We start from the raw sequence: 144,179 nt of genomic DNA, 5'->3' as shown, positions 1-144,179 counted from the left end.
AAAATATTAAGAACAACTCTTCACAAACACTAGAATAATATTCCTGAATAATATTTCAGAACAGTGACTTTCTTAACAAAATCCAGTGTTGAGAAAAAAGAGCTGCCACATTACAGGAGCTGATATTATTTCAGCTGATATTGGTTTTTATCTTCTCTAAGTTTAGAATGCTTATATCACCTTTTAAAAAATACATCATACAAATAATTTGATTGAGACAATACCAATTCCCAGCAGCTCCAAGTTAGTAACTGTAATGTTACTCACATTTTGACTAAATGGGTTTACATTTTTATACACATAAATTGCTAAGCAGCAAAATACATATACTGAAATTTGTGGTAAAATCTGCTATGAAGTGAGAAAAATATTTTGATTACAGGAGAAACAAAGTATTTGTAGTGGCAGGAAAAAAATCCCAACAGAGCCAGTTGGTACTTTCACCAAAAAAAAAAAAAAAACCAAACCAAAACACCTCAATAAACCCTGATTATGTAACTAGGCCAACCTGGATGGGGCTTTGAGTAACCTGGTCTAGTGGAAGGTTCCCTGTCAATGGCAGAGGGTTGGAACTGGATGATCTTTAAGGTTCCTTTCAATCCAAACTGTTCTGTGATTCTATGACTGTAACAGTTCTTATGACTGTTTTCCTGGTAATTTTAAGAAATATAGTAAAAACTGCTTGTTAACAAAAAACACCTTTCCCAACCAGCTCAAAAACTCCTTTAGAAATAAAGAAGGTTGCAAACACTGAAATATGAATTCTCTAGTAGTGTTTTGCGTAGTGTAATTGATATAGTCTATTTCCTCCAGATTCATGATTTGTTTTACTATGTTTTACCCTCCCTGCCTTCCAGAGATTAATAACCAAGTAGATCTAATCAGACTGAGCTCTAACCAGTGCTGTTGGAGCTACCAGGACAGAAGAGTCTTGTGCAGTTTTTGGTCCACCAGCAAACACTGAGTAAGCTGATCACTTGCAGATGGACAAAGTATTCCCTCAGCCAGCTGGGTCTCTGTAGTAACATCACCTAACACATACTAATGTGTATAAGAGAAAGCCACAATTACATTGGCCAGCTGTGGGAAAAAAAAAAAAAAAACAAAACCAAAAAAACAACCTGACCAAAATTACTAAAAAGAAAATGTTTAAAACTCCACACCTTTTCTTACACAGTTAAATATAGTTTGGCACTCTTAATAAAATCCTTCCATCTCATGTCCATCCCACCCAAGAAGAACCATTTATGAACACCACTGCAGGACTTTTTATTGTCAGGTTAATACTCTGCTGACAGAATCCAGGATAGCCATGAATTTATGCTGCAGGAAGATTCTCAGTTGCTGGAGCAGTTAAGTGTTATATTTTAACTCCAGGCATTTCTCAAAACTTCAAAGAAAAACTCAGAAAAAAACTGGCTGTCTTTGGCTTTTCAAGGATTTTACATTAAATACAGTTAATAAAAACAAAACATTTCCTCTGTTAAAGTCAGAGGGAGGTTTTCTGCTGACGTTGCCAGAACAGCACCAAACTATTCTTAAAAATAAGGATAGGTATTATCCAAAATAAATAAATAAATAAATAAATAAATGAAATTTAAAATATTAACATCCTTGCCTAATTCTTCATTAGCCCTGCATTTAGGAGATGTGATCCGAATTTATGATCCTGCTTGTCCAGACTTTATCCCAAAATAGAAAGAGTGGCATTATAAACCCCTGGGAAAACAGACGCCTAAACAAAGAGTTCCTGTATTGATCATCTGTGGGAGTCAATGCACGTAGGTTGCAAAACCCCTTGACAGCAGGAGCATTTCACAAGAGCATGAAACCTGGCCTGTGAGCTTCCTAATGCAACACTGGAAACCTCTCCCACCTAGCTCGGGAATCCACATCCCAATACACCAGCCTCGGTAATCAAGACTCCGTGTAAGCTGCACTCTGGCAATGCATGTTTGCAGAACCAGACCAAAGTTTCTGTATGTGTTCAACTTTTCACTTGTTTAACAAGTGGGCTGAGCCTGAACAATGAGTCTTTGCCATATGCTCTGCTATCAATGTCACAATCAGACAGAAGAATTTTCCTGCTTGCTATGAAAAAACCAGTTTTGCGCTCTAAGCAGTCTGCTGTGAACAAAATATTAAAATTAATTGCTGCTCACAGCAAATGAGAGTATATAAAAGGACCAATTCACTGTATTTTAAAAGATAAATTAAAATATTATTCTATGGTTATGGGCGGATTATTAAAATATTAGAATATTAGAAACTAGAATTTTATAAATTAGAATTTATTATATGGTTATCTCTATGGACAATTCATGATAATAATTTAAGAATACTAACAGCCCTAATTATCACACTACAAGTGGAAAAATTGCATTTCCTTCTAAAAAGAAATACAGCCTAATTTTAAATATGACAGAAGACATTAATCTTTTTAAAAAAATCAGAGAAATTATGGTGAATGAAAATCAAATAAGTTCACCTTACTGTGTCATGCAACACTTGGAAGTTGAAAACCTGAAAGATTGATGATTCCAAATAAATATTTCTAGTTTGTTTTATCCAAAAAGCTATTGCCAAGTGCTGTTTAAATCAGTTACCCTCATTGCTAAGCTCAAGTGGAACTTCACACTGCTGTAAAAATTTTTAAATTTAACATTTTGATTTTGCCTGTATGGAAGCACAGTTAGTAAAATGATTAAAATTGAATTCAAGTAGATGTTGGTAGATATAAGAGGAGATTCTCTACATTTCTTCAGGCTTCAGACATCTACATCCTATAAAGATCTGAGTTTGCTTTCAGTGTGGAAAACAACTATCTGATTCTGATAAAGAAACATCTGTGAGGCCTCCTACACAGTCCAGTGTAGGTGGAGGCTGGGGCTGTGTGGGAGTATGTACTTATGAGCTTTGTGCCTCATTATTTGTCTTTTAATCTTTTTATTAATTAGACGAGGTAATCTCATATTTCTGGCATGTGATCAAAATATTTATATTTTCTCAATAAAATCAAATCAGACATACAGCTAAACTGTACACCAGACATGAGCCATTTTAATGTCATCAGCTCACTGGTTTCCCTTGTTTCAGTACAGCTAGAACCAAACAGGAATGACACTGGCAAGACAACACCTACCTACAGAACCCAGAGAGATACTAATTATGCATGTATTTAAATATGAGTGAGGCCTGCTTAAGGAATGAGCTGAGAAGTTAAATTCCTCAATAGGCTTGTTGTCATTTGCCATGCAGAAGAAATCACTGTGGAGCTCAGACAGATCTAATGGATTTATCAGAAGCCTATCAGCATTCTCATGAAGCATGTGACAGCAAGCTTCTGTCATTTTTTTCCTGTTCTTTGAAAATCAATTTTACACAAGCATGATTTCTGAATATATACTAGCAATAGTTATACTAGCAGCAAGTCTAGCTTACATCCCAGGGACAAGGGATATGAACCTGGTGGTTTCAGTCACCTGGATTTATTGGTCATCATGTCATGACGAGCAGTTTAGTATCTGATCAGCACAGATATCAATGAGTAGACTGGGATTTTTTTTTTTTTTTTCCTCTAAGGAAGAAGGATTAATCTTCCTACCTGATAACATTTTTTTTTCTGAACTGCAGGCTCATTCTCAGTCCCAGACCTTGTCATTCCACTATGGAACAAGTGGCTCCATTTGTCCAAGGAATAAATTCTGCCTCATGTTTCCAAATTAGTCTACAAATATGGACATCTGGCTTAATGAGAATAAAAGAAAAGAAAAAGCAATCAGTCAGACTGATGTCACATGAGTATAATAGTGCAATAGAAAATGAATAGGCCCATGGGCAGAGCTGCTGTTATGTAAGTTATACTCATCATAAACCTAAAAAAGCAAGAGTATTTATATTTGCTGTCATGACAGAACCTATCATGGCAAAAGACATGCAGCTGAAACAGTTATTGCTCAAACAAACATTTTTGGAATGGACATTTTTTATCATTGAATGCTTTTGCAACAACATGGATTTTGTATTCGATTTTGCTCTTGTGCCTTATATCTCAGCTTTATGGCATACCTGTCTCATGTATTTGAAGTAAGATCTATCTTGAAATACATTGGTTAAAAAATGCTAACAAGCTGAATTGATTTAGTCCAAACAGAATGAAATAGCTGTTGCACATGACATCATAAACCCTTTTCCACACATTCACAGACTTGGAAGAACAAATTTTCTCAAGAGAGGCAGCGAAACAGATAACAATTAAGGCTGTAAAGCATACATTGAGACAGAGATTAAAAGCAAAATTAGCAGAGAGGTTAAAAAGTGTGTCAATATAGACAAAGCAGTGCCTTGCAGGGACAGCAGAAATGCTGCCACACGAGCCACCTCTAGAGCTGGGAGCAGTGTGGTGCTGGCACAGAGCTCTTCAGGCAACAGCCTAGCTCACACTGAGCTGGTAATCACAAGCACTTCTATTACACCAGGAACATCCCAGGTAAGGTGCTCAGATGTAGCTTAAACTGGCTCGGCCCGGCATGTCCTGTGCCATAATTGCACTGGCATCTTACTGCACAGGGTGGGTTTGGAGCTCAGAGTCCAACACAGCTGAAAATTAGTTGCAGGAAAGGGAAGAAGAGGGAGAGCAGCAGACTCCACAAGTGAGAGTTTCCTCCCAAAAGCTAAGTGCTGAATACCTTGGAATATGACTTCAGCAACTCTCAGCTGGCACAGAACCATCAAAATCTCAGAGCTCTGCAAAATGCCTGTGGTTGGGACATGGTCACACAATTAAACCCAGTGCTGAGCAGTTACTTCTGAATGTGTTTACCTGTGCATTATGCACTGGGCTCTCCTTTCCTAATTACAGCAATCACCTGTGTACCCACCAAGATGTGTTGTATAAGTATGTCCCTTAAGCATTAGTGTACCCTTTCAGGAAACATTGTCCTAAGGGTGAGAAATAAATGTAGACACCCAAGATTCACAGTTGTTCAGACTGGTGAAAAGTGGGAGAATTTTATCTTTGAAATTATATCTATGCATATTTAGTAACAGCTGATAGGTGATAGAAGTCAATTATAGAGTTAACAAGACTAGCAGGATATGTTTAGAAATAGGAGGGGAGACTTATGCAAACAAAACCTAGGATGATAAAATGCCAGGTAGAATAATTCACTGATTCTGAGACAGCCACATCATCTGATGTGCAAAGCAAATATGCAAGAAGCAAAGCAGATGGTAAATGTTAATACAGATGGGTTTATAGGCAGCTTATCATAATGAACAAATATGTACTGTGCTGCATGTGTGTGCAAAGGGCATTCAACCTATATTGTCCATCCTGTAATAGGAATTTTCTGGATGTAATACAGAGATTTCATACCCAAGTTGTGTGAGCAAAGATATGTGCATGTCAGTTGCAGTTGAAATGCAGGAAATCAGAGGCTACCAGGTCAAGTTTATGCATATTCTAGAAGCCCATGGAACAGATGGCAGAACCACAGTACAGACTTCCCAAAACTTCTACATACTTTAAAAATTAAAAGATAAATGTGCTCATACTGTCCTAATGGAAGTCCTCCAACAGTACTATGAAAAATCTTGCAGTATTTAGACTGCATTTAAGAGACTTATTACACCTTATGTACAAACACTAGCTGGTTTGGGAATGGATAGAACAGTACCTGGGGTAGGAAGCTGCAACACGCTTGCTGGTCATTTGAGGTTTACATAGCTTTCCAAACATACATTGCAATGCAAGCTCAGCCCCACAGTTATGTGGTTATCAGCAACAGAACTACTTAATTCTGGTTGGGCATGTTGGTGTGAATTTTTCTCATACCTAAGACTTCATTACAGATTCTCCCTTCCCACCCTTCCCACAAGAAAGCCTGAAAATCAATTGGTGAAGTTTTAGAGCCCAGGCTCATTAAGCCTGACAATCCTAAAATCCTTGTCAATATCCAAATGGCAGCAATATTAGAATTAGTCTATCTTGTTCAATTCACATAAATACAGTGACTTTCCAAGGGTTCCTCAAATTCTGACTTTTATTTAAAGTTACAACGCCTAAAATACATTACAACCTAATCCTCTTCTATCTTATACATACTACATAAAAACAGCTTTCTCCACCACAATTTGCCAACCTCTCTTCAAAGGCAAACTGAATTATGTGGGATCTATAAAGCAAGTATTATATTTTCCACATATTTCCTCCATTTCTTTACAAAAATAGAACGTGTCAAAACAGTCATCTAGTTATTTACGAAAAAGTTGAAAAAGTTTAAGCAAATAATTTACACCAGAGGAGGCATGGGCCTTTTCATTCCCACCCAAATTAGGAAGACAAGGAATCATCCCACTAATAGAAGGAAAACAGTCTTTTACTTTTTTATAATCTCATCCTTGAAAGCTCTTTAAAAAGACCCCAAGATATTTAGCTCAGGAGTTTCACAGACTTTTGAACATTGTGTGGAATGATACTGCAGTAGTACTTCTACAGTGAAAAATCAGCTGGGATGCTCAACAAAATCATAATATAAAATGACAGATAAAAGCAAACAAAGCCAAACTTGCTGAAGCTATTCATGCTAGCTCTCCCAGCAAGTGCACTTTTCAGTCCCAATAGCAAAGTATCAGGAGACAAACAGAGATGTCAGCTGATGACAGATATCTGGGAACATCAATGGAACCTTCCCCTGGAAGCACTAGTGGAACAAACTGCAGATTTGGGGCTTTCCTTCTCTTTGACACTCTCAATGTTTTTGATTTCAAGTGCTTGAAACTGCTTTCCTGAGATAAGCTTTATGTGACTACCTTCTTTTGCTCTGCTCAGCTTTGGAAAAGTGTCAGCTGTGCCCAGCCTGTAGAACTGCATTGCACAGAAGTTGTGCATGATCTGAAAATGATACAGCACAAAAAATAATAATTAGAAATGTAAAGCTCATGAACTCTGAAAAAAAATTGAGAATTATTACCTTAAAGAAGAAAAGAGTGAAGGTGAAATCTAAAAGCAGAGTACAGATACTGTGATAACAAAACAAAACAAAACAAAAAAACCCACAAAAAAACAACAACAAAAAGAAAAAAAAAGAAAAAAAGAAAAGGGAATAATCCATGCCCTGTGTCTTGAATGAACAGGCAAAGAAGCCAGTACTTTAAATTTCTGGAAAAGTGATTAGGAAAGTAACAGAAAGTCTGGAAATCTTCAGGAAAATTTTGTAAGAGTAGGGACAGGTTAAGATCTGAGACAAATGTCTTGAGAGGCATCATTAAGAGGCACCTTAAGAAATACATGAAACATTATAAATAACACAGCAAGAACACAAGACCTCTGTTCTTTTTACCATGGAAAAATATGTCAGGGGTTGAAAATTAGAGAAGTAGATTTATGCAGCAGCACTCTGAGAAGCCGGGAGCTCCTGTGTTAGAAATCACCATGCACAGAACATGAGTTGGTGTGTACCTTAATAAAACATTCTAAAAAATCAGATTTCAAATAAGTCCCTTTCAAAATATAAGTAGAGCCTGTTAAACACGTGAGCTATGAAGTATTTTCATGATCAAAATTGGCTAATACACTGAAAAAAATAAGCACCAATGGTGAATGCTCAGTTTGCTTTACTGAAAAAATAAGTTGACCAGTATAAAATCAAGGTGTTTGTTTCTTTTCAAGTATAACTAAAAAAAAAAAAAACTGGGACAAAGGCTGAGTATTAAGCAAGGAAAACTGCAGGTGCTTCAGAGTTATTTAGGGTGGTCAAGTCCAGACAGGACTGTGAGAAGTTTTCAAGAGAAACCAAAGTAATCACCAAAGTGGCAAATGAAACTCAATGTTAGTACTTACAAAATAACCCATATTGTTCAGAAGAAAAAAGGAAGAGTGTACTTTCATCATCCTAAATTAACTGCATGAACTTTTGAAAATAGTCTGGTATCACTGTGGAAAACTCATTAAGGCCCTCAGCTCAATGCTGAGCTGTGGTAAAAAAAGCAGACATGATGTTTTGAAGGATAAGACATAGTATGGTGAATAATTCAGAAAGTATTGTAATGCCATGATATAAATCAGTGGTGGAGTCTCACCTGGAATGCTGTACGTGCTTCTGATTACCCAGTCTCAAAAAGGATACTGCAGAACTAGGCAAGGTTCAGAGAAAAGCAGTGTAAATGATCAAAGAGCTGGACACCTCACATAAAATAATCAGAAAGGATAAAAAAAATTATCTTCTGAAAGGACCAAACCAACAATGACAAATGTGCACTGTGATGAGGAATGGAGAAAGAAAATAAAGTTTCTCCTTATTCCTGACTCATGGCACAAGAACAAGGTCATTAATTGACATGAAAACATTACAAACTTAAACACATAATTAATATGTATGAAGCACAAACATAATGCCAACTACTCATATTATGCCCTTTTTTCTATGCAGTAGAAAGCAATTAAGCAAAAACCATTTAAGAACTATCAGTGTTACAAAAAATTTGGATGTAAAAGTAAGCCAGTTAGAATTAAGGAGTAAACCAAACCTAGGAGGGAGATTCGTTTTAGAAGCAATTTCTCATACTTCCTCAACTAACTGGTAATGGACAGAGCTGAGTGCAACTTGCTGAAATAAACCAACAACAAAACTGTTTTTACTTAGGTCCTTTCCCTACATCTGTCAGAGAAAAGGGGTGATGGGCACTGTACATCAGTGATGGAGATGGATAAGACAAATAGAAATAAGATATTTCTGTTTTCTGTTAGGAAATGGAAATAAATAGTTTGAAAGAGGTTGTCAAAATCCACCATCAAAGCTGAATTTGAGAATGCCAGGAATGAATGTTAAAATAAACAATGGTACAAGGTTGTGCTCTGAGCACAACTATAAAATCTGTACATACAGAAGAAAAAGTGGCTTTACTAAGGCAGAGATGTGAATACACAGCTGGCAGAGGTCAAGAAGGTAAAGAAGACAAATTGTAGGCCTGTATCAACTAACCTATTTAAATGTGAAAACATGATAAATTTTGCTTTCTCTAAACTGGAGCATCTATGCACGAAAGCAAAGGTGTGCTAGCATAGGCCTCAGAAAAACCTTAGGTTTTAAAGCTGAGTTAACATTCTAAGAACAGACAGGAAAATGAAAACTCAGTCCAAAAAGTGACTCAAAGAGAGACTGTAGTTTGAGGATCCACAAAGGCACTTAGTAAACTAACTTGTATTTCAAAGTGTGTGCCTGAGTGGCTAAACTACTTTAGCACAACTTTCAGAGACACTAACCGGAGTTACACTTTCGGGGCTCACTGATATTCAAAATAAATTGCTAATTGCCTATGATTTGCAAATCTTCTCTTTATAGAACTAAGGTTTTTGTTTTATATATAGGCGTAATTTTTGTTCATTTATATATGCATATTTTCATATATAAGTATATATATGCAAAGTAAAAGTGGCCAGAACCATTTTCTGACACTGAGGCCACCTGGCTATGAGCTCATGTGGTCTCTACAACTGAAGTGCCTGTGTCTGCAAAACAGAGAGGGCAGAACATGGAATTAGATGTTAGAGCTCACTCCCCACCCCTACCCCTACCCAGAAACTGCCAGCCAGTTTCCCAGGCAGCTGTCCTAGGCCAGGGCACAGTGGTGGCTGCTCTGGGGACACAGCAGCAGAGAAGACCCAGTTCTAATGCTACCGAAAGTCCTGGTACTGCTTTCTGGCACAAAGCAGCTCATTGAATATTGCCCCCTGACCACCAATGTCTGAGCTACATTATTTTTAAATAATGGAGGTATTTTCTTCTTTACAGTGGGGGGGACATCAAAGACAATATAATTAATTACCGTCACTTTTCCTTACTTCATTGCTATTTTTAATTACTCTCATTACGTAAGTCCCAAGTAGATAGACAGTTTTCTCTCTTGCAGGAACCTTCTCCTTCCCCCCTAATACGCTTAGTTCACACAAAATGAAATGCATGTGATACTCAGGTAATGTCAGAGCAGGCATATGGCAATAACACAAAAGCCATATATGGCCAAGGAGGCAGACTGCTGCCTTCCACTGCGCAAGGACTTATGACAACATCACGCTGAAGGGTTTGCATGACTAAAATTAGGCAAAACGTATTCTCCATGAAAGAAAAGCAAGGCAGTCTACAAGCAGTAGCCAGAGGCAGCTTCAGACGTGTCAATTCAGCTGTGTAAAGAATGCGCCAGTCTCCCTCTTGGAACAGTTTCCACACTTAATATACAGAACAAGTCATTAAAAATGAGGGGGAGTAACATGAAAGGGTGAGGCATATGGCACAGAGTGTGCTACCACAGCATACCATATATTCAAGATAATAGCGTGCATTAGAAAATCCATTTGCACTTTCACTGATGACAAGTACAGCTACTGCCAATTAACTTCTCTCTCCACCCCAATTTCTGTTTCAAGGTAAATTCTTGACCCTAATGAACCAACAGCAAATTTTCTATAAAGGTTAGTAGGAACAATACTTACCTGTTTGGGATTGTGCAAGTGTTTATATTTTTCTAATTCAAATACGCATATTTATTACATGTTTTAGTACATATTAATTTAATCACTTCTCCATTTTACTTCCCTCCGTTTTTTACATTATTTGGTGTAGCAAAATGAATGAAAAACATTAAACTGCCCACACTACCATCATATTAAAAAAGATGGGTAGGTATTTAGGAAGCAGAGATCCTGTCTGTCTTATCTCATTTCTAGTTCCAATCCTCCTTTGAGCTTAGTATGAGCGTGTCCCCTATAAAAGTGGACACAGTGAGGCATAAGCAACATTAGCCAACTCGGATCCTGGAGGCCTGTGTGGAATGAGTTCAACACTTACACCTCTTTACATTTGCCCAGTGCAATGGCAACCACATTCTAACAGGGCATAGTCCTGATCCACAAACATCAATCCAAACCACGGACTTCTCTTTTAAGGAGATTCAGCCCTGGATTACAAGTGACATTCCAGCACCTTCCTGAAAAGAAAACAGCAAATATTGCTCATTCTCACATGATAATATTAGGATTTAAACAGACCTATCCCATATCTATATGAAAACCATATCACATACCAGATTGTTTAGTTTGCCCTTCTGTACACAGTTGGTATGGATTCATGTTGGTGAATGATCAATATTGGTAGTCAGGAGCTACCCACACTATTTAAAATATTCCAATGCGACAATAGATCACTTTGATCCATTGCACAGGTAAGGAGGTCTGAGTTGATCTAAGAAAAAGGGAAAACAGTCATGCAGAAACCTGTTCTAGTTTTGAGGCTGGTGGAATTAATATTGTGCTGTGCACATAAAGGCTCTGCATAAACATGGAGCTGCTGAATGGACTGTGATGAAACTGATGATACACACACACACAGCATTCCTGACACAGACAGGTGAGCACAACACCAAGCCTCACTGAATATATTTTAACCTCACTTTTACATAACCCCTTAATGTGGGGCAGTTTAATTTTGCCAGAAATTAATGTTGACATACTCTCTCTGAAAAAACTCCAACCAATCTGCAAAGCCCATCTTTACAACCCTTCCAGAGACTCAACAGCCCCACTGACAGCAACAGTACTGCCCACCCACTGCAGTGCTTCCCTGTAGGGAATAATGCTGTGACTCAGGCTGGCCTGCACTTTTTATAATATTTAACCATAAATGTTACTCACAGAAGTACAACTGCATGAGCTTTAATTTCATAAACAGAAAATTTAAGTGCTTGTTCTATTGCAGTTAGTGTCTAAAAGGCCACAGGAAATCTACTCACTCCAGGATGACTACACATCTTCATATTGTAAGAGAGATTTTTAATTCATTTCCTGTATGAGATTCTGCTATTTGGGGTAAATTAGTTGCTGATATTTAAGAGCAATTCCCTTCCTGTATGAAAAATCCATGGCTCTTTAACATTTACAGGTCTTAGGTACATTCTATAAGCAGCTGGGAATTTTCTTCTTACATCATAATATAGATTTGCACAGACATTAAAAATACTTAGTCTACGTTTCTGCCAGTCATTAATTAAAAGCCAAAAACCTTCTGATGCTATTTTATTCTTTCCAGTTAATGAGGATGAAAAAAAAAAATCCTACTCCACAAATTAATTAGTTTGGTGCCTCTGTACTTTTTTTCCTATTTCCAGGATCACAATTTCCTCAGTGAATGATGAAATTCAGCTATATATTCAGGAGGATTGATGCAAAGACCTTGTGCTGAGGGTGAGGGGTCCAGGCTATAGTGCAATTCTGAAAATGCAGAATTACAGAAATTGTATGATCTAACATTTCAGTGCATAAATGAAGGTGAAGAAGGGATGGAAGTACATCAGATGTATCTCTAGTGTTTCAAACTAGTAGAACCCATTGGTACTAATGTCAAGATAATAAGTAACTCAAGTGATTTCAAGGATGCAAACACCAGCTGTGTTTGTTGAATCAAACATGGACATCATTTGTTTGTTTTTTTTTCACAAGAAACAATTTCTATAAAAGGAAAATTGAACAAATATCACGCTTGAGTCAAGTGCCAAGTTTATATACCTGATGATTGTACAGGCTTTATTTGTCAACCTTCTTTTCATTGGAATTGTCCAAAATTAAACACCAATGAAGAAATGCTAACAGAAAGCAGTTGTCCAAATAAGTGGGACCATCAAAACACATTCATATTATTTGACTTAAAACAATTCCTCCTTTATTGCATTCATCTCACTTTTTTACTATGAGAACACACATCTGCAGCCCAAGCCATCAAAAGAGGCAAAATTAAAGCAATGCAGCTGTCAAGTAAAACAATTATCAAATAATATCACATTGTTCCAAAATACCACCTTAAAAATTAAGAATCAGACTTCCTAGATACAAAAATGTTCAATGATTTTTACACTTTTGTACCGATATGGTCATTAGTAATATAAGCAGTATTGACAAAGTAATGACGAATGGCACTTTCCCAGTACAGGAGACCAATGACCAATACCCTAATCCTAACTGAGGCCATCAAAGGCAATCAAGGAAATTATCCACACAATTTAAGCCAAAGGTAAATGTCAATAGTTTATATCTAAAGCAACAGCAAAAATATTTTCTTCTATGCAGTATTTTCCACGCTTACTATGTGCTAGAATGGCTTATAAACAAGAGAAGTATATATCAAAGCTCTAGCCTTGATGCAAATTAATATAAATTAAACAGGATGAAATATCTCTCTGGAATGTTCAGGTCCAGAGCCAGACTAAAACATTATCTTTATGTTGCACTTAAGCTTTAGCGTCAATCCTCAGTAAAATTTATCCTGAAGAAGAACTTTAAGATGGTTTTTTTTCCAAGTGCTCAAGAGGCAAAGAAAGGTAATGCAGGCAGAGGCTGCTAACACATCACAGATAAACAAGACAGAAGTTTTAAATGCTAAGATTTTGAAAATTAGGTTTAGCCTCAAAGTCATACAGCCAGAAAACCTCACCTTAGGTGTGTGTGGTTTTACTTTTTGAGATTAAAATGTTAGTTATGGAACAACTATCTTACTTTACAGTGGCCACACATACAAATGAAAGGCACAAGCAGTGATATGCCATGGAATTTAATGAATTTGCCTTCTTAAAAAGCATAGAAAAAGGCAGACAGATCTTCTGATATCAAAGAAACAGCTAAGAAAATTCCATCTTTCTTCCACAGAACAGTCCCACACATTTAATTCCATTTTAATCAGTGCCATTTTGCATGCATGAAGTAATTCAACCTAAATGACAATGGCAAGTTGATCCAAAGAATTTGTACCAGCTGATATTGAACAAGATGAACAGAATTCAGGTCTTGCAGACATGAACATGTGATTTTCACAGGCAAGTTTACAAATGATAAACATGTTAGTTTACAAATTATTTGGACAACAAAGGTATGAATCAGCATTACCACATTCAGGACAGACATTAAGAATGCTCTCTTTTGATTCTGAGATAATGTTTTGTTGAGTTGTTTTTAACAACAGAGGACACTGGCAACAAAAATTAGGAACAAATCATCCCTTTGTGCTTTGGCATAGTCCTCACAGTATTGTATCATTACAATTATTTTAACCTCAAAGACACATTTTCCATTATTTCATTTTATTACCCAGTGCTTCAGTGAAGTCTCTTTGTTCTTTAATACCACGAAAATTGGAAGCTCTGTAGTAGCTGTGTTCAGGTCAAAAGCATGCTTCTGTAAGCCTCTTTTTTTTCCTTTATTTTGCTTCTCCAGAATGCGCAGCTCAAAACAAGAGCCAAAGCACACAAAGTTTACCTCCATGGTAAAAAAACATCCAGCCAGAGGACATGTCCATACAAAAAATGTCCTAGACTTTTTCTTTTCTATTCCTTGGAACAGATTTGAAAGCAAAGCTGAAGCTCAGTTCCAGATTATGATTAATGAGTAATATCTTTATAATGCTTACAGTACAAAAAAACCCTGGGGTTTATTGAAAGAGAGTACTGTAAGAGAATTCTGTTTTATTTACAGTGACTGAAGCACTGTCACCTTCCCACAATGATTAAGGAAGTTTGCATTTTTCATTGAAAAAAAAAAGATTACTATTCACAAAGTTCCTGGGAAAACAAACTGCGGTAAACAAACCCACAGCTTTTCCTTCTATTTTCTTCACATATTTGGCAGACTTCTGAAATATACTAGGGAAAAATTGAAAGAAAAAATACTTACCTGGAAAATTAAACCAAAATCAGTGGGCAAACAACATGAAGCAAAAAGAGACTAAAGGAAAAGCAAGAGACAGATTTCTGAACTACTTACCAATTAAACCCAAAGATATTAATGCTGAAGGCACTGGATTCAACATTAATAATTTAAAGACCATGGGCTCACTTCAAATTTTTACACCAGTTTCTAGTTGTTCATTTCATGGTGTTATTCACATGGGCAGCAGTTTTTAGAATCAAACCCATCTTCCATATTTTTTCTAGAAGGAAACCTTAATCACAATAAAATGATTTGGTTTTTTTAAGATAAATCAAATCAAATAATATAAAAAATTAATTTAATAGATTTCTATAAATTAGAGAAAGCTTAGAAACTGTCACAGAAACTGATTTTTAAATTAATGCTGTCTTCCTAAAGGTAGCTGCTCATACCCCAGCACAAGTCCTCCTTTATGTAATACCATACGCTGAAACACAGACTTTGGGAGCAGGACTCATCACCCTTGTTTTTACCATTTAAGATAATGAATACTGTTTCAGCAAGGTAAGAAGATTCTTTCTGCGGTAAGGTGAGATTCACTGCCACTCCCAGAGGACAGTTCTACATGGTCTGAGGGGACATCTCTATGGTACCTGACAAACTCCTGAACTCAGGCAGCTGCTGAAAGGAACAACCCCATCCTCCCTCAGCTGCACATTCCTACAGGCATTTGTATGCTCACATTCAATGAGATCAAGATACAGATTGGAGCGAAAATTAACCTCCAAATTGAGGTGAAAGCACTCCAGGCAACAATCTTTCAGAAACATAAACCTCAATGTGAGTCAACAAACACCTACAGGAAAAAAAAATCTTCAAGTATAGAGCAGCAGCCAGCACCCAGCTCAATATAAAATGGTGACAAAGATGCATCTTAAAATAGGAGGAAGTTCCAGACTTTCCCTTATAGAAGAAACCTAGATAACGCTGTAAGTCTATTGAAGTAATATGAAATGTGCTTATTTATTTCAAATTTCCCTACACTACATGGGGCATGGTCATGACATTTTTCTAGTGGTGTTGGTCGAGAAAAAAATTTTACACACCATTCAATTGTTTGCCCAAAACTTCTTCCCAATGAAGATGCAAACATCAAAGCAAGCCTCTAAATGTAAGATGCTTCTGTCCCTCCGTTTAGTGCATTAGTTCAGCCAGATAGGTCCATCTTTAAACTTTCACAAACTGAGAAGTCCTAAACTTCTTCATGTGCCACTGATTTTCACCTCAGAAAGTCCTTGAAAAACAATTTAAGAAGACTTTAGATTGCTTCTGCAGAATTGATAGATATGGAACCTGAGAGGCAAAAAAAGCATTTCATGAACACTGCATAGAAATTCTAAATCCCTGCTGCAGTGTGTCATGATTTTTCTTTTCGTTAAAACTTGCATCATTAGCATTAGTTCATAAAGTTAAGAACCCTGAAAGCTGATGCCACGGAGTTTCTAAGCACAATAAGACAGTCTCTATGAATTATTTTTAGGAAATAAAATGAAGTATTTTTAGAATAAACAAAAATATTATATATGAAAAAGCATAGAAAATAATCTGATACATACATTTTTGCAATTCCTGTGTTAAAAATTTTGAGATTTCAAATCTTTGGAGATTGGATATTTTATATTTCAAATTTAAGAGAAAACAGATTTTTTTAAGTATGAGGATATATAAACGTACATAGAATACACAGGTTTCCAATTTCCATTGAAATTATGATTTTGGTAAGAATTCCCAGGCTTCTTATAAGGCTTGAGAAGACCGCATCATATCTTTCAAATTTCCTATAAATCATCACTCTTATTTGGTGCAAGTCTCATTTTGAAACTGATTGCCACCAGCCAGTCTACAACATGAAGATCAAATTACTTCTTTGTCCTAGAGCTTACAAAGTGATGACCAAGTGCCCTGAGTCTGACGCTGGCACAAGGTTCTCAACACCATGAGTAAGAACATTTCAGCCCTTCACTGTCTGTTCTCTACCTGCCAGCAAATGAGGTATTGGTAACCCCTCTTTAAAAATGTATCTGAAACCTATTTTTATCTCTGGTCTCAGCTGTTTTAGACAGCTGTGATTTTTACCATTTGGATTAGCCCCAGTTAGCCACATGCAAAAAGCAATACAGCCCCTGAAACTTCCAGCACACTCACACAAGAGCCACTGACCTCCCTGTTCTTCTCTCTGTCTTCTGCTGACACACATTCACTATTATGCAATCAGAAAGACAATCCCAACCTCAGTCAATTTGTTCACTTTCACTTCTGTTCCAGGATGTTGTCCGGTCCTGATTACAGGCAGGTGGCATACTTACTTTGCTAACTATACCGCCTTTTAAAATAAATACTTCAACCAAGAAATATGATTGCCGAGTGTTTAGAACTACATGTTCTCCAATTCTCCTTATTTTAATGCCAAAAAATAACTCCTAGCAAAAAATAATTTTATACATTCTGGTTTTTTCACCTGTTCAAATCTTATTCAGGAAGGATTAACTGTGTAAAAAACCAACAGCAGGGTTTTTTTTCTTTAAACAAAAGGTACTATATGCAATATAAACATAGAAAATATTTACATTATGAAGTACTATCGCAATAGGAGCACATCTGTATTTGCAAATTTGGAAATGGATAAAACAAATGAAACCCCTGGGCATTTTTCCTGGTTTACAGAGTACAGAGAATGCAGATATACATCACCAGGGATACAAGAGACATGAGGCAACACCAAGAGTCAGTGTTCAGAGAAGTCACTGACAAATGCAGGTATGGTGACAGAAAGAGAAAAAAAAGAAAATGAAAAAAGTAGGAGAAAAATCATTACTCAGAATAAAAAGTTCAGAGAAACTCATGGAAGAGCCTTATAGCTACCAAGGAAACGGTGACATGGGTAGTCCTCTGACTCAAGAGAGAAAGAGGGAAATGCTGGACTTGCCAAGGAAACATTCTTGAAAAGCAAAACCAAGGCTACCTAAGAGAGGAGGTATTTCAAAATGTGCCTTTCTCTTACTGAATCACTGAAAGGCTGTACTGAAACCAAACAATGAACTTCCTCTCAGATATTCCTCTCAGTGTCTCATCCTGAGCTAAATATCATAAAAAGTATTTTTATTGTCCCCTACAGTAGAGATCATCAAGTATAGATCTGCACAGGGTCATTATTTGGGTGAAAATCTCCATATTGGTCTTTTATTTGCAATCTAATCTCTTTGAAGACAAAGACCTGCCTTTCAGTCATCTAAAACTGAAAGGTTTATCAGTGGAATGCAGGTTTCAGCAGGACATCAAGGAAATTCTTTGTTAATTCTTTAACAGCAGGTCTATTTTTAGCAAACGGACAACATCCATCCACCATGGCAAAGACTCAGAAAAAAATTTGAAGATTAAATAGCAAGAGCAAGTTGAAAAGCATAGAGAAATGGTAAGAGTATGTAACCCTACTGAGAAGGCAAGTTCTGCTGAGGTCCAAGCTCCCTTTTTAAAAACTGTCAGCAGCATTTTTCAATGTGCTTTTTACACATAGAACATTAAGGCTTAAAACTATCAAAAATACTAATCACCTTGGTAGCCCTTCATTCCTGAGGTTGTAATCTCCACAAATAATCTGCTGAGTCTATTCTACTGGAAACAGAGCTGCTCGGTTGTTCATTTCCCTAAACTGTTCATCTGCTGTCAGGCTAAATCTCTTGTGCAATATTTGAGCCTTCCAGTTACTGTAACAGCAATTTTATCTTTCAGAAGGCTTCCCCTTCCTCTTAAAGACTGAAATTTGTTTTGCAATTCAGTTCATTTTATTTATAAATATTTAATTTTCATTTGCCTCCCTAGAATTTGTTCTGAGTGGATAGTAACATGAATTTATTATGAAGTGTATTTATCTTTCTGTATCTCATTAGTGCTCAAGAGTTCTGTTGACTCTAAGGATTCTGCTAAACAAACTTCTGGAGGCCAATTTAAAGTGCATGGAGGAAACTAAATGTAAATTTAGGATGTAGTTCTTCTTTTATGCCCCCCTGCAATCTTCCCCAAAACCATATGCCCCACAGGAGTTCAGAAATGGCTTTAAATTTGGTGATCTGAAGACAGGAGACATGACCCAGATTAGTTTTACCCCTCTGCTCCATATAAAAACTGCCCTGTTTCCAGGAATAACCCAAAGTGACAGATTCAGGGGTTATAAACATGCACACAACATAAGAAAAAGGGTTTTAAAAAAGTCAGATTTTAAAATGAAACAAAAAACTCTGTGTGAGGGCTTGTAGTTGTAACACAGCACTCCTTTATGCTAGTTGTTATCCAATACTATTTTTTATCAGGTCTGCATACTGTTCATGTCTCTCTGAGGCAATGAACAAATCAGAAAGTTCAAATCAAATGAGGCTGCTTGAAACAAAAAACAAACCAATGTGAAGAATGAAGTGAAAAAGACACAGAGTGTCAAGATCAAAAAAGAACAAAAATGTGAGTGAAAAATAGCTGACAAAAAAAAAGGTTCCTTTTGTGCATCTCATCATGACAATGGCTGATAACATTTTCAACATACTTTCAGTTCAACCAGTCAGCAAATATTCTGATAACATAAATATCCTGAAAGCACAAGCCAGGAACAGCACAGCATGATTTCAATCCCTTTTGATTTAGGAATATTACTATAGTTTCATAGAAACAGGTCACAATTAATGGAATTTAATTTGTCATTTTAAAACCTTTGTGATGCAACTTTCTTGGCTGGATATCAAAAGCTCTTTTCACTACTTCCCTGCTACAGGGAAATTAGAAACTGACATGACTAATTGGGCAATTCCAAGCATATCTGCATACTTTTTCCCCTCAGACCAGCATCATAACTGCTTTATTGGTAAGTTCACAAGGAGAAACAGGTTCTATCATTAATACTAGATTATTTGGGAGATGGAGAATAAAAAAGTGTAGAAGCAGTTAATTCAGATTTGAATTATGATGCCAGAAATTATTGTGAGGCTAAACACCTTGAGTACAGTAACTGAGTTCATCTGCCTAAATGAAATCCTTATTTGCAAATAGTTGGCTTAAAGCAGGGCACAGATAAAAAAAAATTAAATTAACAGTGCAAAAATTAACAAAAGTATTAAAAGAAAATATGATTCTCACTCTGTCTCTGCATAGATAAAAGACGTAGATACTTTATGTTGGGGCTGAATGAAAATGCACTGTGCTTTTCGATCAGTGGGCAACCATTGAGTCAAAATTACCTCTACTGGTGGTCTCAAAATGTCATGATGATCCACTTCCTTTAAAATGGAATGATACTAATGTCTGTGTGTCCTTCAGATAAAACAAATATTATTTTTAAAAGTTTGCATTGGTCTGATAAAATGGATACTGCAGTTCTCTGCATCATGAAAATACTCATTAATCTGCCAAGCCATTAGATAGTTCAGACAGCTAAACAGGTTTTTGGTTACTATTAAAAAGCACTTGATATCAGCTTTTCTAGTTTGTAAGAGCTTAGGTATTGCTCTAATGCATTCTCTTCTCATTCCCAGACAAAACACAATGCCCAGAACTTCCAGTAAGGCTCTGCAAGAAAGAACAGACACACTTTTTCAAAATACTCAATTTTTTCAAAATATTCACTACAGTGGTTTCTGGCATTTAAACTTCCTGAATAGGAATGGCTCCAAAAATTAATGTCTACAACATCATCTTTTATATTTCAAGACAGTAGAGTTTTCAGATGTCACATATTTTATTACAGAAATTTCTGAAGTATTTTATTATGTGGCACTCTCTTAGCTACTGGAAGAGTCTTACAAGCACAGTATGTATTAACAAAGCCTTGTGACAGTGAAAGCAAACTACCACAACCAATTTAGCTTTCTTGACTGGGTTCTGCTAAAAAAAATTAGTTTGCAGTAAAGTGCTTTGCAGTAAAGTGCTAACTTTAACATCCATCACAACCTGAAAACAGAAGGCTTTTTTACTACACTTAGTACTTGATAACTAAAAGTATATCAGATTACATCTTGAAAATACAATTATCATCCCAGTTCTTTCTGAACCAGTAATGAAAAAAGGGGGGGAAAAAGCACCGTATTTTCTTGATGGTCATACTTATTAAGGAAATAGAACAAAGTCCTATAAATTGCATAGTCCCTAAACACTGGAAGAGATTAAATCACTGATAAAATATTATTAGTACAGACAATTTCTACTATTTATATATTTTTATATTTTTATAAGATACAGGGTTACCCATTTATCTCTCAAAAGGTGATTACCAATGACTATCCAGTAAAATATTAGTCTAGGATAGTAATTCAGATAAAATACATAGATCAGTTCCTGTAGAAAAAAAAGTGAGCAGAAAGAGCATCAATACCATCGCTGCCATACAAAAACAACCTGCAATAACCACTGGTAAGAAAATCAGCTTTGATACATGGCACAGTGTATTTGAAGAAGCAATTTTAGACATGAAATCTAGCAAAAAGGAACTGAGGGATTCTTGATAGAACAAAAGGAAATGGAAATCTGTGAAAGCAAGAGCCACAAGGAGGAGGTTTGAGAGATACATACAACACAAATAGGAGCAAAGCAGTGATAGCAGCACAAGAGGCTGCATGGGACTGCAAAAATACATTTTCAGCATGCATTGACATTTATGGTCAGATCTTTATAAGTACACTAGGGGTAGGATTTAGATGCTTAATTTCCTAATTAGATACTCAGCATCATCCCTGTTAGTTAAACCTGCCTATCAGCACACTCAGCTGCTATTGCTCAAGAGAGCTGACATCTTTAGTACTATTTTAACTTTAATCAGTTTCACTTCTGTTCATATCTATGTATAGTTCCACATTCTGCTGCTTCCCTTAACTGTGGCATTTGAATCAAGGACATCCTCAGAAAACCATGCTGACGGGGCCTGGATGGCACTAAAACCAGGCAGGACTAACAACAAGCACTCTCTGGAGCTAAGGCTTAAAACTCATGTGTCTCTGCTTCCGGAGTGAGCTAATCTGCAAACTGATCTTATTTCGCACTCCCAATTAATATTTAATTATTCCACACACAGCAATACACCTTCAAGAGGAGACACTGCAACTATCCCACCTCAGTATTTTATAGCCAGGATACTTTCCTGGAAGATAGGAGATGAAGATTAGAGCTCCCTCAGGCAGAGGAAGGAGCTGAATGCAAGCCTGCTGCCTTTTAACTGCTGAGGTAGTGCATAGCTTACACTGGGAGTGGCAGGCAAGCAACAGAACAGTAAGAGTTTTTGAACAAACAAGGTCATATGGTTAATTTCATGAAAGGGAGCCTGTCTTGAAGGACACTGTTCCCAGGCAATGACACTGCTCCCTGTTTTCAAAGATCTCTCCCAAGCAGGTCTCCATGCAGCTTGCTGGGATTTGCCATTTAACTAACTTTTCCTAGAGGCTTCCTAACCTAACCTTAATGATGCCAATTCAGAAACACCATGCACCTAGGTACAGCGAAGCATGAAGCTGCAGCAACTTTTCGTGCTTTTCTTTGTGATAGTAGTGCCCAGCAGCTTAGAGAAGAGATCAAGAAGCACAGTGTCACTGCCAGAGTGGGAAAATACCTTAACCACTTGGAGTCAGCATGATTCTGGGGGTACACAAGACAACAGAGCAAGCAGCCCAGACTGAGGGCATTCACTCTAATCCAACAGAAAGTCATAAGGAAATAGAGTAATGACAACCTTTAGGATATACAAATAATTAAGTTCCAAGAAAAAGAAGTGCACCTACAAAAGAAGTCTTACCCAACTCCACTCCTCCATGTGCTCCCTTTATGTTCCTCTCTTCCAACATTTACAGTCTTATCACCAAGCCTCCTACAATTTGTGCACCACACCAATTCTCTTGAAAGCTACCATCTTTCCACAGCCTTTACAGATAATATTCCTTCTCTCATCACACTAATAAAATTATCATGATTAACCATTAATCACTAAAATAAAACATTCTCTCTCCCTGAAAGTACCAAAAAATAGTTTAGATTATTTGTAAGACAGATTGTTATTTCTGACATACTGGGCACACTGGGTTAGATTCTGACTTGAGATATGAATCAGTACATCTCCAAGAAAGGATCTGGTTTACATCACATGGGTATCTTGCTTGCCTAATTAATATGCATCAGGACATTATGCAGGAATGCTCTCCACATGGCATACATGTCCATGAACTGAGTGATACATCACACACATTCCTTTGAGATCTGCCATGTCAGAGAGGGTGTCCCACAGCACTGCTATGTCTGCACCTGCTCAGGTGGGTGAGGCTGCAGCACTACTGCAGTAAGCATATCACAGACACACATGCAGGAAGAAATTACAAAAGAGATGGCATAAACCTTTGAGATCTCCAGAGGCCTTTATCATCCAAAAGAAATATTGTTCCTTTGCATTTTTCTCCTTTTTCTTTCTTCAGCATGTCTCAAGGGGTCTCTTATACCACAAAAATACTTAAGATAGCCTGAGTTATCATTTTTTCTGAGATCATTCCCAGGATTCGAGAACACATGTCCTGCATGGGAAATTCAGTTTATCTATGAAAGGATGGGAAGCACACAGACACTTCATTTGCCATTCTAAAGCAAACAGTCCTAAACTGCAGTTCTTCATGACATGGTTGCAGCTTCAATCTTCTTTCTGTCTTCCTCCTCAGATCACACGAAAGCTGCAGCCACTCTGCTTCCTGAAACCATAATCAGGTTGTTAAATAATTTCTTCAGCTAAAAGAAAAAAATAATACCACCACATTTTAAAAAACCCACCTGTAAGCACTGTGGAGGCACTGTAAAGCACTGCACGTTTTGTGCTACATAACTAGGAAAGAAAGAATCACATAGACCTCCTTGAAAATGTTCAGACCTCAGCAACCAGCAGCCTTTCTAGAATTAATACCAGGCTCAGCAGCACTGCACAAGATATCACAAGCCTGTAAGACCACAGGTAATTACTCAATGCTGTGCGATTTCAGCTTTCATCACAATACCAAAACTGTTACAGCTGCACACAGTAGCTGGAGCAACCCAATGTTTAGTCAAGAGTATTTACAATATTCAAATGTCTCATGTGCACACATGTAAAATTCAGCTACAATTTGGTGATATACATATTGAAATTATATGGAAAAGAGAAAGGTGCCAAGGAACATAAGCCAAGGATTATCTTGTGAAGTTAAAATTCCTGTTGACATGTGGAAGTTCAGGCTGTCGCAATCAAAAGGCGTATTTGCAAGTCTAACATTTATAATTACACAAACATTCCCCCACCCTTAATGTCAAACATACTGAATGCCTTTCCAACAGTGAGAGGCTTTCCAGCTGGAGAAGAAAACAGCATCAGGAATTCAATGTGTATATTATTTAAAACTATTACCTATCTACATTTCTAAAGAGAATGAAGTTCATTTTTGTTCCAGTCTGTAACTCTACCATAGCCAAATGTCAGAATTATTAATGAGATATAAAAATTTTAGAAGCACATATTCACTTACAAACATCTCAAAAATATTACTAAGCTAATATATATTTTAATAAATGGTGAACTGTTGTTATGGAGTGCAGTGGTTCAAAGTTTACTCACATTTAAAATATATTAATTGCTAGCACAGACATTCCTCATCTGTGTGACAAGCTTACAGTCTCGACTAACCAGGCATTATCGCTTTGCAAACTGCTTACCAGTGAAACAACAAAAAGTACAAACTAAATACCTTAAATCAACTGTAAATGGGTCTGTATCCTCCAAAGTTATTTCCACTTTGAAAGGCAACAAAGTCCACGAGATTGGAAGGGATTAGCAAGTAGCAAATCTGGAACTAACACTATGTATGACTTTGGAAAAGCTGTCCTGGGTTCCTCCTTCTTCTTTTGTCTGTCTAATGCTTAGACAAAAGTGATCCGGGATTGGTATTCAGGTCTGGTATCATCCCATGTTAGTAAAATAGCTTACCAAAGTGCCTGCACTAAGAGATTAATTGCCTAGGCTTCTTGTACAATGGGTAGACAGCACGACATATGTCTTCTCCAGTTCCATGCAAAGGGTGTTCTATATTCCTTTGATCATGTAAAACATTGGTGTAAAAAACAGAAGCAAGTTAACAATATCTGTATTGCTCCAAAATAAAGAACTCAGACACATTATTCATTCCTAATATAGTTAGGGCATTTTTACCCAAGAAATAGAAAATTATAAGTAGAAACCAAAAATGTGTCATTTCTGAAATTCAAACCTGGAAAATGAGGGGAAAGTCTGTAACACAGAGAGAGACAGCTAGATGTGAATTACAGACCTATCAGAAAGCAAGAAAGCAAGAAAGAAAGACAGAAGTCCTGTGAAGCTCCCTGTGGTTCCCTGGAGCACCACAGGGAAAAAGCTCCAAGTGATAGCAATGTCAAGATCAAGCTAGCCATGGAAGCACAGACATGATTGGCACTGACCATATTCACAGGTTTCTTACAGGAATGCTTCTTGTATGACTTTTTTTAAGAGCAAATTATATAGAAATTTAATATTAAAATATGTAGCATGGTATTAATCATATAACACCTCTTTCTAAGATAAACAAGAAGATAATCTTTTTAGAAGGTATTCTTTTTAGAAATCAGGCAAAAAAAGCCAATATCCATGAAGAGCTGAAACACTGCTTTGAATGAAAACAAATTCTGAGTAACAGGCTTCATTGAAATATGGCAACTGAACAACCATGGATCCTCACATCACTTCTGCTACCCTTTCAAATGTTCAGCTCTCACTCATGCTGTCTTGTCAGAATGGTTTCTGCTGCACCTCAGGACTGACAGCCACAAAAGCCACTTCAGGACTGCTTCCTGATGGCTGATGAAAAATAAAATATCATAGAAGAGAAGAGCATAGAAAGAGCATCCCCCAGTTCACACTCACTGCCAGCGAGCAGAGTAGGAAGCTGCTGCAGGTGGATACTACCACGACAAATTGCAAACATATATTCTCCTCAACAATAGCTACTGCAGCAGTGAGTACAGTGGCAGAAAGAAGGGCTTTTAAGCAACTGTAAACAAGCCAAACACTCTTCAACTAGAGTGATTTTATGTATTTGAAATTTAAAAAAAAAGGCTTCATGTTGTATCTACTTCCCTAGCTGACAAATGAAAGTGAAATAGCTCTTAAGCTGATAATGCAACTGTTCTAAGCACAAGCAAACTGCAGTAATTCTTGAAGGGCAAATGAAGCCCTTGGTAGCAGGACAGTAATGGGACTACTGTTGAATTTGGCTGCCTTTTCCAGTCCCAGCCTAAGCCCAACAATATGTTTTAGTATTGTTAATCTGATGAGGTCAGTCTATTGAAGTTAATTTTTATTGCCCTATCTAAAACAAGAGGAAATGGGAATCATTAAGTTACCTTTCCCAATCATTCCTTCAACACACCTAGCTTCCTAGAGGATAAACTACCCTCTGCTGGAATAACAGAGAATTTACAGGCATGAAAACATTTCCTTGAAAACTTTTTTTGGACCTTCTTAAAAACATTCTGCTGCAAATACAGTTCGTTACTTTTTGCAGACTTACTAAAACTGGAGCTTATTCCAGTGATTTTGCAGCCACTGTCCTCTTAGTGAAAGATAACTGACTCACCTCATACATGAATCATTCCCACAAAATTACCCTCTTTTTCAGGGAGCTTTAGTAGATTTTTCTAAGAACCAAGATGCTGAGTAACAGATAATATCCAGTAACTTCCTGGTTTCTATTATTTTTCTTGGTCCTGGAATCTTTCAGAATTCAATACTTAATGTAACATAACTCACCCCACGCAAGAGTTGATCACACACACTAGTTACAAAGTGTACAAACCCTTTCTGAACAACTGCAATAGCAAGCATTAAGAAAAAGAAAAAAAATCTTTCCCAAGGAGCCCAGGCTTAGAAGTTATCCAGATAATTCTTCCATCAGGTAACAGAAGAGACATTGCACTTCACTACTAGCTGCTACTCCATCCTGAAAGCTGGAAATACTTTCAACTCCAGTCCCACAATAGGCAGGATGGTACAAGAAGAAACTTCTATTAAACTTTCAGCTGATTGTAACTCACATCTATCCTCAAATCTTATGCCCAAGCCAGCCCTCACACTGCAAAGGTAGGAGAGACTCAGCACACACTATGAAGGATTCTGCACTATTTCCAAAATGGTCCCAGCACCTTCATGGAAGGAAACAAATTTCACCTCAAAATTACTGACCATCTTCTTGGACCACTTCACCAGGATAGACACAGAACACAATCTGTACACAAGTAATATATTTTCCAGAGAAACTACAGTTTAGTTTACATGGAGGTGTTGAACAAAAAACGAAGTATGACAACAGAGAAAGGAATGCTACAAAACCATATCATGAATTAAGCCACTTCCATGACTGTTAAACCAGCTACAAAAATCACAGGTCCACTGATTTCATCACAGGTGCCTTTGGTACACAGTTTTTAATACCTGATAAAAGTTTCAACTTTCAAACAGAAATGTAAAGCTCTGTTTCTTTCTTCAAAGCCAGAGAACATGGGTGTATATCACACCCTGACATAATGCTATCACACCCCTCCAAAAATCCCCAAAAATAACCAAGAGAAAGCATGATACTTTGTTTCAATTTCTGGCACACAGATACTGTAATAGAATTACAGTCAGGATCTTTGGAAAGGGTCTTCAGTCCTATGATCTCTCATGGAAAATCTGCAGAACAGCTAGACTGGAACAGGACCTGCCACAAGACTGCTTCCTGTGCAGTGCTGGGCTGTTTTTGCTTCCACCACAGCTGCCAGTTACAGTACCTCCTCACAACAAAATGAAACAGCACACAGCATCAGCCACGGAAAGTTTAAAAAAATACAAAGCAATTCCAATTACTAATAGTAACAAAATATATTCTAAGGCACCTGTACAGCTCATCCAGCATACATTCTAAAATCCGAGTTTACTTCAGTGAAGGTAACAGTTTGTGCCAAAGTGGAATTTAACTCAAAACATCTTTTTCTGCATAGAATCTGGCTTAGCTGGCTACATGTAACACATCAGGTAATACCTGAAGCAGTCAAAAGTACCTTAAAGGCTCTAAAAAAAGAAAGCATGTTGGCAGCTATTTATCAGTGCTCTTCTATGAACTTCCCATTTCTGCTGTTGGCCTCCGAAAGGTAAGTAAAAACTGCCAACCTAAAAATAAATAAATAAATAAATAAATAAATAAGACAGTATAAGCAACAGTTGAAGATTAATCTATTTTAACATACACTGTTCCAAAGAAACAGACTGAAAAGCTAAATTGAAGTGGCTTAGGTATTTTAACAACTAATGCAGACTTCATAACTGCTAAAATAGAATTGTGAACTAGCACAGTTACAGACGTTATTACAGAGGAAAAACCCAGTGTACTGCAAAGATTAACAGATCGTTTACACAGTCAAAAAAACCCCAAACTTCAGTAGCATGATTGACTAATATGGAACACATGACTGTGGAGTAAATTATCGAGCTGTGTTACAGACAGTGTCCCACTGGGGTGCCACCACTGGGTCCCCTGGCAGTGGCTTTCTGCAGCTCTCTCCTAGACAGGCATGCAGCAAGAAGAGTAGGAATGGGACAGGACTGCTTTCACTCCCTGCCCTGGAAAAACCCCCACTCATCACAATGTTTTACCAAGAAAAAAGGAACAGTGCCAGAGGTGCTAGTAATAATTCTAGTAATATTAGTAATAACTAGAATTCCTCAAAAAAAAAAAAAAAAAAAAAAAAAAAGACAAACCAAACTGTTACCATCTCTGATGATTTTATGAAAAAGTATGACGGCAGGAAAATATTCTATGTTTTAAAGTATAAAATCTTTATCTACTTGCAATGCTATTTCTGTTCAAGTGACATTACAGAATTCCCCAATTCCTCTGAAATAGTTTTTCAGCTTACTCCTTGCTTAATTTTTCTCTTCTAATTATTAATTAAAGACTGTTATGTAACATTTGGTTCAGTTTATCTCCATTGTCTATTAATAATGATTTTATTTTGGCATACAGACACAGTTTACTCTAACAGTTGGTTTTTTTCCTAAAAAAAACTTTATGTGTCAAAAGCATGACAGCAAAAATTAAGCAAAAAAAAACAGAAATAAAGTTTTCCCACAGCCAAATTTTCCACGAAAGGAGAAAGGCTGACAAGTTCTTGAGTAAGTCAAGAATGTTATTGAACTCCAAATATGAAATGGGAGTTTAACATGCAAAATGTTTTTCAGACCAGCAGCATGCTAAGAGCAGTCCAAAGTTTCCAAAATTTGCTGTATACACACTTCCACTGCCTGCTGAAGACATCACTCCATTGAGCAAGTGGAGCTCACAGAAGCACTGCCAGAAAATACCCATCAATTCAAATGTCTACATGGGTATTTCAGTATTAAAATCACAGTTACAAACAGCAGAAAGGCCTTTGCATAGTTTTTTTGGCTTTGTTCCAGCTGCCCCTGAGCAATGCAGGTAAGGTTTTAAAACCCTCAGCCAGCTAAAGGAGATACAAGGGATACTATGTGGCAGCTGAGACGTGCTGAATAAATATGTCATGGAAAAAAAGAAAAGAAGTCAAATATTTAAATTAGAATCTTTCATCTAGCTAGAAATATGACCACAGTTAGTTATATATCTCAACTGATCTAGCTACAGTAGTTGACTCATGTGTGTCACAACTAAGTTTCTAAAAACTGCAGCATTATAGCCAGAAAAAGTTTACTCTGGGGCAATTAAGAGTAAATCCTGATATTTTGACTGTCCTAATGTTTTCTAATCTAGGATTTTTGAAATTCATTTAAGGTTTTTTCCATATATAATTACCCTTCAAAGCTTTTATTTTTAATTCGTGATACTTTGGCTTCTCACGTAAGTGGTTTCCTCACAAACAGAAGTTCTTTGGTGGTTACTCAATGCTACAACATGTGACATTTCTGCCATGAGAGGATGGCAACTCATGTTACAAGTGGAATTTCTTCATTTTTTCAGTTCCACTTCACTTCCACAGTGTCTGCTTTGCTCTGAAGACTAAGGATTGCACGTGATTATGCTTTTCATCTTGACTAGGAGTTCTTTATATCAAAACCATTAGTTCAGTGGGAAACTCCCAAAAGTTACTGTATTTTTCTAATAACTCTGAAAGCTAGACAATGGGTAGACACAGTAAGCTCACATCCCCAGAAAACCATCCCACAATTGTGTGACTGATTTCTATCCTGTTCTCTAATTTAAGTAACTAACACTATTTCACAAAACTGATCATACTATCCTTGCACTCAGAGCTATACTTTTTTCTACAGTTCTCAGGGGGGGGTTTGGGTTGTTTGGAGTTTTTTTATGTTGTTTCCTCATTGATTTTCCTGATTTTCCTGCACTTTTCTGTTAGTTCTTCAGGTGTATCCATTATAAGACAGACGTTATAGAACAAAAGATAGCATCCACTCTTTCACACCCACATTCATGTACACGCACACACACACACACACACAGAAGAAGGGCCTGGGCAACTACTGCTATAGACTAAGCCTTGTTAAGACACACCTTTTGTTATGAGGGGGGCAAAATACCTCATAAGACTGGATGTGAAGATGATAAAATAAGTGAAAAAAAGGCAGCAACAAAGAAAAAAAAATAATTTCCTCTGCCTTTAGTCATGAAAAAGTTTTGTACTGCTTCAGGGAAGCAAGGAAGTTCTTTTCCCATACTGGTAAATGCACATGTGTTAAATTAATCCCAGATAATGGTCTCTAATGCCAGAGCCCCGAAGTCCTGGTGTATGAAAAAAGGACTGTCGAGAAAGCACATGCAATTACATCTCCTGAATTCAGACCTTGCTCTGCACCGGGGTCAGTGTCCCTGCAACAGTCAGAAAATTGTTTAAAAGCAAAAACAACCCTTGTGCTGCATTTACTTTGGAAATTCACTTGAAGTGCTTCTAATTTGCTTCTGATAGTTAGGCAAATGAAATTAGTCAACCTCTACTCCCACACCCCTGTGCTTGTGACAGAATGACTTTCTAATTTTGTAAAAAATAAAGAGCCACCAATAACAGCAAAATGTAAGGAAAAGTGCTGTTTGAATTCTCTGACCAGACCAGATCACCACCACTGCTATAGTTTATTTATCCCTGTATGTGTTAAAGTAAAAATCAAGGTTTTTTCTAAAACTGCATTTTAGTTTTCAAAGCAGTTAGATAACAACACTAAATAAAAAGCTGATCAAATAAAAAACAGCTTTTTTCCTTCACGTCTGCCCATATAGCACTGAAAACTGAAACTCTTAGTTCTCTTTCCCATGGTACAAACTCCTGTTTATGTTTGTCCTCATATTTTGTTCTGCCAGTACTTTTGTCATCACCATATTATGATGTTATCATGACTTTACTGATAGCAAGTCCACAGGCATCATTTTCATAGGCTTAAAGGAAATAAAAACGATGGAAGATGATAAGACTGACAAATAATAGACTTTTATAATACATTTTGCCTACCAGTGAAGAGATTCTTCTAAGGATACAAATGTTGTGTTTTAGGACACAAGTTTTGTAGCAACTAATGTCACCAAGTGTACAAGGGCAATAGACCAGCAGGTGTGAAATCCAGCAAGACAATGTGAAGCTTCATACCTGAAGTGAGAGCACAGGTCACTAGCACAGAAACTCTCATGGACATACTTGTGGTTGTAGGTCTTGTATGGACATTTCTGGACTAGGGACTACATCACCACCACCACCACTCGGGTGAAAGCTGCACACAAGCACTGCATAACGTGACTGCTGTCCTTCCATCAGCCAAGATAAGACTGACTATAATCGTAGGGCTTAGCCAGCAAGTGCAACCCTATTACCAATTCACACATCATCGTCTCACAGTCAAGACCGAACAAATCCTCCGTACAGACATACAAATGCATGCCTTGAACGTACACACATACTTCCCTGGACTCGGTACCCACACCAACAGAGGCCAGAAACAGGCAGTATACCAGATCTTCCCCTTGGCAGCGGGACGTGCCGCCCTGATGCCGGAGCATCGGCTGCCGGCCGTCCTGCGCGGCGCCACCCCGTCGCACCCGGGCCCCTCTCTGTGATGCGCGGCCCAGGGGGCGCGGGGGTGACACGGGCTGGGCCCGGCATACGGACAGCGGGACCCCTCCCCGGGTCCTACGCTGGAGCACCGCGGGCCGGGCAAGCGACAGCCCAGCTCGGCGGCAAACGCCGTCCAGCGCCGCGGCCCTTTCGGTGCGAGCAACCCGCGCTGCCGCCGGCCGCATCCGGGGGGCACACGGGCCGCGCCCCTCGCACAGGTGCCCCCGCCGCCCGCGGCCCCCGCCCGGCCCCCGCCCGCCCCGCGCAACCTGCCCTGCCCGGCGCGGCCAATGGGGCGAGAGGGCGGGGAGCGGCGGCGCAGCGGCCCGGGCCGCCCCCGCCCTCCGCGGCGAAACTCGGCGGGAGCGCCGCGGGGGCTGAGACGGTGCCCGCGCCCCGCACGGCCCGCTCGGCTCCGCTCCGCTCCGCACAGCGAAGCGCAGCACACCGCCGGCCGGCGGCAGGGGATGAGCCGCGGCCACCGCGCCCCGGCACCTTCTCACGCCGCCCCGAGGGCACCTGGAGCCGCCGTCCCAGCGCCGCGCTAAGCCCTCCCCGGCGTCGGTGCGAGAGGCGGTGAGGCGGCTCCGCTCGACTCGGCTCGGGCCGCCCCGATCCCCCTCCGGGCTGGCGCGGAGCGCTGCGGCAGGAAGAGGCAGCCCCGGCTCTCTCGGCTGCGGTCGGTGGTTGACGGACGGCACCCCGGTTCGGCCTCATTTTAGGACTTTTTTTTCTTTCTTTCTTTAACTGAAACACACCACTTTTTTAATTTTCTTTTTTTTGTTTGTTTTAATAACTTCTCGAGCATTTGAATTTTTACTTTCGCGCTATACAACCCTCTCCCCTCCCTTTCTCGGCTTTTCCTTTTCGGACCCGATCTTGCCGTCTCTCAGCTCGCCAGCTGCAGCGTGGGTATCATGTCATTCGACCCCACCATCATGCCACCTGCGAACGGCTCCGCCAACGGGACCGCCAGCGGGGCCGAAGGCGGGAAGCCCCCCACTATCCCCACTGTCATGTTCATCTTCGGCGTGGTGGGTAACCTCATAGCCATCGTGGTGCTCTGCAAGTCCAGGAAGGAGCAGAAGGAGACCACTTTCTACACGCTGGTCTGTGGACTGGCAGTCACAGATCTCTTGGGGACCTGCCTGGTGAGTCCAGTCACAATTGCCACTTACCTGCAGAACCGATGGCCAGGAGGAGCTGCATTGTGTGAGTACAGCTCCTTCATCCTCCTCTTCTTTGGTCTCTCTGGCCTCAGCATTATCTGTGCCATGTCTATAGAGAGGTACCTGGCCATCAACCATGCCTATTTCTACAACCATTACGTAGACAAGAAGCTGGCAGGGCTCACGCTCTTTGCCATATACGCTTCCAACGTGCTGTTCTGCGCTCTCCCCAGCATGGGGCTCGGCAAATCTACTTTGCAGTACCCTTACACTTGGTGCTTCATAGACTGGCGAACAAAAGTGTCCACCCATGCAGCATATTCCTACATGTATGCGGGCTTCAGCTCCTTCCTGATCCTGGTGACTGTGATCTGCAACATCCTGGTGTGCGTGGCCCTCATTCGCATGCACCGCCAGTTCATGAGACGCATGTCCTTGGGGACAGACACCACCTCCAGCCGTTTATCTGACTTTCGCAGACGCCGGAGCTTCCGTCGGATGGCTGGAGCAGAAATCCAGATGGTTATTCTGCTCATTGCCACTTCCCTGGTTGTGGTCATCTGCTCCATTCCTCTGGTGGTGAGTAACATCATGCAGCCCTTCTTCTGTTCCATCACCCTTACTGCAGAATATTTTCTTCTTCTGTGTTTGTCAAACAGATTCCTGTTGGAATAGGTGCTTATTTGGGGTACCTATAGTTGGTGTCACAAATTGTTACACTAACTCAATGGCTACTAGCATACATGTGTCGTTAAGAGAAAGTTGAGTAGATTTGCATTTACAGAAAAAGAAACCTGCTTATCCCAAGTCCTGGGGTCCTTTACTTGATTAAAATAGAGTGCCAAAAATTTCAATAATTGTTTCACTGTTCAACTGGAATCCACATAGTAAAATCCTGAGTGCTAATAGCACTTTAAAGTTCACCTGCAAAATTAATTTGTGATAAGTGAGGCTTGGGGCTGGCCTGCATTTCTGGCTGTTTAGTATGTTTTTAAAATGTGCATGCTGTTGCTGTAGGGTGCAAGAGTCTCTGATGTGCAAAAGAAGGACAGAGTTGTGTTCACTTGGCACTAGCAACATAGAGAGTTTTTCACAACCAAAGCCTAAGCTAAGCTTCCACTCCTCAGGGACTCATGCACCATCTCTGGAGTAGATCCCACACAGGCATCCTTTTAGGAGTTCCCCACACAGTGGGAGGAGTGAACTCAGTGGAACCACCTGTCGGTATATTGCTCAGTGAAGTGAGTGCTGGAGGAATCTGGCCCACATAAGCCTTGAGATCACACTGAAATGTCAAACAACATTACAACTGATTGCTCATTTTCTGAAAAGGCTGATACAATTAGTGTTATTAAATTGAACACACAGGATTCACTTTCTTCTATTCCTTCACCCTATCTTCAGGAAAGACAAAAAACTCCAAATCTACCAGCTAAAGGCAGAGTTCTTGTTTGCCAACAGCCATAATAAAGCTTGTCAAAAATCCTGTCCTACTCTGGCTCAGAGACATTAAACAAATAGTTGGCTTGCCTTATTTGCCATCTTACAAAACACAGTGTAGGGACTTAAGCAGTGGCTGTCAGACAGAAGGTGTTTTTAGAAGGACTATTTTAAGGAGGTTTCTTGTCAGTAGGGTGATCCCTCTGTCACAGAGAGGGGGTGCCATGTATGTCAAGTAGAGCTGGCCAGCTGGAGATGCAAAACAGTGTCTGTTACTGTAAAGAAGTTTGGAGAAGTGCATGTGAACAGGACTCTGGTGTCAGCGAGTCTGACCCCCTGCTTAGAGGAGCTGTGTTGATAAGGCTTGGTCAGAGCTGCCACATTAGTAACAAACAGGAGCTAGTGAAGTGTGGCTGTGCTGCAGCCCCGGGGTCCTGGCCGTTACCGAAGGCCATCTCCTCTCCTTCGGCGTTGTCACTTGGTGTGGTGGCAAGGCGTGACCGAGCATGGTGCCATGTGTTCATTGCCTGGCGTCCAGAAGAGGTTGAGAGGTGCTGCCTGAGCTGCACACAGGGTGTCCCCGGGAGGAGCACATGCCTTAGGCGGAGGAACTGTGCCAGCCTGCCCGGCAGTCCAGCTCCAGAAACGGCAGGAGTAAGCTGACTCGCTGCCCCGGGATGTATCAGGTGGCCAAAACCCCGACAGTTCTGGGTGGTGACAGTACTTAATTTGATTAATCTAGCATCAAAACAGCTACTTCATAAGAGAACAATATTGCATTCTCAAAAGAGGTGCTTGGTAAATGCAGAGAACGAGTTCTCTGAATTAAATACATTGTCGTGATGGACTTAAGCAGCTTCAGAAAACAAGCTAAGCCTTATCCTGTAGCAAATCAGCAAGAGGCGTGCTGAGAAGTCTGAGTGTGAAATGCAAAATAAAATAGTTTATATCGATTTGCACCTAGGCAGTCTTTTAAATAATACTTTAGGAAAAAAAAGGGGGGGGGGGGCAGGAATCAACAGGGAGGGTTTCCAAGAAAGTGAACTGGATTGTTGAGAGTTAAAATTAATGAACCTGGGTGAGGCAAAAAGTTTATTATTTAAACAGTAGCTAGTGAAAAACTTGCATATGGCATACTTATGTGAAGTGCAGGTGATAAAGTTGTATAGCTCTCCCAGACCTTGATTTTACTTCGTACAAAGGCAGAGTATTACCTTGCAAATGTTCACATAAGTTAGCTTTTACGTGGTAAAGCAGTATGTATTTTCTCTATCTAAAATGATGTAAGAAACTCTCTTTTCATGTAGATGGATGACTAAAAATAAAAGGAAGCTTTTTCTAAAAAATCAAACCCAAATAACCACATATATACACATCATCACAGTGTCCAGTGTGGTTAAATTTCCTCATTGTTAAGTAGCTTTTAAAGTCTTTTGCCTCCCTCTGTGGGAATAAGCCACAGCCACTTGTGCTGCTTTGTGCCGTGATGAACTGCCAGGTATGCCGCTGTGTTAAGCCCTCTGGATGCACGGACACTGACGTTAAAAATGGGGAAACTCAGAGAAGTAACACCTTTATAGTATAAATCCCTAGAAAGAGCCACTAGGCAAAGTAGATTACTAATATCGACTAATAGACTTACATTTTCATGACTTGGAGGAGTTTTAAGGAGTCCTCAGGTCAGCCTGGCAGTCATCAAGAACCATAAAAGTAGTGCCAGCATGATTCAGATACATAAAGCAAGCTCACAGGGTGCTTTGTGACTTAAGTTTTCTTTTGATGAGTTGACTTCCCACTGATGATTTCAGCTCAATAAACCATCAAGTAAGTCAAAGAAAAGCAACTTCTGAAAGAAACACATAAACCTTTAAGGTTTTAGAACAAACACTTTCTAAGATAGTACAATAGCAGATGGGGTCAATCCAACAGGAGCCACTTCTTACGGTTTGATAGAAAAACATTTCAAGATCTGAAGTATTAAACAGCCCTGAAACAACTGAATCACAGATAACAGCAGGTTTTAATAATGAGATGCTTCAGCATATGATTTTAGTGATTATTCATAATATCTGCAAAAGTTTAAAATAACAAGTGTAGCAAAATTATAGGGGGTTATGCAAAATGCTGAATGAACTTGAGAGAAGGCTGATCAAATATATCAAGGAAAAAAAGATGAATGAAAAATAGAATTGTGAAGGAAACTTTATATAAACTGGTGTGTTCTCACTGTGCTGAAGGGGGTATGAAAGACATGAATATTACAATAGTTTAAAAATTAAGTAAGAAAAACACGTAACTTATGTGCTGACTTGTGTCTTGACTCCACACTGCTTATGTCATCTCTTAAAATATTTTGAGCTTTTTAGAAATTAGAATTGCATAGTGTAAAATGTAGGGAATAAGTTACATTAGGAGAGATTTTGTCAAGAAGAGAGCAGAAAGTTTTATCTGGCCTTTCTGAAAATACCAAGCTGTTTCAAGAGTAAATAGGCACACACTACTCAGTCTGGAATTCACTCCAGCAGTCTGTCAAATACTCTTAAAATTTTTAAGTGTGTGACCTTCTTTTCATTCTGACCACTGAACATTGTTGTTAAATTATGGTGATATGAAAAATAAAACGTAATGTTTCAGGGTGTACATCTTGTTGATTGCATTAAATTATTAGGATTTTCTAACTTGATATTTAATTGATCTAATTGGCTTGGCTTGGCTGGTTTCAACTTTTCAGTATCAAGGACCATCCGTGACCAACTGCAAGGTGTCAGGCGTGATTTTTTGGCAGTAGAGTAGTCACCAAGAAGACAGTAAGACCTTGAAGGCCAAAGGTTATTGGCTTGTGGAGCTGCAAAACTTGTTCCTGCTTACTACTATATGTTTTTTTAATTTATCATATTACATTGTGGAGAGATTTTGAGGGCAGGTGGAAACTGTGGAAACAATTACAAGTGTGACTGTAACTATAAAAGTCACTTTATAATGCTTCATAGGATTAGAAATCATGACTTTCATCTGTAGTTAGTAAAAAGGAAAAGCACAAACAGCACAAGGACTCTGATCCTACAAGTGCCTGTCTGGAGCATGATGTAGCTTCAAGGTGTGTAGTTCTTAATGGCAAATAAACTGCTAGTATTCTTAAGATTTGCTGTCTGAATTATACAGCTGCAAACCTAATATACAAACCCTATTTTTTAGAGATTTGAATTGTTCTAGTTTGCTTCCTTTCTTAATTAGGATTTCAAATTGCACAAATCCGAGCATCAGATTAGATAATTTATTTAGCAGTGCATTCCACTTACTTGGCACTTGCTTAGAAGATGACAGGCAATATCTTTTATCATTTTACCTCCTGCAGCAGAGGACTTGTAGCCAAAAAAGGGTACATCTCTTGCTGTAATTTTAAGTGATCCTTTACTAAATGTTGTTTCACCAGTAAGTAAAGAAGGAAAGAACTTACGTTCCTACACGGATAAATTTTTATTCCATTGTGATTAATGTAAGACAACAATAGGCCTGAACTGATAAATGCATATGACATTCTGGGGAATCCATTTTCTATGGGACTCTTCTGTGAAATAGAAACAGTTTTGTACAATCAGAGTTTTCACTGACTAGGTCCGCTCTGTGAATCGTTAACCTCCACATGCTGCGTAGCTGTCAAAAGGAAATACAGCATGCAGCGATAGCATAGAACGAGCTGTCCTGTACCATTAGCAATAATCCTTTTCAGCCATCCTTTTCAGCCACAGAGTGAACACTGGGAGGCATTTTTGTCTTTCCATAAAGTCTGCCAGGTGGCAGAAAGAGGTGGAATAGGTACCTCAATTTCACGTGCTGCTTATCAAAAGAACAATCCGACTATTAAATCACTGACGTGTAACTATAGCTCCAAGTTAAAAAAAAAAAAAAAAAGTAAGCTAGGTCTCCCAAGTTGAACTGTGTATTTCTTCAGCTGTCTTCAAAGTGTGCCTTCTGTTTTTTGTGTGGTCCAGGTGGATTTGTTATATACATTAGGTGTATACGCACATACACGTTATACATCTCTGCACATTATACATACATATTGTACTTATGGACACATACATTATACATATCTACACTTTATACACATGCACACATAGATATTACACATATACACATACACATTATACATATGTACACTTTATACACATAAACAGATACATATTGAACATATGTACACACACACTTCCTATATATATTCACATTATACATGTACACAAATACTATACAAAGATCCACACCTGCCGCGGGGCAGCCGCGCCATCTAGCGGTGTTGCCTGGGAGCAACAACTTATTTATCAATAATTTATTTAATAATTCTGTATTCACAGCATAAATAAGGAAAGCTGCCTACAGAACAGTCAAATTCATAAGTAACATCATAAAATTAAGTTCTTATAAATAAAATTATAATGAAATTAGTTATAAATAAAATTAACAGTGAAAAATAAAATTATGTCTGAAATAGTTTAAAATAAAGCCAAGTATTTAAAAAAGGCAGAAAGTTTCTGAACAAATTTTTTTTCAAAAGCCATAAAAATAAGTTCATCATGCATAGGAATACCCTTTGAAGCACCTGAGGGGCATGTTTGGCCTAACAAATCAATAAGACCAAGAAATTAGTAGTCAGAAAGACATCTGCAGTGTTTTAAATCATTAGAAAAGTAACTGTGGATAAAACTGGCATCAGTATATTGCTTTATAAATTCAATATTTTCCCATATCTTGGGTTCACTACGTTACCCATAAACCTAGAGAAAAGTACTGAGAAAGGAAATACACTGAGTCATCAGCTTGACAGTCCATTTGAGAGCAACTGTAGGCACAGAGCTTCCACAGAGGACTGCATTATTCTAAACATACCATTGATAGCTGTGGAGAATATTCCATCTCTGAATACTGACAAGGCTGAATGACACCACCTTGCCCTCCTGAAAGAAAATTTCTGAAGAATTGTGAAATTTTCCACTGGACTTGGATGGCTTCCCATGGAGGACTTGTAAAAAAATTACTTGTGAGAGCTATCCTAATTTGACTCATTTATTTAAATTCTTCCTTGCCTCCATGACTGTAACCTCATAGCTAGGCAGGCCTTGATTCATTTCAGGAGCCAAGGATAAGATTCTAAAACCCTCCTAATTTTGCTACTAGATTTTTACTGTATCAGATAAAAATATAATTAAGGGATCTATATCTTGACTTACCTGAAGGAGTCTGAAGAAACAGAATCTTCCATTATTAACTTTTCAGTGGCTTTCCTAAGCCTTTCTCTAACTGGACACTGATAAGGTCTTGCTAAAATGGAGGAGAGCTATTTGAGACTAATCAACGCAACAAATTCCATTGTGGACTGTACCTTACAGCAGCATTTACAAAAGTGGCTTCTAAACAAGGAGAGAGACTAGCTGAAGAAGAAACTAGCAGAGTAAGCTGAAGAATACATTTCTATGTAGAAGATAGAGCCCTTCAGTTTTAAAATTTTTGCATGATAAACTAGAATTACTAATTAAATAGTCACTTCACACATCAACTTCATCATCTTAAACTCTTGACCATTTCATCAGTATTTTTGTAAGTAAAACCAAAATGCTGGCTGTATAGGAGAAAAGAGTACTCTAGTCCAGTGCTGAAATAATCTCATTATCTTGGCCAGTTAAAAATCTAGAGCTGGGCGACCTGTCTTTTTGGGGGTTTTTTCCTCCTTTTCTTTTATGTTTCTGTATTTCTAAACCATGCTGCAGCAAGCAAACACTTGTGGTTATATAAACAGTTTCAGTAAGGACAGATGCCAGGAAAATACATTTCTAAACTTGGGAATCGACAACTCAGGACTTGCCTACAGAGTCTTGTGTACTTGAATTATCATGTGTGTTTCAGTTCATTTCTAAGTGATTATTGCTAGAGGAACTGGTCGGGTCTCCCCAGTCACTTAGCTTTTTGCAGGTTGCATGAGACTTGAGGTATACCAAGGAAGCAGGATACAGGTCTATGTCTGTGTTCCTGGGAAATTTTAAAGATGCCAGCCAAAATTTGGAGATTCGGGGATTAAATATGAGGTGAAAGAGAGAGAAAAAGCCAGTCTTTTTCTACATCTAACAATGATGTTACAATTTTCATCTGGTTTTATTTTGCTGTTTCCATAAATGAATTCATGGCTGCCAATCTGAGATGCCTAACTTTGCCAGCCTGCTCTTTTGTCATAGTTTACATCTGCAAATCTAGATCTCTGCTTTGAAGTGTAAGCTTTTCAATCCTGATGCAATTATGTAATTGTGTCTTCCTTCCCCTCCCTTCTCCTTGGGTAGGTCCGTGTCTTCGTGAACCAGCTGTACCGGCCTGAATCGGTGGAAGATGTCAGGCAAAACCCTGACCTACAAGCTATCCGCATTGCCTCGGTGAACCCCATTTTGGACCCATGGATCTACATCCTCCTCCGGAAGACTGTGCTCAGCAAAGCCATCGAGAAGATCAAATGCCTCTTCTGCCGCATCGGAGGGGCTCGGAGGCAGCACTCGGGGGGCAACTTCAACTGCGTGGATGGGCGCAGGACCTCATCTGCCATGTCCAGCCAGTCGCCCTCCTTCATCTCGCGCGAGCTGAGGGAGATCAGCAGCACCTCGCAGACGCTGCTGTACTCCCCGGAGCTGAGCGAGAGCAGCGTCGGGGGCCGCGCGCTGCTCCCGGGCCCCAGCGCCAGCTCGGCTCAGTCCGACACCACGTCCGTAAGGACACTGCGGAGCTCCGACACCTCGGACTCCTCACAGGGACACGACTCCGAGAGCGTCTTCCTGGTGGGCGAGATCAGCTCTAGTGGTGGGGCCAGCTCTGCACCCAAGAGTGGCCCTCTCCAGGTCACCTTCCCCACAGAGACATTGAATTTGTCAGAAAAGTGCATATAGATAGCCGTGAAAGGCATCAACCCTGGGGATACTTCCTGGTACATTGGAAAAACTGGTGCAATAGATAGGTGTTCTGCCTATTCATGGGAAGAGGGGTTCAGCTGTGCTTCAAAGGGCTATTTTTCTCTTGCTGTGTGATGGGTACATTTCCTTTAGACTACTGAGGACTGTGTGGAACAGACATTGCACTTGGGCCCTGCATTGGAAATGGTACAAAGCAGGTCTGATGGGACTGGAAACATGAACTGCCTTGTGTTGTTGCAGGACACAGGAGAGCTACTGTGCCTCTGGAAATAGAAAGACCCCATCACTTGCTTTTTTTCTTTTTTTCTTTTTTTCTTTCCCTTTCCAAGTCTGGTAGAATTGTTCTTGCCCCTTCTCCATGGCTGCTCAGCTATCAAGAGTTTGAGCTTCTGGTACTAGAGCTGAATATGAGGCAGCTGCCAGTAACTGGACACAGCTACTTCAAGAGCTGCCTGCAGTAGGATTTTAAAGTGTCTCACTAAAGCATGAAAATGTGAATTTTTATCATTGTACATATATCAGGATTGAAAATATTTAAAAGTGTATTCTTCTCTATGAGAAGGTTTGTTATGAATACAAGGTATATAGAAATGATTGCCAGCCTTCTCTTCCCTCAGTATTTCCTGCTGATAAGGCATTCTTAGCTTAGATTTGTTGTTCATGCTAGATTCACAGCTGATGAGATAATTCTTGAGCTGAGAATACATAAGCACTTTCTGAGTGAAATGGGAATATATACCGTTCTAAGAGAGAAAAAGAAAACACACCCTTTTAGTTAAGAATATTAGTTTTCAGTATATGTATATACTAAAAAAAATCCAATTTTATTTATGTTCTGAGAATGTTTTTCTCTGTAACACACGGCGCCTCTCTGAGTACTTTGGCCCACAATCTGCACACCTTAGGCACACACTTAACATTGCCCATCAGTGTGGTCCCTCTGCTGCCAGGGAGACTCCTTACATGTAAAGTTAAGGACATATAGAAGTGCTTTCAATATCAGGGCCTGAAATTTTCAACTCCTGGTTAATAGTCTTAATATTCACTTTAGTTAAAGCATCACTGATGTAATAAAGGTATTTTTTCATAACATTTATCATTTTACTTTAAATAGTAAATAGAATTTTATGACTGTGTAATCTGATACTCCATCAAATAAATGTATGAAACCATGGAAGCAGAATCTTCATTTAAAGTATAGATTATATAGACCTATATCGCAGTCCTAAACACCTTGAAAAGCATTTGTTGCTAGAGTTTTGATGACAAACACATCACCAAAACCAGCTGTTAACCACTGACAAAAAGGAGTTTTGTGTTTTATGTTGTAAGGGTTAGATCTTGTTCCAGAAATACTGTGTATCAAAATAATTCTGTACAGATATTTGGGGGATGTTTTGTCAAATACAAAGCATGTTATATTGCCTAAAGTGTTTTCATGTGAATGCTACATTGTAATGAAAATCTTGAGCCTTATGTTGATATGTTTAAGCAGTTGTACTGACCAAAGCAACTTTGGGGATCACAATTAAATGCAAATGTTCTGCTTGATCTCAGATGTCTACATGAATGTGCCATTCAGTGCCAACTCCTTGCCTTAACAAGCCTCCCATCCTGGAATGCTTTGCACTCAGCTACTGCCAAAACATACTTTGTCCTGGAAGTTTCCAAAACACCACAGCATGATCACCATCAGCAAGAAACAGCTGTTATCAAAACTATCCCCAGGACCACTGACATAGAGCCACAAAAATTCTTTATTTGCACAAAGACATTTCCCTTTGATAGGGGAGGAGTTGAGCTTGTTTGCCTTCATACATATAGAAACTGAAGTTAAATCTCTACACAAATATTTGCAGCAGCAGCAGCCACTTTACACCAGTTAAGCTGGAGAACAGTATTGCCCAAGCTCCTACTGCAGCTACAGATTTGATACAGATCTACAGATAAAAGATCTGCCTGAATTCTTTGCAATTAAACCACCTCACTATGGTCTGTTGCTTACTAGTGACCAACAAATAGAACAGACTCACCATACTTCCTAAAGCAGGAAATAGCACCTGGCATAGCAGGAAGGTGGGACTGCCACTGGCAGATAATACCACATGTACCAATATGGGACCACACCTTTGCAGCTGGCCCATGGCAGCACACCAATATTATAGGGTACTTTATGCAATGACAGAGTTGAGTATCTACAGTGTGTAAGTAGCTAAACAAGCAAGGGCTCCCTATTTTAAAAACTATTCATATGCCTTTATTACTCCTTGTCATCATTACTGATGAGAACTACATGTAGTCTGAAAGAGCTTTAAGCAAGAATAGACCATATTAAATATCTTCCCTTAGCCAACAGGATAGGCCTGATGTCCTTCTGCCCCCAGCATTCACAATGTGTCAGTAGTGGACTCGACTCATTATCAACATGAACTCCCTCAGGAATGAACTCCATGAACAGCCCACAAAGTCTTCTGAGCTTACTGAAATTGCCTGCCACAGCTCCATGGCAGTGCACAAAGGCAAAATCAGAGCACTTCTGTTGCCTAGTTGCAAACACAGATGAGTGTTTAGGAGCAGTTGGGCAGGACTGGGCAAGTGTGCCTTTTTTTAGGGTGACATCTTGTTTACCTGCCCCACAGTCCCACTCAGGTTTAGCACCTTCCTCCAATGCTGACCACAGACACATTACTGGATTACATTCCTTGGCCTCCCTCAGCTTAACAAATCTAAAATAAGGCTACAAGTTTCAAGAGTCTAATTTGCCACATGGAGGTTAAAAGCTTATTTTCTTGCTAGATATTATAGTGGTTTCCATATATACAAAAGGGTTTCCTTTCTCACACATCAATATCTCCCCTATATTCCCAAACCCCAGAGGTCCATATCCCCTCAGGACTTTCACATCACCATCCACATTCCCCCGTCCTCCATGTTCACAGAAAATGTACAGAAATTTCTCATAGCAAACTTGTATCTCTCAAACTCTGTCCACCCTGCTAGTTCTGTGACTGGCAGTCCCCCTCTCTCACTTCCAGCAGCGTCCTGCCCACACATCCCAGATCACCGCTTTGCTGAACACTTTACAGGGACGCTGCTAGACCTCCAACCCTTCAACCACACCCCAAACCTCAAACCCTTTACAGAGACACTGCTAGACCTCCAACCCTTCAACCACACCCCAAACCCCAGCCCCAACTCAGTTTAAGACCCTGTCCTGTGGCAGGGCTTGGAGGATCCACCCACCACAGGCAGGATGAGAGCTAGTATCTGTACCAGACAGTGGTTTCTGTGAAGATCTGTAGATTAGTTTGAATCTCTGATCCATGGTAAATTAGCCTTATGAACGGTTAAGGGTGTAGGATGTACTGTCAGAGGGCTTGGGCTGTTTTAAATCAGGCTTACACATTCCTGCTGTGGGGAACACCCGAGCTGCCTGACCCGAACTGCCGCGACAGGCCCAGTGCCAGTGCACTAACATGATCAGTGTAATCTGCTGTCTTCAAAAGGCACAGCCAACATCCTAAGTCAGGAAGCTTTTGAGGTTTTATTTTTGCTGCCAGACACAACAGCAAACCTGGTCCACTTAAGGCAGATTTACTTTTAGAGCTACCAAATAGCACCAGGCCTTTGCACTCCAGGCCATCTTCTAGGCCTGCCAGCTTTACAGACCTAGAAACTCAGTGAATCTCCTGCTTTGTGAAAACGAAGGCAGCTCAATCCCCTTGTCTAATCATTCCATTTGATCATTTATCCTTTACAAACCTTACAGCTCCTAGCCTTGTGGCTCTTAGGCAATCAGCCCTGAAAGCCAGGCAGCACACCTGGCAGGATTCAGCAGTCACCCGTGCCCATCAGTCCCTCCTGCTCCAGAACCAGCCCCGCTGGAGATACCACAGCCTGGGGACTCCAGACCATCTGGGAACACCATGTTAACATGACAGTGACAGACAGTAAACACATAGCTCCTGCAACCTGCCAACAAACCAAGCCCACATGCTTCTGCTTCCCTGTGCCCCAGTCCTAAATACAGTCATTATAGTTTTATAGCAATTCGGTGAACTCAAAATAAATTAAAGATAGCATCTCAATGCTAGTATTTTACCTCCTTTCCCTTGGTTTTAGGACTGGGAGGGAACTTACCTTATGTGGGCAAGCAAGTTTCCAGTGCTACCTCTCTGATCTTGATCTCTAAACCCAGAGTAAACTGTTCCATTTGCTTTCTATCCCTCTCCATGACTACTTTTAAAATCCAGTATCTTATGGTATTATCAAGTAGGAGTCACTGTTGTGCTATCTGATCCTTATTCCTTTTTTACCCTCTGGTATTGTCAGAAAGGACTTATTTCTCTCTAAGTACATTTAAGGTTTTTAAAGATATTTATCTCCATCGATGAGAGTGGAAGTCACATGCTTGGTTTCAGCATTTTAGGTTAACTGCCAGTCACCTTGAGTTTCCTTTGTAGTCAAGGGAAATAATTAGGCACCTTGGGAGGCTGATTCAACTCATTCTGATACTTATCTAACTCAAGGCATATGAGTGGCCCTGTGAGGCTGTGTATGTCTTTCCACTATATACAAAGAGACTCGAAGGGAAAAATATATCTGAATGTTTAACTGTAGTTTCCTTAATCAAGCAAAATGAATCCATCTAACCCAGTGTTGTTCTTAAGCTTTTCTCTTGAAAGCAACAGTTGAGCATTTTAGTATGTGATTCATATGGAAGGCAAACACATGGAAGCTGCTGCAGTCACTGCCACTAATGATGACAGACAATAAAAATAATTTTCTAATGTCAAAGAGGGAGTGTATTTCACCAATATCCTGTTTTGGATAACATCTCCTTTTGCTCCATCTCATGTGGATATCCCTGAAAGGTTTAAAAGCTCTGAGCATCACTTTTTGTTAAATATTTTTCCCCGAGATGTCTTCTTTTCTTTTTTACTAAAACAAATTAACATGTTCACCAGAGACAAAAGCAAATTATAAAATGAGGAACATTCCAGAACAGGAAATAATACTTATTTTTGTTATAGCCCAAAGAATAAACAGGCATCACTATGCAGCAGAAGTCAGTATTTTATTCAAACAGCAAACCAATCCAGAAAATTACATACATGCAAAACGTGGCATGCTGTACAAAAACAATGTTGAAATCATCAATATTTGAACTTCTCCCCAGCTTGAAAAGAGTGTCCCAGGGACTTAACTGCTCTACAAAACACTACAGTTCTGACAATACCTAGAATTCATAACCTAATCTAATCAGAAGGAAAACACATTTAGTGTATGAGATGGAAACCACCACCCCCCGAGCCCGTCGCAGCAGATGTACACCCTCCCAGCAGTCTGGACCTGCAGTGCTGAAGTCAATTGGAACTTTGTGAATCATTTCAGTGGAAACATATTCTGTGATAACACAGGCCTCTGAGAGAAGGGCAGCAGTCCTTCCTGTATGAGTAAAGACAGAACACTGACACAAGTACAAAGCGCAAAGAAAGAAAAGATGAGGTGGATACAGCCAAGCTCCTTCAAGATGAAAACGTACCCTAGAGCATCTCACACATCTCCTTCTCCAGCCAGAGAAGATCCCTTCTCTGAAGAAATCTGTCCAAATCCCTCTCATGCTATTTCTACGGCTGACTAGATTGTATAAATTGATAGGAGAAAGATTAAGAAGTCCTTTAACTCTAGTAATTTAAACCATCAAACCATATCTTAATCAAGTGCCTATCCAGTAAGCATTTAAAATCATTCTGAATGTAGTGAAGAAATAAAAATGTAGCATGATGATGTTTTACATTTCTTACTATATTTATGCCACTGTAGTTCTAATTATATTGAATACACAGAAAATAGTAAAAGGTGTGATTTTGTGTGAATCTGTGCTCATGCAAACATAGATCTAGAAATTCACAAATATAAAAAAAAATTTAGGGAGACTCTTGCAAAAATTAATGAAAACTTAGTACAACAGGGCAATTAGGTCTTTTTAAAGAACTGTACATATCCTCTTAAATATACTCTGATACCAGAAAGTATGATTTGAGATAGTTTTTCTGCAATGCATTTTCCACTGCAAAACCACTATACTTCTCAAGCAACATAATTTTCTTTTCAAATGCATTATTTTGAAACTAGAAATCACTTGAAAAGTGCTAAGATGACTGATTTCAGAAGTTTCGCTTGTCTACAAAACTATCTATTATCATAGAAAATTTTATCAAATCAAGTAAAAAATTACACGTTCCCAAACTGAATTCTTCAGGAATTCCTCAGCTGACCATTTTTTCCAGTACTGTTAGGAAGTGATCATCTCTACCACGTCTCCCAGACAATGAAATGAGAACAGTCTCAGCACAGAGCACATCAAAGAAACAGCCTGATTTCATTTCTCTGAACTGCCTGTGTGAGGAATCTATTGCCACTTTCCCCTGAAAAATATCAACATTTAAAAAATTTCCTAGGGTATGCCTCATTACCCACCACTGTATCCAAAATCCAAAAAGGATAAAAAGGAAGACTCCTCCAGCAGCACTGTCCTGGAAAACTCGTTCTTTCCCTAAGAGCATACTTTTAATGGCAGGTCCTAAGAATTAGGAAAAGCAAACAGACTCCCTTCATCAGACTAGCCTCACTAGGAAAGAGAAGCCCCAAATACAATACAATTCAGCAATATTTCCTACTCCCACCATTCTACTTTTGGTGATGTCTGTAGCACAGCACACAAGACAAGGCCAGTTTCAGTCACAAACAGTGTTCTTTCTTCCGGTGAAACATTCAGTTTTAACTAAGCATTCAGGACTTTGCTTGGTAAAATACTGAAAGCAACGTAAAGGTTTCTACAAAAAAATAATCCATCACTGCTTCATAGGAAACTTTCTAATAGAACAAGTAATCTTAATGAAAATAAAGACTGTCAATAACAGAAAACAGTTCACGCTTTTACTGGAAGAAAAATAATGTTACTTAGTAATGTTAACTAGTAGGGGGCTAGGTTTTGTGCTGGCAAATATTGGTAACACACAGTTGTTTTTATTATTGCTGAGCAGTGCTTGCACAGGGTCAAGACCTCTTCCTGCTTCTCATTCCACCCCAACAGTGAGAAGACTGGGGGTGCACAAGAAGCTGGGAGGAGACAAGCCAGAACAGCTGACCCCAGCTGACAATGGGGATATTCAATCTCACAGCACAACACACAGAACTGGCAAAAGAAGGAGGTAGGGGAAGGGAGGACATTCTCAGTGTCTTCCCAAGTCACACATGATGTAGCCTTGCTTTCCTGGGGATGCCTGAAAGCCTGCCTGCCCATGGGAACTGGTGGGTGAATCCCTTGTTTTGCTTTGCTTGCATGTGCAGCTTTTGCTTTCCCTATTAGGCTGAATCCATCTCAGCCCACAAGTTCTTTCACTTTGCCAATTCTCCCCCCAATTCCACCAGGAGGCAGTCAACTGTGTGGGGCTGAGTTGCCGGCTGGGGATAAACCACAGAACTTTTACAGTTTAAACAAAACTTTCCTAATCACTGGGAAAATGTACACATTAACTTGTAAAATTATGAAATACACAAAGATGAAGCAGCTGTTAGAATGCAGTTAAGCATTTCAACATTACATTTGTTCATAAGAATTTAGAATTTTTAGAATCAACTCTTGGCTTTCTTTTTGACAAATACAGATGGAACAACAACTCAGGTCATTGCTTTTTTAATTAAGGGAAGAAAAATAACTTCAATTCTTTAACTTTTGTAGGCTATCCTACCATTTAATAAAAAAAGAACAAACACAAAGCAAGCAAAATACAATAAATAACAGTAGTTCTTAAAACTATGGGCATGACGACTCATGAGGCTGCCCTACCGGGCCCTGATGAAAAGGGTTTCATCAGGAGTTGCAGTACAATTGTCCTGTTCAGTAACAGTCTCTACTGTGCCTGAAGCAGACACAATCACCATAGTTTTAGCTGCTGAAAGAGCTTTCTCCTTCTCTGCAATGGCAGCACAGACTGCCACAATTTCATCACTTTCAAAGTCATAGTCAGGGATTGGCTCTTGCACGAGCTCTTTTGCCAGGGCTTGCGCTGACTCAGTCTTTGTGGCCTTCTGCTGTTCCTGTAGTTTTCTTGCCCAGGAAAGGTCTTCTTTCCATACTTCAGGGTTCATTGGAAAGATGTGTAAGGATACCTGGAAGCTTCGGATGGCCTATAAGCAGAACAAGGAAGAAACAAAGATGGGACATTTTAAAGCCTACCTTTTTCATAGAAATTAACAACAAAAAAAATTACATATATCATTTGAGCAAAACCAAAAGCCGTTTTACTCCCATCTTTATTGGAGGAATCTCCCTCATCTTGGTTCAAGAGCAGCCTGACCCCCAAAGAATTGTGTCTGAAATGACAAAACTGCATGAATAAACTAGGAACCTGGCAACAAGGGCACAGAGAGTTCATAGATGAAAAACAATGCTGTTATTAAAAAGGTAAAAGGAAAAAAAATTTTTTGGATTTCTATTCCAGTTTTGGTTTCCTATTCCACTTTGCTCTCATCATCAGATGTACATAAAGGCAAAAGCAGACAGATATGGTTTAAAGAAATACAGAAAAGGGATGACTGGAATTTGAAGTATCACTGGTATTGCTGCCTTTAAATTAAAATGCAGTCATTTCACATACAGACCTAACACTACACTAATACTAGCCACATGGTAAAGAGTTTCTGTAATAGGTATGTGGTTATAAAAACACATAAATAAATGCACAGAAGGAGCCAAATGAACTCCAAACTTTGAGAGCTGCTCCAAGAAAGAACTTCTATAATCCTATAAACAACATAATACTAGTAGAAGTAAGTGTAGCTAGTGAGGCTTCTCCTTTCTATCAGTTCAAGTGGGAAAATACTCACAAATACAAATCCTCAACAGAGAAGCCGTGAAATTAAAAACAAAGAAATGTGACCATCAAAAATAAGAGGTTGCTATAATACTAGAAAAAAAGCTACACCAAGAATTACAGTTGTATTGTCTTTTAAATATCTTAACAGTGGTCAAGGCTGAACCTACCTCCTCAAACTTAGGTACATATACACAAAAGCATGAGTGTATTTCACATTTATGACTGTACAGTCAGTTATGAAAATGGGTCACCTTAGTGGCAAAACTCTTTTATGACATGTACAGAAACCTTCCTGTAAGATAGGAAAACTGTGATGATATGGATTGGGATGATATTTAGGAAGAGTTCTGGCAACTTGAAGATTAAAACTTTAAAGACATATGGTAAATAACAGTTTACTTTATCTGTTGTTGTTTATAAACAGTTAAAGCATGCCAATTAATTTGGAAAATCACAACTTTTCTTCTGCACTGACAGAAACTGATGGCTTATCCTTCTGACAGCACAGATGAGTATGTGAACCTCATACAATGGGAACTCAGAAGAAAGAGAGAGAAAACCAGATTTAAGAAATGCTGCCTATGCTATTAGTATTATTGCTGTTGTAAGAGGCAGCCTTTCAATTCCAGATAGAAAAAAAAAGCTTGATTATTGGTCCACAGCCAGCTCTGAGGTGCAGGAGCAAGCTGAACTTTTAACAGAAGAACAACTGAAGTTTAGTTCTTGTAAAACAGTGTCACTTTATTCAACTTGCTAGCTTTTAATTTTCAGGGACACATGAAAAACAAGTAAACACTAAATGCTCATTTTTGTATTTCTGTTGAAAGCAAAATATAAACAAACACCATCTGCTTTCAAGTTTTCCATGAAAGAGGTCCCCTAATTAAAACCTGTCTATATAGTTACGTTCATGCACAATAAATAACATTCGGTAAGCACCAAAGCTGCTTTGATGATTCATACAATACAGCATAAAAAGATCATCTTAGTAAATCTATTAGAAAAGAGCTTTTGGGCTTGACATTTTTATAAAGAAATAACAAAATATTAAAGGAAATTTAAAGTGATGCAAAAGATCAGAGGGATTAATTTTAAAGCAGCAATGTAAAACTGAAAAATACACACCTGTCATCCATTTGAAATTTTATGTTGCCACTGGAATAGTGCTCAAAGCCACTAATTTCTATTTTGACAAAGAAAAGAACAGTGGTACTTTCAATTCTTCCCCTAATGGAGACGAAAATCTCCAATTTCCTGTCGCATTGCAGGAAAGCACAGTGACACTACATAAAATCAATATTTCTAGCCTCATTTTAAAGAGGAGCTGTGATTTTAGAGACCCTGCATGTAAGGACTACAGGACTTTTATCAGTACAGTCATGTATCTGCTTTTGCTTCTGTAAGGAAGGGCAATGTAAAACCTTCTGCAAGACATTATTCCTTGTAGGATTACAGTATTTGAAAAACACGCACTTTTGAAGTATCTTACATTTTGTCTCACTAAGTAGTATTCTGTAGCAAACAATCTTCCATTTGTCCCACGAGTAGAGTCTTCTCTGCTGGTTTGCATAGCCTTCAAGTGTGAAGGGCAATTCTGATCAGACTGCACTTTTTTTAAACACATGGACATAGTAACTGTCACTATACATAAAACCCCTGAAAAGCCAGAATTTTAAGAGGTTATATCTGTTACCAAAGTATGTGGTAGACCTTTATGTTACACTAGGCAGACACTTTCTGACCTGTTTCAAAGTATGTCTATTGATGAAGTAAGTAAACTCTTTCTGTGTTAAATGATCTTTAATATGGAAAATTTTTTGTTTCTGTGTTTCTACAGCACTCAGCATAGTCCATGGGGGTGCTGATTAATGAAAAGCTGGACATGCCCCAGCCATGGCACTCACAGCCCAGAGAGCCAAATGTGTCCTGGGCTGCATCCAGAGCCCTGTGGGCAGCAGGGCAGGGAGGGGATTCTGCCCCTCTGCTCTGCTCTGCTGAGACCCACCTGGAGCACTGCATCCAGCTCTGGGCTCCCAGCACAGGAGGGACAGGGACCTGCTGGAGTCAGCCCAGAGGAGGCAACAAAGAGGATCAGGGGGCTGGAGCACAACTCCTATGAGGACACTGTGGGAGCATTTGTGTTGTTTGGGAGCATTGGGAGCACTGTTAAGCCTGGGGAGAGAAGGGTTCATGCACCTTACAGCAGCCTCCCAGCACCTGTAAGGACCCAGAAAAGACCTGGAGAAGGACTTCTACAAGGATATGCAGTGATAGAACAGGGGGTATTGATTTTAAACTGAAAAAGGGAAGATTTAGGCTAGATGTAAGGAAGATACAGTTTACAGTGATTTACTGAGATGCTCTAACACGTTGCCCAGAGAGATGGTTAATGCCCCATCCCTGGAAACATTTAAGGCCAGGCTGGACAGGACTCTGAGCAATCTGGTCTAGCTGAAGAAGTCTTGGCTGATTGCAGGGGGTTGGACTAGAAGACTTTTACAGGTCCCTTGCAAACCAAAGCTTTCTATGATTCTATGACAATATATTACTGGAATTTGAGTCTTATTTTTGTCCTACTCACCATGAACATAAATAACTAATTATTACATAAGCATTTATCACAGTAATGTAGAAAATAGGGAAATAAGACATTTTAGTATATTTAAAGACTCCTCATGACATTTCTCTCCTTCAAACAAGGAAAAAAGTCACATGCTTTCAGGTATTTTCACTCTAGTTTAATAGTTCCTATGGTATAATCTGAATGGCAGATTTTTATTTTTAATTTTTTTCTTTTTTTTTTTTACTTTAAACTGTCATCTTGAACTCTTCTGTGTAATTTTCTGTTCAGATTATTTCTGGTTTTCAGTAAAGAAATTCTCTCTGAAAAATTCATCAAAAGTAATTCTGGTGTCTTACAAAATGAGGTGAACGCAATATTTTGCACTTCTTACATTTCCAAAACCATTTTATTCAAAGGTTCTGGAACTCTCATGTTCTGGAGAAAGTACTTGGAATATAGTAATTTTCCAGATGTGAAATACTATTTTTGCCTTATGCTTATTGGGATTTGGTTGAATTCCAAATGCACAGGAGTCTTTGTTCCATCGGTAGATGTGTGTGAGATATCCTCACTTCCACACCTTCCTTCTCTTTCTGAAGTTTGTATCCTCCTTATCTCCCTCCTGTACTTTCTTTTGCTCTGGTGACAAATTTCACAGATGTCATTTTGCACCAAGTCATTTCCTCACAGCCCTCTTTCCTCACATTTACCGCCCTTCTGCCCTTACACCTCGGTGCACAGCCCTGCAAGGCTGCTGCATGCTCTGCTGAAGTCACTGCTTCAGGCTGCCTCTACCACACAGACCTCTTACACTGTGCTGTACCAGACACAAGGATATGATCCAGGAGGACCAAGGAAACAACAACCACAAAAATCAATCCCATCCTAGAAACTGACATAGCCTAAGAAAATAAATCTACCAGTTGCCAGAACTTTCATCTTGCAAATCAGGAAAATCCTGAAAAAGAACAGTTACTTCTTTATTACCAAATTATACTGCCAAATTTATTACAGGAATTTTAAAACAATGGTTAAATAAACTTTGTTCAACACCCCTGCTTGTCTTATCCTGTGCATCTGATTTAGCTAAAGCTTTCAATTACAAGGTCTCAGTGTTGAGAAATGCACTCCTTGAAAGTCCTGAGCATCTAACAAAGGTAGGTGCCAGCTAAATCAGCCACAATCACTTATAAAAACTGAGTACCTCTGTCAGAAATGTAGCTGAAGAGGGCATTTAAACTTTTGGAGACTTGTTTGCGCTTCAGCTTTCTTGACGGAAAATAAAAATCACCTCTGACTAGAAGACCTTTTTGTGCATGAAAAATCACTACCACAAAATATATTTACAATTACAATTTACAAAATATATTTACAATTTACAATTTTAACAGTGGTTTAAAAAGAAAAAAAGGGTTACTCTATAGTAGATGGAGAGGGCAGGATTAGCACAAGATCTTCCTGGGGAAGCTTATATTACTGACTATTACCTCATTAACTCAGTAGGACTGTTTAAAGCTGTTGAAAAGAATTTAACAGAACCCCACTTTAAATGAAAAAGCATGGTACTTTCTCTCTTATTAGCTTCCTAAATATTTTGACTCTTCAGTGAAAGGCCAACCACCAATTTTCTTTTTATTACCAAAATACTCTATGTTTCTAAATGCTAACATCTGTAACATGTTGAAAAATTATCTCAAATTCAGATTAGTTATGTTAATTAGCTGCATTCCAATAAAACCCGGACATTTCTCTCTTTGGGAGTATAAAACTCCCATCATTATCTAAAAGACCAAAAACTATTTCTTTCAAGACAGATGAAAGGAAAGGGCTGATCTGAGGACTCATATTGTCAAGGCATGATTCTTTTGACAAACTGTTGTGTCACACTTAAAAGACTGCTAAAGCACAAACTACTTAGGAGGCATACAGGCAACCACATCCTTCAAAACATCAAACAAAGTCCATGCACAACTGGTGCATATTTACAGATCTTCCCTCTCTGTGATCCTCACTACTCCAGGTTTGCCGGGGATCCAGAATGGGGTAAAGCTGAAGTCAGAACCACAGGATGGCTGAGGGTGGCCAGGACCTTCTGAGGTTGCCTGCGCCAAGCCCCTGCTCGAGCAGGGCCACCTGAGCTGGCTGCCCATGACCATGTCACAGGGCTGATGAATTTCTTCATGGCGGAAGACTCAGTGCTTTCATTCAGTCCTTGATTTTCTTGTGATTAGTTCTGGTTTTTCTTTTTAATATTACTTTTGTTTGGTTTTCTTTTTTTTTTTTTCCTTGATTAATCAAAGCATGGGGCTCACCCTGTCTCACAGGAGGAACTGTTGTAATGAAGCTACTAGTGCAAAATTGTTAACTAGTTAAGATATTATCAGCAGTACAGGAAATTTAATTTGTAAAGTCAGGTATTTGCAATGAAATGAGAGAAATACTGCAAGCCTGGCTATAATCTTACAGTTACTACATTGCACATTGCAGGTTTACTCAGGTGTGCTCCGCACATTGATTTGTAGAATTTAAGGAATTTATGCCTTTACAGAAATAAAGTTTTCCTTGCTCACATTTCAGTAATACTGTTGAATTACCCTATTAAGTAAATTCAGGGGAAAAAAAGAGCAAACAACTTTCATAAAAGCTAAATAAAAAGGGACTGATTTAGCTCATTCTTTTTGTCACAAGTTTGACAAAAACTATATCCAAGCAAATATCTCTTTTTTTATTATTACACAGCTCATAATATACATTAGATTTCTTTTAAAGCAGCATTTTAGACTTGGGAAACTTCAAATTAAAATAGAGTAAATTGGTTTTTTCCCTGAGAAAAAAATGCATTATTCATTGTGAAGCAATAAAAGTATTCACAAAAGACTATTTGGCAGGATGTGGGTAATGAAGACAGATGTTGGTGGGGGAGAAATGAAACAAACAAGTAGAAGAAGCAATTCTTGAGAAGGATAGTAATTCCCAAATCTCAAAAAAAAAATTACTAAAAAAGTCTTGATACTTATGCTTTATTAACTTTTCTATGTAAAAAAATATGACACAGAGAAAAAAAGAAAATCGTGGCAATGAAAGACTAATGGAAAAAGGATAATTATGACTTAAACCATTTGGTCTAGAAGACTCCAGAAGTTCAGTAACTATGAACTAATTTCTTATTTTAAAACTCCTTCAGTCTTAGCCTCTTAAGATTCCTTAAAAATTGCTTGGTTCAAAAACAAATAGTGAACATTATTTCCACTTCAGAAGAGCTCCCCAACTTCTCTGTATGTGAAAATATATTTACCAGAAGTTCAACCTACAGACAGAAAGGCAATGAAGTATGAACAGACAGTACCACAGCATTGGGGACAGCAACAGGAGCTTCCACACCTCAGGCTCCCTGCTCAGAGAGAATCAAAAACTAAGAGGGCAAACTACCTGTGACAACACCCCTTCCCTCGCTCTTCATCAAAGTAAGGTCAATTTAACAATTATAGGAGCACCTAGAGTAGTGTTTCAGATTAATGAAGTGCTTTGATGCAAATCTGATTGTCCCCACTTAAAATGCTTTGCTTTGCATCACTGAATAGTCTCAAATACATAAATTAGATCCCTTTCTGATTAAGGACAACAATACACTCGAAGAGAGCACATGAAGTGCTACTCTAAAATTAGACAAAATTAAAATAATATGAATACTAGGTGCCCAGTACTCAAGATATCCAGTCCCACTGGTGCTTCATGACTTGCCTGTGTAGAAAAATCTTACAAGATCTGATGAATCAAACTGCTGGATAAAACTAGTACAGGTATATTACTATTTATAACTGATATTACAGCAACTGTACCATGTTTTACAGAATAAACAGCATCAGTTACTTAGGATCCTTGAAGGAAATAAAACTCTAATTTTCCTGAGACTTGTGCATTTAAAATTCTCAGGCACAATTTACAGTGACAGTTTCATACACTTAAAAGGAAAAGATCCAGACAGACCAGACCATCAACCTTAACCTTCTACACTACAAAAACCATGGAATGTCATTACTGCTGAAATGCAGATATGCATGGATTTATATGAGATATTTCGTATTATGGTACTGCACCAACAAAGGGTGCACACTGCACGTCCGTAACACACAGGTTTTTTCTTAGGTTTTGTCTAACAGGACTGGAGCACCTCCCAGTGAGGATGGGCTGAGAAAGTTGAGGCTGTTGAGCCTGGAGAAGAGAAGGTTGTGTGGAGACCTCATGGCAACCTGCCAGTATCTGAAGCAGGAATACAGGGAAGCTGCAGAGGAACTCTTTATCAGGGACCGTAGTGACAAGTAGTTATAGGAACAAACTGAAATGGGGGAAATTTAGGCGTTAGGATGGGATATTCTTTACTGTGAAAGTGCTGAGAATATGGAACGGGCTGCCCAGAGAAGCTGTAGATGCCCCATCTCTGGGACTGTTCAAGGCAAGGCTGGATTGGGTTGGAATTAGATGATCTTTAAGGTTCCCTCCAAGCCAAACCATTCTGTGACTTTAGGTGATTCACATAATTTGCATTTGTTTTGGTTGGTTTGGGGTTCTTAACACTGCTTCTTACTACATTTTAAAAACTAGTTTTGTATGAATTGTTAACCTCCATTAAAAAAACCTTATCATTTTTTCAATTCTTGAAAATTGAAACAGACCAAACATTGTAACTTTGCAAAACCACTCTAAATTACCAAGAAACTTATTTATATCAAACAGCACACAGCTACTTCTATTCAAAATACAACCAGTATCTTTTTCATCTAAGAGGTCATGATGCAATAGTGTTCTAATAGACCTCTGGGCATGCGTCTGAATTTCAAAGTTCACCTGTTGTGCTTCCAGAGAAACTAGCAAAAAACTTTATACCCCAGAAAAAAAAGATGCACTTCAGCTACTGCAAAGCATCCCTGGCTTTTTGCTCTCTTATTAAATGAAAAAGCAACCTCAGCCACCTTTTGAGGTCAGAGAGCCAGAGGAAAGCAGCAATGGGCACACATTATTTGCTGAATAAGCAGGACAAAAGGAAAACAAGACACTAGAATTTTATCAGCAGGCATGTGTAAAAACTGAGCCTGAATAATCAGCTGATCCTTGGACTTCACATTACCCTCATCTTTAAACTATGGTGAGCTGCACTGTAGCAGTACAACACACAGAATGTAGTATGTGCAGTTATGTCAGCATAATTGTTCTACTGCATAAAGCCACCACATAAATATAGTATATGACACAAAACTCTTCGAGCTAGACTAGTCTTCCACAAGTCCAGCAACAAAACCACACAGGAAGCATTTGTGAAACACAATAAAGCAGAGGGAACACTGGAGATAAATAACAACAATCTTTCTCCTTGTCTATGTTCAAGTTACCATAAGGATATATGGCAACCTTGGCATTTCTGTACCTTCTTTCTCATACACAATTAATTCTGTTATCCTACCAGTGCTATCTCTCCTAATCCAAGCTGGGCACGTCCCAAAGTCTGCCAGGCATCCCAGGAACGTGGGTTTCTCTGGACAGCCATTTCTGCTGCATGCACTGCTGGGAACATTTCATGTAAAGACATCAGGACCTGTATCAGAAATAGAAAAAGAAGAGGAAGAAAAATAAGCAAAACTGAAAATAAATTTAAGTTTTCTGGGATTACCTAGGCAACAACCACTGTTTCAATAACTAAGATTCATTTTACCTAGCTTTTTTTAGTTAAAAGTTACTTGTCTCACCTCAGATTCATTTCAGACTCATTTCAACCCCCACAGAGAGAAACAGGCATGCTAGAGGATAATTCACCCAAACTATTTAAGCAATGCTATTAGAAGTAGATTCACTGCTTCTGAAGGTGTGTCTCTCCTTGTCAACAAACCCTACAGTCTATAGAAGCATAACAAAATAGTCAGGACAAACACAGGGAGAGCTAAACATAATAAATGTGTAAGTGCTGTTCAAAAACTCCTGGACTGTATTTCTTCTTTTTAATAGAGAGCTGTAATCTACCAGAAACAGTGCAGTGCACATGATATAATTATAGAAACAATCCCCGTAATTCAGCATGGAAACAGACCTTAACAATGACTGCTGTATTTAGAGAACAAGCATTCTTTAGAGCCTAACTTAGATGTGAAGTCACCTACATTAAGTAAGGAAAAACGTGGTTTCTGAATGTGAAAATCTCTGTTACTCAGCAGTTACCACAGGATTATTCTCCTTGCATTGAATCTCCATAACTAAGACAATAAATCACAGTTAGCAATACACGATGTGGCTCAAAGCTTGCCTTATGTTTCCAATACCACCATGAGATTGGCACATCACCTGAAGACCTGCATCACTCTGAGATCATGATTTCAGACACCCACATGCTATGGTGATAGATACCAGTGTAAGAAACAAATGACAACTGCATTCCTGCAGTATGATGAGAATGTCAACCACAAGGGTTAGACTCATGTGTGGGCAACCACTTTCATCCCAACTGACCACAACTATGATGAATAATATTAGAACTTGTTAGGACTATTGCTGAAGTTCAAAACAGATTTATTTAACCTTACTGTTCTATGATATATTAAATAGATAAATATGAGTGTGGAGTAGAGGAGGATTCAAATGTGATGATCTTGAGTATTTACTCTAATTAACAAATAACACATGCACAGCATAGAGGTGAGCAGAACACTAAACAAAAGAGGAAAAGAGAAAGGGGAAGGCAAAGAATTGCTACAGAAAGCAACCCTGCACTGAAAAAACCAGGAAACATCATAAGGATAGCTTCTGAATAGCCCTTTAGATTGATACTTCTGCTGTTCTAGTATGACTAAACTTTTCTAAAGATTAGTCGTATGGCTTCCCTTTAATTCCATTCAATGGACTGTACCTTAGAATTCTTTAAGGAAGTACCTAAAAAAATCTTTAAAAAAACAATCTATAGCAGTATATCATCTTTCCTCTTTTTCCTGCTCAACAGTTCTCAATGACTGCATTTTGAATCAAAGTCTATGATGAATGTTATGTGTTTTTCCAAAACTTTCAGATTAATTACATTTGCATGGACAGTTTCCCCTATCTGCAGCAGATGTGTGAAGTGAATCAAACTGTTACTAGTGGAGATGTGTACATCCCACCAAGATGAAGGGATTCTGCATCTATCAGCTATCTTCTACATCAGTGTCTTAATGTATTTATTCTCAAAAGAGGAAACAAATCCAAGTATACATTCAGAGGAACATTTTTATGCATCCTAAGTACTCCTTATTTCCCACCAGTACTTTCTACTGCAAACTAATTACAAAACATCGGTGAAAATGCTTAGGAAATCATTTGTAGTGTTTATTGAATTTCACTGGTTTGTTTACTGAATTATCACTTTACTAATAAAGGCAATTATTCCACTTTCATCTAATTATGACTATTGTGTGCACCAGCATAAACAGCTGCTTTAAAAATGCTCTTCCAGGTCATGTAATAATTACTTTGCTCCTAATAACTTTGGCATTAGATTCTCCAAGTACATTCAAACAAACACACATTTGAATGTATATGCTTTTTATCCAACACAGGTAATTTTTTTAGTTATTAATAAAATGACTCAGCTACACTTGTCAGTCAATATAACAAACATACTTATTAATGCACGCTATTTTCCTACACTTTTATTTTCAGGTGAAGAGGTCATCAAAATGAACCAACAATGGCAGACATGAGTGTGTGCAGCCTTGTCTTGGGTTACTCTACCTGTACATCACTATCACTTTAATAAAACACCTCTGTATGCTACTTGGAAACTGAACCAAAAAACCAGCTATTCCACACCTGAAAAACCACACTGAACAAGGAATAAAAAACACTGCCAGCACAAATATTTCCTGTGCACAGATTTGACAAGTGGTGCTCAGTCCTTTTGGGGTACAGACACATAGGCAAGACAAAGCCAAACAGGAACCACATGTGCTGTAGCCCTCCTTGTCACACAGCATGCCTGCCACATGCTCAATGTGCAGCCACATCAAGTATGCACGTATACATATAAACACACACTCATAATATACATATAGAGTACATATAAAGCGATGTGTGTATATATATAGTGAGATATACACTGTACTGTGATAATACTCTATTAAAAACATTCTTAAAATTAATTAAAAAATTAGCAAAATAATTTATGAGGCAGAAAAAACATCTCAAGACTCTCACGGCGGGCATGCGCGCGCACACACACACGTATGAGTCAAAAGTGACTGGAGGGAAATATAAGATATTCAGTAAGTGGATTTTCAGGACTTGCTTTACTCAAAGAAACCTATCCTTATTACAGGCTTTTAAACAAAAACATCCATGTCCTATAATAACTTTGTTTAACAGACCTTTAGAAAGAGTCATACAAGAGAGATTAGAAGAATTAGAAGAACTCAGTGGCAAAAAACCAATTAAACATAGCAACTCTCATCAGAAGACTAACCAAGTATTAGAAAACCAGGCAGCAGAGTGACCCATCATGTTCTGCCCACAATATTTTGGAAGTGTTATGAATCTGAGTAAGTTCTGGTATTAAAGGAGCTCAGTGAATTGAGGCTGAATCACTACATATAGATACATTCCACATCCGGTGAAAATGACCCAATTCCTTTTTCCATCCAGTAACCGATTTCAAAATAAAGATTAATAAAATTCATCCTACCCATAAGTAGTTTACAATTACTTATGCTCTAAAGAAATTACCATTGCACCATACAGAAATGCTTTACTGCAATTTAGATTTCTGGAGTTCACACTAATTTTTTGATAGTTCACTCTTCTCTGTACACATCCCAATTAAAGAAAAACAAATTTAAAATAATCAGCACTTACTAGCTGTTATAATCTAAAATTGGGATTCTAAGTCTGGTCATGTCTTAGAAACCTTGTAATTTCTTAAGTAGGAAGACAGACAGAGGTTGATATTATTTCTTCACTGAGTTCAACATGAAGAAAGCCTTTAGAAGAGGGGAAATGGAAGGATTGGAAAATTATGGGTTTCATATATAAAAACAAAGACACACATCTGATAGCCTGGTCCTGTTCAATGAATGAAAATTGAGGATGTAACATTGAAGAAAGCTCTTCATTTCTCATACAGCTGATGACAAAACATCCAAAAAATTATAAAAAGGAACTTAACCTGACAGTTTACATTATAATTTACTTGTTTCTAAAAATACATATAAAAAACCTGCATTGTCTACTTTAAAAATTCTGTCAAAGTTGCATAGTTATCTGAGATCTGAGGTGCAAGTGTCATGAGATAAGCAACATGAACCAGGTGAATTCTCAAGAGTAGTACTAAATAGCAGCAAGTCTGGCTCTCAAGACAGTTTTTTATATAACATCACAATGTATCAAGTCCTTTGATATCCCTCTTCATTCAAAAATATCCAACATGGTCCAGTCACCAAACATTAAGATAAAAAAATCAGAGAGTATGTCAAAGTCTGCTCCTCCATCTTTGTAGTGCAAAGCAGTAACAAAATAATCCAGTCAATATTTAAAAAATTCAGCTCACAATTAATTTCGAGCAGTCTTAGTGGCTGCATTAATATAGGCAGTCTTTATATATTCCTTTGAATATACTTACAATACTACTTATATTAGGCAGCTGTTGTTGAGTCTTTTTAAAGATTTTTGGTTTTCAACAAAAATGCAGAAATGAATGTGCATAAACATTTACTTTCCAGTCATTGCTCTTGCAATGGGGAAACAGTTTAGGCTGATGATGAAGTATCAAGTATGTATACTGACAGATCTTGCACACAAAGAAAAGTGGACCCCTAACCTCTCAAAAACCAGAAAAAATCTGTTTTTAAATGGATCAAAGAGTAGCTGAGAGAAACAGAAAAAAATCTCATGAAATTTTACGTTTTTTTGAAGCAATTGAGCAATTCCACAGTTCCCATGTGATTTTCTGGGAATACACTGATTTCAAATAACTTTGACAACAAGGAACTTTAAACACTATTTCTGCTCTTCAGAAGTACTGAAAGACATTTGTCCTACATCTGTTAAAATACAGATCTTTGAGGACTTACCACAAATATTTAAAGATTCCTACAGTGCCATTATCATATTTATCTGACCTTCATATTAAACAATGCTGTTTTGAAAATGTTGAGTTTGCTGTTGAGAAAGGAAATACTAAAGAATGGAGGCCCTGCTCTGTAACCCAACATGAGGTTATCCTTATAAATGTAAGGGTATAAGACAGATACTCAAGCCTGTGCAAAAAAAAACAACTTCATCCTCCAATGTTAATTCTCCAATAAATTTTCTTCATGAATAGATATTTTCTCACTGACAGAAAATTAATGCAGACCATAAAGAATCTGTGCATATTGCACAAAGTCACTCCTAACAAAAATCTCCTCCTCTAGCATGTGACACATATAACAAGACAGGGGGATTTTTATAGACCCAGAGCTGGTCAAGGCATTTCTGAGGCTGGTGAACAGTTCCTCCAAAACATTTTCACTGAGCTACACTGTAATAGCTGTAGTATTTGTGCTGGTATGCTGGACTGGAATAACACAGTCAGCTCTAAGACAGTATCTTTTAAATATTGGCCACAATATTTTTTGAATTAATTACTCATTTCTATTTTGGCAAAAGTGGATTTCTACAGCTCACATCAATGCTTTTAGAAGTACAAAGGTATCAAATTACACATTCTACTAAACAGCTTCCAGTAAGCATAAGTCATACTGCAAAAAAATATCTGCAATAATTATTTGCATGTATTGAAGAGACGTTACCAATTGAAACATCCCATGTTTTATTTAAAAGATTAAAGAAATAGTTTTATAAATTTATGTTTTGTACACAAGCTTTTCTTGTGTTCTCATTCACAGTGTAACAAGTGTTATGCAATACAAGAAAGTGAAATCAAGAAGAAATGGTGCAACTGCTGAGAACTGCTCTCTTTTTCCAGAAAGAAATCAAAGGCATGGTAGCAGAGAGGCTCGGGCTCCTTCAGCATTTTTTTCAGTTTTTTCAGCTTTCATTATTCTCCACTTGTATCATTAGACAGGAACAGATAATTCACAAGATGAATTAGAGTTAACACAGCTGTTTCTCAGTTCCTCTTGGTCAGCAGAAAAACTGTGTGTCTCTAACTCACCTTTGCAACTTTGCTGATATAAATACAGGGACTGGGGAGCCAAGGAATCAATACCCCCTCAATATTATTATCTGGAGCACAGATTGAAGCACATCGTAGCAAGCACCTCTTTGGATAATTCACTGCATCATAGCTCCAGTCCAGGTAAGCTTACACACTTCACAGCTCTCCTGCTATTTTCAGTGTGAAAATATTTACTTTTGGCGTAATTTCAATTAAACAGAATGCTTTTGGGGACATATCTTAAATTCTTGCATTCACGTAAGACCATAATAAAAACAGTGACAAGGGAGCTGTTCACTAATTTATCCCACTGAGCAGAACTGTCCTGAAATTTTAAACAGCTTTCTGTTTTATTCAAAACAGTTAAATCTTTAAACTGTGATAATAAAGTTTACCAATACCATCTTCACATCTCAGCAGATGTGAACACCTTCTTTATTAGTGAAGTTAAAAATTAAACTTATAAAGAAACTGCTATGTAACTTAACACTCTTTACAGCAATCTGGAGTGCTGCTGATTAAAGCAGAATTGTATTATCCTATGTCTTCCAATAACGCATAATCAGGATGAGAAATTCCTTAATACATAGCTCTACAGATATTAGAAATTTACATGAGAACAGAAAGCATTGAAACAAATTTGTTGAAGAAAAATCTTTCAAGCACTTCCAAACACAGAGAAGTCCCAGACCAAGGCTTGCTGGAGCCTGGGAAAAAGATCAGGAGAGTAGTATTACTACATGCTCATGCCATTTGTGCAACTCTTTTCCAGCCGTTCCACTAGGCTAGACAGCTCTTTCACTTACACTAACCTTTATGGAAAAACAACACACTTCTCCCAAAACAATTTAAAGAAAAACCTTTAAGCCATGAGAATCTCTCAAACCAAATGCATAATCTAGTAAGATTTAAACATTCTGCAGCTACATAAAACAAAAGCATCCGTCAGTATTCACTGCCTTGAAATGAAGTCATGATTCTTTTAGTAATTCTTCTGCAGAATCAAACTTTCTTCACCAGACAAGATGACCGGGAGGAGCAAATGTGGTAATATCCATTAGAAAAAACAGCCCACACACCCTGGAAAAGAACCAGCATTGGTTCTTGGGGTTTGTTGGGGTTTGGTTATTTTTGGCTTCTTTTTTCGGGAAGTAGGGGTGTTAGGGTCTTGATTGGGGATTTTACACAATAAAAGAATTAGAGTAACAACAAAGATATAAAAACTAAACAGTATGGCAAACTTCCTAAAAGTTACATAATACATTCACCTTTTTTTTTTTTTCCTCTTTTCCTCTCTTCCTAAAACAAATTAGTTTTTCAAGACCACTTGGTGAAACTCAATAGGCACAGCTTATGGGGCCTGTTGAGATGCTTCCTAGAATCCGGAGGGCTCCTACAGGAGTCACAAGAAAGCCAGAGTGGAGCTTTTAACAAGGGCATGTAGTGATAGGATAAGGGGGAACAGCTTCCAACTGAAAGAGGGCAGGTTTAGATGAGATACTATGAATCTTTTACATGACTGGTTTATCTATGTAACACTTAATACAAAACCAGATTAAAGCAAACCATTTGTACACAGTACGCATGTTTAATATTGACAGTAGATAGTATTAAGCCCAATCCTTAGAGACAGCAGGCAGATTTTTAATGGTCAGATTTGCTAATCTGTCACACTAAGGCTCAACTTGATCTCTCCAAATCTTTTTTTTTTTCTCTGCAATGTAGCAACCCAATTCCAATCCAACAAAGATGTTTACTGTGACTGGCTGGGATAACAGCATTATTCCAACTTCTGTTAAAAGACGCCCTGTTAGTTGGTAAAAATGAAACACCTAAATTGTGTTGCAGTTCCTGCACACAACAAATAAACGTTGGCCAGTACCTGTTCACAAGCACAATGTTTTCTTTTCTAATTTCTAAACTGGCAAAGAATTGTAATGCTTTACCTGTGATTTCATCTCATAAAGTGTAGCATCCTCTGGAGTTAACTGAAGTGCTTCATCCCACTTGACAAGAGCCTCTCTGTACCTGAAGTTAAAACAATATTAAAATGTCAACATATTTGAAGGGACTGGGTTTTTCTTTTTATATCCTGACACTGTCCTAAAGAAAGTGCCATGGCATACAATTAGCATTAATTATTTTTCTAATCACTTACCCATAAGAACTGTTTTCAGGAACTGGGTATTTTTGTTCTGATCTAATGGATGCTAAGTATTACAACAGAACTGACCTCAAGTGAATTTACAAGGCAACATTGGAAACCTGAGGCAAAGCTTAATGACTTAAAACTAGAAATCTTGAACTGAGTCCAACTTCCCTCACTGTCAAAATCATCCTTAGTCGGGCATAAAAAAAAAATATTCTGAACTCAACATGCCATGATGCAATCATAATTTAAAACTTTCTAAAACTTTATTCTAAAAAGCCTACATTTCTGTACTGTGAGATAATGTAAGACTCTAAAGACATATGAACAACTTTGGGATACAACTATAAGAAGGAAGTGGAAAGTAAACAGCAATACTGAAATCACTCTCTGGGAAAGCATACACCATGTTGCTGTTTCCTAGGAAAAAGAACAAAACAGAAGAGCTGACTAAAACAAATAAAAAGTAGCTTTTTGTCTTGAACAAAGAAGTAAAACTTGAACCAAAATGAAGAACTGTAAAAAGAATAGTGAGATGCAATTACAGTCTTTCCACAATAAAGGTGGCCTTTCATCAACATTAATGAGTCTGTGGGGTTATCACATGTTCTCTGAAACTTCAAAATCCACATTTGTTATGGAACTGTGTGGAAATGCCTGTATTTATATCAATTACACTGCAAAGATATGAAAACAGTTACTCTTGGGAGATGCACGTGCTTCAATTTTAATACAGTACAGGTAAAACTACAGCAATTTTCACATGCCCTTCACACAAAACAGTTTTTATCTTCCCCTACTCCCCACTGTTTCTTCCCTTTCCTTTCCCCAGTTTTCAGTCCTCTAGGTTGTATTACAGCTGCAGGTTTGCCAGAGCAGTCACATAAAGTCTTCAGAAACTTCTGAATCCATTCAGAATAGAAAAACTGACTGGAAAAGCAATGCAACTGAAGACAAACTCTCAATATGATTCAGGTATTATTAGTTTGCAAATTACATTAATAAGTGTAATGTTTGAGTGCTAAGCAAAGGACATTTCAATAAATTTTCACATTTCCTCAAAGTTTAGGCACCAGCTGCACATTTTTCATCTCAGTTCATGCCCCATGGGCAGGTGTTCACCCTAAAGAAAACATCATCACCTTTTCTACATGCCACAGTAGAAGCGTTATGGTGCCATTTACTTAGTGGGGACTATTTTTGGACAAGAAGATTAGTTTAGTTCAAGACCTAGCACAGATTTGCAAATAAAGCCTACATGAATAAGGGTCCTCAGCTCAGTTAGGTGGTATCCTGGCCATGAAGATTTTGTGAGTACAGCTACATTGTGAGTATAGCTAAAAAGTTTAGTTAAAAAAAAGCTTTGGAGAACAGAGAAATTAGAGTAATAACATCAGTAACCAGAGAGGAAGGACCAGCACTGGCATTCTGCAAGTAAAAAGATGTAAGAAAAGAAGCTGCCTTTCAGGAACCTTCATTTTGACTTCTATATTTTTACTTCTTTACTCAGAGCACCAATCTGAATGTGATAAAACTCAAAGCAAGAACCTGCTAACTCTGAAAGAAGGATCAAATATAAGCTAATATCCCCCAAATCCTGCTAGGTTCTGCTGCTGATTTGCCAACAGTCTGCCAAAAGAATAAAGATGGACAAGGGAGAAAAAGTAGTACATTCACAGAAACACTATGCTATGTGTGTTGTGTGTGTGAACCGTAAATGATGTAACTCTGCCTGTGAGCCTCAGAAAGTGATCTGAGAGAAGGAAGAACAGAATGGCAGAATCACTTCCCAGACTAAGAACACAATAGCAGAGAGCGGGTGAAGGAAAGGTTCCATCTACACAGGACTGTTGACAATCAGCTTATAGTCTGCAGATAGTTTCCCAGGCCTGTGGGTGTCTTCTTTTCAGTGCACTTATTTCCTTTAGAAAGTCTGATAAAACATGTCTGCTCTATTCTTTTAAATACTCAGAAAAAAACATCTTTCTATTGCTGCTCCAGGAGACACTAAGGATACTGTCCTTACTAAGCAAAAATGAGCCACTGTTGCTTGCTCAAGAAATGCAAATTTAGGAAAAATTCTTTATAAAAAGGTAGTGTTCCAGTAAATGCTTTAAGAAAACCATAAACCTTAACTGAAATAGGAAGGGAGTTAACACGGGGTAGTGTTGCAAAAGAAATAATTTTTTAAATAAATTATTTTAATACTTCTCAGGATCATTTTTGAGGTGAACTGTACAGCTTTACCACTGTACTTTACCATTGTGAGGAGAAGTGGTTTTGAAAAGGAAAACTTTGATATAAATATGACATCTGCTTAGGGCTTAGAGCATCTGTCATATAAGGGGAGGCTAAGAGAAACAGGACTATGCAGCCTGGAGAAGGGGAGGCTCAAAGGAATCTTACCATGATGCAAAATTACCCAATCTGGAAGTGGGGCAGGGAGTTCAGAAGGTGGAATCAGACTCTTCTCAGTCATGCCCAGTGACAGGACAAGAAGCAATAGGCACAAACTGAAGCACAGAAAATTCTGTTTAAGCATATCTCCATCACTGGAGATATCCAAAACTAAATTCACAATGTCCTGAGCAACTCACTGTAGTTGACCCTGCTTAAAGCAGGAGCCAGAATAGAAAAATCTTGAGTTCACTAGGATTGTATGATACTAAGATATCAGCAAAATCAGTGATACGTGATTTATGATATTATTATCTCCTGGCTAAATGAAAACCAAATTTAAGCAAAATCTAAACTGACAAAAAATAGATCCATTAATTTTTAGATCTCTGGGGTGGCTAAAAAATTTATCTATTGTAGTAGTAAAGTCACAGAATACTAATAATGGACATAACCTGTTTTTAATAGGTTAAGAAAACAGTGTTTCCAGAAAAATTAAAACCTTTATGCATATGTTCATTACAACTAAGCACCTAAACAGCAATACTAAGCATTTTTATGATAAGACTATAATATTTTGAAATGTAGAATTCCTGTTATGTGAGTACACAGACACAGCATACTTAGCTACTCACAGTGATTTCAGCCAAGTAGTATATACTTCACTACAGAAAAACTATTATACAGTTACAATCAGAATTTAATTAGCATTTTCTCTTCTTTATTGCAAAGCAAAAAAAATAAATTATTGACAACTGGATACATCTGGAATGGCTTCAGGACAAAAGACCTGATAGATTTAGACATTTTTTATTTAACAGCCCATGAAACCCCATAGCTCCCCTAAAGTTCTGAAACTGTTCTCTTCAGATGTGCTCCTGACCATCTAGGAGCTGCAGAAACCTGGCACATTTTTTTACAGCTTGCCAAACTTTTGAAACAAACATCTTGTGCTTACACTTCACTTTTTCAACACCACTCCTGCGAAAACAGGATCTCTTAAACTCTTAAATACGATCATTAAAACAAATTTTAAAAATTGCTTGAGGCTTCTTGGTAAAAAAACTAACATTCAGATTACAGAGATCAATTTTTGAATCACATACATAAAATGCTAAAAAGCAGCACCACAGCTCATGCAGGATTTAGAGTTCTGTATTTTTACTCTCAGGCTTGCTACAGGCTGATGCCTCAGGAACAGAGTGGAACAGGACATAATCAGAATGACACTGAAAACATCTGCAAATATAGTAAAAAGAGGAGATGGTATCAAATTCAGATAGAATGACACACATCTGCAGGAGAGAGACAGAGTACAGGAGTACACTGTGAGAAGAAGACATGAAGAAACATAAGATCCGGGATTTCTTTTAGACTTGGACGGATACTCCCACAGTCAAATGTTACAGGATAATGAGGAAAAACGCAGACAAAGCTCAGAAAGAGACAGCGTATTTTAAAAAGAATATGCCTAATTGTCAAAAATTCTTATCACAGAGAAGGAACATGAATGGTCTGCTGCCACCAGCAACACCATCTAGAACAATTTTAACCTAGTGCAGGGTCAAATTCTGAATTTGTTGGAAACCACAGGAAAAGAACATTAGTCAGCAATTATACAGACTACATAAAAAGAGAAATCAAAATTAAAGCAGAAGTTGATTACAGAAATAAACTTCCCTTTCTAAGCTGGGAGATGATGCAGGCCTAGACTCCGGGAGAAAAGATATAAACAACAGGTAAATGAGGAAAATAAGAAGGAAAAACGAGAATGAATGTAACACAGCAATTTTGTTTAACATGGCTTAATAACTTCAGATTTCTCTAACACTGCCAGATTTTTACAGTAAAGTACTTCCTCTGCTGGGGGTGAGGAGGGAGATGTACAGCACTTAGTAGAAGCATTTACAGAAGAACAGTTCATAAATAAGTGACAAGTTGTTTGCTTAAACACACACAGAAAATTGATGTCCACAGCACATACAGCCTGATAACAGTCACAGGATTGCTACACTTTACTACCTCGCTTCATGTGTTTCAAATGTTCATCTGAAGTTTTAGCAACTTCCCAATTTTTTGTCAGACAATTCTGACAACTTTTGGTGAAACGTGATCACTGCAGCACAAAAACATGGCTATTTTGTGGTAAAGTGTCAAAGGTCACTTCTGATTATGTATGAAAAAGCCAGCTGCTTTATTATCCACTAGACCTTTCAACAAAATGTTTTAATTTAACAGTCTCAGTTAGGTGTGCCAACAAAGAGGTGTATTTCATTGAATTCTTCAGTGGCACCTGACCATACACATTCTACCCCACGGTAAAGGAGACGTAAAACCAACTCACTACAGCTACCCTTTGAGAAAACAAACTCTTCTGAATTGACAGTGTGGCAAAACAGCATGATCATACTTGAAAAGCATGTAATTTCAAACCCTACATATTGAGAGTTACTATTCTTGCACACATTAGACCATTTAAAATCAGGACATTAACACCTGGGCACTTGTAGTGTACAGGCGAAAATGAAAATACATCTGGCTTATACAGTGAACACACAGCTCTGTCACATGTGAATCAGCTGAACATATCATAAAATTAAATAGCTACACAAGTATTTCAAAGACACTTCTCTCTCCCAACAACTTCCACAGAACAGATGGCGAATTACCTTTTCATCATGTGCCAAAAGTAATTACCATCTATCATGACAATGAACTACAAGACCAAATTTTTCATGTAAGCTCCACTCACCAGTTTCCTAATTTTAATTCCAGCCACAAATGTAAATATGGCTAATTTCTATCACTGTATCTATTAGGCAAATGCAGTTTTGAAACTACATTAGTCAAAGAAAAATTGTGAAACACAATACTGGAGAAAGATAAACAAGTTCATATAAAAAAATCAAGTACACTAAAGTAAAAGCCACAGAATCAGGATTCTGGTACCATCTCTGACAGACAGCCTCTCTCACAGGAATAACATTTAATTTCCTCACTTATGATATGAAAAACTAATCTCAAAAAAATTACTCACTACTTTTTCACAATCACTTTTTTGAGACAAAGGAACGGAGTACATTTCAGAAAATAATTAAGGCAACAAATACAGAGGAAATGGGTACTAAGCAAACCTGTCTTTCACAAGTACATTTAACACTGAATTGTGAGTTGAGGGCTCCACTGCCTTTGACTTACTTCACCCCATTCTTTACAACCTGGTCAATCACTGCTTCATGCTCCACCCCACGCATATAACTCACTTATCTGTCAGTAGACAAGACAAGAAAATTTGCAACACAAATGCAAATTTTCATTCCCGGGCCATCAGTGTGTGCAATTTCAGGGCTCTGTTCCCAACGGAGGCTTTGGGAAGCACGTATGCATGTGCCTACACTTGTCTTTAGTCTTCAAAAATGACACCATTACTTAAGCTCTGAAGAGAACTATATAGTTGGTTAACAAGCAAGTTCAAAGCACATGTTTTTCTTTTAAAAACCCTTTTTATTCAGGGAAACATCAAGCAAGTTGCATATTACTGAACAAAATCTTAGTTAAAAGACACCAATCACATGCAAAATTCTAGATACTGGACATTCTACAGCTTTGTTTCTGGCCTTGCTGCAGATCCTCTCTGGACTTGGCACTGCTACTTCATTTTTTACTCTCAAAAAATGGCTTTTATAGAAAATTTATATAACACAAAGGAATTTACTTACCTGCAATAAGATTACATCATGCTGACTGTCAGAAGGACTAAAAATACACTGCTAATCATGAGAACTCGGTACTGTACTTTAAGTGAGAATACCTAATATCTCAAGATCTTGCTAACAAGCTGTTAACCCAGAGCGTTATTTGGAGTGGAGGAAATGAACTCCAAGAAATTACACTTCTCTCAGTTAAGTAGTGGGTTTGCTGGTTTCGTTTTGTCATGGAAACCACAAGTTTTCAATCAGAAGTGACTACTGTCACTGACTGCATACCTGATTAACAACAGAAATATTAACAGACAGACTGCGGTGAGAAGTATTTAGGTTTTTACCATGTAAAAATTTGAAGGTGGAGTATGGATAAATGTTTGACCTTCAGAATGAGACAAAAGAAATAATCTATTTCTACCTGTATTCTATTAACACTAAACTGTCAATTACAAAATAGAACCCAAAGATATGTAAAAATACACAAGGAAATATATTAATCCACCAGATAGCAAGCAACATTTGAGAACAACTCTACAGACAGGCAAACCTTTTACCTGCATTTCTCTGATATCTACAGCTGCAAGTTAGGTAACATACCTGTTTTCTTTTTAGAAAGACAGTGCTAACAACATACTTGTTACAGAGTAAACAACAGCTACATGCACATACTGGAAGTCATATCAGAATGCTTAAGAAGAGTAATTGTTAGACACTCCACACCACTGAAAAATATTCTCACACAGAGGAACATTTAGTATGTTCTATAAATAGTGTTCATTTATGAACATTAAAAAGGGTAAATATTAATTACATTCATATAGTTAAAATTCAGTTTCAAATGCTTTTGTGTTTGACATTAGTATCAGATTAGACCACAACTGATAAAAAAAGACAACACCTAAGAATCCCTCTACAGGATCTAAAGCTGTATGCTTAACAAAGCACTCCACATGTTTATAGATGGTTGGAAAAGACCAGACTTGTAATTTAACATAATTAATATCAGGTATTGATAGTCATTTTAGAGGCGAGAGGTCTGTAAGAAGCCCAAATAAACAGGGGCAAACAGGAGCAGCATAAAAATACAAGTAGGAAATCATTTTTATATACCTCAACCTGCTATTTTCATTATTTAAGCAGTCAAGAACTGACTATCCTAACCCCGCAAGGTTCAAACTAGAATTAATTGTATTGTTTCAGTAAAATCAGTTCACCATTTTAGTATTCTAAACAGAAGCTGCAAATTAATATAAATCAAGTATTAGACATTGCAATAGCAGTAGTATTTTAACTATTCATTGAAAAGTAACACATTTTTATTGCTAGAATGAAATTCTAAATTGAACATTGCTGCCTTTGAAGCAATGTTCTGGTCTTGAGAATCACTTGTTCAGATATCCTTTAGAAACAGACTAGTAGAGGCCAAAATGATAGGAGTCAACTCTTTTGCTCTTAGCCATAAAGACATTTATTCCTTTTAAGCTATTAATTAGTTGTCCACAGATAGACAGCTCTTTCTTAACATTATGATCCTAAAGGTTCTCAGAAATCTGACACAGAAATCAAGGCTTTAAGTCAATAGAACAAAAGAATTCATTAAATGCTGCGCTTTAAATACCAGCATTCTTCTATCTTTCTCAAAATTATTTACTGCCAAATTATGATGCTCAACAGTAGGGTATTAACATTACTAAATATTTGGGAAGAGATGATTCAAGAAAACAACAGTCTGCTCACATTGTATTCTGATCAGTTCCATCTCATCTAGTAGACATGCTTTTTTTATCTGTGTTAAATAATGTAATTTTGCTTCCTTTTCTTTCTTTCTATTACAGCCTCTTTACAATGCTTTCTGATGAATAATAATGACAAAAGTTATAGACAAAAACAGACAGAAAGACAAATATAGGGAAAACAATACTTCTCTATACTTGAAAGGCAATTTTATTTTTTCATTAAAGTTCCACCAAGTGGGCATGTGCTCTGTAAACTTCCCAGACAGCTGAAACTACTAGAAAGTATTGATTTCAAATGACTATAAAGTACTAGTCAGCAATAGCCATGAAGTCTCCTGAAATAAGTAAAATATAGATGAATAATAAACAGAACAGTCTGTCTGCAAGGACATAATATATATAGATATACAGACTGTATGGAGACTGGGTGTCACAACCTAGAATTAAGGAAACTATCACAATTCTAAATCTGACAATAACTAAGAACTCATCCACATGAAAGTGGCAAGCAGAGCATCAACTTTTCACTACCAGCACTATCACAGCAAGGAGTGGTGGCGTTCAGTTTCACTAGACAAAAACATTCTACAAAGGGTCAGATGAGTCACATTTGTGTTTCAAGACCCATGACAGAGCTCACTAATCACTTACAATGCTGTTTCTACTGAAATGCACCTTACAGGAACCATTCAGGCTGATGACTTTGGCTGGCACTGTCATTTTGCACAATAAAGCAATGCCTGTCAAAAGAGGAACATCAAGAACTGTTGGAACTATCTATTTAAACGGTTTTTCCATAGTACAGCATGCAATGCAAAATAAAACATTAAAGATTCAACAGAAGAATAGCATATCAGATGTTTTTATCTGTGTTGACTACTGGATAGGAATACTTCAGTGACTTGTTCAGATTATCCCATGCTTCTGTATTCTAACTTGTAAAATTCATTCTCCTTCTTATTCTTAATTTATGACTCAAATCTCATGCTCCACCTAGCAGGAAACATCTACAAGGAATATTCTGAGTTCTGAAAAATAGTACCGCCAAGAGATTCACAAGACACTTTCAAGCAAGCAAACAGGGCAACAGACACAAGACTGTTGTGAAAATGCAGGGCTGTAAAGCATCTATAAACTGCAAGATCCCTTCTGGGGAAAAAAAAATAACACAAAAAGGAAGAAAGGCCTGATAGCTTCCTGCATTCTGGAGAACAGACCTGTGTCTCAATTATAAAAATATGCCCTTTAACATATACTCTTTATTACCTTCTCTCTTTACACATGAGATTGAGTTCACTGATAAAATGAACATCCTTAAGTCTGACTTACAAAAGTCTATCTCTACAATTCCTTTTCCTGAATTTATGGCTCTACAAACTCTAACAGCACCAATGAATGTTCTTTAGACTTAGACTACCTTACCCTGGTGGTGTTTTCCTCAATATTTATGATTTTTCTCTCTCAATCTCAATTTATTATCAGAACATAAAGACCAAAATTAAGTAACCTGGACACCCCCACAATTAGCTAATTAAATAAAAAACCAATACATTATGCAGAAAAAAGGGCCAGGTTAAAGATTCTTCATACTTACACAATGCTCAATGTAATAATACCCTTAATTTGTGTGAAACTTCCATAGTTTTTATTACAGCAATTCTGTAAATTAATTAGGACACTTTCATTAGTATTGTTCAATTTCAGTATCAATTTCCTTTATGCTTTATACCAACAGCCCTTCAAAATTTTTTTCCAATATTGCTTGCAATTCCTTTCTCACTTTTGAAAAGTGAGAAAAATAGTCTCTTTTCTTACAAAAGAAATCAGTTACAAAAATAAGTAATTTCTGAAACCTTATTCATTCGCTTCCACCCACAATATCAAGAAGTATCAGAATTCTGCCATTTTTCTGAAAGGCAGACATCGTCCAACAACTCTGGAACCTTCTGCTAAGTCCTTAAAAGTTGTTCTGCGCTCTCCTCACCTATCTCAGTTTACTTTCCTGTACCTGCTTTGCACCATTTGCACCAGTTTAAAAGACTTCTGCTCCTCGAAGCAAATGAACAACCTAACCAAGGTTATGACCTGTCCAACAGTTTGTTTTAATATACCAGGCAGCCCCGCAGTGTAGTTCTCCATTTGGAGAACTACACTGGAGAGTGTTAACACTAGAATCACACAGGAGAATTACATTACCAAACAAAACAGCTGTTGTGATAGTAATGAAACTCAATGCATTATAAAAAAATGCATTTTAGCAAACAGCATCCTACCACTTTCATACTCAGAGCTCTGCAAAAAAACATTCTAATCTGACAGTGACAAAAAGTTGGTGTAGCAGGCATTGACTAACACAAAATTTATTTTCTGGACTGGAAAATTTTCATTTCAATCTCAGCATGTGATCCTACCCCTAGAATGCTGTATGTACACCTTTTCTTTATCAAGCTCCTATTTAAGTCCTTTTTGAGATCTCAGTAAATATTAATCAAATTCAAATCAGAAACGTTCTTTGAGAACTGGAAGTTCAAACACTAAATTGAATGAAAAATCTATTTTAAAATATACAATATTTCAAATATATCCAGGAAAATAAATTATGTGAGCAACACCAGGAAAGGTTAACCTTCTGACAAACAGATGACTTTCACTCACAACCTAGAATAAAACCAATATAAAAACATCTATGTCAACATCCAACTTCACTGAAGGCGGATTTATCGTCACAAGAGCCAATTCCCAGGAAAAGAAAAAGTTTGCATTAAATCTTACAGACAAATACAGCTTACTACAGAGAAGTCTAGGCTGCAGACTCCTTTCAGTAAGTTTATGCTATTCAACATATTTAACAGGTGTCTCCTATTTTTAACAGTAAAAACAGGACTGTGGAGCCAGCTGAATACAATCCATTATTCACTGCTAAGATCTATTATCCGAAGACTGTTGCTGAAAAAACCCCACGACTATGAACTGCATTTTATTTAATTGAAATTTCCTAATTTTTGCAGCAGACAAAAAGCTTAAGCCATGCATGGTCTACTACATTGGATTTCTATTCCCAGCTGACAGGTCAAAGACAAAACATTGCTTTAATACTTGTCATTCAGCTGCTAGAGCCAGTAAAACTCCAGAGACTGGCATGAAAATATATCCAATTTGTGATAAGAATGGCAGCCTGTAAAAATTATTAATTAGTTTGAACTGACTGCAAAACAGCAAACTTCAGTTCTTCATAAAAACAAAATTTCTGTGACTGTTTTTCAGAAGGCATAAAAAGAAAGAGAGGAGGCTTGCATTACCTCTCTCACTATACGTTACAAGTGTACTGGACAGCATTCAAAGGTGCAAAGGTATGCCTCCTGTCTAAAACATCTGAATTTCAATATTTAAACACAACAGTATAAAACTGAGGATGATACTGTAAGTACTGAGTCTTCTCTTTGAGACCAGGACAAAGGTACTGGTCACCCAAATGACTACTAAGAAAAATACACAATGTCTATCACCAATTTCATATAGGCCAGATGATTTACCCAAAGTACTTGACAATGTATTTTAACATTTTTTTCACAAAATGTTAATGACAATGTATTTTAACATTTTTGTCTCTCTGCACTCACCCCACATCAAAAAAGTGTACTTTAGTTTGTACTGCTAAATTTGTAGAAAATAGCTGCTAGTAAAGTCCCTATTTAGGGACTTCAGGGAGTTAGAAGTAGTTTGTTCACAGTCTAACCATAGAAGTGAGACAAAAAGACTCATTTGAAAACAGATGAGTATTTTAAAAGTGTAACAACTACAAGTACAAACAAATTCACAGACAGCAATTTCAAATTTTATGTGCAATACAGTAACATAACACAGGCAACAACTACACAACAACACAGCATAAATGAAGTAACTTCTCTTTCCCTGCTGTTTGGCCACTCACTCCCATTTTTCTGGCTGTTTTGTCAGAAGCATTTATGAACCAGATCATAAGCAGCAACCAGAAAGAGACTATTTTCCAGCCAGGCTTCCTCTGCAGTGCTGTGACTAACTGGTACTTTGAGTTGGCTTCCCCCAGGGTAAAAACAAAAAAAAAATGGGACCATGGCAAAGTAGTGGAAATGAAAGAGCAGCAGAACTGGGTCACACTGACCCCCAACTCAGATCAGCTTATCCAGTGGTAGAACTGCAATCTTTGACCAGGTACTTCCAAACAACCAAAGCTAGGGATAATGCACACACCAGTCCTAGCTTTCAGTTAACTAAGCCCTGACATAATTTAACAACTGTCTACAAAATTACTGCATTGTTAACTGCCACATAAATAAAACTTCCTCTACTGTTTTTTATTGACAAAAAACAATAGAGGAAGTCAAGATACACAATAAATTAAGTTCCTATAAATTTGATGGCACATAACTTTACAGGAGCCTTCCAAGCAGTCATTCTTGTAGTAGTAATTAATGTTATGAAGTCAACTCATTAACCACTATCAGTCCTACAATATCAAATATTTCTACAATGCAAACTGAGAATGCAGCACTCTCAATTTTCCCCGTTTGCTTTTTTAGTTAACCCTTCAAGTCTTGGCTGAACAAGACAATGATAGAGTTTTTACTCTAAGTCTTTACTGCCAAGCATCCTTTTCAGTGTAAGGATATTTTCACAATATGCCACAGGATATGGAGCACATCATTTAGGGAACTAGAAGACAAGCTGACATATATACAGGAACCAACACCTTATAACAAAGTGAACTGCCATATCCTGCTTCTGTAGAAAAACACTGAACCAAATGGCAATTACAATCCCTCAAAATCAGTACATGTTAATTTTGGAAGATACAGGCAATGGGTACACATCATGTTCAGTAAGAACTGAGCAAGGGATACTAAATGACTATTTCAAAATAAAATTCCATGAATGACAGAGACAGTTAAAACAACGGCAGTGGAGGGGGATATTATCTTTGTAGCAACAATAACTAGACTTAAAGAGCAACTGGCCAAAGTTATTAAATTAGCAAACCACTTAATTTTTTCCCTACTGCTTCCCCTATGAAGAGAAATAATATTATGAAAAAAATAATTCTAAATACAAAGGTTTCATTATTCAAGTAAAAGGAATTACATGTATTTAACACTAGATCTGGACAAAAAGCAAAACAACAAAACCGTCACTTTAAGAAATAAGCTATTATCCATTTTACAGTATCCATGTTATAATAATAACATGATATAATTAATACAGGGGACTCTCTGAAGGAAGTGCAAAAGGCCCCAGTTTGTATTTCTCAATAAAAACTGCTTAGATTATTAAAATAAATTACTAGGTTTTGCTAAATAGTATTATGCTAGGCATATCTATAATAGAATTGCCTACATTTAAAAGCTGCACCATTAGAATTCCTAACTAAAGTTATAGGCAAAACCTCAAAGCTCAAGCATGTTCTTTAAGCTGATAGTTGCCATCTACCAACACAGACCAGCTAGCAGGTCTAGCTAGCATCCTGATTTTTGCAGGATGGCAGTACTGCTGGCTATTCTCCAACCATGTCGCCTATTTGAAAAGACAATCCCTGTCTCAGGCAGTTTATCCCACTAACATGCAGGAAGAGAAGAGGAATGAAGACAGTTTCAGAAATCAAGCCAAGTGTGAGAGAAGCTCACACTGAAGCACTTCATCTCAACACAGCACTTGGGAGGAGAAAAAAAAAAAAGCACCAGTAGCACTCTGCTAGGTACACTCATGGTCCCTCATACAGAAGGTTGTAAATGTTCATGTGGCAAAATATCTCAAAGACTGGCAGTTGGCATATAAACATCAGATTCAAGGAAAATCAGACTGCCAGAAAAATTAAGTTAAAAATGGTAGAGTTAATTACTCCACCTTTGTATACTTTACAAGGCTAGAAATATGCCAGCCCATGTGCTTTCACATATTTTTTCAAGCACAGCTATGATAGTGAGCGATAAAAAATAAATGCAAAATATTATCGTAATGAGTAATAAAAATAAAAGTAATGCTATATCAAAAATCATATTTTTATGTTGTTTATTTACAGTCCAGTAGGTTATGTAGTTAAGAAGTACCACAGGGATATTCTGGGATCAAATGCAACTGTCCTACTGGGTCATAAACAAAAGTTATCTGGAAAGTATGCTAGGAATGGGACAAAACGAGAGGACCAGCAAGTAATGTTAAAATCTAGAAACTATTGGTTACTGCCTATAAAAATCTGAGGCAAGTATTCATTCATATATAGAGAAAAGATAGAAAACAGGAACTGTAAGGCATGAATACTCTACACAGAGACATTAACATATACATTAAAAATTAATACATTCTGATGAAACACTCTGATGGAACATTCTGATGAACCTTTTTTTTTTAATGCTTCTTTGGTTCCAGTAGCATTCTCTACATATTTAAATACGAGGAGAAATGTTAAGAAAACAGACATATTTTTGAAGAATTTACTTAAAAAAAACACAAGACATATCAGTGAAAAAACACAGCTTTTCATTTATAAAATTCTGTAAATTATATTTCATGCACAGAAAGAACAGACCCTCTAGACCTAAATACAAAGGCAGGTAACACAAATTACCCTTCCTTCACCTCCAAAAAAACACTGATAGGCCCAATTCCTCTCACACCCTCACCTGTGTTTAGATACCTTACCTGAGGGGTTTACAGGAGGACTGCAGCCACCCTGCTGTCACCGCATAGGCTGTTCCTCCTTCTCCTCACATTGTCAAGAAATCTTGAATGAATACTGATTCTTGTCTTGGCTGACAACAACAACTACTTAAATTATACTGGATGATACACAGGCACCAATTACATTATGCTTTCTCTAAAGACGAATGTAAATATATCTATAAAGACATATACAAATGTTTCCACAGTCTACAGCTGGCATATGAATATTCCTTCTGCTTCTGTTTACAAATACATACATACAGAAATATGCACACATTCAAATACAGATGGCTCATATGGTGTTCAAGTTTCAATATCCTCAAGGAACAACAATTCTAACAAAAAAATACTCTCAAAACTATTCAAAATCTGGGTACAGCTTAAATAATCTACAATTCTTGCACTCAGTCTCAGAAAAATCTGCACCAAATTAGTAATAATTTCATAACTGAACTCCTGCTTCGACAAATAATAACCAGCTGTTGGAAAATAACGTTTCCCAGAAGAAAAAAAAAAAAACTAATTTAAAAATAAATTACAACTTAAACGAGAACAACTACTTAAGCAGTCTGCATAGAACTTACTTCTCAATGAAAGGGTCAGCTAGATGACCCTTTCATTGGGAACTAAGTTCTGTGATCACCAGGAAGCAGCAACTCTATCAGTATGTGATGAACAAAATAAAGCTAGCAATAAAAATCAACTTAAGACAAAATAATGAATGTCTTACTTTACACAACAGCTTACAGGAAGGTTTTAAACACTGCAAAACACTCTGCACTTTTTTAATTCTGTAGAAAGGTTATGAGGGCTGAAAAAAAAAATCCATACATTCTGACTAATAAGAGAGAAGCTGTAACATGCTTTCTCCAAAAAACAAAGGTACAAAGTCCATACTTGTTCAGTCTTTTCTGTTTCAGCTCATGTGTTCTGCACCCAAGACTTCCAGGACTACACACCCTTTGTCTCTTTAGCAAGCATATGTGTACAGCATTCCCTAGGAAGCATAACAATTAGGAAGCTTTATATAGACACAACATAGACAGTAATGCTAAACAGTGAAAAGCTTTAAAAAGTGATCAGGTACTTTGATTAGAACTCATGACAGTTTTAATCAAGCCCCTATTTGCAGTGTATAATTTGACTTACAGTGTGAAATATACTTACGTCCTCTGCATTTTTGCAAGACTGACTCAAGAAAACTCTCAATCAAATAATCACTGATGCTAAAACTTTTCATTGTCTGCAGAACATTGGTATTGGTAATTCACTCTGAAGTACGTAAGGATTATACATAATAGCTAATTGTACCTGGTATGCAAATTACATCCAAACTCGTACCAAACAGTTATTTTCAGCCTTCAAGGAACAGTAGGCATGAGTACTTACTACATACTTCAGGTTTCATTATAAGCATTTTACAGCAATTTCTCCTACTCTCAATCATAAAAATCCAATCTCTAGGGCTTTTAGATTACTCTTATGAAAGAGTCAACATTGCCAATATACTATAACAGCAGCCTAACACAAACTTAAGACCTTATTCTTGAAGCCAGACACTAAAGTTCATAGACTTAGATTATCTACTGAATCAGTCCTTTTAATTTTTTTAATTTAAAACACATCTTTGCTTTAAATGAGATCAGTTAGCAGAGATGGCAAGAAGGCAGTGCAGTTTTTTTCATTTGTTTCTTCACCTGAAGTATTCCACCAAAGATACCTGTACTAGTGAATCAAAATTTAAAAAGCCACAGAAACTACCTTCTATATTCTAAATGTGTGTGAAGTTTTAATGGGATATACTTACAAAAAGGCCAAGATTGGAATGAAACTCTAGAGATCATCTAACCAACCAGCTGTTCAGGCTCCTGTCCACAGTATCAACACAGATGGACAATCCACACCAGTCCCCATCAGTCTGTCAGCTCCCAGGAACCATACCCCGTTGTCAAAATCTTTCAAGTGCAGTTGCATATTCTTTGTGATGACATCAACCAGCTCATGCAGCACTCTAAGACGCACCTCTTCAGGTACCATGAACTTCTATACATATGGTTTATCCTAACATTTTAGTCTGATCACAAAGGGCCAGACTTTCCCTGTGGTCAGATGGACCTGGGGCTCCTGAAGGCAACACTTATAGTAAGGACCAAGGCAAAGCAGACAGTGAGTGCCTGTTCTGTATCCTTTGTCACTAGATTCTCCACCCCCTTCAGAAGAAGATCCAGATTCTTCCTTGTTTTCCTTTTGTTGCTGAGACATCTGTACAAGCCTTTCTTCTTGCTGCCCTTCACATCCCTCCCCAGATTCAATTCCATATAGACTGTGGCTTTGCTAACTTCATCCCTGCCCCTGCATACTCAGAGTCTCTGTGGTCTGACTGGGTCACACAACTCTGCCCGCACCTCTTGCAAATTTCCATTTAAGATCTGGATTTTGTCAGGAGCTTCCTACATATCCACACAGCACTCTTATTCACCTTTTCATTATTTCATCAGGAAAAACTACTATTGAGTTTAGAGGAGAAAACTTGAAACAAATGCTACCTGCTCTCCCTGGATCCATCCTCTCTAACACAACCTCTTTTTTCTTGGCTACTCTATAATGTAACTCAGCTGATTAAACTGATGAAATGTTTTTGCCGAAGACAGCTGCTGGGATCTTCTGGGAAACCTCTTTATTAACACTGTATTATGTAAGTAACATCAGTTTTATTGACCGAAACTTGAAAAGCAATTTCAACACAATGATGTCTATTCTTTGCCATTTTAGTTGCATCAACATGAATTAGTAATATAATCTGAAAACAATTTTATTACTTTCATAACTAATTTTTAATCAAGTACTTACCATAATCGAAACCTGAAACACATGGGTAAATGGAATAAATGCAACTGTTGAAATCTGCTCCACCTGATAGACATTTTTTCAGTAAACACTTGATTTACTACTGCATTAAGCATACTTTTTAAAGGTGTGTGCCTCATCATCTGACAACCTACAATGTCTAATGAGAAAATCAAACTCGATTGCAGTGTGTGTAGCTAAAGAATCACTAACTACACATCTGGGAGTCATGCTGGCATTCACATCAGAGAAAAAAGTCTGAGCCGCTAAAATGTGGAAAAAAATGACCCTTCAGAAAAGTTCTGTTCTTTTCAATAGATTAGAAAATTAAGTAATTCTAAAAAATTAATCCCTCTAGAAAAGTAAACAGTTTCACGAAAATTGGCCTGCTACCTGGTATAGTCACTGCACTTTGACATGTCCTTGTTTAATTTGCTATTGCAAAAGCTAAGGGAAATAAAAAGTAAAATATTATTAATCAGTCTAATCTAGACAGCAAGTGACAAAGTGAAATAATTTTTTTTTATATAGGGGAGCCTCTAATGTAGGAGTGTTCCAGCTGAAAACAATGACCTTCCTAATCAAGATGGAAACTTTTACTGTTTTTTAGCACAATAAACATCATCAGAAGTTAAAGCAGTAATTACATGTATTTGGAAAACTGAAAAAAAGAAAAACCTGCACAAATCATTGAGAATTTAAACCCAGCAGTGTCTACTTCCAACAGAAATCCTGCACCTCTTCAGGGCACATCGAGAAGAGCTCTATCGCCACTTACTGGGCAGCTACAGAAGTTTGAGGTTTGAGAAGAACACAGGGACGATTGCAGAGCTACTGCACGGACAGTCAACTCAGTGACACCGAAGACACAAGTCTGACAGAAGTTTTTCTTCCTGCTTTTAGCTCTCACATGCCATGTATTTAAGGACATCATACTTCACTGTTTACCTGCACCTCAACCATTTCATAACCGTGTGGCCAGAGCCGAAGGCTTCCCTCCATCCCAGTCAAGTAACACTGCAATTACAAATTGCTGTGTTCAAAACAGTAAGGCAGAACACGTGAACGTACACTGGATTTAAAAGAGTAGAGGACTATCAACACAAAAAAAAACGGGATTGGGGTTGCTGGGTTTTGGTACTGCTTTCAGTTGTCTTTTTTTTTTAACTCCAGTGTATGTGGGCACATTCATACTTGGTTTCTCAAGATGGATTTCAAGTATTTCAAGTTTCCTGTAAGCAAAAAAATCGTCCGCTAGAATGCTCTCCATACTTTCCACCCACAGATTTCTCTTCATAGAAATCACAGAATAGCCTGAATTAGAAGGGATCCACAGGGATCATCAAAGGCCACCTCCTTGCCCTGCACATGACAGCCTAAAGAATAGCACCATGTGCCTGTTCCCAAAAGACTGTGTGTATGTTTGTACATATTTGTTTCCCTGCTCCTTCTCACACATCAAAAGAGCATACAAATGTGATACTACTTCCACACATCTGCCTTTTCTTGCTGTTCTGACAAGATCATCAATTTCCAAGCCGCCTTCAACACTGCCTACTTGTCAAATTTCCAGGTCAGAGTCTCCTTAACAGTGTTTTTCACAGTAACACCCCCACTGTGATGATCAACTTAGTTTAACACATTTTTCTGGTAGACTCCTAATCCTTCTTCGCAACCCACAACAAAATGCAAAATATGGATCAGAAACTGTAATCTTCATCACTGTTTTTCTTCTGTTTGTCTGTCTCAGCTTATCAGGTTCATGCACACACATTACAGCAGGTACAAATACTCCTCAAACAATTCCACGAAAGCTGAAAACCCACAGAGGGTTTTCACCACCTCCCAAACATTCTCCCACTGCCACTCCCAACTTTGACAGCAAGCAAATAACACAGACTGCATAAATTCTGGTGCCACAGAAGCTCATTCATTATTTCCTCCCCCAGAGAAGCACTGAGACCCCACCTTACAAACACCAAACAGTGAGATCTCACTTTTCCACACAAACAGGCTTAAGGTGTACACAGAGACTAACAAAACCATGGTGAAGCTTGTAACACCATCACTGCCTCCCCTTACCAAAAAGTAAGCTGAGCAGACTAAGAAAACATAAATGTGGTAATAACTATTCTAGCTAAGTAATAGTGGGTGTGCTTATAAAATTCATCATATTAATTTCTGCCATGCATGTTACCTCAGTTTCTCCACCATAAGAAATTAACTTGTTACTTCCATTCTTTCTTTTTTTTCACCCCCTGCTTCTTCACAAGTTTTTCTTTTAGGATCCCCTTCACTCCACAAGAAACACCAACCAAGAACCAATCTTTGTTACTTTCTAGTGCTGGGCCTTTGCTTTTCTTCTAGAATGCTACACAATCCAACCCAGGTATTTTTTTAACTATTAGCACACTTTGGTATTTCAGGACACAATCCACCTTAAGTATATAATTATTTACATGAGTCTGCTTTTGCTGTACAAATATGTATTTCAAGAAACAGACCCATGTGGTCTAGGCCTGAACACAACCACAGCAACCACTTTCTGTCAGAAACAGTAAAAGCTATGTGAATACTTTTTTTTTTAAGAGAAAATCTGTCTGAAAGTTATGTACCCCAACAGCACCATGTCACCATCACTGCCTGAACTGTACGTGTGCTGGAGTAACAGAAGGAAATTTTAAGTACAAGTGGGAATTTCTGTTGAGCCTCAGATATGAATGTAATTTCTTTAGCATACCTGTTGTAAGCCACTGAAAGTTTCTCAGTAGTTCTTGTAAGCACTTCTGATGAGCGATAGTTCTCCCTAAATTCACAAAAAATACTTACTTTGCTACTTATGGATGGGTGAAGCTTTTGTATTGTTTTCTAACTGACAGGTAATGGAGAACTCAGTTTTTAAGACCAAGTGAAGATATCAAAAGCATCAAAAATTACCTGCTGTTCAGTGTGTCCCCAACCTAAACCACATCTACAACAGAATATCTGCCATTCTCTCTGTCAAGAGACTTATCACACCTTAAAAAATATACCAAAAAAAAAAAAATCAAGAGAGAACATAGAGAAAAGATATACAACATTCAAAGCAAAATACAAGGAAGGCATATGTCTAACTGAAGACAGAAATAAAAATTTAAACAATCAATCTGTTTTATATAGGTAAGTACAGGTTGTATTAAGGATATAAGATTAGATAAAAATATTTAGCAATCTCTGTATTTCTAAAAGGACAGAATGGATCTACCTTATGTAGATTTCTGGTGCCTCCAACAGAGATGTTAACTGACTACTAATGTGTACATTCTGTGTCTTCAATTACTAATATTAACATAACCCACTTATGCAACTACTGCATTAAATCTATAGATTAATACAATGGCAGGATGATTAAAATTTATTAAGTTTACCTTGGTTTTAATTTAAACTCAACTTTAAAAGGCTTCAAAATTTAATTCAGAAATTACAGGCCTCAGGAACAGAAAAGAATCAGCTGAATTCCCTCACTGAGCAGTGGCACTATTTGAGTGACCAGTTAAGAGTATTTAACTCTGTATTTAAATATTTGAAAATAAGCCTTTTCTCAAAGAGATTTTGTATTTATTCATTACTTTGTTTAAAATCAGACCCAACCATACTCAGAGTATGTTTATTATGATATATAAACTTGCCTGTATTAAACTTCCAAGTTGTTCTCTCTTCCACATTGCCCAGGGAACCCTTTTTTAGCATGGTACTTCTAAAGACGAAAAGTTTACAGCACAGGAGCACCCACTGACATGTTGGTAATATTTCTTCCAGGAAAATAGTATCTCTGATCTGGGACAATAAAGATGCTCTTAAAAGTAAAGAAAGGATAAAAATTCCTATGTCAAAGAATTCTTAAGATTTTAAAGGGACTGTTCTCAGAGGAGTTTCTTCCCCCTCCAGTGAAGATCTGGCCAAACTATCTAGTTGATACATAATTTACAGTCCACCTCTCCCTCTTCTAACACACCTCCAGAAGGACTTCCTGCTTGAAGCACAACAAGGCAATGGAACCACTCTTGCAATATCCTTCCAGAACTGGCAAACTTCCAATACTCAGAGGGCACTCGCAGCAGCTCCCTGCACCTGACTTAAGAAAGCACCAGGCAGATTAACAGTGCATTAGCTGCTCGGCAGTATTTGCCTGGGCACTGTGCCCAGGCAAATTAGGCTTACTCTCAGTAAGGGAAAAAAAGACATTTTCAAGAGGGGCTGAAGTGTTACTTATGGTATGGCTTATCATCCTGCATCCTATTTATCCTTTCAACTTTCAGATCTAGTCAGTTTTTCATCTTTCAACTTCCGTAATCACAGAATCACTGGGTTGGAAGAGACCTTCAAGATCAGCAGTACCCATGCCCTAACACCTCAACTAAACCATGGCACCCAGTGCCACATCCAGTCTTTTTTTAAATACATCCAGGAGTGGTGACTCCACCACCTCCCTGGGCAGACCATTCCAGTACTTTATCGTTCTTTCCATAAAAACCTTTTTCCTAATATTCAACCTCCATTTCCCTTGGTGCAGCTTAAGATTGTGTCCTCTTGTTCTGTCAGTTGCTGCCTGGAGAAAGAGACCAACCCCCGCCTGACTACAGCCATCTTTCAGGAAGTTGTAGAGAGTGATAAGGTCACCCCTGAGTCTCCTTTTCTCCAGGCCAGCTGGATGCAGCACCGTTCACCACCACTCTCGGGGCCGGCCATCCAGCCAGTTCCTAACCCAGCAAAGAGTGCTCCTGTCCAAGCCAAGGGCTGCCAGTTTTCCCAGGAGTGTGCTGTGGGAGACAGTGTGAAAGGCCTTGCTGAAGTGCAAACAGACAACACCCACAGCCTTTCCTGCATCCACCAGGTGGGTCACCTGGTCATAAAAGGAGACCAGGTTGGTCAAACACCACCTACCCATCCTAAACCCATGCTGGCTGGGTCTGATACCCTGGCCATCCCATAAGTGCTGCATGATCACACTCAATATAAACTGTTCCATCACCTTACCAAGTACAGAGGTCAGTCAAACTGGTCTATAATTACCTGGATCCTCCTTCCAACCCTTTTTTAGAATGGGCATCACATTGGCCAGCTTCCAGTCATCTGGAACCCCACCAGTGAGCCAGGACTGCTGGGAAATGATGGAGAGAGGCTTTGCGAGCTCATCTGCCAGCTCTGTCATCACCCTGGGATGGATCCCATCTGGTCCCATAGATTTACAAACACCCAAGCAGCTCAGCAGCTCTCTGACTGCCTCCTCCTGGATAACAGAGGGCCCATTCTCCTCCCTGACACGATCTATCAGCTGTCCTGATGACAAGCCATCTTCCTACTAAAGACTGAGGCAAAGAAAGCATTAAGCACCTCTGCCTTCTCCCCACCTGCAGTTACAAAGTTCCCTCCCACATCCAGTAGAGAACAAAGGATGGTCTTATCCTTCCTTTTTGTCATTAATATATCTGGAAAAACTTTTTTTATTATCCTTTACAAAAGCTGCCAAATTAAGCTGAAACTGAGCTTTGGCCTCCCTAATTTTTTTTCTAAATGCCCTAGCAAGGCCCTTAAATACTTCCTGAGAGAGACCTGACCCTCCTTCCAAAAATGATACATCCTCTTTTTATTCCTAAATTCCCATCCAGGCTGGACGTTTGCCTTGCCAACTCACCTTTGAGCACACAGGGACAGCCTGTTCCTGTGCCCTCAAGATCTCTGTTTTGAAGCATGCCTACCTTTCCTGGACTCCTTTGTTTTTAAGGGCTGCCTCCCAAGGAACTCTCGGAATAAGTCTCCTAAATAGGCCAAACTTTGCCCTCCAGAAGTCCAATTTAATAGTCTTACTGATGTTCCTCCTGATTTCACCAAATATAGAGAACTCTATAATCTCATGATCACTATGCCCCAAGTGGCCATCTTTGCTGTTGTTGTTGTTATTAGAACATGCAAAGATAAGGTGGAATATATATTTTGTTTCACAGCTGACAATATAAACTTATTTAGTACCAGACAGTAAAGGCAGAATGAAAGAAATTATCACTTTTCAAATTATGGAAACTACCAATGCAGATACTAGGAAATTACTAGTGTTTAGAGAAGGGATTAAAACATCATGTAGCTTTTCAGTAAATGAAAAAAGAGTAAAACAACATTAGTACCTCCTATTTTCGGCCAAATTTGCACCTTCATCCTTGAGCTCCTTACTTTTCCTTACACAATCTTCTAAGAGAACTTCCTTTCTTCTCTTAGCTGCAAGCACCCAGTTAGCATCATCATCGTCACCCAGATCCTTGTCATCCGCAGCTTCTGCTTCGAATTGCTGAGAGGTAGCTTTTGAGACCTTCTCACCAATCTTTCTCTTCCACCCAAAAGAAGCCATCTGGAGAACTAGGAAGAATGCATTTTAAATAGTTAGGTAATTTAGCTTTTAAATACACAGCAGGACAATCACCTCTCGCTCATCTCGAAGCTAGAACAGTAACACAGAGCGGCACTCCCCCAGACGATTTATCCCACCGGCTGCACCTGAGCTGTCCCTGAGGCACGCAGGGCCGTACCTGGCGCTGCCGCCGGCCGCCTCTCCCGGCTGGAAGCGCCGCGCCAGCCCCGGCCCGCGGCAGGAAGCGGAAAGGCGGGGCAGCACGGCAGGAACCGGGCAGGAGCAGGAAGAAGCAAGGGCAGCGGCAGTGGCCGTGGCCCCGGCAGGGACAGCCGGGAGCCGTAGTTCTCCCTGGCGCGGGGCAGGGCCGTGGGGATGCCGTGAGGCGCCCGGCGCCCCCCCTCCGCTCCTGTGCGTATGAGGCAGCGGTGGAGAGCTGGGTCAGCGGGGACAAAACAGCCGGGCCTGGGAGTGCCAGCGCCTGCGGTGCTCGAGTGTCACACGGGGACAGGTGCCGGACGGCGGGAATGTCCCCGGCGTGTACCGACAGCGCCCTGGGACAGCAGCCATGTACCGCGGACTGGCGGCTGCGGCCGGGAAGTCCCGTAAAGAGAAGTGACAAGTGACCCAGGCTCACAAGCGGGGGTTTTTCCTTTTTCCTCTACAGGGGAAAAAGCCACCACCAGAACTAAAATACCCACACAAAAAAAAAAAAAAAAAAAAAAAAAAAAAAACCAGGGAAAAAAAAACCAAAAGCAAAAAAAATTTAAAACTCAAAAGAAAAAAAAAACAAAAAACACCACCAAAGGGGGGAAAAAAGCCAAAAAAAGCCAAAACCCACCACCCCACAAGCATTAAAAAGCCCAATACAAAACAACAACACTCAAACCAAACAAAAAAACTAAAAAACTCAACCCCTCCTCCCCCCCCCAAAAAAAAAAACTGCAAACAAACATACAAACCAAACAAAACTCCTCAACAAAAAGAGAAGACAGGGTTTAAAACTGCAGGGCGGTGGTGTTTAAAACTGGTCCCTACTTGCAGGGACCAACACCGAGAGAAAAGCCCCATCCCTGCTGCGAGGGAAAGGCTGAGCTAAGATGCGAGAGGAGGCGCGTCACCACAGCGGCACATACGACCTGATGAGGTTTTGCTCCGTCTCAAATTCCTTTTCTGCAGCAAGCGTTTACAAGATCGAGGGGGAAAGGATCAGTCGGATCAGGCGAGCACAGCTGGTGCATCACCCTGTCCAGCTGGGAAATCTGCTGTCAGTTTTGTCATGTTGCTGCTTTTCTATAATTGTAATACCTGTTGTTTTTAAAACGAGTGTAACAGTTCTTGTCCACTTACATGTAACGCTAGAAAACAGCAAGCACACAGTTTCAAACAAGATGGTTCAATATTTTATGTTTACTTAGTTTTTAGTTTTGAAAGTTTAAAAAGTTATACAGTTAGAAACAAGCATTTTTGCCATTCAGCTTTGTCAAAAGAAATTAACAGGAAGTAGGCACATCTTTGTTGAAGAACAGGACTTCGTATCTTACAATGGTAATCAACTGGTAAAATAAAATTTATCTCGAAGTTTGTATTAAACACTCATATCAAGACAAACATGAAAGGATTCTTCTCTTCATATTGCACCACCAAGATGAATTTTTATCCATTACCTAGTGATTTATATTGCACATGGACAGCCCAGGTTCATCCATGTTACTGAAAAAATTACAATACAAAGACAAGGTAACTCAATGTACTCCAACAGGAGTAACCTTGGGAATACAGAGTAACACACTTTACCAGTTTGTGTATCTGCATAAACTGCCTTACAACTCTGGCGGCAGCTCACTTAGTGAAGTTTCATTTCACAGCCTATTGGCAGCTCCTAGTGCAATCCTAAAGGTCTGCAAGATCAATAGGAACATGTGAAGAAAGCAATTTCAACAGCAAGATCTACAAAGCATAGGAAAGTCACACAACAGGTAACTGGGTTCAGCTTGGTTGTTAGTGCCCCTTTCTACCCCTCCCCCTTCCCTATAAAAATCTCAATTCAATCAGAAAACCTTTGGCCATCAAAATTGATCTACCATAAAAATGCACTTTTATTTACAACTACATATATTGTACACTTCTGCCAGAAACTTGCTTTAACCTCCTGATACCAAAACTAAGGACAAACCAGGGTTGTCTTACAGCACAAGAGGGCTGTAAAGGTATATAAAATTAAGAACTATTTTGCATCTTTACACCTTGCATGTGTTATCAACATTACAAGGAGCAGAAAGCATTTATAAATAGTTCAATATATGCAAGTGATCCCAAACCAATTCCAGATGAGGAATTGCTACAATTTAAAAACCTGTGCGTTTGTAGTGTTTATACAAGTGCAATCCTTAATTCCAAAATAAAGGGTAACAAAAATGAACACATTGATTTATTCAGTACATCGGCACCAATTTGTACAAGACTAAAGACAGGACTTCTTTGTAGGATTTGCAACTGGTGCCTCACATTGGCATCTTAAAGTTTTGGGTTTCACCTTCTGATACTAACTTCCACTCTGGAAAATATTCCACTTTAAGGTACAGTGATACAGCCAGTGTCTCTACAGGGACCATCTGTGACACATGAGGATAAAAAAAGAAGTTGTAAACCTGTACCCACTTATGAGACAGACCTCACAATCACCCAGTTTAAAACACAGTTACAGCAGTTCAGGGGCTTCAAAACATCCTTATGTTTCTTCACATTCTGTGCATGTGAATTTCTGAGCTGCAGCCAGCTGGCCAGGATTGAACTATTCCTATATCTGTAGCTAGCAGCTTCCCATGGATAAAATCTCAGCCATTGGCAAGAATTTCCATCCATGTGAGAGTCCAGGTTTCACTGCTCAGTAATGCCTGGAGTTCCAGCCTCTTCCTGGGGGAGCAACCTTTGAAACTACGTAAGTCATGAATATTATTCTGGAGCAAACATTAAGTCTTGAATGCAAAACTAAGTATTTTATGACAGTTTATGTCTACTAAGTGTCAGATGAAAATGGAACCATGGCTAATTAAATCCAATTTAAAGAGACTAAAGGTTTTCATGCAAGTACTACCTGTGATTTCAACATACAAAGTTCAGGTTTTTTCCTGAAATGCTGCAAAAACAATAAATGCAGAAGGACTTTTATTATGGATAATTGCAATCTACAATTAAATACTCTTGCACTCAAGTTGTCATGATCAGTTTTCAATGCTCAACTGAAAAGTTAAGACTGTTTAATTCAGTTACATTAAATAGATAAGTTTCCTATAGAGGTCACCTGGGAAAAATTAGAAACCTGTGTATGTGGTTTTCAACTTCATATTGAATACTATATAGTGTATTGTAAGTTAAGGTGATAACCAGCTGTATCAAAGTATGAACATATATGTTAAAAACCTGTAAATTTCAGATTCTGGAACAGCATTAAACAGCCCTCAGGCTCTGCTCTTAACTACAGGGACATGTTTCTAAGGAAAAGGATTCTCGGTCTGCAGTAGCAGTGGGGAGCTGCTGTGCTGCTACCACACTAAGATAAAAGGTATAGACAAGGAGGAGCTTCCTGACAGGTTCTCCACAAAGCAACATTTTGGTTTAGTCCATGGGATGCCACGTCTTCTCAGCATTACGTCTCCTGCCACTGTTATGGACTCAATCACTCTACCCACCATCCACAGAATTTTCACCCTCAATTCATTACAGAGCACCTACACATTTCCAACTGGCCAGATTTACATGCCTTTAATAACACTTGTTGTTAAAAGTAGTACATTGTAACACATCATAGCATTCTTTATTATTTTTTGTCAAATTAGGGAGAAGAAACATAGCAGTTTTAACACATTAACATCTGTTAGGAGATGCTGATAGTTCTGAGTCACAACTGTAGAGGGTGACCAACAAGTCATACTGAGATCACTGAACTAGGACGTGTATGTTAACTTACAGTGCATCAGATATATGTATAACTAGATAAAAAAACAAGGAGGTCCATCTAGCTTAAATATTATAGGCAGCCTATTTTGCATTCAATGTAAAATGTTACAAACACTACCCAAAGGGCATGTTATTTCCTGTACCTGTGTTATGCTATTGGACAGCAGGCAATCAGAATTCTCTCCAGCTACAAAATAATACATGTTAACTGCCCATAATAATTTTAATCCCCGTGCAAATTGCATTCTGTGGCTAGGTTTTTCAGCGCCTTAGTTAATTTCACTTGATTATAATTGGAAGCATCTGACTATGATTTAGGCATGCTTATTGCTCTAAAAGAAATAAGCCCATCTTCAAAATTACTGTGCAAGTATTTTAATAAGATTTGCACACATCTCAAAAAACTCAATTGTATGACTCCCTGGTCTTGGAGTTACGTCAGCTGTGGAAGAGTCAAGCGAAGAGTTCACTGATGAGGTAAGGGATGTATCCGCAGATTTTCCTTGAGCATCAGCATCTGAATCTTTTTGACAAGATTTATAATTGCTCACAGAACCTGATCTCTGTGGAGTTGCAGTCCCAGACTTCGCTTCAGCAATTTCATCTGGGAACAAGGGAAGAGACGAGAAGAGAAAAATTTGGTAAAAAAAAAAAAAAAACAGTTCTAGGAAGAGCAAGTATCTTCCCTTCTCATTTTTAAATCTTGTCTTATAAAATCTTTATTAATAAATGAACAGCTTTTGCAAACAGCATTTGATACAAAATAAAAGCTTGTATACATAGTAGCATAACAGCAAATGTTCTTACGCTAATTCCTTCTGTGCTCTGAACTGTACTTCAGAACTATTTACATCTAGTTCAGACTAATATTAATTGTATTTTTCATTAACTGATTTCAGCAGCCAACTGTTCAATTTAGGTTACTCAAAACAAAAACAGGTCAGCATCATAAGATTAAGTTCAATAGCAGTTTGTAGAGGTTTTTTCTACAATCTACTTTATTTTTATTCTATTTTTGTTCTCTTTGGGTATTTATATATTGTTCTTATTTGTATTTTATGATACTTGTTAGCATCTGCATTCATTTATTCTTCTTTTGAAAGTTTTTTACCATAGAATGTATATTTAGGCTGCAGCAACTGATCTTTACCTTCACTATGAAGAGAAAATAGTTTCATTTTAATAGTAGTGTTCTGCTGAAGCATCTCTAATCTTAAATACTGAACATTAACTTGGCTCTAAGCTGGCTCCTGAAAAATTATTTCAGGAGAAATTGGTGAAAAGGCAATACCTCTTGTTTACACAAAGCTACTTAAATTTACAAATTGATATGAGAACAAAGAACCATTAACTATGGCAGAGAGAACGAATGTCAAATGAGTTTAACTATTGGAAGAGATACAACCCAAGGGCACAGATTTGTTGTATTTCCTCAGAAGTGGAAACCATGATTGTAGCAGGCTACCCTCTCAAAGCTGCATGGCTCTAAGCAGTCCAAAAAAAAAAAAAATTCCTTTTTTCCATGCAATGTTTTCCTAGGTATGTCATCTACACCAGTGGCTGTAGGTAATTTTCCTTTAGTCTACTATGCCCATGAATAGGTGTTCAGTCTCTATTAGCTCCTATGCTCACTTCATCTAACCAGGCTTTGTGTACTGTGTTACTGTCACTCCATAAAATATATTCTTGTACAGGTTAAACTATATGCTTTCAAGATTTTAGTTCCTGTGAGCATAAAATTCCTACCTCAAATTTTAGCTACTAGTAGACCTGATGGGTTAACTTTGCCTTACCACTGATATCTCAGAGCAAAGGGGAAGAAAATTGGAAGGGCAAAAGTGAAAAACTCACAGGTACAAATAAACAGTTTTAAGTAAGGTGTGTATGGGAGGAAAGTGATGCAAAGGGAACCACCCAGTATCTCCAAAGCAGACTGACGCCCAACCAGTCTCAAGGTTACCTTCCCCAAAAGCTCTTCTTTCCTAGGCATAACAATACAGCATTGAACATCCCTTTGTTCAATATGGCTCAGCTCTGCAGAGCTATTGCTCCCCTCCCAACACACCAGTGTGGAAAAAGAAAGGCTGGATACTATGCCAGTGCTTCTGAGCAACACTCAGCAGCAGTGTGTTATCAATACTGTTTTAGTCACAGATCCAAAACAGCACCATGTAGGCTGCTAGGAAGAAAATTAACTCCATCTCAGTCAGGCCCAGTACAGAGAGGTACAGTCCAAATCAGATCTAAATGCCTAGATGTCACGTTTATCTTCACTAGAAAACACTGTTCACATGCTTACTTCAGATCTAAATTAATGTTTAAATTTGGGGTGAGGCTCCAAAGGCAGCTGAAGTTGGTCCCAATCTCACCTCCAACAATCCTGTCCCCTTTTGCACTACTGGTATTAGTTCTGATGCAGACAAAAAACAGAGCTCCTCAGGAGCTGATATAGCAGAAAAACAAACGGGATGCAGCAGCTAAGCATGTATCACAGGGACACTAGTCCAGGAAAGAATAAGGAAACACTAATACAGGTTAGGTTGGTTTAAAATAAAAAAAGGGCAACACTTACTTCACTTCTAAATAAGTGAAAAAAGACGTTTGCAAGTAGAATGATTTCCCTACAACTCAGTTAAGTAACTCTTCACATACCATCAATACTACGGAAGTCCAGTAAGTATGTTCTGCTGTCCACCTGATACAACTGGAGACTCATTTTGGAATATGCACTTGTTACTGGATTCTTCCTCCGAACACGCAGATAATATGGATTTACAACCTAGTATGAAAGAGATTTGAGTCAGTTAACCAGAACTGCTTGAAAATCACTGCATACTGGTTTTTTCCAACTGCTTGAAAGTCACTGCATACTGTTTTTGTCCATTCAAGTCACTAGTATTTATCAAGTATTTTCAGACTTCATTACCTGTTGGATTTGAGGGTTATTGGGGTTTTCATTTTAGCCAAGAGAAATATATTCCTGCATCCCCAAGAGAAAATTTTAGCTTTTTTTTCCTGTCAGCATGTACATTCTGCCCCCCAAAACCCTTCTGGCACAGCAAACAGGGACAGCACAGGCACATAAGATTAATGCCAGAATATGAAAACAGTTTCAGATGTCTGGGCTATATAACTACACAGCTCAAACCACAATGCATTGTTGTTTGCTGTAAAGGTCCTCTCTTTTGTTACCTTCCATTCGTAATCCAGTTGTTTAATTGCTCTGCAAACTTCAGCCATGATATCATTAGGCCGACTCTGACTCCGTATTCCCAAGTGCCATTTAGCCCGCCTTACACCTTGGTGTTTTGACTTCTGTGGATTCAGCTCATCAAGGGTGTGGCGGGGACGTGGTGCTTCAGCTACTAAAAATGGCACTCGTTCAGGGTGAGGGCGAGACAGGTGGTGATCATCCAGAAAAGAATCTGGTGGACTTGTGGCCAAGTAGAAGTCTTTGGCCTCATTCATTATTCTTCTGTTATCTATAATGAGGTGATAAGCAACAGCTAGAGGGTCCTGATGATTTCGGCTGTACAGACAACTTAGCACTTCCTCTTCTGTGCATTCAAACTTCTCACACACTTCTTTTAAGGCTTCATCATCAATCATGGTAGAGCTGTATGATGGATCTTCAGGAAACAAGTATTTTGGAAGATCCTGCTTAAACCATTCATGTTCCCTAGATTTAAAAATAAAAAAAATCTGAGTATATGTAAGTAAAGAAAACATATTAACCGGAAATTCCTTTAAAATATAAAATAAATTTTAATCTGTGCTGGAAGAAAGAATAATGGTTGCCAGTTCAAGACCCCTTGTAGCACAGATAATAAAATAGTACATAAAGGAAACTGGAAAAAAATGTTTTTGCTATCTCACAAATTGCTTAGGGATAGGAATCAGTTGGTTACTTTCTCATTTACAATTTCAGTACCTCCCTCCTCCTGTTTTTGTGACTGTTTTTCAGCCCACAGAAAGGGCTGATCCTTCTGATTCCCTTCCTGTTCCCTCTTAGAAGCTTCTTCATGCCTGACCAAACAAGATTACTTTTTATTTGGTTGTTTATTTTTAGTTATAGGAGCAAGTGATATAGTTGAAAGCTGGATTTCTGTCTTAGCCAAAGTGTCTGTTGATATGTTTTCAGACCCAGAAATTCCATCTTCTCCTTGAGGGTGCTGATTAGTATTGAGCAGTGTTCAATAAGACCAGGCCAGGTCCCAGCACAGTGTTAATAAGCCAGGCCTCCTTGCAACAGCATCTTTCTTTCAAACATTCTATCACTTCATGATAAAATGTCACTCCTATCATGCCCTACCAGTACATTTTCTCCCATGTGCCTTACCACCCATAACCATACTGCTGTGAGGCCTGATGTTCCAAAATAGACTGTTAATCTTCCAAAAAGTCTAAATTATGCTCCTCTAGTATATGGAAGAGATAATTCATGCTATATATGTGTATAGGATATTGTAAAATCCATGTTATGTCTTTGACCACCCTGGATGGGAGCAGAGTCTTATTTCTATTCAATTAGTTCCCAGACAATGTTAAGATGATATCAAGTCTGTTAACGTATGAATGAAACCTTCCTGGGCCATGATTGCTGACTTCCCTGGAATGTCTAAGCCACTCAGGAGGACCTGCACCTGGGAAGATTGCATCTACCATACTCAAGCACTGGCCACTCGCTACATGTGAATGCAGGCTCTTCTGAGGAGTCCAGATAACCATCCAGACACCTGGACTGACTTTTGTATATTTCTGCACATGTATGGGCCCAGTTCTACATGTGAAGGGACACAAAGGAACATTCGGTCATTTCTGCCTCAGGCAGAATAAACGGTATATAAACTGGCTGCAGGAAGCAGTCCGATATCGGTTCACCCAGCGCCACACTGGGGGTTGACGCTGCCTTGGCTGTGGTGGTTTTTCGAAATTCTATTTTTGTTAACGATCTAATAAATCTTTGTTAAATTTTATTATAAATTTGGCTGCCAATTTGATCATTTATAACACTCCTAAGAAATACCAGTAGAAATATTTTGACTGCCCAAGGATGTTCAAGATACTGAAGTTATGGCAATGAGGGAGAAAACATCACAGAAGAATGTAGTGAAAGTGCCATTCTGTATTTGCTCCACAAAAAAAAAAAAAAATCTTGGACAAAGATATGTAATTGTTAATTGTCTCCCTGAGATGGTACTCAAAGGACAGTCACAGCTTCAATACGGAGCCCAAATACCAGATTAAGCTCAAGGCCAATGTTCTAATAAAAAAAAATAAAACAACCCCCCCAAAAGTCACTAAGCACTACATAGCACAGCAAATTGCAGAAAATCCTCTAAATCTACAACGTGTACAGCAAAAAATGGAGCATGGAAGAGATCTGATAAATCAATATTGAGAACAGAAAAATCAATATTCTTACAAAGAACCATTATACTGATAGAATTTATAATTATTTTATCTAATATGCTCTGTTCAAATCTGTTATCTCAACACCTTCAAGCCCCATACTGGGTATCAAACAGGACTGCTATCGTTTAACCCCGGCCAGCAACCAAACACCACACAGCCACTGGCTTGGTCCTTTCCAGAGAGATGAGGAAGAAGTAGAAGAGAAGAGCAGAAGTGCAAAAAACTTGAGGGGTGAGATAAAAACAGTTTAATAATTAGAATTTAAAAAAAAAAAAAACTAGGCAGAAAAGAAATCCGAAAACAAAAGAGGTGACAAGGAAACCCAAGAAAGACAAGTAATGCAGATAAAAACAACTACTCATCACGAAATGTCTGATGACCAGCAGACCAGCCCCATCAGCCTTCCTCTTATTTTTACTGCAGAGTATGACCCATATGGTATGGAGTATGTCTGTGCTCAGTTGGGGTCAGCTGCTCCAGCAGTGTCCCCTCACAATTCCTTGTGAACTCCCAGCCTGCTCTGTTGGGACAGTGTAAGAAGCAGAAAAGACTTTGTCTCTGTGCAAGCCCTGCTCAGCATTAACTACAACATCCACCTGTTATCAAGACTATTTTCAGTACAAGATCAAAACAGAGTTACTTTGAAAAAAATCAACTCTATTCCAGCCCAAACCAGCACAGTAAACTAAGCTCTACTCAGTTGGATCCATAACTGTTCCTCAGCACAAATGTGCTGAGCAAAATATAGCTTAATCAGAAAAACAGTTGATTGGGAAGCAGAAGAATATTTTCCCATATCACAACAGCCATAAGCTCAGCCATAGCAGGGATGACTGAACCCAGAGGAATATTGTTACTGTTCATGGCACCAGGCTTTTCCCCTTGCATGCAAATACATACAACCCCTAGAAGAATTAAGGTATTCAAATAAACTGTGACGTGAGATGTCATATGGGTAATAGGACAGGGCTGTTTCGGATTCAAATTCCATCTGCGTTCTGTAACCACCATTTTTCAACATCTGTTTTGCACCACTTCTTTTCCACACGCTATTTTTTTGACACAACTGAGGTTGCTTATTTCCTAACTTCCAGCCCTAAAAGGAGCAGCATTTTCACTATGGTAGTATAGCAACATTCTTTCCTTAGAGCTTCTTGCAAAGAAAATTAAGCTGCTGCATAAAGTACATTTCTCTCAGCTACCTTTTTTTAATTTGATCCAGCACATATTTGTCAACACAATCAACTTCTCCAGAATTATCTCTTGGAATCTGGAGCCCATGATGCCTCTCTCTACCTACCAACTTTAACTTATCGGTACTTGGTAATTGGTAATTGCTTGAAGTAATTACATTCATACAGAAATTCATGCCAGTGCTTTGAAGCTAGAAATTGTTGCCTTACATGTGGAATATTCACAGTCTTAACAAATAACTTTTCAGAGCCTGAAGAAATATGAATAAAAGCAGTAGTTATCAGATTAAAGCAATATTTACAGTAGAGAGCACTGGTTCCTAACAAGAAAGACCATTTTCTTCCCCCAGAGAAGTCTATATAGTGTAATTTCTGCAAACCATTATGCAAGTAAACAGCTTTGCTGTGGCAGTCTTAAACCTAAAGTGTTTCAGAATTTCCATATATAATATAATCTCTTTTACTATGATCTCCTATAGATACTTCACTGTCTACTGCAGATCAGCACTATCAGAGCTAAAACCAAGCCGTCACAAGCTGAATTTTTCATCTCAGTCTAGAAAACATGGACAAGCTGTATGAATAACTTCTCTGTTCTGCATATTTGCGCTATTGTAATTCCAGCATCTTGTGATCAGACATCAGCAAGTGTTTTACCTAATGTCTCTGATTGTCGCTCTTTTCATTGGATCTACTTGCAGCATGTGCTTCAGAAGACTAATGACAGATGGATTCAGATACTGAGGGGTATAAAAGATACCATCACATATCTTCTTAAACAGGGTTGGCACATGATCATCATCAAATGGAAGCGTTCCACATAACAAAGCATAGAGAATAACCCCACTGCTCCAAATATCTACTTCTGGACCTGCATATAACCTGTGAAAAAAAAAATTATTAGTGATTTGTGTTTAATACATTTAAATATGTTTTCTGTCATTTTTCCATTGTCTCACAGTAATTAAAAGCACGTGAACTTGGGACAACTGATTTTGCAAGCACTATACCATTTCAGTTCTATTCTGTGCATCCCTTGAACTTCATTACTCTTGCCTTTCTAATATATAAGAGGGCACAAGTACAGTTTTTCCTCAGTAATGTGTCTCCATAGTGCAATTTTGCACAATGACAAATTGAAAGAAATATGCATCTACTACTAAGAAAGCCCATGTTATATATTGCTATCAATGTTTTAGAGGAATCTGTGCAAAGCCAGTTATCCCCCAGATCGTGGCTGAAAAGTTTAAGACAAGTCCATATAGCAGAATGTGTCATGTATTCTGTGCCCCTGCTAGAGTAAAAGAGACATCTGGCCTTCAATCAACAAGAGGCAATATTAGGGTAGGTAGCTGAAAGCAGATTTGACAATCATTGTTTACAAAAAGGGAAGTTACCTCCACAATGAGTATCTACCCTGCAGCATGTATTTCACTGATACTCATCTTCACAGCAGACTCTGCACCTCAGCTTCCAAGATCTGAGCCGTACATGAGATTTTCAAAGCAATTTAGGCAGAGTGTACACAACACATTTGGGGCATTAGACATCACCTCTTCCTTACAGGAAGTATTCACAGCTAGTTCAGAGCAGCTTTAAACATTTTAAAAATTATCAATACGACTAACAGCCCTCAGTTTCTCAGCATAAAGTTTGTCAACTGAAGTACTTTTGTACCCTTTAAATCAAGCAGCAACATGACTGAAGTACATGCATACATGTATCCAATATAAAAGAAACTACCTTCCAGAAATTACTTCTGGTGCAGCATAGTTAGGGGAACCACAGCTTGTTCTTAAAAATTCTCCATCTGACATCATATTTGATAGACCTGAAAGTGTATAAGAGTAACTACTAAAAATTCAGGGAGCAAAATTATTTCACACTGCATATACCACCTAGAACAAACCACTAGTGATTCAAATGAGAAAATTAACAAATTAATTCCAGTTAAGAAATAGCATTGTTTGGAATTATGGAATTTTTATATGAGCATGCCACATAATCCTTCATGTATTTTACCAGAAATCTGAGTAACATCAATCCATTACTGCCCACAGCCTAGAGATATTTGAGAACATATTCATTCCTAGACTAGAACAGTTAAATTTGGATGACACAGGCATGACAGAGAACAAAGTTGCTCAAAGGGAGATGAACGAGTATAGCAAGATAGGATTTTAGTCATTAACAAGAAAGTACTAAAATTCCCATTTGCTTCTAAAATGCCGAAGTGGGAAATGCTACCACAGAATTCCCTAAAATCCTGTTAGAGGTTACACAGAAGAAAGGAACTGAGGAGGAAATATGAATTTACTACAGTTTACACCCCTACATAATGCACCTGGTTTAGGTGCATCACCACAGTTTAGTAGTTTGCTTTTCAGATACTCTGTAAGCAACAGAAGCATGCTTTAGAACCAGGCCACCTGCATTCACCAGCATTCAGTATAGTCTAACAGCTGTAGATAATTTCTTCTAGTTTCCTCAGTAAGGCTGCATGATCAAGACTACCATAAATCAAAGAACTCAGTGTCCAATAAGGAATTATGCCCTTTTATGGGTCAGCAGGAAATGCAGAGGGGAAAGAGTACAACTTGGCTAGCTTTCATATTCTAACATACAAAAGCTTTTATTAAGCTCTTGTTTAATACACCACTCATGAATAAATGAGTGCTACAGTTTTGCTAACGCCAAGTTACAGGAAGATGTTTTTGTAAGTTACTGTACTTCATTTCTTTACCATGTGAGCATTTTCACCCAAATAATTTTCTTCACAAGAGAAACCAATATGATTCCCAGGGCCCACACAGTTGAACACCATACTTTGAAAACATTGCATACTCAGCACTACCTAACACCTTTCACTGGAGACTTACATAAGCAGGTATTATCCACTATGTCTACAAGAGATCTGTCATGACAGAGCAGTCTGGATACCTTACTATGCTTATATATGGTGAGGTTTCCTGACTCAGATGGTTCCAAGACCTAGTTTCAAGGCTTCTCTGCATCTGTGACATGCACAGCTAGCATAAACAAATCAGGAAGACTAGCGTATTTTTATATAACACTGTAGCTTCTTAAAGATGATGAATTGCCCCTGCACTGTTCTTCCAGGAGAGCTAAGCACCTACGTTTTACAGATGGTGAAACAGAAAAGGAGTGAGTTTTGAAGAAGAAAGGTCAGAAACTAAGTTTACTTAGTATTTCAAAGAAAATATTGTAAAGTGAAACCAAACTAATCAGTTCACAATTTCACCCAGTCACAGAAAATACCTCAAGAGAAATCAAGAAAGCTCAAGAGGAAAACAAGTTCAATAAATGTACAAGAACATTATTTTGCTTTACATCTATCTTCTTTATGTTCCTCTGTTTATCCCACCACCTGGATATTAAAGTATACATACTTTGTTTAACATTTCCTATTGTTATTAGCAGGATCTAACATCAGAAATGCAATCAGATAGAAAAATAAAGCAACACTTACCAAAGTCAGCTATCTTAGCATTCATGTGTGCATCAAGCAGCACATTTTCAGGCTTCAGATCTCTATGTACTACCATATGCCTGTGACAGTAATCCACACCAGAAAGGATTTGCTGAAACAGACGTCTACTTTCCTTCTCATCAAGCTACAACAGACAAAGATTTTAAATAATTAAGAGACAGTGGAAGTTAACTTGTTTTTCATTTTTACTAGCCAGAGGAAACTTTTCCATGACCTAAGCTATATAAAACTATAAATATATATAACTATAAATTATATTTATCATTTGATACTTTATATAGCTTTATAGATACTCTTACAGATTATCAGAACTAGTAGCATGCAGCTTCATACCTTATATAATTTTGTTTGTACCACAGCTATAAAGTGACTCAAACAAAACATACCCACTTACTCAGTCACTGGAAGTTCTTAATGACACTTTTGAAACTGGTTTGGCAGATGTCACATTAGCACTGAAACATTTAGCTTTGTATTATTAGAATTATCAGTTTGGTGTTTAAGCACAGTGCAAGATTTAAGCTGGCAAAAACTGCTGAAATGCATCAGAGAAATTATAAATTTCAGATGCTATTTATGCTCTCAGCAGCTAGTCCAAAACAGCAGACTTAGGTGGGCATTTCCTACAAAGACCCATAATCTATATCAATCTGTTCCAGCAACTGAAGTATCCTATATATCTAGTCTGTAAAAAGGGATTTCAGATCTTTTACACAAGCTCTTCTAATAGTAGAAGACAGTAATAAGGGGACAGTGGTAGCTTTCTAATAACGGGATATACTAAAGAAACAGTTTTCAGCTACTCCAACTGGGTACATATTCATCTGGCTTATTCCCAGCCATTGCAAATTAACAGATTAGTAGAAAGGAAGAATGCTACGACAAAGTCACGCATAAAGATTTGGAATGTGTTAACATACAACCATTTGTACTTTCAAAAAAAAAAAAATCACAAAACCACAGTCATAAAATATATTTTAATTGATAGAAACACAATTGAAACCAAATAAAAGAAAACACACCCACATTTAACAAGGTATAACCAGTACCCCTTGCTCCCAGCCCATGATAATGTGGTTAGCTTAATTAATGCCACTTAGTGAGGCAAGCAGCCATTCTGTGACCATGCAAGTCATGTGTTCATGCCCTCTGCCTCATTATCAGGTCCTGGAGGTCCTGTAAAGCAAATAAACTAGTCTTCTTCTTCCCATCCCTACCAGCCTCAAGATTCCAGGTGCTAGGCTGATTATCTGCTGCCTTACCAGCCTTTAGTTCTCAGGCACAGAGCCATGGATGACTGTCATGGCACATGGAACTGCAACAGCAGCCAGAGTTTGATGTCTTTAACAACAGTTATGAGTCCTAAACGGGAATGAAACCTGGGACTTGTCAGTGGCCACAGACACCTCGAGCATCCTCTGCTTCCCTTGAGGATTGACTTGTGTTCATCCCTAGAACTTTTAAGGATAGACTGTGACTGTTATATGGACACAGCAAAATATGTATTAAGATTTCACCAGATCTACAGAAGGTCTAGGTGAATAGATATCCCAAGTTAGGTTGTGTAAAAATTCCATACTACACTACTTATAAACTATAGTATATTCATTTTGCTCATAGAAATCCTATGCCACTCTAATCATAAATCCTGTGCTACACTAATCATAATATTCTTTTGAGAAAACTTTTTCTTGCATCATTCTGACAAAGATAACCAAAAAGATACCCAAAAGTCTGTCCCCTCAGTGTAGAGTGACACAGGAATGTTGCAAATGCAATAACAGAATGCAAGTCACTGATTTGCAGAGTTGGACTACTTCTTACCCTTCCATTTTTACAGATATAATCAAACAGTTCTCCTCCTGAAACATATTCCATCACCATGAAAATGTCAGTGGGTGTACTGATGACCTGGTACCTGATAAGAGAAGGTCTCTATTAGTCTACACACTCAGTAAAACACTAATTACATTTAGTTAAAACTGAAGTCATACAAATAATCAGATAAAAAATATACAATAGTTATCAATCAATCTACAGCTACTGGAATGACAATATTTTTCAGAAGCCTTTTACTCTCCTTTCACTGTGTGATGCCACCATTGCAAAGACTAGCAGAAAATTTGTAATCCCTATCAGGAATATCAGTCCTTGCTCTTTCAGAGGAACAAGGTATTTCTTTAAGACTGTTTAAGACTGTAAGACTGTATAAGACAGTGCAGCTGCATCAACAGCTTGATGCAGTGAAAAGGGACATCAAAAGGACTTTGCTAGTGTGCAAAAATACACACTTTTCAACATTAACATGCAAAAAAATTCACTTCCCATAAATCAAAACGTGTACTTCAAAACTAGGAAAAAAATTCCTCTAAATAATGATGAATATTAATATTTAAGAGTATTGATCTCTGGTTGTTATATTTTTATCATTCTACTTCAATTATATTTTAAAAACATAGCTTTGAAATAACAAGTTTAAGGACAAAATAAAAATTTAAGAGATTTTGGTTTTTTCCAATATTCTTACCTAAAAATTGTTTCATTTGTTCTCTTTACAGCATTCCACATGCAAAAAAAAAATTTTCCCTGTGATTGCCTGAGAAAAAAACTGTCATCTCAAATCTGCTAAATTGTCTTCAGTTTAGCAAGACCACAAGTACACATTCCTCTCTCACCCTGGTAAGTCACTTGGTGCACTGACACTTCCCACTCTGCTCTGGCTACAGGTATGCCCTTTGGACCCATTGACAGATTAACTGAAAGCACTAGCAATTTTGCTGACAAATCAGCTCAACAGCTTTCTAAAAACTAGCTCACTGAAGAAGTGAGCTAGTAAGTTGGCCTTACACAACACAATTTAGCTTCAGTGTAACAACTGTTGCTGAATTAAAGGGAGTGCAAAAGCATGGCATCTGCTAGTGGCAGTGGGGTCTTTAGACAAAATTCTACCAATAAAACAACCACCCACATCATGACTAAGACAGTGGAAGTCACCCACACTCTGAAAGAGCAGTTAATTTTAACAGGAAATTAGAGTCAAAGAAAATCAATGTTACTTATAATTTATTACTACAGATGAGACAGGAGGGGTCTACTCTGGGACATAGTTTTACTCTGAAATCCACTGATGAACTATTGATCAACTAAGAGATGTAATCAGGCATATTTTAAATACCACATTTAGACAAAGGGTAGCCACTACACTGAAGATTTCTGAAATAGCAATCAGATTTATCAAACTTTACATCCTTAATTCAAAAAAACCTTGCAGAGCACCACCTACATTGAAAAAACATATCAATGACCAGCTCATCACTAAAAACACTTTGAAAAGATACAATAAACTTGCTATAGAAATGACCTTTACACTCTTGTTCTTAGTAACTCATTTTCCAAGCAGGAAAAAGAAAGATCAAACATAAACAGAAAACTGAAGTAGCCACTAAACTCAGAGATGACTGCTACAAAAATATCTGTCATGACATTACATTTCATACACCTGTTCAAAGAATGTCTAAGCAAAGATCTAAGGGAAACTCTCCAGCCTGCAGTAAAGCCCAGCTTTGTAAAAACACATTAGAGAGGGCACAGTTGCATATTTTGAAGCTGGTTACTTTTCTGACAAGATAAGTATACTTATATACTTATAATAATAAGTAATGCTACTGTTTGTAGTATTGCCCTTTAAATGTATTTGAGATCAGTGAGAGCAAAAAGATTACTGTCTAAGTAAGCTTGATTATAGTAAGCAAAACTTACAGCTTAATTATATGAGGATGCCTGAAGAGTTTGAGGTTCTGAATCTCCCTGCGGATTTTTCCTACAACGTCAAGGCTGCGAATCTTCTGTCGATTCAGGATTTTCACAGCAACCTTATGCCCAGTTAGCTCATGTTTTCCAACTGCAAGAAACAAGGAAGTAGTTAGTCAAGGTTTTCAATTGCTCATTTAAGACATTGTTTCTCCTTTTTGAATGTAGCCAAGTTAAGACACTAGCATTCCACATATCCCCATTATGTCTGGGGAGGCTGAAAACCAGATGATATAGAATTTCTACTCCTAACCAGTAGAAGTCTTGCAGCATAACATATTTTGCAATATTGGTTTAAAAAAAAAAAAAAAAAAAAAAGCATATCCCCAAGCCCTGCCATCCTTGCTAATTAGAGAGAGCATTTCCACTCAGTGTGTAAGTCACTCCAAGCTTTTGGCTTGCTTGGCAACCCACTCAAATATGTTTTCCTGTACCTCTTCTACTTCATCTGCAAGGATCACTCCTATCACTCCCTCAAGAAGCCTGCTCCAGCAATTGCTCTGAATTACCAGTGTAAGAACCTGATCAGTTTACTTATAAAAATGCATCTGTCCTTGGAGCAGTCTGACAGCTCCACATTCTGTGCAGTTAACACCAGAGCTTTATTCTATTTAAATGAGTGGCAAAAGGGACAAGAAATGCACAAAATATAGAACAGAAACAAGGAAAAACAATGCAAACATGCAACCTAATGCATTCCTAGAAGTGGAAAAGAAAATAAGGACGGTTTCACTGTTCTTTAAACAGAGGAACTAAAAAGTATAAACTATTTCACAGTGAGTTACCTCTCTTAAAGTCCTTAACTTTGCAAGTGGTAATGGGAATAGACACAGCAAAATCCATAAGAATATTTTCCTTAAACCCAAAATACAATGAGAGATGGAACACCAAGAAGCTAAGTAGCTCTTTTACTAGAAGGCTTCCCTATCTGCATGGCTGCCACATGCAGCGATTTTAATATTACCATTCATTTGCCACCCTGACTTCTACCTCCAAAGATAAGACAGATTCTCCAGACACACATGGATCATCCTTGTCCACATTAATAGACATTTGTAACAGAACTGTGCTGAACACAATACTCACACATTTGGGTGCTTACCCTCACTTGAGAATTTAAATAAGACCTGGGCTTCAAGATTTATTTAAATATATCCATGGGAAGCTGTGATTAAACAGCAGTGATCCACAAAAAATCTGGGTTCAACAGATAATTTGGATAGAAAAAACAAACACCCATTAATCTGTAAATCTCATTCCAGCACAAAATACCTTCCTGCTGCCTTCTGCCTCTATATCAAGCTAAAAACAAGTGAGAAGTTCTTAGCAGAGAGACAGAAGATAATGACAAGCATCTGCATGCTTCTTCTTACAAGAAGACAGCCACTTATAAAATTAAGCAGTCTGAATTCCTGTAGGGAACTAAACAGAGGATTACCCAAGACCCAGAACCATCACAATGCTGCACTGAGATATGTTTAGCACATAAAAAAAAACAAAAGAGCTCTGATCAGGATGAAAAGACAAAGACATCTCCTAATTCAGAGGGGCAATTACCTAACAATGGCCACAATAAACAAAGTGCTGGGAAGGCACTACTGAGGAACGCAGGAAAAAACTGGAATCCGTAGCAAGTTCTAGAGAGACCACAAAGCAGTGGCAGGTGAGTACCTAGAAATGTATGAGAATTATTTGCTTTGAACCAGACTTACAATCACATCCCCATTATTTTCTTCAAATGTGATTGCAGTTAAAGGAACCAAACAAATTATATCACCTTTGTTCAAGCCCTCAGGAGTAAAGAATCACCAGAAAAAATGATAAAAATTAGAAAAGCAACTACTCTAATTGCAAAATCTTCACCCATACATAATGGGAACAGATGTACACCTGGATTATTTGAAAAAAAAAAAAAAAAAACCAACCAAACAAAACAAAACAAAAGAAACAAAAAACCCCCCAAAAAAACCCCCACAACTTTAATCAGTAACTTATAATGTAACATTTGTTTTTGTTAGTAAGAAACAATTTCTTAGCAAAAATCTTTTGGTCAAACATATGAATCTGCATCTTCTTTTGCTGTACAAAGCACATTTAAGACAGTGTTTAATATATTAAGTAACATACATATTCGACCAAGTCTACAACTTAAGATATAAATACACAGTTTTGATATGCATTGGGTTATAAAATCTCATTTTTAAACTGCTTTGTTTCATTTCTGATTTGTCAGTCTACCTTAGACTGGAATTCCATTAGCATTAAAAAAAAAAAAAAATTAGAAAGTAATTGATTAGCTACAATCTATGCTCAATATGCAAGGCACATAAGAAAAGAGCTTTTCAAAACAATTTTCTTTCAAAGTAATTAAACAGTAACATTTGCAGTTGACTGAAACTAATTCTAGCTGTGACAGCCTTCAAGGCTATGAGCCTCAAGCCTTAATTTTATTCACTGACTGGGAGAAAACAAGATTTTCTGCTCCTTCAACTCCACCAGCTCTGAATAAATTATTGTAATGAAAACATACTATGGTTTGCTGCCAGGGCAGAAAGACCCCAAAAAGCCTATTCTCTTGCTTAAGACATTTCAAATTCAATCTCTATTTTCTTCAGAAACGTTTGGCTTACTTTAATTCAATTTGAAATTATAACAAATCCAGCCTTTTAAGATACAAGTAGCCTTTCCTGGATACAGTTCAAGGTATCTGTTACCAGTAAAACAGCAGATACCAACAGGTAACAGACTGCTGACACTTTTGAATTCAACATTAGGACAGAAGTGAAAGTGTCACACCAGATGATAACATCATGTAGAAACGTAAGCAGCCAGTGTTACCTTCCCGAAATCTACTTTGCATTGCCACTTGATGGAAGTTTTACCTATAATAGGGAATGCACCCTAATCCTCAACTAGCTCAGTCCTTCAAAATAATCTCTGAAAAAAAAAGAAAAAACCCACCAGACCTAGTATATTCCTATATTTCTTTTTTTTTTCTGCTAACATACTAATTGCCCTCAAACTTCACTGCAGCTTTGCATAGGATCAAGATTTTCATGACAGTGATAGAGGCTCAAAGCAGCAGTGACTTATTATTAATTGTAGAAGTGCAGGAGGAAGAGTCTCTATCTTGTTCAACAGTTCTTCAATTGGAAAAAAACTTACTTTGAGGTCATGCAGACCAAATACAACATACTCATGAAATACAGGTATCAGTCATTAAGTTTTTAGAGGAGAAAAAAAATAATCTGAAGGCTATGTTGTATTTAATGAAACAATTTGCAGCAGGCCAAAAAGCCAATCCAAAGCTCAGAGGGAAGCAGTCTTAAGAGAATGAGCTAAACATATATTTTCACTAACATGGGAAAAAACCCTAAACAACAATAGTTTGTGCTGTGCAAAGCCATCTTGCTGCACAACATTAGATACCATACTGACCTGCACTGTTCATTTACAGCAGTCTTATTGCTGCCTTGACCCAGACCACTTGGTTTGCAGTCTATACAGAACAGTGTTGATACCCTAGATACAGAGAGCTGGAACAATTATTGTATATTTAGAGCCTTAAGTAACATCCCTTATCATCTCAGTATGGATCACTGGAAGCCTGAGTAGTCTTGCTTTTATCAAAAATAACTTTAAAAAAAAAAGTATCTGGAATTAAGTTTCCATGTAGTTTCAGCAGAAAACAACAGCTTAAAAAGCAATGCTGGCAATAGGGATATATGTTTTACACTGAATCCCAGAGAAGTCTGAACATGATTGTGTCTCATACAATTGGTTAAGATTCAGTATTCTGCCACCTCAGCTTTCCACTTTAGTGGCATTTTAGCTTTGCCTAGATGATAGCTAGGAAGAGCCATTTCTTCGAACGCCCATCTGAGGCACAGTCAGGTAAACCAGGTCACTCAGAATTCATTCAGAGTGGCATAGCCAGGTGAAAATGATAAACGGGATAGAATCACACCAGTGACAGCTACCAGCAGCGTGAATTCATCTGAAAGCGACAAGAGGAGACCTTTCACAATTACCAAATAAGGCACTGATTTTCCACTCCAATTTTTTCAGGCTGCCACCACTGTTAGAATACAACATTCACTCTGCCTGACCCCCTACATTACATGAGCTCAAGGTATATCCTAACAGAATTTTAACAAGTGAACACATGTTTTTCACCTTACGTCAACTGATGAAACCATATCACCAGAGAAGGAAATTATGAAAAAAGGAAAACAATTGTAGATCTGGTATTAAATGAAGAAAATGTGTGGTCAAGAGAAAATCAGTGCATCATAGATAAAATGTTCTCTATTCAGCACAGCTGAAGCAAGACAAAAGTAACACAGTACATCATACGGAGACAAGAAAAGCAGTACTGCAACAGTGCTCTCCTAAATTTAGGATCGTACTAGAGCATTGATGTTATGACAATCCTAGTCTTCTGCAGTGTGCTGGGTAAAAACCCACAGAACAAACGCAGCTTTGACCCCTCCCTGAAGCAGGCAGTTCTTCTATACGGAAAGAGAACCTAATGCTTGTCTGCTACATTACTTTTGTTTTTCTCTTCTCAAGGAAGTACTAAGTTCCCACAGGAAAAAAATGGTACCCCAGCTGCCAGATGGGGGGGGGGGGGAGCTTCTCTCTGCCCCCAAATGCTGGGGCTGTCCCTTTTATAAGGTTCTCTTGAAAAAAGAAGCAAAATATCATCCTATTTACCATACATTATTAATTTTTTTCACAACACGTCAATAGCTAAAACAGTTTGTGCAGAGCACATACAATGGATTATATACACTGAGGAAAAAAGCTGAGTTTTTTATTCACCTATTCAGTTAACAAAACAAACAAACAAACAAAAAAAAAGCCAACCCCCCCAAAAAACAAGCCCACCCCCCCAAAGAAGAAAAAAAAAAACCACAAAAAAACCCAAACAAAAAACCCCACAACTCTATAGAATACAGCCTTAGCCTAGCTCTACTCATTTGAGAAAGTTTTTCATTTGTTTTTTATTTGCTTGCCCCAATATTTGAAGTTCTCACAAACAACGCGGCAGGAACAGTGTAAACTAACGCAGTCCTGCCATCTGCGGTGCATGGCACTATGCGGAAGTTTAAATTCTACCTTATTTCTACAAGCCTTCAAACAAGCCGCGCGGCATCCATAGCCCTACACTGGGAAATTTCTTAAATATGAGCTGAAAAAAAAAAAACTTTACAACCACTGGCCAAGCAGATTAAACATTAAGTTTCTCCGTATCTGCACATCAGCTGTGTTACTAATCCAACAATCCCAGGACCCATCCTTTTACGCTTATTTCTCTGTAGAGAGAGAAATCTTGCCTTCCTTACAAGGGCATCGAGAGATCGCACTGGAGTATCAAAATGCAATATACGAAGCTCGATGACTTAAACTCCCTACTTTCGTTACATGCCCGGTGTTGTTCTAAACAGAGGCAGCATTTAGCTCCCAGAGGTTATTTCCGCAAGCACAGATGAGGAAGCTGTTTCTGCCCCAGCCGCTGCTTCCCGCAGCGGGACGGCAAGTCCCACCCCGGCAGCTCAGCCCGTGCAAGCCCCGCTCCGATCGGCGCTCCCGGCGCCGGGGCCCCGCCGACGAGCCGCCGATCGCCTCGCGGCCCCGCTCACCCTTGACTTTCCCGAAGGTGCCGACGCCCAGCGTGTCTCCCAGGATGTAGTGCCCGATCTTCACCCGCCCGTGCTCGTGCTTCTGTTTATCCGCCACCGCCGCCATCTTGAGGCAAGGGCCGAGCCTGCGCATAGCGCCCGCGCGCCGGGAGAGCGCCGGCGGGGAGGAGCAACCACAGAGCGCCCTCCCGCACCCGAACCCGGAAGCGAACGGCGCACCCCTCGCCGGCCCGCCCTGCCCCAGGACGAACCATTGCCGCTCTCGGGGGAGGCCGGGCCGGCCCATGGGCGCCCGGGGGAGAACGGGCCGTGCCCGGCTGCGAAGGGGGGAGATGGCGGCCCGTACGCGTCGGCTGGCCAGCCGCGGAACGCTTGCGGCGACGCCGCCCGCTTAAAAACGAACCTCCGAAATTTGTATTTCCAATAACCTTGTAAATGAAATCCGTTTGTTCTCCTCAGTTGCGCTTCTCACATCCAGACCTTGTTATAGGAATACGAAGTAGGAGTCTCTGAACTCCAGCTACCTTGACCACATACCTTGCCCTCTGGCTTGCCTTGACAGCCCCTCACGCGGCTCATTATTGCATTTAAGCCACTAACTTGCCTTCCATTCCATGCATTGGGTATTTTCTATACACCGAAGACCATACTTCTTTTTTTGTTGATTATAACTGGGTTAATTTTTTTATTTAAATTCCGACTCCGTGTTGAAACAAACATAAACCTGGAGAAGAAGTGACTATTGGATGTGTATTTCCAAACGGAGAGATCATCAATTGAAGAGGAAGGTTATGGGCAACTCCCATGCCTTTACTTCCTTTCCCTAGTACTCCAGACTCAGTGAATTATTAAATATAAAATAGTTTATCTTGCCTACCGTACACACAGCCTCTGAATGTGTTTGCAAATAGATAAATACATCAGCAAGAAAGTTTGGACAATTTTATTCTAGTTATGGTCCTAAATCCAATTCAGAGAGCCTTCAATATTACTTATGTTATAGTCATTAATTTAACAGTTGGAAACCAGAAATTCTGCTCTACGCAAAAATTGTGTATTTTAAGAAATTCCTCTGTGGTAATGGCATAAAAAAATTTATAGGGAAATAACCTTGAGGGGTGTTCCCACTCAAGGGAGAAATATTCATACCCTCACTCTGGAAAGGGGGATGTGTCAGAAGTGTGTCCATTAAACAGTGGGACTGTGCTCTTACAGTATATAAACCACCTATACAAAGTGTTTGTCAGCCAGATGTTTCTAGGTCACCTGTGTCAGCTTATCAGCCTTTAGCTCAGCAGCTCTACTTCAGTTATCTGGATCAACATTTGTGGGTTCCTTTCTTGGGAACTTGGCCACATCCTCATCAGTGACAATTTCTGGCAGGAAATAATATTTTTCACATCCTCAGGATGTTTGACTTTGAATAGTTGAGTCAGGCTGGTCTCGGCATTCTTCAACACCAAAAGCAGCGTGACACCCCTGCTCCATCCACCTCTGATAACTTTTGCTAACAAGACAAAGTCTGAGCGGTTTTACCCAATTTAGAGCATCCTGCTATACTACAATAGTAACATTACAGTACACTCCAACTGTACAAGCTTTGAAGCGTAATTACAAAAGTTATTTGGCCTGATGTTAGGTCTTTGGCTCTAAAAATCTTGTACATCACAAGAAGTAAACACGCACACAAATCAGAATATACAAACTAGCATAGTTCATAATTTGAGATTTTGGGGAAAAATATTTATTGTAAGGCTATCAAATTTCAGGGTGGGATTGGATAGCAATCTAACATAATGAAAAGAAAACTTGGCAAGTTCTCTTTCGTGATGCAAAAAGAATTACTTTAGCCTTTTGGAAACATTCATTGAAGTATGAGGAGAAAATTATGTGTTGAATATCACACTGGGAAAAAAAAGAATGGATTAAGCCATAGCAAGCTGAAGAGGGAAAAATTATTTGGGATGTCTGCAGAGCTTGTTTGTGTCTTGATACCAAAAGATTGCAAGCTAGTTTTGGCTTTAACTCAAGCTGCTGTCCTGATCATGACAACACAATGAGAATTCAAAAAGCTCTACAGGTGTATACTAGAAAATTATATAATTTCATGAATTACTAAGTAATCTCTTAATCACTTAGATACCAGAACATTTTAGAAAATGAAAATAAATGAGCTGTTGAAGTCAGACGGGAACTAGTCTGTAGAAGCCATTCATTACTTTTGTATTTGCAAATAAAAGTATTACCAAAATATTTTGTTCATTTGTACTGTGACTTTTATGCTTATTTCCCTGCATTCAGTTTTACTCAAAGTTCTTTGTCACACCTTGAGCATTAAGTTGCTTTTAAAAACAGAATAAAAGCATAAAATCTACAATAGATAAAGTCTCCCATGCTGAGTCAAGTCAAGTATAATCTAGGCCAAGCCGCATAGTAAGATCACAATGGATTAATATTTAATATTTGATACCTATGCACAATACATATGAACCTACACATCTTACTTGAACTTTACTCAGTGTGAAAGGTAGTGATAAACACTTTACAGAGGAAGCACTGCTTCCTCTCTCACCTTTTGCATGTTAGAGTCATATTAGAAGACTGAGCTTTTTTGGCCAACAGCACAGCTTTGAGTAATATATTGTTAGGGTTTGGGGTGCAGGTCGTCCTCTGAAAATAGCTGTAGGAACAAAACATACCAGAGGAATTCCTCCATGAGTCTTTGAGGCCAACTTACTTGCTGATAATCGCTCCATTACACTATTTATCTTGAAAAGCCCATGCACTACTTTAAAAACACAGAATTTTAAAACAAAAAATTAGCTCAAAGCTGACTTAATTATTTCTGTCAATTATCTCCATTATCTTATTTTGAGACAGAAAATTGCTGGTAAGTTCCTCTAGTACAGTTTATTTCTTTTAAATGTAAATTGTTTCTATTTTCCAATTATTTTTTCCCATATATGGGAAGACTCAGGGTACTCTCGCATAAACAGAGCTGCTACTCTGTGGGAACACCCCCAGCGCTGTTACCCAGGGTGTTACAAGTGCCACCAGTGTGGAGACCCAGCATGTGTGCCCTTCGTGACTCACAGGGAGCCAGTGCTTCTGTGGTTCAGGGACACAGCAAGGCTTTCCTGACACATGTCTGCCCAGACACTGCAATGCCAACAGGCCCCTGTGCAGTTCAGGGCCAGCAAAGAGACCAGGAGTGGTAGATGATGTAATAATTTGACAGTACAAGAAAACAAAGGATTGAAGACAAAACGGAAAACATTCTCAGCTTTACTAACAATATGAAAGGGGGAACGTGAATGCGGGTTGTTTCTATGCTGGCCTTAAGACTTCCTTGGCATCATTGGTGTGTCTTGCAAACAGGCACACACTTATTGCCCTTTTCTCTTTGACTTCAGACTCTACATTACCACTGAATGTACGGCACATTTATTCCGCAGACACGTGGTACTATTTCCACTTTCCCTCTCCTTCCCTTAAAAGTGTATGTTTTGCCCAGCTCTAGGCTTTTATCTCTTCTGCTGTTTCTAGCAGTGTCTTCTAAGTTGAAGACACTGCAGAAATCACACAATCACAGAATGGTTTGGGTTGGAAGGCACCTTTAAAGATCCTCTAATCCAACCTGCCCTGCAATCAGCCAGGACATCTTCAACTAGACCAAGCTGGTAGAGCCCAGTCCAATCTCTCCTGAAACACTCCCAGGGATTGGGAGTATTATAGCTTCTCTGGACAGCCTGTTCAAATGTCTCAGCAGCCTCATAGAAAAAGACTTCTTCTTTTTACATAGCCTGAATCTACTCTCCTTTAGTTTAAAACCATTACTCCTTGTCCCATAACTGCAGGCCCTACTAATAGGTCTGTCCCCATTTTTCTTCCAGGTCTGCTACAAGTATTGAATGGCTTCCTGGAGCCTTCTATTCTCCAGGCTAGACAATCCCAACTCTCTGGTTCATAGGAGACGTGCTGCATCCCCCTGATTCTTCTTTGTGGCCCTTCTCAGGGCATGGTCCAACAGAAACATGTCTTTCCTGTTCTGGGGACCCCAGAGCTGAATGCAGCCTTCCGGGGTGAAGTCTCCCTGTAGATGGAAGGACAGAGGGGCAAAATCTCTTTGCTTGACTTACTGACCACACTGCTCTGCATACAACCCCGGATGTGGTTGGCTTTATGGTTTCTGGGCTGCAAGTACACATTGCTGGCTCATGTCCAGCTTTTCAAGCACCATTACCCTCAATCCTTCTTCACAGAGCATCTCTCAATCCCTTCATCTCTTGGCTGGGATTTGCCTTGAGAGCAGGACCTTACGTTTGGCCTTGCCGAGCATCTTTAAATTCACATGAGCCAGCTTGATCTTGTTCATGTCCTGCATGGCATCTCCCCCTTGGATGTGTCAACCGCACCACTCGGATAGTGCAAATTCTCAGACAGTGCACTCAATCTTACTATGTCACTGATGCCATGTTCACAGGGGGAGAAGTTACACTTTGACCTTCCCCTTTAGCTCACATGCCTACAGAAGCCCTTCCTCTTATATCCCTTGCCAGGCTTGCTTTAGCCACACCTTGCCTTCCCAAGGCTATCCTGTCACAACTGAGCAATGTCCCCATGCTCTTTCCAGGATACCTCCTCCTAGCTTTCCATTTCCTTCTTGCCCATCTGTTTGGCAAGCAGGTCTTGACTCAGCCATGCTGTTGGGTTTCCTTGCCTGGTTTCTTACAGATGGGGATTGAGAGCTCTTGCTCCCTGTGGAATGCACAGTTCAAGATCTGCCAGCTCTGTTCCACTCCCACGCTGAGGCAGTGGGTCCCAGGGACTAGCTCCTAAAACCTAAGAATTGCTGAACTCTCCTGCAGGGAGATGCTCATGCAGCCTGCTGTTGTGCCAGGGAGCTCTAAGGGCCTCATTTAGGACCACTCTTTACAGGATGACTGACTTTAGTCAGTCATGCAAGATGACTGACTTTAGTCTTCAGGCAGTTTCCCTACTGGCCGCCATCCAAGGCAGTAATTACTGGAAATTTTCCGAAGTTTGTAACCATTATATTGTTACTCTCAGGCTATGTTTCAGGCAAGTAACATTCCTAGGCTATCAGTGGATGACTTACTGTCTCTGGTCACTTTCCTTGGTTAGGTAACAAAGGCCCTGCTATGGACAGTGTTTCTGTTAAGTTCAAGGGCAGTTTTGGTGGGGGTGAGGGGGTAGAGGAGGTGTTTAAAGACATAATGCATCACCACATAAGGATTTTCTGAAAGGCAAGGATTTTTCAGAAACGCAATCTATCTTTCACCACTTGAACACCTCTCTGCCTTTAAGAAACCTTCATCCAATACACTTCTAAAAAGCGTACACTGAATAGGAAATGTAATTTCTGTGATGTAATTTGGACTACACCATCTATCAGTCTGAAGGATGCAAAAATCATACATTACAGACTGGGTAAGACAATAATACTGTATCCATAAAGTATGGAGTAAGCATTATGCAGAGGTTCAATAGATAACTTCCAAGTTAAAATGCTTAATGAGTTCAACAGATTATACACTGAGAAACCAGCAAAGCAAGAAAAGCAGCCTTTCAGTATTTAACACACTACCAAGAACAGAAAGGCATCAAAATCTATTTCCTGTACACTGCAAATATAACTGACACATGAAGTACACAATCCTTTCTGAACAGGACAAAAAAAAAAAAAAAAAACCAACCAACCAACCAAACAAACAAAAAAACCAAAAAACTGATTTCCTGCCCCTCACCAAGAATTTTAAAACAACTGAAAATGGTTATCAAAATTCTTGTCCATAAAATTCATTCTTGCTGCAAGTAAAATTCTTCCTGAAATAAAGGGTTTCAGTTACTCCAAGTCACTGGCAGTTTCAGTCACTGTTACCATGGTGTATTGCTTATTATACTAATGTTCATTTTCCAGGAGCAGAATTCATGAGAATCTAATAGGTAACAGCAAGCATCTAAACACTTGCCCTTACAATGTTTCATGTCTGCAGGTCAAATAGGCTGTTCAGAGCAAAATCCTCTACTACAGAAAGATCACCCAAGACTTGTCAAGCAAAGGCTTTCACTCCCACCCCATAGTCAGCATACCTGCCATACCACCAATCCAAGATCACTCAAGGAGCCCTACCCTACAATTCTGCTAACCTGCTTTTATAACCATCTTATTCTCAGAGAATAGGGACACATCTATGATTACTTCCTCCCTACATGTTTTTCCTTAACATCAACAAAAACATTTCAGGGGCACTCTTTAGCCCTGAGAATACATGGCCAGTACTGTGCAGAGTGCATTTCAAGAGCATCACTACAACTTATATTCTGACTTTCTCAAATGGACCAGCTGAATCTAGAGCAAGTAGAGTCTATTTGTTACATGCAACAGAACAGCAGCAAATTACTTATTTTGGTTTAGAAACAGCAAAAGTTGGTAAAATGGATTATCCAAAAGTTCTAACTTCATTTTAAAATATAGGAAAGTGCAGTCAGGCACTCCAATTTCACACCTGGCTGATAATTTCCGTGATTTTGCAGGTGATACATTAACTGCTGATCACTCAGGGACAAAGCAATATTCTGCTTCTGGAAGTTCATGACAAAACTATGAGCAGTGAGAACAGCCTCAGGAGTTTAAAGCATCTCAAGTTTTTCAGTTTCTAGTATAGTCTCTGAAAGGCAATCTGAAAGTCCTGTAAACCTTCACAGTAACTACTGCAATTCCCCAAACTTTCCTAGCAGCACCTTATAATCACTTAGTGGGAGTTTGAATCCCAGTAATGCACAATGTAGGGCTCAAATTCATTTATCTGTAATTTTTATGTAACTCCAACTAACTTACTGGTATTATTATTTACATGCAACACAGTCAATTCAGATCTGTGTATCAAGCTTTCCACACCAACCCCATCAGGCCATTCAGGCAATTTTGGCCCACCCACAGCAGATCTCCAACCCCCCTGTATCTACAGTACACACACTCCAGGCTTGGGAGTTTCTTTTTGCCCAAGAAGCAATGATCCACACACAATTATCCAAAGCAGTACCTTTGTAGGCTTTCGAGTGCCACAGAACTGTGAAAAAAGAACAGTATTGGACATCCCTCTTTCACTAACACCTCCCAAGACAGCACATAACTAGTTACACAGTTACTATTATTATAGTTAGTATCTTCAAAACAAAATTCTCGCTCTCCTTGCTACAGCATACTAAGATCAGAGGCACACAGGGCAAATCCACAGTACCAATTTACCACTACTCTAGCCTCCTTTGAGTAATACAAGCTTCTTTTTCAGTTCAGTGCAGAGATTATGGTCCCTTTCAAGACAAGATACTACCTAATGAAAACTCAATTAAAGGATTGTTTTAAAGAATCAGTTCAGAATTTGTGTTTTAAAGTATATATGTATTTTTATGAATACTACATTTCAGTGAAGTATGTAAAAAAGGTGACAGATTTTCTGGTTAAGACCATTTATTTTAACAAATAGATGAGTCTTTAAGATGAACTGGAGGCTGCAACAGCTGCTCTCTTGGGCTTCGGTGTGGTTCCCTCACGGAATCCATTCCTGCAAGTAGAAATATGGTTACCACTTTTTGAGAAGTTGATTCCTGCTCCAGGTTATTTTCTGATGCTCATGTTTTAGATGAAGCTCACTAGCTTTTTTCAATTTATCTCAGTAATGCACTGAAATTACTAGAGTTCACCTGTTCAGACTTTTTAAAAAAGAAACACATTATTAAAAATTGTCTTGAGTAAGAAGTATGGTTTTCATTCTTTTCTGCTGAAGTAAATTTCACTTCTTGAAACAGGAAGATTTCATTATCTGAGTGAACCCTGCAAATATAGCTCCCCTGCTAAAAGCACATCTTAGTTCACACTCCTTCTAATCTGACTAAAGAGGTCCTGTTTCTTAAGTGTATTTCTTACAAAAAATCCTCTATGCCTCCAACCACACTCTTCAGCCCTGAGCTTGATTTTGGATGACATTTCTACCTGAGCAACACTCAGTGGAAAGCAAGCTAGAGCTGTACACTGCATGGTGTTTTATGGCTGCCACTGGAAAAGAATGAACTAACCAAATGAATTGATCCCTGAATCACACCTATGACTGCAACTAAGTCTCTTACCTTTTGCTAATAAAGCCAATCTACATTTTTATGACAACACTCCTGAATGACAAGATATTTTTCATATAGCTTTTTTGTGTAGACCAGAAGCTACAGAATTCCATGGGACTCATACAATATGGGAATCATACAATACCCCCACTACCTCCCAAGTACAATTCAAAAGCTTTGTAACAAGTCTTAGAAACTTGCAACTCAGGATCTGATGCAATACCTAATTAACTTCAGGTCCCTCTCTTTTATTTAGAGTTCAGTCAGCGTTATTCCTGTCCTGAACTTTTTCTGAGTGAGCAAATGGGACTGGAGTGCATTTTGAGACTTATCTCAATAAACCTTTAGTGTAATCATCTATTTAACTGAATCAGAAATAAACAAAATACCACACAAATCATTTTTAGATGTGAGCTCCTTACTACAATAACATTTATGTTGTACACTACCTTCATTCAGTATAAACATTGGAACTTCTTACACACCTTTTGTCTTACCAATAAGGTTTTCTTAACCTCAAAGGAGAATAAAATGCAGACAACTATACAAAACACATTATTTTATTATATGTTCAAGAAGATTGTACTCCATTAAGTGACACTAAAACAAAATTAAAATGTTAACTTTGAGTGGTGAATTTTGTCATTAAGTGGTGTCCATGCAGGATTTCACAGCATGCTAGTCTGTAATAAATTGTTATACCTGAATCGACGGTAGACCTTTTTCAGGTGCCTCATGCGACCAGTACCAGTGGTGTTCCGTCTTTTAGCCTTTGCACTCCAGTTATCTAAAATATATAAGTCACTATTATTTACCTGTGCCAAGTAATTTTGGTTGCATGTTACATTTGTATGGTACAATTATTCAAGCTGACAAAGAAAAAAAAAAACCTGACAGTAAGTCAGTTTTTATTGAGTTATACTGCATATTACCTAGCCTACAGTTAAATCATCATTAATTTGAACAAAAATTCAAAATGCAAAATGACAAAACTGCAAAACGACACTGCAAAAAGTTTTCCTCCTTGACTGAAAAACAAGTCAAACTACTGAAGAAAAAGAAACACGCTTTTTCAAACAAGAGTCAGTTAGAAGTTTGTTACTTACACTTTCTCTTACGCTTCGCAGGGTAACCACATTTCCCACAGGTCGATTTTTGCAGATGGTACGCCTTGGACCCACATCGACGACACAGGGTGTGTGTCTTATTTCGTCGCTTACCAAACGACGAGGTACCCTTCGTCTGAAAAGCATTTCAAGACATAGAAATATCAGTAACACGTTCGAGTCACAAAATTAAAAGAATAAGCATTAAAAAACGGAGCGCAAACCGAGTCGTATCAACACGTCAGAGGCACATTCAACGCTAAACCACAACTCAGTTTTAACTACGAGCAGCCTCCATTTTCAGGACCCGTTGCCGCCATTCCTTATGTGCCCCCGCCCCTGTGCTGAAATAAAACGGAGCCACGGCGCGCTTACATCGGCTGCCCTCTTCCCACACCCATCACCCTAAAGCACCAAACCGCTCTCTCCCGACGAAAAGTGACTCGCTTTACACGCAGCAGCCACACACCCTGGGCGAGCGAAACCCTTCCTGCTACGTTACCGCCCGGCTGCTCGGCCACGGCAGCAGCAGATACGAAGCAGGAGTCACCAGAACGTCCGCGGCGCCACACCGCACCACGGCCTCCCTGCCCGGCCAGGCGCGGCAGCCGCGCCCGCCGCAAGTCCCCGGCCCCGGCCCCGGCCCCGCCGCCCATCCCGGCCGCAGCACAGCGCGGGGCCTCTCCCCGCGGTCCGGCCTGCCCCCGCGGCGCCTCCGGCCCGGGACGGCGGCGGATGGCGGCGGATGTCCCGCGAGCGAGCCCAGTACTCACCATCTTCGCCGGCCGCCAGCACCAAAGAGGCCGTGCCCCGCCCCGCTTCCGCCACGGCCCCGAGAGCGCTTCCGGGGGCGGCCGCTTGGGCGGGCCCGGGCCTGGCCCGGTGTGAGCGGGCGGCCCGCGGGTACGGGCCGGGCCCGGTGTGAGGGGCGCCCGGCGGGCCCGGACCGGGCCCGGTGTGAGGGGCGGCTGGCGGGTGCAGAGCCCGGCCGGGCACTGCGGGCACGGCCGGGGGCACCCCGGGGGTGCAGCCCTGCAGCAGCAGCCGCGGTGCCAGGAGAGTGGATCAGCGCCAAGTCCTGATCCTGCTCACACCCACAGTCGGAGTTACTTTTACAGAATCACAGAGTCACCAGTTTTGGAGGAGATCTACAAGACCATACAGTCCAGCGGTCCGCCCAGCACTACCCTGTAACCCTAAGCCCTTAAACCGCATCCCCCCATGCCAAACACAGACGCCTATTGAACACCTCCAGGGAGAGCGATTCCACCACCTTCCGGGTAACCAATTCCTGGCCAACTGAGCAGTTACAATTTAAACGTGAATCTCCCATCTCTCAGTCTCACGCCATTTTCTGTTCTCTCTCTAAGCACAGTAGAAGAGACCAGCCCTCACCTCACTACACCTTCCTTTCAGGGAGTTGTAGAGAGCAATAAGGTCTAATGGGTGAGTTTTTATAAGTGAAGTCCAGCCACAGGGTACTCCTGCCTGTAGTACACGACTTTCCAAGTAGGCTGCCTTGAACAGCGGGCCCTCCTGCACTCTATTTGTCCATGTCCTCCTCCAGACCCCTCCACAGTGCTGCACCATCTGCCTGAGATCAAAAGCGTTGCAATGGAAGTCATGGGCACAAAACAGGGAAGTGGTCACAGCACCTAGCCTGAGTCCAGAAACATTTGGACATTTGGCATCAGGACAATGCTCTAGACACATAGTGTAATTTTTGAGGCTGTCTTGTGCAGGGTCAAGAAATGGTTGATGATCCCTGTGGGTCCCTTCCAATTCAGCATATTCTGTGATTCTCTGAAAATCTGTTATTTAAATTCTCACATGCCTGCCTACTATGCTTCTTCAGTAGACTTACTATCTATACACAATTTTATCTTGAGAGAGTTCATTTCAGGGGAAATTGGAGAAATTTATGTATACTGTATTACCAGATCATTACCTTGTCATCCCAAACATTGATGCTATAGCCAGTTTATTTCTCTTTGATGGTAGAATTGTCATCCCAAAATTGATGCTATAGCCAGTTTATTTCTCTTTGATGGTAGAATTGTGTAACTTGTCTTACAGTACTTGATGAAAGCATGTCTTTTTCTGGTAGGCTAGATCTCAGTCCTTGTTTATTGACTAAAAATGCAGCTTTTCCCAAGTACAGCTGTCTGGGCCCACCAGAAGCCAACAAATTTTGAGCAATCCTCCCACTATGAATGAGTTGAACTCCTGTGACATGGAGCTCATTGATCAGAAAAAGGGGTAGTCCCACGGCACAATCCCCAGATTAGTAAAGCTGTGTCTGACCTGCTGCATTTTCACTCCTGGACAAATCATGTTCATATGGTTGTCTAAATATTAATTTGTCCTCATTTCTTTTGGAGTGTAGCCTCTTGTTGAATTCTTTTGGTGCTAATTTATGTAGTGGGAGGCCTTTGATCCTGCTAACGTTGAGGGATGGGGGAAAAAAGCCATTTTGACTGCAGCAGCATGGCTTCCAGACCCAAAAAGGTGTAGCTTAGGCTATTCACTCAGTTCTCTCATTTTTGGGTGGCAGTATTTCTGTTTGAAATAACAGAAATCTTTGCCTGTATTAATTTTACCTCACATGAAATCCAGACGTTTACTCCATCCATGGTCCTGCAGTAGCTAAAAAGGAGAGATTAGTTTCAAATGGTAAATCATCCCATCTTAAATTAGGTGTCTGAAGTAGGGTGAAGAAATGATCCTTGGGAGGAACTCTTCTTCCATGAATTCTAAGAGAGGACTAGGCAGGTCCATTAGGCTGGGCACATAGGTAGGTAGCTGAATTTAGGTAAAATTAATTTTACCCTGACTTGACTCAATGAAGATATTTTATAGCAATTCTGTCTTCCTTACCAGAAATGAGAAGAGAAATCGCAGTGTTCTATGGATGAAATACCATTCAGGAAAAAAATCAAAACAAACCACTTAACTCAAATGGTATGAACACATCCTACAGACTGAACTGGAGTCATATTTGTCCCAGCAGCCTTGCTGTGCTCCTTTTATCTAGTGTGTCCTTTGCTCTTTCTTTCTCACTAAACCTCAGAAATCTGGAAGATGGCATGGACATTGGACAGGTGCCATGGCAACAGCCTCTGAAGGAAGTCTGTTGGTTTGGCTGCCTGCAAGAATATGCAGGAATTATTCCTGTCCTTTGTGGGATAAAAATAATCTTCTTCATTTACATGTCTTCAAACCTATTCAAAAAGAAAGATTGTTGCTATCATCATGCATTTCTCTTTAGTATTCAGGAATACTTTTAGGGTAGAGAATGGGCAGAGCTGTGGCTGACCCAGTACCATTCTAGAAGGTCTTAGCCTGTGTGAAGCTCACAGGGGAGAAGAGAGTTAGTTTCCCATTGCTTAGAACCCACAGGCTCATGTATTGGCAGCTGCTGAATGGCACCAGTCTAAATTCACCACTGCATAATTCATGCTGCTTCTTTGTTGCATAGGAAGTAATCCGAAATTTAGAAGGTGACCTGACTGGATTTCAGAACTGTCTTTTTGATGTAGGAAACCGGTGTGTGTCACTGCAGCTGATATCCCATCACAGCTTCGTACAGCAATTTTGGTCCAGAAAGGTTTGTTGATGGAAAAAATCCTTTGTTATGCAAAGGAGTGATCCTATTAATCTTCTAGGCCAGGGTTTATTGAATACCATGATTGAATACCATGTTCTGCAGCCTGGCTGATCTGGTTGGAGTTAAAATACTGAAGTAAAAAAATAGATATGCCTTAGAAATAAGCCTTAGAGTTAAGTCTAGTTCAAGGACAAGGAGACCATAACCAGGACTGGCTAGGCATTAGAGAGGAAGGGGTGTGTGAGCCACAAATAGCCTCAGTGGAATTTGTTTTGCTCAGGTTTGATGTCATGCTACTACATCACACCATCACTGGGGTGCAGTACAGCCACACACACCCTGTGGTGTGACACAAAACAGGAGTTGAACTGGTTTTACTGAACTTGAACTGCTGAAAGGACTAGTATGTAACTAATGAGCAGCTGATATCCAAGCAAGTCCTGTCTAATATCATCATATGGCGTCACTTGTTTGTGCACATGTAGCACCCTTTGCTCAAGCAGGATTGAGTTAAAGGGATGGGAATAGTGAAAATTCAACCTTCATATATAGAAGTTTGAAGCTAGTCAGCACTAAATATTGTCTTCAATTATCTTCAGTGGTGCAGACAAACTGAAGTCTTTATTTCTTAGCATGGTCTCATAGATCAAAGGAATGCCTTTTGGTATCCTCCTGAATATCAAACACTTTAACATAGGTAACAGAATCTCAGGAATGCTACAGGAAAACTGAGGAATTCAAGGGCAACATTTTTATGAGAGTTGCCTTTGTGTCTCCTTATCATCCTGATTTGCAGAGATAAATATCTCAGTTGGAATTAGTGGGGAAGACACTGATTATTTGTTACCTAGCAGGCGGAAGCAGCATGACTTCATCTGTATAATATCCAGATTCTTCAGTTTGAAAACTTTTGTGTGTGAGTTTGAACCAGAAACACTGATCACCACAAGATGACAGTAGAGTTCAAGTAAAACCTTTCTACAAAAAACTCTCAGAGAGTAACAGTATATTAGGTTAATAAATTGAAATATTAATGAATATTATCTGTACAGTTCTTTCATCTTTATGACAATAACAGAAAATTTTAGCAAACAACAGTGCTTATGAATAAGCCTGTTGTATCCTGCTAAGAAACTAAAAAGCATAATAGAAAAGTTTTTCTGTTTGTTTAAGATGAAAATGAATACAAGAAAATTAAACAGCTGACATTAACTTCTGAAATTGCTTGTTAAAATACAGTGGAAGTGATAAAAAATTTTTAACAACTCAATATTTTTAAATTACAATTTTATAGCAGCCTTCCAGTACCTAAAGGGTGCTTACAAGTGGGATGAAAGGAGACTTTTTACAAGGGCATATAGTGGTAGGACAAGGGCGGATAGCCTTAAGCTGAAGAAAGGCAGGTTAAGATTAGGTATTAGTAAGAAATTATTTACTGTTAGAGCAGAGATGTGCTGGGACAGGTTGCCCAGAGAAGATGTGTGTGCCCCATCCATGTAAGTGTTCAATACTAGGCTGGATAGGGCTGGTCTAGTAGAACGTGTCCCTGTCTGTGGCAGGGGGGTGAAACAAGATGATCTTTAAGGTCCCTTCCAACCCAAACCATTCTGTTATTCTATTGCCACTCCTCAGCATCAGAGAGAGAGAAACTAGGTAGTAGCCTTCAGACCACCTTGGGAATAGCACTAATACTTGTAGATCATGGCAGAAGCATGACTATCATCACAAACATAGCCAGAAGAGCTCTCCACCCATTTTGTCTGCCGTTAACCTTTATCTTAGAGTCGCTGCAGATGGAATCCTGCTTTCTTCCCCACTAGAAACCACACTACAATCTTTCCTGTTCCATCTGTCTAGAGGAACAGGGAGAGCATATCTCTTCTCAGCAGAGGTAGCAAAAGTCCTGGGACATGCTTGCTACACAGTGCAACAGAATTCAGAAAATTCAGAATTTTAAAATGACCCTATTTTTTGTTTGGTTAGTTTTTTTGCTTTGGTTCTGTTTTTGTTTAGTTTTGATTCTTTTTTGCTTTCTGTTTAATCTTACGCTTAGATACACTACAGGGTTGTGGGGCTTTGTTGCACCAAAATCTCAGAGTGAGTTTCATTGTTTGCAGAGGTGGTTGCATGGCAGTTCGGACTGAGCACCAAACAAGGTGCGTAGGAGAAAGCCACAAGTTCCTTTATAAGTTACTTCTCAGTTCTATAACAACAAAATATTCTTGTTGGTATTATTTTGATAAAAAATAACCTTTCTTGATCTTGTCTTGTTTGACACTGTTGTCTTAAAACTTTGTTGCATTATTCATGCAAAAATATATGCACACATAAGCTTGGAGCAAAATTTTCATTGAGGAGCCACAAAAAGCATTTGAGCTACCACCATCTGGTATTATAGTCTGAATCACATTCCAGGTGGAAATGCTTGTCTTCTAACCACATGCCTCTTACATTGCAGCAGAAAATATTTTAGTGAGTGATGAGGAAAATGTTTGTACCAGTACAGACTGCAAAGTACTGGACTTAATTTTCCTTCAGATGGTTCTGGAATTTTTGAGAAGAGGCTGGTCAAATGGTTGTCTGAAATGGCATCGATTTGAGGGATCTTTTAGTGGGAAGGCAATAAGCTGGATGACCTTCTGAGGTTTCTTCCAGCTGTACTTTTGTCATGCTGTGATTTCATAAAAGGCCTCTAACTATAGAGACATAACTGTATCTCTAATCTCTAAGACTGTCATTTTCTCAGAAAAATGCATTTGACCAATTTTATACTTGGAAAAAAAAGGTCAGATCTTCATTAATTCTACTTTCAAATTTTGTCTACTTTTCTCGTGGTGGTGGCTTTTTTCTTGTGGTGGCTGGCCAAATAAGTGCTATGTCCCCTTTCTTACATGTCCACTGACAGACCTTTGTTTTAAACATCCATCCTTTCCCCATGTTATGTAAGTCTCTGAGTTGCATTTTTGGAGTTATTCTAAAGCTCGTTAAATCCAAAAGATTTATTATTGAAAATAATTATATAACTGAAAAGCAAATGTTACCTAGTCATGATCCTGAGATTAGCTCAGTAGGTCAGAGCATGGTGCTGATAACACCGAGGTTGTGGTCTTGATCCCTGTATGGGCCAGTATGGGATAAGAGCTGGGCTCGATCATCGTTGTGGGTCCTTTCCAATTCAGAATATTCTGTGATACTTATGTGTATCTTTCTGTGCAGACACATACACAGATGGTACACACTTAGCTGTTCTAAAAATGTTTTCTTTCCTTTCTTTTGTACTAAAAAAATATCAAAACTTGTCTCACTTGTAGCTAGACACTGCCTATACCTAAGCCCAGGCATTATGGTTGAAATTCACTAACTTGGAAGCTGAATGTCTAAACATAACTTACAATTCTTTTATACTTCCAAATGTTCTGTATGAATGATACATGGGCATGATCTTTGGAAAAATACAGTATTGATTGGTTGGGAAAAAAACTTCTCTTTCCTGCAGAGTGTTGGGAGTAAAAGTCTTTGTCTATTTGACTCTCTCAATTTTCTCACTTTTTACATGGAATTAAATGCATGGCTAGGTATGTCTTCAGTATTACATTCCCTCCTTGTGTTTCTCAGCTATGCTGTAAGTGCATATGTGAATAACTATCTTTCACATATAATAGTCTGATTTTACTAAATGTGAATGATTTTACTTCTCACCACCCATTCCTTAGAACATGGCTTGATCTTATCTTTCTGGAAATGCTGGAGAAATACAGAGACATGCGTTTTTACACTGCTTTCTGTCTCCTAAGGTAAGCAGATAATTCAGTTTTACAGGACTCATCCAGGTTTGACACCTGTTAATGTTAAAAGAGCTGCTACAGCATATACATGGTAAATTTTCAAATTTTCCATGAATATTGCAATTATCCTCCTATGTAAGTAAATGCAAAGCTGCTTACAAAATATAAGATATCTGATTTTCTTTTGGAAAAATCAATTTCTCACAAATATTTATTGTTTATAAGTTTCAAGTTTTACTTTAGATCTAATACTCAGGAACAAGCTCACTTTAAAGTATAAAAACCTGCCACTTGCTTAACACTCTCTACCTTGCATGAATTTGTGGGGGTTGCTTTTCATTTTTGGATGTGAGACACAAGCTGTAAAAAAAAAAAGGCTTTGCAGTGGAACAGACAAATTTAAGTTTTATGTTTACTGAAGATAAAGGCTTATTCCTAAGTTCACTTTCCTTTTTCAAAATCACTGTTGCATTTTATTATTTTCACTGGCTGAGAACCTTCCCTAAGTACAAATGAATTGCTAACAAAGGTCAGCTCAACTTTGCAGTTACAAATACTATCTTCTGTTTATTCTGGAATGTTTTCTCTGTATCAGGCATTTTCAGCTTTGCATTTACTGGAACTGAGGCATACTGGCTCCATCAGGGAATTCCCCTAACACCCATGTACAATTTCCCTCTTACACTAATTCAGTTTTCCTAAAAATAGAAGACAAAATAGTGCCTAACCTTATTAGTGTGTGTAAAGGGGACACAGAAAAGAAATTGAGCTTTTTGAACTTTTTCTTTTTTGAACACAAAATGGAACTTACAATCCTGTGGCCACAAGACCTAGATTAGACTAACACACCTAGCTTCCAGATGATGCAGGGCAAACTCAACTTCTCTGGCAGATGGTGGAGAATATGCCAATATGTACAGTTTCATATTTGGGTTATCCCTTTAGTTAGTCCTTGTTAACTAACTGCACAGTTTGGAGCAGAGCTTGAATATATGTTAGGAAGATATGTAGCCAAAAAAGTGTTTGCTCAAATAGGGAAAAATGCCTGAGAAAATGTTGCACTGTGTAAAGGTCACAAAGCTCTGACAAGTCTAAGCCTACTTATTATATTTTAACAGCAGAATAAATTTGGTAGCCCTCCCAGTAACAATATCGGTAATTTGCTTTTTCTGCTCTGTGTCTCAACCATTTTACAAGTTTGAAATTTACCTCAGTGCAAAACTGACCACCAATCTTTCTCAGGGTACCTTTCTCATGGATGCACATGCTTTTACATGGAAGTATTTCCCTGTCCTGGTGTCCCAGATTAAAGCCCCCCATGCAGCTGCTTGCTCACCCCACAGCAGTGGGATTGAAGAGAGAATTGGAAGTGTAAAACCTGCAATCTTGTGGGCTGAGATAAAGAAGGTTTAACAGGGGAAATGCTGTACAAACAAGCAAAGCTAAATAAGGAATTCTTTCACAGCTACACTTGATCAGGTCGGTTTTCAGTCATCTCCAAGAGAGCAGAGCCCCATTATACGTAATGGCTATGTCTTGTGAAGGTAAACATCACTGCTCCAAATGTCCCCCAGTACCATGTTCTTCTCCCCTCTTTATGTACTGAGCACGATGTCATATGGGCTGGAATAGCCCTTGGGTCAGCTGTTCCAGCTGTGCCTCTTCCCAACCTCCCACAAGCCCCAGCTACCTTGCCAGCATGGCAGTAGGAAAAGCAGAAAGGGCCTTGGCTGTATGCAATTCCTGCTCAGCAACAGTTAAAACATCTTTGTATTGTCAACCCTGTGTTCAGCACAAATCCAAAACAGCCCTGTACTAGCCACCATGAAAAACTTAACTCTACCCCAGCAAACAACAGTGCACCTGCTTTCATTACTGTCTCAGAAGACCAAATATGTATTCACCAATAAATGAGCAGAACTGTGTACCTCTCTTGCCGTGAGGCCCTGCAAAGGATGAATCAGGAGGCTTCCTTGTCTGTTGCTATCACAAACCTTATGTTTTACATTCTCTCTTTGGAATTATCAGTACTTATCATGTTTTTTAAATAATTTATAAAAATCTCAAAGTTGTTTGCAAGTTCTGAAAAGTTTGTAGATTACTGTTTGCTGAATACTTTTTCTAACTATTAGAAGTTTTACAGAACCTCCACCTCTGTTAGAAACACCATACTTTTGATTACTTTCATGAAGCATTTGGTACATCAACCAAATAAGCACAGAATGGGATGTCTTCTCAGGCTAAGTGGGGACAAGTCCAATCTCCCGAAATGAAGTTTCTTTCAGAGATGTTTAGTGGCATGGTCTCCACTCTCGGATAAAGAATTTCCTATTTATACAACTCCAACTAATCAAAACTGTTACATAAAAGTAATTGGATGGCGGGATAGGAAGAGGTTTTCTGAGAATTTTGTATCTGGGAATAAAAAAGTACATCATTAATATGGTCACAGTGACCCTGTACTTCAGTTCTGCTCCTTTTAACTGAACTGCAAGTACAGAGAGAAACCAGAATAACTCCCTACACTTACAAGCTTGTTGTCGAAAAAATAGCAAATGTTGAGCACATCTAAACTTCTCTGGGCTCAGGTGAATCTCTGCAACTACATTATCCCTTTCTTATTACTGGTATATGTTTTCAATTATCACAGTCTGATGGTGGTTGTATGCATAGCCAATCCAGAATGAGGGAGAGCCGGAGTCAAGGCTGTGTCACTTCTGTTTCTACACAATGCACTGCATCTCTGTTGCCTCTATGAAAGTTTGCAAAACCTTACTTTATCTGTTGAACTTTGTTTCCAGATGGAAGATATCCACAAAAGCTTATTCCAGGAAGTTTCACAGTAGCAGTTAGGGTTAATTACTGACTTCTCAAGTAAGCTGAGAAAATGAAAATGAATTTCAGATGGTCCTAAAAATGCTGTAGTTCAAAAAGATGTCCTAATAAGATCTGTTTCTTTGAAGTCCTGCCTTCCTTTTGTTCCCCAGCTCTCCTTTATAGGAATGAAGACTTTGTTCTGCTTATTGGAAAACATTTTTTAGGTTTTAATTTCAAGATACTTGGAAATTTTCAGAGGGAGACTAATGGACTTTGATGAAAGATTTTGTTCAAGGTTTGGTGCTTGAGGGATTTTAGCTTTTCAGCTAGTTACAATAATAAGTCTAGAATATATTCACTGATTCAGAAAGAACCAGAAATATAAAAGCATGGGTAAGGTTGCTAATGGTTGATATTTGACATTCTATTCACTCTACAGAGAAATAAGAAAGAGATGATATTTTAAAAAACACAAAGACCTCAGGCCAGAAGAGATCTAGATTATCAGTGTGAGATACTGCTCTCTCAGGCAGTCATATAAAGCACATCATGAATTTATTAAACTGTAGGAATTAAACTTAGAGTAAACAGTGCAGGAAAATACAAGAAAAAATCAACAAAAACTGAAATCATTGGATTCTTTTGAAAAATTGGCTTTGTTTGGGCCTGAGGAGTAATTGCTTAGAACAGGGTCAGCAGTCCTCCCTGTAGTTTAACCTCTAATACATATCTTATACACTGTGTGTAGTTCTGTGTCACTATTAGCGCAAATGGAATAATACTTTCACTCTAGTCTGTTTCATGTGACTCCTTCTGTGTTAGCATATTTAAAGTGCTAAAATCATGATACCAGCCCTCTGTTTCATTAAATTCACCTGTTTTATGTAGGTGTGCTGTTGCTGGACTCACGAGAGCATATAGCTCTGCTGTAGACACAGTACCACTGCTTCTGCACACAGCTGGCAGGTGAGCTCTCAGAAGAGCTTGTGCAGAAGCTATTGAGCCCTGTGAGCTCTGTGGACAAGATTTTCAGGCTGAGAAGGACTGAGTGGATCCAAGCTTGCTCCCAGCCGTTGGTGATGAAGACCATTAAAAATCCCTCTCATGTTTACTAGCCATACTTTGTTTTCTGTCATCTCCCCAGACAGATGGTCTGAATCTGAGCAGTTTTTGTCAGCCTGAAGGTAGAATGTCTCAGGGAGGCAAGTATCAGTAAGAGTAACAATGAAAGATAAATATTCACCTTCAATGAACAGGTTAATCAGGCCTGTCCAGGCAACTGATTGCTAGGTAATGTGGTGCATTTGGATGCCACAGTCCTGTCCAGGGGAGTCCTTTGAAGCAGTGAGCACTATCTGCTAGTCTAGGAGGAGCAGAAATTAGAAGACTTTGTGCAAGGGGGTGGTTCACTGGCACTTGAGCAGGTGCAGTGGCTAGCTGCACCTGCAAACAGAAAATTTTCCACTTGCCCTCCTTATTTTCCCACTTTCCACCTCTTTTGCCCCATCTCTCTTTTCTGTGACTGTGTATGTTTTTACCCTCTCCATGGGTCAGTTGCTCACTGGACCTTCTTTCTGGGAGAAGACCTAACTCATAAAAGCAGCTCAAACCCACCTAGATTTTTTCCCCTTGGATTTATTTTCTGCTCTTATGAAAAATTTAAACTGACTCAGAGAGGACTGAGGTGTGCCAAAGCCAGAAAAGACATGCAGAAGGAGCAAGCACATGGTGGTGATTGAGAATAAAAGCAGGCAAAGATGTGGAAAAAACAGAACAGTAACTCCACTTTGGGCAGCTTCAAGCTGCAGAGTTTATTCACCATGTCTTTTGTTTTAAGATCAGAACATAACTCTAAAGAATAGTAGTTATTTGTTTGCCCGGGGATGACCTTTGTGTACATACAGCCTGAAATGTCTGTGCTCTGGACAAGTCTCATATATTGCCAGTATACCACTGAAGCTCTCTGAGTTTTGAATCCTAGTAACTTGAGCTCTTTTGTTCTAACCCAGCTCTTTCAAACCAGAACCCTCACAGTCCTTATTTGTTTGGTGTAGTTTCTGCAGCATACAAATCCCAGTATCTAAGGCGATATCCTTCTACAAGGTGCCCAGAGAGAGAATCATTTGCATTAAAGTTAGCACAGCAGTAATGCTATTTGACATATTTCATGGAGACACATCCCAAGGCATTGTCATTAATCCCTGAAATGCAGCAAATACATTAAAAGCAAAACAGGCAATTAAAAAGCTTTAAAAAAAGAAAGTGAGATTGCCTTAGCATACAGAAACAAATACAAAAACTCTCCCAAGTCAATTTCACAATTCAAAACCATAATAACAGGATGTTCTTTCTCCACTCAGTTGTCATTGGAACCTTGGCATTTGCAGTAGTCACAGAGCACAGACTGTCTTTAGGGCTTTAATACATAATGAACTTGGACAATGAAGACACAAGACTATTTAAAGCTTGGTAAACTATTGAGTAACCTTAGCATCAATCCTATAAAAGGCCAGAAGTCTACAGGGAAATATCATTGATATAATTATATTCTGGGTGACCTTAGTGTGAAGTAGAATACAGACAATATCATTTCAGGCTGTCTCTAGACCAGGCAGGATATCATTAACCCAGCAAATGAAGCATTGCATTAATCACTCCTGTGCTAGGACTATCATTTGATGCAAGACAAAAAGTGCCCTGGCTTATGGCTAACCCTTTGTGTCTCTCAAACGACTCCACTTTTAATTACCTAAAACATAGTTTTTGATTCTAAAGAATTTATTTATTTTATTAATTCTAAAGGTTTACTTATTTATGAATACACAGTAGAAATGTTTAGCAAGAATAAAAGTTGCTGTTGAGACAGTAAAGTGATTACTAGATTGTTGCCTTTTTCACAAACTGTAAGGGAAAATCACCTTCCACTTCTCTGTAAGTTGCACTCTGACCTTTGCTACTCTGCCATCAGGGGAAGTCATTGGGGAGCTCCCCAGTCAGGCCTTTTATTATAACTGATGTTATTGTAGAACTGCATGTCAGTCAACCTGAGACTGTACTAGGTGTTGCACAGTCACAAACTTCAAGTGTAAGTAGATGTTTATGCTACTACATATTGCCTTAAGTGTCAATAACACACACAACAATGTAGGAAACTATTTAGGAGCTTAAATGCTACATAGAAAAAAGCTGCTGTAAGTACCCTATGAAATGGAATAAGAATCAGCCATTCCCAGTCCCACTGCTCTAGAAGAGAGACTGAACACCTATCCACTGAAAAACAGCAAAGTGCCATGGGGCTTATGGACTTGCAGTCCTAGGAACAGCACAAATCCAGCTCTGCCCTCCCTCAGTTTGGCACCATGTTGGTTCAGTTTCTTTGCTTTTGCTGCTCTGAAGACAGGATCAGGAAAAAACAAGGCCCTATAACCAAAGAGAAGAAGATAAAATCGTTTGGTTGAAATACCTGAAAATGTGTACTGAAAGGACTATTACACAGCATCCGCCAGAGTAACATTTTTGTCTTGGTGAAAAACTTTTTGTAAGAAAAAAGTCTATCAATATAACCTCATTTGAATATGATACTAGTACTAGTAATGATTTGACTACCTATTGATTGAGACCAGATCCCTACCAACACACACACTTCCTTTACTAGCTCTACTTCTTTTTTACATTTATTTGCATGTTTTGTTTGGGACCAAATTACAGTATATCTTGGTCTTGAGGGTTATTATAGCTAATGATATACTTACAAAAAGTGAAATTGCTATCTAAGCTATTAAAACAGTTGACTAAAAGATTAAGACATATGTCTGGATTGATAAAATATTCTCTGCAGTTTCTGTATTCTGGGCCAGCTATTAAAGGTCTTAACTCAGTTTTAATAATTTCATTTATAAGCAAATGATCACTGTCAGTGCTGCACAAATTGGTCATAAATTAAATAGGAGCATGAGGATTTTGATGAAAAGCAATAAAATATGTACAGAAGTGTTGAAAGTCTGTGAATTACATTATCAAAGAGATTCATAGTTGCTAAACCTGAAAAGTCTCAAAGACAGGCTCTGGCTCATCAAAATTGGCTCTGAAGCGTGGACATAGGCATCTCTCACATGAATGGAGTAGTGTGACCCAAGATCGAGGCATCTTCTTAAGGAAAGCAGAGCATGTCAACAGAGTGCAGGGCTTAGAACTCACCATATTGTGATGCTTTGATATGAAGTATTTCGTTTTCTGAGGACTGTGTAAGCAGTTCAAAATTGGTGTAGTAGCTGAGATCTAGTATATGAGGCATCTTCACAGAGGCGTGCTACTTTTCCATGAGGGCTTTATCTGGGGTACACTAGGATAAATTAAAGTAAATTTCCCCAGCATTTTCATTGGCATTTTCATGTTGTTACTCCAGTGGATCAGTTCTGAAAAGTGGGGGGAAAAAATCAAAACTAAAAATAAGAGGACATGGCAGGATAAGGAAAGGGAAAATTATGTTTTCTTATTTCTTTATGAGTATCTCCACAAAAAACATACAGAAACAGGCCAGAATTGACCAAAACTTGCATTCAGATCCCTAAACTGATTTTCACTGTGAAATTTGATACACAAAAATCAACAAGGCTTTGGAAGTGGATTATGAATATTTTTGTTTAAAATGAAACCTTAGCAACATCAGCTTTATCCTAGAGCAGTTCTTCCTGCTGCAGCCATGAATTCAGCCATGGTGTAGTGCATGTGGCCAGGGATCTCTCAAAAGGCTTGTTCAGAGGAAAGAAACTATGAGAAAATAAAGAAAAGATGATTCTTCTTTCAGTAAGTGCTCATAATTTTCTGCCAGCCCCTGTTAATATAGCCAAGCCTTGATTTATATGCCTTAAAAATACTGAGCAGCTCCCAAAGCAGGCTGCGTCCCTGGAGAGAACTAGATGGGTTAAGGTTAAAATTCCTTGGCAATATTCAACCCTTTTAGGGAAAGAAAAGCAGGGTAGCAAGGCAGAATGAGAGGAGACGAACAGCAACAGACAGACTGACTGACTCCTTTGACTTCCAAATTGAAAATGCTAAGGGTGCATTTTCCCTGGTAATTGCTGTATATCTGAGTATTTTATCTAACATGAAGGTAAGAAAATTGATTACTTAAATTGTACTGATGAAGTGAATATGAAAAGTGCAATGAAATATTAATTTATACAGATAAATAGCTGAAAAAAAGTAATTGGACAGTATTGCAAGAAAGAAGAAAATTTAAAATTAAGCTTGCACAACAAAGCTGAAAAATCTGTGTGACATTTTCCTTTTATTTCTAAAGCTGACTAGTGTATGGATTGCAGAAACCTTGAACAACTAATGACCTAAAAAGGCAGGAAAAAGTAGAAAAGCAAAGTAAATTTGCTTTTACTTCCTTTTTTTTTTCAGGTGCTGAGGATTTTTCTGTTGCTGGAAATTTCAGGCTTCTTTCCCATTCTTTCCCGGTGAATATTTGTTTAATAAAATACATGCTGAAACTTAAGCATGTGTAATTGTGGTGCATGATGTGAGGCAGGGTTTCAAGGGGTCATCAGGTATATTTCCTGGGAAATACAACCTGAATTTTCTGAGAAATACATACTGTTTGATGTCATCTCTGGCACTGCCACTAGTGACAACAACAGTGAGGGATTATGGTGTCCTTTAATTTCTACCCAGAAGATCCAGCCATCCTTGGGGAAGAGGGTACACAGTGGTGGTGTGAGGCACAGCAACCTGTGTCAGTGAAACACAGCACAGCTTACCCCAAGCCAGCCCCAGTCCCAGGGACAGGTTGTACCCCCAAAACCTCCCAAGGAAACTAGCAGTTTGTTTTGTTGCTGATCTTTAGGCTAGGTGAATGTGTCTAGTTTCTTCTTTCCAATGGCCAGAAAGGCCAAGCTGGGACTGATTTAATTTTGACACATGAAAAGCAAATCCAAGTTGTTTTATAGTAAACTTGGTCATATCCTAATTATTATTGAAGGTTTGCTTTGCCTTTTAGGGAAGTTTTGCACTCATGCTTATGGATGGAAATCCCTCATGATTTTCCCCTCTCTTTTCTTTTGTTTGTTTTTTTTTGTGGTTTTTTTTGGGGGGAGGGCAGGGTGGGTTTTTTGTTGTTGTTTTTTCTCTGTTGTGTTTTGATTGGCTTTTGTTTGTTTATTTTTAATTCAAAAACCAATACCGGAGCAGCCCTTCTCCAATCCATTGCCGCTGGAATTCTTTTGGCCCTTGGTCCGAGTGCAATGGCTGTACTCAAAAACAGGTATAGATGTACACATCTTTTCTGTATTCAGAACCTCATTAGCATATAATTTTCTCCCCAGTAATTAAGAAGCCACTCTAACATTCAACTCCCAAATGAGATTCTCAGACAAAATCCCCAGCAGAACAAGAAGGCCAAAGAGCAAAGAACTAAGATAAATCCTCTAGTCTGTCCCAATATGTTTCCTTTCAGAGCTATGATGTTCATGTTGTAAAATAATTTGTACTCTTTTTATTTTGGTGATAGTTTCAAAAAGCTCAGCTTAGCTGTCTGGTAAACACAGATATTCCTCAGCTGATGCTTATTTGTACCAATTCCACTGACTTTTCATTGGTGGCATCATGTCAAGGGAAGAAAACTTGGTTTCAAAGTGTTACCTTCAATGAAAATAAGTTGATAATTTTTCCACTGCAACTCTAGATATGCAAGACACTTGTGTTTGATTTTCCTTCTTGTTTATTTGATGTTATACCAATTAAGGAGGGATTAGTCAATATCGAAGATGTGCAACAGACAGTACTTACTTTTTTTAGAAACAAAAAACTAGCCTACTGGATGCAAGATTTTATTATCTTCCTTAATGATGTTGTTTACCTTGAAAAACATTAAGAAATTCATATCAGGCATGGCTAGTCCTATTAGAAATGTAAAAATCTCAATTTTCTTAGCAGCTTTCTCTTGACTTCAGTTACATATTAGATTTTTGAATAAACCAAGTCAAGCTCATGCACCAGGCTAAAGACATTAGAAACTAAAGTGTTGTCTTTCTATGAACTTGAGAGTTTGCTACCTTATGATGGTAATACCAGGTGTGGCTGTTCTCAGAAAAAGTACTGAATGTCTAGAGTAGTAGCAGTGTCTTCACAGTAGCAAACTATTCTGGCTTTGCATTTGTATTTCCTAAAATATACTTTGTTTTGCATTCAGATTAGGAGACGGACAGTGGCAGTTTATGGCCAGTATGGGGGAAATCCCTGCTCTGGGCATACCTTTGAAACAAGACCATGCACCCCCACAAGGGGATGCCCAACAGAAGATGGCTGTGGTGATCGGTTCAGGTGTTTCTCAGGTACCATCCAAGATAATTTTTAATAGTTTCCACTCATGAAGTTAAGAAAATAACCTTGTTATCTTTCAAATTCAGTAAATGGGTAATGTATTTGCAGTGTTCTTGATCTACAGATGAATTTGACTCAGGTGAATGTTTCCTTTGTTTCCAGCCTCAACTATGCATGCTTTTAATTTAATCTGGAGTATTGCGGAGCATTGAAGATAATATGCTGTAGTCCTGGTACCCTCTCTAAGTCATTCTGCCTTGTTAGTCCCAGAGAACAGGGTTTTTTTTCATTATAAAGAGGTAGTTAAGGAATGCAACCTTACATTGATGTCTTGCAGCTGTTCTAGGCTATTTTCAAATATGAAATTACCTGGATCATAAAAACTAATGCTCCATAAAATGTATCCAAGCATCTCCCATAGCTTCACGGAGGAGCACATTATCTCGTCAGCATATATTTATCATAGAGGACCGTGATAAACTTCTTTGGTTCTACTAGGGAGACAAACACAGTTAATCACTAAAGGGTGAAAGCTTAGGAAGCAGATCTAGAAGTCAGCTGCTTCAGTGATATATCATAAGTCTTGAATGGCTATGACTCTCTCGAGTGCGCTATGCACTATTTCTTTATGTCTGCTTTTAATGCTTCATAAGCCCTCATGAACACAGTCTGTTCATCATGGGAGTGAATATGATAATTAATGTAGTAGATTAACAGGACTTCTGCTTTGATGTTAGGTGATATATTTTTAAACTAAGAAACACTTCTTTTTTCCATGCATGTTTGTCCTGATTTAGGTCAGTGCATTAGCAGATCCCTAGTGTGCAATGGCGATCAAGACTGTGAGGATGATGGTGCAGATGAAGATCGATGTGAAGAGAGGAAAACTGTATGCGATATTGACAAAACACCTCTGAATTCAGAACTTACAGGAGCAGGGTAATGTTCTGTGCCAGGCTCAGTAGTACTGGTACCAAATGCACTTGACATTTTGATGTATTTGCAAGCTCTGGGTGTACAGATAGATTTTCTGGGCTTATGGTAAAACATCCTATATGCAAAAATGTTCAGTACAACTTCTTCCACCATGCCAGCAGTTCAGTGCAGGATGTACAGGTCCTTTGACCTGAAGCACTGAATAAAGCTTTTAGTGTTTTGTTCCTGCCATTGAAAGACAGCTACTAAGATATTAAATCAAATTTCAACTAGTAACACATGACCTTCAGGATAGAAAAAATGAGCCAGCAATGTTTATTCTTTTTGTTCATTGCTGTTGAATTTAGCACTCTAGATTCAAATGGACTTCTGTTTCTACATCTGAACTACAACCTGTCAAGTAATTAAGTTTCTTTGGTGTTGATTTATCACTTGGTATGCTATGCCTCAAATATAATAACCGTCCCCCTCTCCAGCCTCATTTTGGAATGGATGTCTTGTTGTTCCTGTGTTGCAGTAATTGTTCAAACAATAGAACTTAAAATCAGTTGAGATAGATATAACTGTCTTAATCTATAAAAAGAATGACATGTTAATTTTTGTTGACAAATCAAGACCAACATTTCCCTTTCAATGCTGTAACATGCTATGTATACTGCAGTTCTGCATGTATTAAAGTCTATCAGGTGATAACCCCGTGGTTAAATAAGCCTGTGATCATGACTTGCAGATACAGCACTCAGTTATAATGGCTCTGTAATTTTTGTCTCTGTCTTAATGACATATTTTTTCTTCTTGTAGCTTTGATATTATTACTGGTGAGACTAAGGGAAGAGTCATTCATACAAAAAGCTTTGGAGGGCAATGCAGAAAGGTCTTTAGCGGTGATAGGAGAGAATACTACAGGCTGAGTGAAAGTGTTCTCGCTTATAATTTTCAGGTATGTTTCCTTTAAGAATAGCTTTGCATTTATGGTCAGGATTAAATGGGAGAATGATGCAAAGTTTGCAGGGGCCTTTGGCAGGTATGCTTCCCTAAACAAAGCTCACTGACACCTGTACCCTCTCTGCAGTTGCTTATTATTTTGAAATATAAATTACTGTGTATCTTGCTAAAGTAAAAGGAAAAAAAAGAGATTAATTTCTTAGATGTGATTTCTAAATCTCTCACAGTTAGACTGAATGTAAAGCTAATCTCCTTAGCATAAGCAGTGACCTGAATCACCCTAAGGAATGCTTTTTGGAGGTGAAATATGGGGCTTTGGCATTTTTTGTGTAGATCTTCCAGAAATGTTTTGTTTGAAGTCAGTCTCAGTGATTTGGTTTGTCTCACATTTATCAGAAGCATGCCAAACAATCCATAATGTACTTTACTTTACTGCATAGTGTAAATACTTGAGATTTATTTTTATATATATATATATAAATATATATATATATATATATATATATATATATATATATATATATATATATGTTGTGTGTGTGTGTGTGTGAATGCATTTCCATGCTTTTTCAATAGTGTGCAGTACTTTTTATGAAATCTATAATGGATTCAGCCTGAAAAACACATCAGCTTATTTTGCATCAGAAAGGCCTTGCTTTACTCTATATGTTATAGTTTTAAAATCCTGCATGAAGTTGTTCATAAAGATGTCTGTCTTTCACCTTCTAGGTTAAAGTTCAAAATGATTTTAGTTATGAGTTTTTCAACAGCACCTGGTCTTATATGAAACACGTAGAGAAGTATGAAAATTCAAACAAATACAAGCAGACAGAGACTAAAAATCTGCAAAAGGTATGTATAACTTGTCCCTGTAGCTTAGTACTTTGCATAAATATTTTCATTATTTTACTCACATGTTTTTGTAGTGAGATGAAAATGCTTTTTTTATAAAGACATTTTTGTCACAAAGTGCATGACAGTAAATATCCCATAAAACCTTTAAAAAGAGATCACTGGGTTGCTTATCAATCCAGAGGAGTTGGCTGTTGTTTCTACTTCCTCCCTATTACCTATTTATTAGTAATTTTTATATACTGTCTGTTTTTCTCCCTATTTAAGGAAGAAATAATTGGCTTCTTCTCATAATTGATTTATCTTTTTCTTTTATTCAAGTGGTTTATTGTCCCCTTTTCCCTGCTACATCTTGGTCAGTATTGTGGAGCAAAAAGATTGAAATACTTCTGTGGTTAAAATTAACTTATTTTGTAATATATTTTCCATTAGTAGAACTCCATTAAGAGAGAAATCTGGTGTCTTTAACAGCCAGAAGGTCACAGTGCTTATTCCTTTAACTTATTTTAAAAGAAGCATTAGATAAATAATTTGAGAGTAATTTTCAGTTATGAAGTACAACCTCTATCTTAGAGAAAATAAAATGAAGTAACAAATGTATGCATTTTATGGCCCCCAAGCAGACACGAAAAATGACATATTTTGAGACTCAGCATAACCAAGTTCAAAAGCAACTTTGAGAGTCTAAAGTGAACAGTATTGTAGAGGCATGTTGGATTTTATAATTAAGCAGCATCCTTGAAATGGCTAGAGCCCCTTCCAACAAAAGTCTTACCTAGTCAAAACAGGGTGCAAAGAACAGCTGTACTGCCTGTGGTTTGCTGTCAGACAAAGCTTGTTAACCTTCTTCTGCCAGGCTTCTGAAAGCCACCATTGTCTTTGAAGAGTGAGATCTCACTCCTCCTTATGCTAGTTTTCAAGTACACAGGAGGAAAACAAAGATATTGCAGCAATTATAAGTAAAGGTCCAACCATATTTCATGACTTCAGGGTATTCTTTTTGCATTACTATGTTGCTTAGACATATCTAACAGCTCTATAAAGCTGTTGGTTAGTTGCCAGTAGAAGGTGTGTGCCATCTGGCTATTAGGAGCCACTCTGATAGTCACATGGAGCATGACTGATGGCTTTTCCTTCCCCAGAGTAAGCAGCTGATGGTTGTTGAGAACAGCGTGGAAGTTGCTCAGTT

The 144,179-nt window shown here is 38.6% G+C and overlaps 5 protein-coding genes across 6 annotated transcripts in view; 2 read left to right on the top strand and 3 right to left on the bottom strand.

Annotated features, from left to right (window-relative positions):
* The first annotated feature begins 32,236 nt into the window (after positions 1-32,236).
* PTGER4 (prostaglandin E receptor 4) lies at positions 32,237-42,968 on the top strand. Its single transcript, XM_059873826.1, has 2 exons — positions 32,237-33,612; positions 40,800-42,968. The coding sequence occupies exons 1-2, from the start codon at positions 32,782-32,784 to the stop codon at positions 41,391-41,393; spliced, it is 1,425 nt and encodes a 474-aa protein (XP_059729809.1). The 5' UTR covers positions 32,237-32,781; the 3' UTR covers positions 41,394-42,968.
* A 3,505-nt stretch (positions 42,969-46,473) lies between these two features.
* TTC33 (tetratricopeptide repeat domain 33) lies at positions 46,474-90,239 on the bottom strand. 2 transcript variants are annotated; one of them, XM_059873499.1, is made up of 5 exons: positions 90,119-90,239; positions 89,720-89,948; positions 65,979-66,060; positions 58,324-58,455; positions 46,474-49,613 (listed from the first exon to the last, which is right to left on the bottom strand). In XM_059873499.1, the coding sequence occupies exons 2-5, from the start codon at positions 89,938-89,940 to the stop codon at positions 49,269-49,271; spliced, it is 780 nt and encodes a 259-aa protein (XP_059729482.1). In that variant the 5' UTR covers positions 89,941-89,948; positions 90,119-90,239; the 3' UTR covers positions 46,474-49,268. The 2 variants fall into 2 exon arrangements, with proteins under 2 accessions (XP_059729482.1, XP_059729484.1); XM_059873501.1 differs by having other exon boundaries at positions 90,087-90,198.
* Positions 90,240-91,332: 1,093 nt separating this feature from the next.
* PRKAA1 (protein kinase AMP-activated catalytic subunit alpha 1) lies at positions 91,333-113,632 on the bottom strand. The gene is made up of 9 exons (XM_059873270.1): positions 113,475-113,632; positions 107,779-107,920; positions 105,844-105,937; positions 103,999-104,143; positions 102,252-102,339; positions 101,166-101,390; positions 97,093-97,579; positions 96,553-96,679; positions 91,333-94,504 (listed from the first exon to the last, which is right to left on the bottom strand). Exons 1-9 carry the CDS (start codon positions 113,605-113,607, stop codon positions 94,260-94,262), a joined length of 1,686 nt encoding a protein of 561 aa, XP_059729253.1. The 5' UTR covers positions 113,608-113,632; the 3' UTR covers positions 91,333-94,259.
* Positions 113,633-120,951: 7,319 nt separating this feature from the next.
* On the bottom strand, positions 120,952-123,642 carry RPL37 (ribosomal protein L37). The gene is made up of 4 exons (XM_059874042.1): positions 123,496-123,642; positions 122,723-122,858; positions 122,319-122,403; positions 120,952-121,063 (listed from the first exon to the last, which is right to left on the bottom strand). The coding sequence occupies exons 1-4, from the start codon at positions 123,496-123,498 to the stop codon at positions 120,994-120,996; spliced, it is 294 nt and encodes a 97-aa protein (XP_059730025.1). The 5' UTR covers positions 123,499-123,642; the 3' UTR covers positions 120,952-120,993.
* Positions 123,643-137,886: 14,244 nt separating this feature from the next.
* Positions 137,887-144,179, top strand: part of C7 (complement C7) — a 23,622-nt gene continuing 17,329 nt past the window's right edge. Inside the window, exons 1-8 of the mRNA XM_059873775.1 lie at positions 137,887-138,044; positions 138,341-138,396; positions 139,127-139,199; positions 140,127-140,268; positions 141,055-141,196; positions 141,995-142,133; positions 142,868-142,990; positions 144,133-144,179. The exon at positions 144,133-144,179 is cut by the window's right edge and continues 197 nt beyond it. Coding sequence (XP_059729758.1) covers positions 138,039-138,044; positions 138,341-138,396; positions 139,127-139,199; positions 140,127-140,268; positions 141,055-141,196; positions 141,995-142,133; positions 142,868-142,990; positions 144,133-144,179 — 728 coding nt within the window. The 5' untranslated portion in view covers positions 137,887-138,038. The remainder of the gene's footprint in view (positions 138,045-138,340; positions 138,397-139,126; positions 139,200-140,126; positions 140,269-141,054; positions 141,197-141,994; positions 142,134-142,867; positions 142,991-144,132) is intronic.

This window comes from Haemorhous mexicanus, chromosome Z, assembly GCF_027477595.1.
Source record: "Haemorhous mexicanus isolate bHaeMex1 chromosome Z, bHaeMex1.pri, whole genome shotgun sequence".
NCBI classification, from domain to species: Eukaryota; Metazoa; Chordata; class Aves; order Passeriformes; family Fringillidae; genus Haemorhous; species Haemorhous mexicanus.
The sequence above is the reverse complement of the archived record's forward strand: the minus strand, read 5'-3'. Positions and strand labels throughout refer to the sequence as shown.

Excerpts from the sequence above, each read along its gene's own strand:
- PTGER4 (XM_059873826.1), top strand. The coding sequence starts at position 32,782 with ATGTCATTCGACCCCACCATCATGCCACCTGCGAACGGCTCCGCCAAC. Across the intron at positions 33,613-40,799 it reads TCTGCTCCATTCCTCTGGTG|GTCCGTGTCTTCGTGAACCA; the intron begins GTGAGTAACATC and ends CTCCTTGGGTAG.
- TTC33 (XM_059873499.1), bottom strand. The coding sequence starts at position 89,940 with ATGGCTTCTTTTGGGTGGAAGAGAAAGATTGGTGAGAAGGTCTCAAAA. Across the intron at positions 66,061-89,719 it reads AATTTGGCCGAAAATAGGAG|GTACAGAGAGGCTCTTGTCA; the intron begins GTACTAATGTTG and ends TTTTAACTTCAG. Across the intron at positions 58,456-65,978 it reads TTTATGAGATGAAATCACAG|GTCCTGATGTCTTTACATGA; the intron begins GTAAAGCATTAC and ends TTTCTGATACAG.
- PRKAA1 (XM_059873270.1), bottom strand. The coding sequence starts at position 113,607 with ATGCGCAGGCTCGGCCCTTGCCTCAAGATGGCGGCGGTGGCGGATAAA. Across the intron at positions 107,921-113,474 it reads CACCTTCGGGAAAGTCAAGG|TTGGAAAACATGAGCTAACT; the intron begins GTGAGCGGGGCC and ends TGTTTCTTGCAG. Across the intron at positions 102,340-103,998 it reads TGCTAAGATAGCTGACTTTG|GTCTATCAAATATGATGTCA; the intron begins GTAAGTGTTGCT and ends ATACACTTTCAG.
- RPL37 (XM_059874042.1), bottom strand. Across the intron at positions 122,404-122,722 it reads TGCGAAGCGTAAGAGAAAGT|ATAACTGGAGTGCAAAGGCT; the intron begins GTAAGTAACAAA and ends TATATATTTTAG. Across the intron at positions 121,064-122,318 it reads AAGGTCTACCGTCGATTCAG|GAATGGATTCCGTGAGGGAA; the intron begins GTATAACAATTT and ends TTCTACTTGCAG.